The 144,179-nt window shown below is 33.0% G+C and overlaps 7 protein-coding genes and 1 pseudogene across 8 annotated transcripts in view; 5 read left to right on the top strand and 3 right to left on the bottom strand.

The window, feature by feature from the left end:
* The window catches only part of LOC133199038 (uncharacterized), a 23,450-nt gene extending 7,373 nt beyond the window's left edge, over positions 1-16,077 (top strand). Inside the window, exons 2-5 of one of the 2 annotated variants that reach the window (XM_061334924.1) lie at positions 3,606-3,761; positions 7,393-7,531; positions 11,604-11,789; positions 15,851-16,077. In XM_061334924.1, the coding sequence (XP_061190908.1) occupies positions 3,606-3,761; positions 7,393-7,531; positions 11,604-11,789; positions 15,851-15,871 (502 nt within the window). In that variant the 3' untranslated portion in view covers positions 15,872-16,077. Of the gene's footprint in view, positions 1-3,605; positions 3,762-7,392; positions 7,532-11,603; positions 11,790-13,470; positions 14,135-15,850 lie in introns of those variants that run through there. The other variant, XM_061334923.1, reaches the window with a different exon arrangement.
* Positions 16,078-25,978: 9,901 nt separating this feature from the next.
* LOC133198242 (uncharacterized) lies at positions 25,979-29,016 on the top strand. Its single transcript, XM_061334365.1, has 4 exons — positions 25,979-26,063; positions 27,615-27,774; positions 28,503-28,840; positions 28,943-29,016. The coding sequence occupies exons 1-4, from the start codon at positions 26,027-26,029 to the stop codon at positions 29,014-29,016; spliced, it is 609 nt and encodes a 202-aa protein (XP_061190349.1). The 5' UTR covers positions 25,979-26,026.
* Positions 29,017-36,166: 7,150 nt separating this feature from the next.
* Positions 36,167-41,399, bottom strand: LOC133198241 (uncharacterized). The gene is made up of 3 exons (XM_061334364.1): positions 40,604-41,399; positions 40,127-40,243; positions 36,167-36,267 (listed from the first exon to the last, which is right to left on the bottom strand). The coding sequence occupies exons 1-3, from the start codon at positions 41,397-41,399 to the stop codon at positions 36,167-36,169; spliced, it is 1,014 nt and encodes a 337-aa protein (XP_061190348.1).
* An 18,804-nt stretch (positions 41,400-60,203) lies between these two features.
* Positions 60,204-73,321, bottom strand: LOC133198730 (signal recognition particle 19 kDa protein-like). The gene is made up of 5 exons (XM_061334742.1): positions 73,221-73,321; positions 66,359-66,434; positions 66,011-66,082; positions 65,115-65,226; positions 60,204-61,196 (listed from the first exon to the last, which is right to left on the bottom strand). The coding sequence occupies exons 1-5, from the start codon at positions 73,286-73,288 to the stop codon at positions 61,063-61,065; spliced, it is 462 nt and encodes a 153-aa protein (XP_061190726.1). The 5' UTR covers positions 73,289-73,321; the 3' UTR covers positions 60,204-61,062.
* A 248-nt stretch (positions 73,322-73,569) lies between these two features.
* Positions 73,570-92,042, top strand: LOC133198729 (meiosis-specific nuclear structural protein 1-like). The gene is made up of 12 exons (XM_061334741.1): positions 73,570-73,623; positions 83,285-83,448; positions 84,107-84,237; positions 85,052-85,169; positions 86,023-86,193; positions 86,532-86,633; positions 87,026-87,136; positions 87,511-87,639; positions 88,031-88,113; positions 88,866-89,031; positions 89,421-89,539; positions 91,974-92,042. The coding sequence occupies exons 2-12, from the start codon at positions 83,287-83,289 to the stop codon at positions 91,990-91,992; spliced, it is 1,311 nt and encodes a 436-aa protein (XP_061190725.1). The 5' UTR covers positions 73,570-73,623; positions 83,285-83,286; the 3' UTR covers positions 91,993-92,042.
* Positions 92,043-97,777: 5,735 nt separating this feature from the next.
* LOC133198728 (uncharacterized protein PF3D7_1120000-like) lies at positions 97,778-100,185 on the top strand. The gene is made up of 2 exons (XM_061334740.1): positions 97,778-98,300; positions 99,417-100,185. The coding sequence occupies exons 1-2, from the start codon at positions 97,805-97,807 to the stop codon at positions 99,737-99,739; spliced, it is 819 nt and encodes a 272-aa protein (XP_061190724.1). The 5' UTR covers positions 97,778-97,804; the 3' UTR covers positions 99,740-100,185.
* An 18,799-nt stretch (positions 100,186-118,984) lies between these two features.
* On the bottom strand, positions 118,985-123,631 carry LOC133198240 (uncharacterized). Its single transcript, XM_061334363.1, has 9 exons — positions 123,577-123,631; positions 123,180-123,407; positions 122,508-122,810; positions 121,823-122,104; positions 121,652-121,720; positions 121,377-121,442; positions 120,310-120,378; positions 119,950-120,072; positions 118,985-119,251 (listed from the first exon to the last, which is right to left on the bottom strand). Exons 1-9 carry the CDS (start codon positions 123,629-123,631, stop codon positions 119,073-119,075), a joined length of 1,374 nt encoding a protein of 457 aa, XP_061190347.1. The 3' UTR covers positions 118,985-119,072.
* Positions 123,632-136,225: 12,594 nt separating this feature from the next.
* LOC133198239 (uncharacterized) lies at positions 136,226-141,066 on the top strand (annotated as a pseudogene).
* The last annotated feature ends 3,113 nt before the right edge of the window (positions 141,067-144,179 follow it).

Below are 144,179 nucleotides of genomic sequence, written 5' to 3'. Positions count from 1 at the left end.
AAACTTTATTAGTCATGTTGTAGAAATATCCTTAGCTAGATTCAAGTTTGTTCAAATCATGTTACCCGGGGGTAGGGAGGGACGACAATAGGGGATAAAAGTTTTTCATAGGAGATATATAAAATATATATTTAAAAATCTTCTTCTCAAGAACAGAGAAGCTATAATTAGTCATATTAAAAAAGAAGCATCCTCAGGTAGTGTAGATTCAAATTTGTTCAAATCTGATCAGGGTTCAAAATTCACTATATACAACTCGCAAAATGCGAGTTAGAATTCCCAAATTGCAAGTTAAAAATTAGGTAACTCGCAAAAAATTGCAAGTTGATTTTTTGGCATTGAAACTGTAGTGAAATTATACAATATGACAGAACACAATGTTTTTGATTTAAATCAGTAATTTAAATAAAAGTCACACTGTAGTTGTATTTTGTGTATTGTACAGTAGTTACTTTGTCCTTAAGTGACACGTATTTAATTTATGTAAATTTAACTTTATATGAAAATTGCGAGTAGTCTTTTAAATTTGCGAGTTCACTTTCTTGGTACTCGCAATTATTTGCGAGTTGTAATTTTAGGGAGTTTCTAACCCTGAATCTTGACCCCAGGGGGTAGGGCGAGGCTACAACAGCAGATCAAAGTACCAAGGAATGTATAGGGAAAATCTTAAAAAATCTTCTCAAGAATAGCAAAGCCATGATTAGTCATATTCATACAGAGGCATCCTCAGGTAGCGTAGATTCAAATTTGTTCAATCACCCCTGGGGATAGCTCTTACATTCATACTTTTTGATGAATGCTTTTAAACTCAGTACATAAACATATTGGAGGAGTGTTGACAAAATGATATGGTCGAATTAGCATGAAAGCACGTGCATGTACGTGTTCTTGGCTGTGATTGGCTGATACAAAAATCTCCATAACTTCCTTGTTTTTTGATGAAATCCTTTGAAATTCAAAATGTAGGTATATATACTGTATATTATGAGTTGCTAAAAGATGATATATGTGCAAAGTTATTGAAATTGTGCATGCACATGTGCTTTGAAACTCAGTACATAAACATATTGGAGGAGTGTTGACAAAATGGATTGGTTGAATTAGCATGAAAGCATGCGCATACACATGTTCTGGGCTGTGATTGACTGATACAAAAATCTCCGTAACTTTCTTGTTTTTTGACAAAATCCTTTGAAATTCAAAATATAGGTATATATTATAAGTTGCCACAAGATGATATATGTGCAAAGTCATTGAAATCGTGTATGCACGTTTGCTGCTATTTGATTGGCTGAAATTGTAAATGGCTATAACTTTCTAAGCTTTCAATAAAAAAAAAAATGAGATTTAGAAAAAAATATGTATAATGTGTCCCTACAATATGGTAATATCAGAAATGAATGAAAGGACATGCATGCATGTGTGTTGCATTCTGTTGGCAAATGCTTTAATGATTGTAACTCCTTTTCTTTTCAATGAAATACTTTGAAATTTAACACATGGGTATATTTTGTGAGGCACTACAAGAGAATATTTAGAAAACATGTACTTTCATGTGTGCTGAAATCTGATTGGCTGTCGATGTATATGATCATAACTTCCATAGTTTTCAGCAAAACAAGATAAAAGTCTGTGTGTACGTACTAGAAAGTATGTCCCTATATTATGGGATCATCAAAAATGAATATAATGACATGCATGCACATATGTGGTATTCTGATTGGTCAATATTTTGAGTGCTATAACTTTCTTAGTTTTACATGAAGTTCTTCGAAATTTAAAATATGGCTTAATATATTTAATAGATTCTAAAGTATAACATACGTTAAAACTCTGGAAAATACACCCATGTACTTGTGATTGTTTTAGGTAATACTCGTACAACTATATCTGTGTTGTCATCCCAAAAAAAATACTTTGGAAAGTAAAGAGTAGGCCAACAATATGAAAGAATGCGTGTAGCTCGTTGAGAATTGGGCACAGAAAGTGAGAAGGGGAGCCATTTGGGGAACATCTGTAATGGTTCCTGTTACAATTAGTACAAGTTTAGATCAGGTTGTCCCAGCCAGATGATTTAGAAATTGTTATTGTTCTTATTAATATATAAAATTCATGAATTTTGCAAAGATGAAGATCCTGTGAATGTATTTAATTATACCTCTTGATGTGCTGTTTTCTATAATTTGTAAGATTCATTAAATTAGTTTGAATAGGAATCATATAGTATATAGTAATATAATTTATAATTACTGGTCAAAGATTTTACATTAGCCTGATATAATCTTGCTAAATTTTATATATTTACATTTGCAAATGTTTTCTCCTTTATAACACTATATGAGCAATGCGTTTTTAAAACTGTATATAATTATACAGGTTGGTCATTTGACTACAAATTCATTGTTAAGTCATAAACGGTCGACATAATTTCACAGTGACATCATAAGTGGTTGACATGTTCAACTCATTCAATTTATACCATTAAGGTTTGAAAAAGTATATCATTTCATGAGTTTAAAACTATAATACGCAGATATTTGCTGTAAATCAGTCACAAATGTAAATAAAAGTAATAAGGTATCATTTTTAGGTCACCTGAGTCACTCAGGTGATCTATTGCTATCTGTTTTCATCCGTTGTGCGACATGCGTCGTGCGTTGGCATTTGAATGTTTACAGCTTCTTCTCTGAAACCACTGAACTGGTTGGGCTCTACTGATCATATAGAGAAAATGCATTAATTAAAAAAAAATATGTTCCTGGGCACTTAGCATGCAAACCAAGTAGTTGTAATGAGCAAGGGTGTTTTTACCAGATTTGTGAAATAAATGACCTTGGTCAGGGTTGTTGTGTTAGGGCTGGGCTCTATTATTTTTACTCTACTTTGCGAGAAGTTATTCCCCTTTGATTATTCACCTGTGTGATAAGAAATAACTAATTAATGTAAATGATAGGTCATTAGAATAACAAAATTACACAATAATTTTTAATCTATAATAGAAAAAATACTCATTGTTATTATTTGCATTTACAGTCAAGTAAAGTAATCTAATTTTGGAATTGTTTCCTTTGGAAATTTTTTGATTGCCCTTTCTGTTGTTTTTGTAGTTCTGTACGGTTGTTATTTGCATATACAGTCAAGTAAAGTGATCTAATTTTAGAATTGTTGCCCTGGGAAATTTTTTGATTGCCCTGTGTCTGTTGTTTTTAAGCAGCATCTTCCTCTATCAGTTTATTTTGCCTTATCATTTTTAATCATTCTATGGACCCTTTATAGGTTTGTATTATACTCAGGTGACCGTTAAGGCCCTTGGGCTTCTTGTTTGAGTTTTATTGGGATGTAAATATGGGTTGGCACAAGATCAAATCTTCCATAAAACCCTTTATGGGATTTGATCACATGACCAACCCGTATTTACATCCCAATAAAACTCAAAAAATGATCCGTATTTCTTAAATAAAAGATACTTAGACATCCCAGAAGAAATGCAGGGAGGAGAAAACATATCTTTCCTCAATTTCAACCCAAGGAAAAGTCATTGAATCTTGCATTTCATACTGTATTTACTTGTACATGACAATGTAAAATGATTTTATTTTTTATAGGGACCTTTATAGCATTTGGTTTACTGGGATTTCGGAGTATGTTCAGTATTATTCTGACCTAATAAAAGAATTAAATTCTGAAGGAAGAGGTGGAGTGGAAGGCCAATTCAGTCAGCTTCTAACATTCTTCAGCAAGATATTCCTGATGAACCCTACGTGAGTTTATTTTATGCTTGCCCTTCCTCTTTGAACAAGTTTCAGCTTCTTTTCTGGAACTGCTTAACCAATTTCAATAATAAATTTGGAATATAGAATCTATGGCAGAAGGAAATAAAAGTTGTGAGTTTTTGGTCTCTGCCCCCCTCCCCCAACCTCTTCCAGGGACCTGAAGAGTGGGGCTAAAACAATCAAAATTAATGCAATCTTCAAAAATCATCTTTACCCCTGGACATCGATATGTGATATTTACCTCAGTATTTCATATGATTAAAGTGTTTCAATACTCCTTACTCGAAATAATAATTGCACGTGTAATTATTGGAGAGAAGAGTATATGTGCATGTCTCTGATTTTTTTTTTTCTAGTCAATTTTTTTTACTTTGAATAAACACTAATAAAATCGAAAGTACCGAAGTTTTGGACAATTGGTCGATGCTTTATATAGGTTGAATGGCTCATTTTCAGCCCAAATTTTAAAAAAATCCTTAGATAGGGCTGTTCTGAGTGATGATTTTCGTTGACTTTTAACGTTTCCAATACGTATCCGAATCACGCAAAAATATTAAATCATGGTATTTCCCGTGACATGATTATATTGAGATGGTTACATGTATGTTGTATTTGTGACTAACATTTAAATTTGTTTATTATTATTTATTATTGTTTTTCCGACTCGTCTGTATCAAAGTTGTAGTCATAGATAAACTCTATCTTTAAAAATAACCAACAGCAGTACTTTAAAGAAAGAATCCAGACCATCGCCATAATTATTTCCATTGTTAGGTCACCTGAGTCACTCAGGTGACCTCTTGCTATCCGTTTTCGTCCATCTTCGTCCGTTGTGCATCGGTCGTAAACTTTTAAACATTTTCAGCTTCTTCTCTAGAACTGCTGAGCCATTTTCAACCAAATTTGGTATATAGCATCCATGGCTGAAGGGGAACAAAAATTGTGAATTTCATGGTCCCCGCCCCCCTGGGGCCTGAGGGGTGGGGCTAAAACCATCAAAATTAATACAATCTTCAAAAATCTTCTTCTTTACTCTTGGACATCAAGCAGTCAAACTGCTGGCATGATTGTAATAAGCATTGAGCCCTCTACCAAAATTGTGAAATTTGTGGCCCCAGGATGAGGGGTTCTGGTGTTAGGGCAGGGCTCTATTGATCATATACTGAAAATGCATTTATTCTTTGAAAATCTTCTTCTCTCCCCCTGTATATTTAGAAGACAAGTTAAGTGCATGGGTATGATAAGTAAGGGTGCCTCTTTCAAAATTGTGAAATTCACCCTTGGGTCAGGGGTTCTGGTGTTAGGGCGGGGCTCTATTGATCATATAGTGAAAATGCATTATTTCTTTAAAAATCTTCTTCTCTGCTCCTGGGTATTAACAAACTAAGTGCACTGTTATAATGAGCAAGGGAACCTCTTCCAAAATTGTGAATTTCATGACCCTTGGGTCAGGGGTTCTGGTGTTAGGGTGTGGCTCTATTGATCATATAGTGATAATGCATTATTTCTTTTAAAATCTTCTTCTCTGCTCCTGGGTATTAAGCAACAAACTAAGTGCACAGTTATAATGAGCAAGGGTGCCTCTTCCAAAATTATGAATTTCATGACCCCTGGGTCAGGGGTTCTCAGTGATTTTTCTGCATTTTTTAAAAGGGGCCTGGGCCTTTACAATTGGGAAAAATCATCGACATTTGTGTCAAATTGGGAAAAATCAATGAGAAATTAAACCTTAATTGACAGGTAAAGTAAAATATACAAATAAATCACTGTAAAAGTTACATCATTTATTCAATTTATTTGCTACAAAATAACAAATTAGACACAGTTCTAAATTTTAACTTTTTTTTTATCTTTGAAAGGTGTAATTAATTGTGACCAACCTATATTTCCTTTTTGTTTTATTTTGCCACAATGGTAGACATAAGACAAAATCCTTCTAATAATAGCCATTGACGATAGAATAATCTGACATGTTTTATGACAAATCATTTATTTTTCAAACTAATTAATTATTAAAGCTTTCTAATTGCTGCAATTTCTCTGCAATATTAGTTGCATCTGCCAGGTGTGGAAACAGTTTGATTTTCGTAGAATCAGTGATGATTGTTGTAGAAATACTAGTACTTGGATTAACAAATAAAGCTATGTTTCGCCAGTTCACATGCATCTTACACTTTCTTACGATGTATTTACACACAAGTTTGACATGTTACCCATGTGTTTTTCTAGGTCTTGTAAACGCACAAAGTAATCTGCTGTTCCTTAGTATTATTTTAAGAGTCTGAATGACGGACAACAATAGTATTCCATTTTAGATATGTCGTACGTAAAAAATACAATAATACAAAAACAACAGCAGGTTTGTTTTGGGAAAAAAGCAAAAGTGATTGGGAAAAAATCGGTAATTTTTGAGAGGGGAAAGGGCCGATATTCGGACCTAAATTGGGTGTAGAAAAATCACTGGTTCTGGTGTTAAGGTGTGGCTCTAATGATCATATACTGAAAATGAATTATTTCTTTAAAAATAATCTTCTCTGCTCCAGGGTATCAATCAAACAAACTAAGTGCATTGTTATATTGAGCAAGGGTGCCTCTTCCAAAATTGTGAATGTCATGACCCCTGGGTCAGGGGTTCTGGTGTTAGGATGGGGGTCTATTGATCATATTCTTTGTTGCCTCTTTAAATGAAAAGCTTTCAAATAACAAAATTCGAGGACAGTATGCATGTTTTGTTGTATAGTATTCATATCAAATGAGAGAAAGAGTTTGTTTTTCCCCAAACATTTCATGACCGATCACATTTGATAATTCCATCATGAGAGTAAAAAATATTGAACCATGGATCACCATATCTTGAATATGTTAAAGCACATTTATTTTATGAGATATCAGCTGAATATTATTTCTTTTTTAACAAAAATGCTAAAAGAAAATGGTATTTTTGTAATGAAGTATTACAGGGATCAACATTAACGGTTGTCCGATTGCCCGGGACAAGTAAATTCTCAGTTCGGGCAAGTGAAATTGTTGACGTACTTGTCCAATCGGGCAAGTGAATTTTTCTCATACAAATGTACATATTTATTTAGTTTAGATTAATTTATAAATAAAACAATAAATTGAACACTTGATTTCCGCCACGCACCTGACTGACAATGTTTTTGCATTCGGAATTCCTTGGTAGCGTTTCTGGATTATGCCAATCATTTAAAAATCGGGTTCATTATTTTCTTTCGTAGTACGTCTAACAAAGGGATCATACCAAAAATAATTTTTTAAAATATGAATTTTATTAAAAGGAAACGGAGGGTTATTGTTGCATAGCAGTATGTGTTAACAGATTAAATTTACAAGCACAGTGGTATTCATTTTCGTATAAATATAGCATGCATCGACATTTTTTCCAGATTGACAGTATGACAGTAGAGTATTTGGTTACATTTTTCGTATCATAACGTTTACAGTAATTAATAATTTTCTTTTTATGGTCTTTCCTTATTTTGGGCAACTAAGTTTTGCATTCGGACAAGTCAAAGTTTGAGATCACTTGCCCGAAGGGCAAGTGAATGTGAAAGTTAATGTCGATCCCTGAGTAAGTGGGTTAAATCAAATTTTGCAGGAGAGGAGATGCTTCACAAAAAGTGCAAATGACACTTAATGGGATAGAAACAACTAGTGTTCCAGATCTAAGATACAGGATGCAGGGAGATCTATCTGTTGGAAATATAGCATCTCTTGTGACAGTGTCTGTTGGAGAGGTTGGTATGAAAGTTCTAAGTGTTATCTGCTAATGATTAAAATTTTGAATATTGTATACTGTAAACAATTTCATTTGGCTGTGTATTCTGTTTGGTGCCTTTCATGGAAGAACGCTTCTGCTAAATCAAGTTCATTATTAAACATCTTTTATGTATATATCTATATGAAGCACATTCAGAAATGTTCCATTTGTATAAAAATTCTAGTACAATTTCAAGAACTTCCCAAGTCTGTTTTTATGCCCTGAGATAGAAGAGCAGGGGGCGTATTATTTTTGTCCTGTATGGCAATCTGTCATTCTGTATTTCTGCTTTAATCCTAACCTTCCTAAAAAATGTAGAGACTGTATTTGACAGCATTTTAGAAGTATGTCAGAGCATTTAATATTTTTCATTAAATTTTTAACTCACCCATTTTTCTGAAAAAAAAAATTAAAATTTAATGGATTGGGTTCAATATTTTGGAAGCCTAGGATGTTCTAGAAATAGTGTTTGCATTATTTAGAGACTCCATGTGTGGTTAAGTCACGTAAACCTAAGGTTATGGTCACATAATACAAATGGTCAGATTTGAATCATTATTTATCTCATTATTTATCTTGCTTCTGTGGATGGTCTTTGTTGTTGTTCAGTGTATATTGAAATGTTGTACATCAATCCTAACTACTCAGCCATTTCTGTGAATGATCAATAAATATTTATAACATTGGTAGATGGTGACATTTTATTGTACATGACTATTTTATTATAATATATTAAGGGATGGACATTTCACATTAATATTGTTATGTTAAGAAGACAGTAATAAGTAATATTTGTATATGTTCTGTTATATCCCTCTATAAACCTGTATCTAGCAGCTGCAATCCTAACTCCATGAACGCAATATGCACAGGATGTATTATTTTCGAAAATTAAGAAATGCTATACACAATATACATGCTGTTCAGGAATATATATAGGAAACATAGTAAAAAAGAATAAGTTGTAGGTTGTAGAGTGGACCTTTATCTATCTGGATGCCAGATATCTGGACACTTCAGCTTCTGGACGATTTTTCTCGGGAACAGAATTTTTAGATCACCTGAGTCACTCAGGTGACCTATTTCTATCTGTCTGTCATCTGTCCGTTGTAAACTTTTGAACATTTGCAGCTTCTTCTCTGCAACCATTGAGCCATTTTCAAGCAAATTTGGCATATAGCATCTATGGCTTAAGGGAAACAAAATTTTTGAATTTTGTGGTCCCCGCCCCCCTTGGGCCTGAGGGATGGGGCTTAAACCTTCAAAATAAAATGCAATCTTTAAAAATCTTTTTCTTTACTTCTGGACATCAAGCAGTTAAACCGTTGGCATAATTGTAATAAGCATTGAGCCCTCTACCAAAATTTTGAACTTCATGGCCCCTGGGTCAGGGGTTCTGGTGTCTGGGTGGGGTTATATTGATCATATAGTGACAATGCATTATTTCTTTTAAAGTCTTCTTCTCTACTATTGGGTATTAAGCAAACAAACTAAGTGAATTGTTATAATGAGCAAGGTTGCTTCTTTCAAAATTATGAATTTCATGACCCCTGGGTCAGGGGTTCTAGTGTTAGGATGGGGCTATATTGATCATGTAGTTAAAATGCATTATTTCTTTAAAAATCTTCTTCTCTGCTCCTGGGTATTAAACAAACAAACCAAGTGCATTGTTATGATGAGCAGTGATGCCTCTTCCAAAATTGTGAAATATTCATGGCACCTGGGTTAGGAGTTGTGGTGTTAGGGCGGGGCTATATTGATCATATAGTGAAAATTTATTATTTCTTTAGAAATCTACTTGTCTGCTTCTGAGTATTAAGCAAATACACTAGGTGCATTTTAATAATGAGCAAGGGTGCCTTTTTTTCAAAATTGTGAATTTCATGACCCCTGGGTCAGTGGTTATAGTGTTAGGGTTGGGCTACATTGATCATATAGTGAAAATGCATTATTACTTTGAAAATCTTCTTCTCTGCTCATGGGTATTAAGCAAACAAACTTAGTGCAATATTATAATGAGCAAAGGTGCTTCTTTCAAAATTGTGAATTTGGTGACCCCTGGGTCAGGGGTTGTGGTGTTAGGACAGGGTTCTATTTAACCTGTGGAAATGCATTAATTCTTTGAAAATTAATGGTACCCTCTAGGAAGTAAGTAATACCCCTAATGATATTGAGATCTGACAGAGATCAAATTTAGTATTTTACTCTGCCCCTGACTAGTAGATAACTCTTTTTTTTCACTGTCATTATAGACATTTTAAATTTAAAAGTTGATCCTTTTTAATATTGCCACAAGCATTGGGGGTGGGGGGGGGGGTGCTTCTTAAATATTTCTTGTGAAGTCAAAAAACAAATGTATATGTACACAACTGCACATTATGATAAGTGGACCATTTCAGGTATGCATGTACATGTTCATGCATCAGGACCTACTATGAATATGATTGCTGAAATTTGTTTGATAAAAAGGAAGAAAAATGCTACCAATCTTTCACATTATGTATTTAATGTTGTAACTGTCTGAAATCACCTGTATATATGAAACATACACATTTTAAGGTAAGTAGAATGAAAAGAGGGGTCAATGGCCAGCCCTTAAAGGGATCGAAGCAAGATTTGCATCTTTCAGATGGTATATAAAATAAAAGTGAAATTGCAAAATGTATTATACAGTAAAATTTCAGACATTGTATGACTAGTGAAGTACTTTTGTATTGTCTGATATTGAACAAAAAGGTTTAGGTGATTTTCTATTGTTTACCTTATATATTCATGTAAATTATAACATTCAGAGTGAATTTAAACCTCAATAAATCTGTTATAGTATGTTTTAAGGACTAAAGAAAGGAAAGGACTAATCACTGCTTACATATCAGAGATCATTTTAAAAAGTATGCATATTTAAACTGCACCAAGTACATAAAGATATATGTAGAATTATGAGCTGATTTTATATGAAGAAATATGAAATCAGGGATTTTTTTACCCTTTGATTCCAGGGGCCGGGGCCGTCAAGATTGGGAAAATAGCGATATTTGGTTGAAATTGGGAAAAATATCTACATACAAATAAATAGGAAAAAAGAAGCAAAAGTCAAATATTTAATCATTTTTCTTATTTTTTATAGTATGAAGCTGGCTTAACCAGCTTTAGTGATATGAAATAATACTAGCTGCTGTTGAAGTTCAGAAGCTTAAAAATGGCAAAGCCTCAGGGTATGATAACATTGTAAATGAACATATTTATACGTTGTCATCTTTTTTTACCTTTCTGTAAGAAGTTCTTTTAAGATAAAATTTGAGAGTGGGTTTGTTCCAGATGATGGGTTAATCGGTATTGTTTGACCAATTTACAAGAATAAGAGCGATTCAACCCAGCCTGCCTGAAAATTACCGTCCTAGGCAAACTGGAGAGACTGACATGATGCACGATTATTTATTAAATAACGATCTCAACTTTAATTTTTAAACATCGATCCCGCTTTAAAAAAGTATGCATACAAACATCCGTAGTATTCCGAATAACTTCTCAGAACTCCTCGGATGGCTCGTACATCGCACATGGAGAACATAAACGCCTTTTTGTCATTATTTTATTCTAATAATTTACAACTTAATACTTATTTTCGTATTGGGAATTTTTAGGTATAATTTTGGGAAAAACATACACTTTTCAGCATTGGGAATGGGGCCGAATTTCGGCCCCGGAGAGACCCTAAAAAAATCTCTGGAAATTCATGCATTGATGACATGATAATGGTACAGAATTATTATATGAAAGTAGCAAGTAAGTCACCCATGTATTTCATGACCCTATAGTAATTCAAGGTGTCTGAGATGCAAATGTGTTTTCTTCCTTAAACTGTTTTAGCTTTTTAATTCAGTTGAAAGTTGTTATGTGATACTCAGGTGTCCTAAAAGGCCCATGGACCTCTTGTTCTCCCTTTAGTTTTAGTACAGATATGTAGAGCTACTGTGTCATCATAGACTTCTGGTTAATAATCAGACTCATAGAATTTAAATGTAAGCACAGTAAAAATGTAATTTCAGGTGAAGACATGCTTACCTGTTGCATATGGTGAAAAAACTACCACTGATTTCAATATCACAAAATGGAAGTTTAGAAACCAGTCTGTTGAGAGATTGCTAGGACAGCATGGAGGAGAGCTTTTAGTGGAAACAAAGAAGTCTGTTATAGCAGATACAAATTTAGGAATAATTTGTGTTAAGACCATGGTTAGTAATTTTAATTAATTTTATTACTTGTAAGGCTTCGTGTACTTTTCTGGTCAAAGTTTGTTAATTGTTCATCCATCTGTACTGGAGTACTCAGTGGAGTGGGGCCTCAGTAGGAGGTCAAAATTTTTAATGGGAAAATGAAGGGAAAAATATTTAACAGTGGTTCTATGAGAAAAACAGGTAGGGGGTCATACATGAAGTGTAACACACATTGAAATTTTCACAAAAGACTCCCTAAATAAAGTAAATCCTCACAAGGGCATAGTTTTCTTTAAAAAAAATTCACCTTTGTGTCCCATCAGGGGAGTACACCATGATGCATCCATTTCATCGTAATGCTGAGTTGGCATTTTTTGAAATACTGCTATTTTTCATCCACTGTATTTTTGTGTGTAATATAAAAATAAGACAACAGAATTAAAATAATTGGAAATATCTGCTATTTATTTAAGCATTGAATTGTGAATATTGGATGTTCATTGTGTCACAACAAGGACGGCTGTGCTGACAAATTGTATAACATGTGTTAGCACTTTTTGAAAACTTTCTGTGTTATGACACGATGAGTGTTCAAAATTCACAATTCAGTTGTTATATTTACATTTATTGATTTCATGGAAGATTGATAAATATGGCTTCTTTGAATGTATCATGCCTTTTAAAGTCATGATTAGTCAAGGAAATATAAAAGCATCCTCAGTAAGTATAGATTCAATTAGTTTTAATCATATCCCTCTGGGGGGAGTAGGTTTGGACCACTTATATATTTAAACTTTTCAATACCAAAATGATGTCTTCTTTTCTGTAACCAAAGTGCTCAGGTGAGCAATGTGGCCCATGGGCCTCTTGTTTTTTAAAAGATTCGTTCCTTGGTTAATGTAAGCCCTATGCTGAAAGACGTACATGGAGGATGCATCCAGGAACCCATATTTGTTTCGGATGCTGATTTTTACTTACATTTTCTTGGTGATCGAACTGAAAAAAATTTCACTGCAAGTCCATTTCCAAGTAACTAAAAATCCTACTCAGATAAAACTTGCATAAATGTTGCATGTAGGAAAGCATGCTGCCAGAACAATCATTTGATTTTAGACTTTGCCTTACTTAAAGATAACATTCATTGAGGTTAGCTATGTAATCTTTGATTGCCCATGTTTTATTCAGACATGTAGTACCTCTTATTCACCAAGTGCATTAATGCTTCCTCCTCGCGAGGTGTGTTGCATTCAAAAGAATTCTGAATTATTGCATTTGCTTTCCTATGTTAAGTAACCCTTTGAGAACTGCTCAACCAGTAGTCAACCCTAACTACTATTTTGGCATAGTACATCCAAATAATAACACTATTATATAGAATATAACTGATGATTAGGCCTACAAACAACAGTTTATTTTTATGATATTTAAAAAAATGTTTTAAACATTCTGTTACTTGTAAAAAAGAAAAGTTCTGATGTACCAGCTGCACAGTTTTGACATAGTTCTGGCAGTAAGGAGGATAATAGATAAATTACAGTATTTCACTATTGTACTTGTATCTTAAACATAATTATTAACCAGCTCATAAACAGGTGCTTATGATGCCAATGTATGAAACATACTGAATTCAGTCCATGTAAAATATTTTTTCTCATTACTTGTATAAAATGAATACAATACGTTTATTTCAACCTTGCAGATCATTTTCACACATTTGGATTGGGAGAAGGGGCATTTGGTATGCTTGAAATATGGCACAAAGGTGGACGATAAAAGAAGTAACATTCATTACTCAAAGCCTTACAACTTTTTAGTTAGAAAAGAACGAGAAGAAATTTTGGATACAATGTTTAATCTTGGTTTGCTCTGCAGAGTTAGAAGTTTACTCACATATCAGGAATAGCTACATACACATTTTGCCTTTTTGAGTTATCAAAGGGGCAGGGACATAGATTTGAAGCTGATATTTTTCAAAATTTTTGGTATAATATCATAGCTTACCTTTTAGACTGACATTTTATGAAAGAATGTTAAAAAACTTTAATATCTTAGAATTATATAGGAATTTTGAGTGTGTTTGACTGCCAGACATCCTTGCATTTTTTCAAACTAAAATTCAGCCTTAGAATTAAAAAAAAAGTGGAAAATCTGTCATGTGTTAATAAATACTATTAAAACTATAATCAGGAAAGTCAGAATTAAAATGTAAAAAGCAATCCAATACACCAGTGTTGACAGTTCTTGTTCGGTGATATGTGCAGTGTTAGCAAAACCCACACACCAAGTAAAATGTCAACCCGAATTTTAAGATTTTGATGTAAGTTCAAATCATTGAACTGGAATTGTTTCTTGAATAAGAATAGAAACTTAAAATTGTAAACAAAACGACAATACAACTGAACTGTGTTCATTCCCCTTTAAGTCCTTTAATTGTGAATGGATACATTAACATGTTAATGTAAGACATGCTTTTTAGCTCACCTGAGTTTAAAGCTCAAATGAACTTTCCTGATCACATTTTATAGGCCCATTGTCTGTAAAATTTTTACATGTTTGACTTCTTCTCAAGAACCACTATATCAATTTTAACCAAACTTGACACAAAGCATTGTTGGATGAGGGGGATTTCAAATTTGTATAAGTAAAGGGTTACATCCTCTTTCAAAAGGTGATAATTAAGAAATGAGGAAAAAATCATTGACATCTTCTTCTCAAGAACCACTAGTTAGGAAAAAAAATCTTTTCCAGGAGGGTAGGATGGAGTCACACTAGGTGATCAAATTTTTACATATGAATGTATAGGAAAAATCTTTAAAAATTTTTAAGAACAGCAAAGCCGTTATATTGAAACAAAAACAGCAAAGACATAATTATATGGAAGCATCTTCAGTTAGTGTAGTTTTAAGTTTGTTTAAGTCATAACCCTAGGGATATGGTGGGGCCACTGTAGGCAATCAGATTTTTTTTTTACAAAGGAATAAATAGGAAGAAATTTTTAAAATCCTCTTCTCAAGAACAACAAAGATACAATCGCTCACATTTATATGGAAGCATCCTCTGGTAGTTTAGCTTCCAGTTTGTTCAGATCAACACCATTGGGAATAGGCTGACACTACCATAGCGGACCAGAGTTGTATAACTACTATGTAGAAAGATATCTTTCCAAGATTGGTAAGACCACACTAAATCATATTAATAAGCAAAACTTCGAAGTTGTGTGGAATCATTTTTTTTTAAATTGTGAGCCTTTGGGTTAGGGTTGGGCAAAAAAAGAGAAATCCATATTTTACATAATGCATGTGTACAGGAAGAATCTTCTTCAGAACAGCAGGGCCATGTTGATCCTATTGAAGCTTCTAAGTGTTGTGTGGATTCAACTTTGATTAAAACATCGCTTTCTTAGGGCTAGAGTTTGGTCCACAATACGGAGTCAATGTTTACGAAAAAAGGATTTTTTTTTAAAAAGTCTGCTAATGAAGAACAGTGGGACCAAATTGACCCAGGTGGATGTTGTTGCCTATGGACCTCTTGTGATGAGTACTTGCTTAATGCAGTCATATTTTTGCCATGTATATATTTGCTATTTTAAGGATCCTACATAGTATTACGAGGGTTTTTAGAAAAGTTCAAGGACGAATTTTATTTTATTATGCTATTTGCATGAAACCAGTGAAATACACGTGTTTTCCAATAAATATACAAAGATCCGAATGATTTCCGATGATCTGTAAAAAGTATACAACTAATCATTAAGATAAAATATGTTTCACGGAGCATGTCACTATTCTACACATTTTCATTATGTAGACATTTTTGTGAAATTATAACTTGCACTGTTTACTAATTAACATTATAGCACATAAAGGATGTGTTGCTATAATACGCCTTAAATATCATTCTGTGAAATTTTGAAATAAATTGGAGAAGTTATGACTGTTTGATCTCTTAATAATAGATGGCCAATGCATAAAAACAAAGTCAAAAATGGCAACGTCATTGAATGTCTTGGAGGACCGAGGTGTTAAAAAATCATGTGTACAGACAGGAGAATGCCTGATAGAGACTAAAAATGTTTTAAGATGCTGTTGTGGATTACCTAGATGTATCTTGGATCAAAGTGTTCAGATGGTAGCAGCTTTGTAAGGATGGAAGGATTGACATTTTTGATGATCAACTCCTGCAATACCCCGCTTAAATATCATCTGGACATGGCACCTATAGATTTTGCATTGCTTCCATACCTGAACTCTTAACTGCATAGACATTGAGTTTAGGATCTCGCTGATATCTTATACGCCACAAAAGACTTTTTATGCCCCGCCATGAATATGGCCGGGGCATATAGTGTTTGTCATGTCCATCTTCTATCCTTCTGTCCTTCCGTCCTTCCGTCTGTCCTTCCGTCACACTTTGCCTTTAGCTTTGTTCAAAGCTCAGTTTCAAAGAAACTATTCAAGATATTTTTATCAAACTTCATGTGCTGATAGATATTGATGAGGGCTATGCAACTGCATCAACATTTTTTGACCTTGACCTTTCCTTTGACCTTGACCTCACTTTTCTTAAATAAGTGTTTGGCTCAGTTTTTAAAGATACCATTCAAGATAGTGTAATCAAACTTCATATGTTGATACATACTGATGTAAGCTATTCAACTGCATCAACATTTTTTAACCTTGACTTTTCTTTTGACCTTGACCTCACTTTTCTTAACTTAGTGTTTAGCTCAGTTTTAAAGATACCATTCAAGATAGTGTGATCAAACTTCATATGTTGATACATACTGATGTAAGTTATTCAACTGCATCAACATTTTTTGACCTTGACCTCACTTTTCTTAAATTAGTGTTTAGCTCAGTTTTAATGAATCCATTCAAGATATTTTTAACAAACTTCATATGCTGATACATACTGATGAGAGCTATTCAACTCCAATATTTTTTACCTTGACCTTTTCTTTGACCTTGACCTCACTTTTCTAAAATAAGTTTTTAGCTCAGTTTAAAAGATACCATTCAAGATAATGTTATCAAACTTCATATGCTGATACATACTGATGAGAGTTATTCAACTACATCAACATTTTTTGACCTTGACCTTTCCTTTGACATTGACCTCACTTTTCTTAAATTAGTGTCAAACTTTGTATGCTGATACATACTGATGAGAGCTATTCAACTGCATCAATATTTTTTGACTTTGACCTTTCCTTTGTCCTTGACCTCACTTTTCTTCAATTAGTGTTTAGCTCAGTTTTAAAACCATTCATAATATTTTTATCAAATTTCATATGCTTATACTTACTGATGTAACCTTTTCAACTGCATAAACAATTTTTGACCTTGACCTTTCATTTGACCTTGACCTCACTTTTCTTAAATTTGTGTCAAACTTCATGTGCTGATACATACTAATGTAAGCTATTCAACTGCATCAATATTTTTTCGTCTTGACCTTTCCTTTGACCTTGACCTCACTTTTCTCAATTTGTGTTAAAATGTTGCATTACTAATATACCCTCGGTGGGGCATTCATGTCCTATGGACATATTTCTAGTTTAAAGTAAAATTTCCTGCCATAGTAATACAATTTTTAGCTCACCTCAACGAAGTTGGGGGAGCTTATGTCATACCCTGGGCATTGGCACCAGTGTCGGCATCCTCATTGGCATCCCAGGTTAAAGTTTTTGGAGCAGTTTTCTTTCCAAGTATTTCTAAGCCATATATTGATCAGAGTTGCATGGATGATGCATCTAGTATGTTTTCTTGTATCATAAAGGTTTCAGATGGTGCATTTTCATCCAGTATTTTCCTTAAAAAATGACAAGGTTAATGTTTTCGGAGCAGATTATAGATTTTCAAGTAGGTTAAACTTTTTGGAGCAGGTCTCATTCCCAAGTAACATCTAGGGATGCACACTACCAGATTTGCTTTGCAAATTTGGTCTATGTAGGACTTACATGTATAGTTACCATGGTATGAGACCTGCTCCAAAAACTAATATCTGCAAGCCCTATGGTGACTAAATTTTCTTGGATGATGGATCCAGGGATGTTCACTACCAGATTTGCTTCTGATGCTGGATCTGACCTACATCTTCTAGATGAATGACCAAGTTAATGGTTTTAGAGCAGGTTCATTCTAAAGTAGATATAAGCCCTATGATGACCAAAATTGCATGTATGATGCATAAGGGGATGCACACTGTGAGGCTTGCTTCAGATACTGGATTTGACATATTTTCCTGACGAGTGGCTGTGTGAAAGTTTTTGGAGCACGTCCATTCCCAAATCATTCTCAGCCTTCAGTGACGAAACTTGCATGGATAATCAGGGGTTTAAAAATACGGTGGTCCGAGGTCCGGGACCTAAGGTTTATGGGGGTGGACTAGCTGATTGTTACCATTCAATAGTCCGTCGGACTAGCACTTTTGAGTAGAACCGAAAATATTTTAATTGAAAGTATAAAAATAAATAAATAAAAAAAATCTCCAAATCTCGTTTCTTCTTAAGTGGTTCACAAAACGCACTATTTTTAAGTACTAGTCGCATCCCTGTAACGTTTTAATTCATTGCTCCTAAAAATAAAACAAAGTTAAAACGTCTGTTGGATAGCGTAAATTTTACAGCGTAAAAACTCATGTACTTCGGTCTTCGTTTATAAATATGTGTAAAAAGAGTAAAGGTATGCAGCCTCCGAAATGGCGTCTCCTCCACTCGCTTGTTTACATTACTTGTTCTTTTTATCTTGTGTTTTTTATCTGGACTAGTAATTTAATGATACGGAATAGTGAATTTTACAAGCTTAATAGTCCTTGGACCAGTGAATAATGTTTAGGGAAGATTTAAATCCCTGATAATAATCTAGGGATGCACACTACCACACTTGCTTCGGATGCTGGATTTGACCGAGTGGCCATGTTAAAGATTTGAAACAAGTTCATTCCAATTTAATTATAAGCCCTACCTGTACCAAAGTAACTTGCATGGATTATGTATTTAGGGATGCAGACTACTAGACTTGCTTCAGATGCTGCATCTGACTTACATTTTTTTTGATGAGTGACCAGATTAAATTTTTTTTAGCTCACCTGAGCCAAAGGCTCAAGTGAGCTTTTCTGATCAAAATTTGTCCTTTGTCGTTGTCGTTGGCGTCGTTGTAAACTTTTCACAATTTCATCTTCTCCAGAACTACTGGGCCAATTTCAACCAAACTTGCCACAAAGTATCCTTGGGTAAAGGGGATTCAAGTTTGTTCAAATGAAGGGTCACGTCCTCTTTCAAGGGGAGATAATAAGGAATTAGTGAAAAATTAATAGCATCTCTTAAAAATCTTCTTCTCAAGAGCCACAGGGCCAGGAAAGATGAAACTCACGTGGAAGCATCCTCAGGTAGTGTAGATTCAAGTTTGTTCAAATCATGATCCCCGGGGGTAGGGTGGGGCCACAATGGAGGATCAAAGTTTTACATAGAAATATATAGGAAAAATCTTTAAAAATCTTCTTCTCAAGAACAGCAAAGCCATTATGAGTCATATTTATATGGAAGCATCTTCGGGTAGTGTAGATTCAAATTTGTTCAAATCATGACACCTGGGGGTAGGGCGGGGCCAAAATGGAGGATCAAAGTTTTACATAGAAATATATAGGAAAAATCTTTAAAACTCTTCTTCTCAGAAACAGCAAAGCCCTGATTGGTCATATTTATATGGAAGCATCCTCAGGTAGTGTAGATTCAAATTTATTCAAATCTTGACCCCCAGGGTAGGGTGGGGCCACAATGGAGGATCAAAGTTTTACATTGAAATATACAGGAAAAACCTTTAAAAATCTTCTTCTCAAGAACAGCAAAGCCATGATGAGTCATATTTATATGGAAGCATCCTCATGTAGTGTAGATTCTATTTTGATCAAATCATGACCCCCGGGGGAAGGGTGGGGCCACAATGGGGGATCAAAGTCTTAAATAGAAATATATACGAAAATGTCTTCTTCTGAAGAACTGCAAAGCCATGATTAGTCTTTTTGATATGGAAGCATCCTCAGGTAGTGTAGATTCAAATTTGTTAAAATGATGACCCCCGGGGATAGGGACGGGCCACAATGCAGGATCAAAAATTTTACATAAGAACATCTAGGAAAAATATTTCTTCTCAAGAACAGAAAAGCTATATTTAGTCATATTGATATGGAAGCATCCTCAGGTAGTGTAGATTCAAGTTTGTTCAAATGATGACCCCTGGGATAGGGAGGAGCCACAATGGGGGATCAAATTTTGACAAAGGAATATATGGGAAATTTTTTTTTTAAATCTTCTCAAGTACAACAAAGCCATTTGCTATATTGACATGGAAGCATCATCAGGTAGTTAAAAATTTAAGCCCCCCCCCCTCCCCCAGTAATCTTTTCAAAACTGAACTGAATTGTGCTTTTGCCAAGCCAATGAGCTCAGGTGAGCGATGTGGCCCATGGGCCTCTTGTTAAAAGATTCATTCCTTGGACAGGATAAGCCCTATGCTGAAAGACGTGCATGGAGGATGCATCAAGAAATGCACTACAGTGTTTCGGATGTTGATTCTTACATTTTCTGGGTGATAGAACTGATCGAACCTAACTTCAAAAAACTTCAAGTGGTTGCTCCGTGAATCCTATGACGGCAAAGTAAAAATCATTATATTTCAAAATTTTAGTAAATGGATCTGAATTTTTTATTTTTGCATTCTTATCAATGGAAAATGATTTAAATGAACGTAAGCTATTCTTCAGAGTACGCAATAATTTTCCCATAAATTGCAGTGTAGGCGAATTTTTCTAACGACCCTCTAATACTTATAAAATGTGTTAAAAAGATGATAAGATCAAACAACAGGAACTAAATTGGATATATGTCCAATTATTTGTTTTGTTTTGTGTGTGTGTGTGTGTGTTTTATGAGAATTATACTTTGCCAATAACTCTTATGTTGAATTAATTAAGTTATATCTATTTGAGAAAAATATTAACAAGTCTCAGGGAAAAGCTTCTTTTACTTTGATCTAAGAAAAAAAATTTCTTTATTAAACTCTTTGTTTTGAAAATATATTTATAGAAAATATATGTATATTCATAAATATTTTGGATATTTATTAAACAAATTTGTTTAGCACAGGAGAAAATTTCCCAATGTTAATGTATACCAAGTAAATTTTGCTCAATTATTGTAAACCAACTATTATTTGCAACAATTTTTATTCACAATTTTTCAGTTTGAAATCTATCTTTGACGACTATTAATGACCAAGAAAATATTGTATACAATTGCACAATGAAATAAAAAGTTTGTGGCAAGAAATAGTCGCAAGTAAAACAAGGTCATGAAAGTCACTGATGTACGTGAATGAAAGTTGGTTTACAGTATATTTGTTTATGCCATGACATATATTTTGTTTGTAAACCTTAATGAAAATGTATAGCATGGAAAATTTATGTAATCATATGAAAACCTACTTCTCTTGATTGTGTTCAACAATCTCTTTTTTTTTCTTATGTGAGAATTTAAGTGTTTGAAATAAAGAGAATTTGCTGAAAATAAGACGATTTACTGATTATTGATCCTAGGTACATAATATCCTTGTCATTTTTTTAATCACTCAATGAAATCTTGGATGTCGAGTCTCAACTTTGATTTCTTGACAATTTCCGGTGATCCCACCGATATGTTGAGAGACCAAAGTTTACTTGTATATAGGGAAAATGTTTTAAAATCTTCTATTCAAGAACAGCAGGGCCATGATTAGTAATATGAATATGATTAGTGAACAATATTGTGCAAGCATTTCACAGGTAGTGCAGTTTCAAGTTTGTTTAAATCATACGGATGGTAATGTAGGGCCACAATGGTAGATCAATTTGATAAGGATTTTATTAGCCCATCTTCAACAAAGGCTCATAGAGCTAATGTTTTGACCTGGTGTGTGTTAACATTTTGGAATGTGGGCCATATCTCAAGAGCCCCTCAGCCAATTATTATCAAATCTGTCACAGAGTATCCTTGGGCTAAGGGCTTTCATTTATACTAATAATAAGAATGTGACCCTTAAACAAGGGTAGATAAACAGGAAAATATTTTAAAAAGTAGTAGTTGCTAAAAATACTTCTCATGAACTACTGGGCAGATTATCACCAAAGTTACAAAGTTAAAAGGTCACTTTAAATTGATTGACCTAAAATGATACCTTTGAATTTTGCAGCAATTAATTTTGTATTAATTTTGATGCATATTTTGGACACTATGAAACCTAAGATCATCTAAACTTGTCAGTTGATGCATCATGGGGCCGTGGAGTGTGTTGATGAAAAAGGAGGTCACTGTGACCGAAAATCTGAATTTATAGCTATTCATTTTCAATTCATTTTAGCTTGGTATTTCAGATTCTAAGAAGTTAAGAATCATTAGACTCTATCAGTTAATGTGTCTTAGGGACTCAGGGTGTGTCAAATAAAAGGTGGTCAGAGTGACCCACTTTCTGATTTTTACGGCTTATTTTAGAATCTTTAAACCTATATATTTTGAACAGTATGACCTTTGCATCGTCGCAAGCCACGGGTTTTGTGCCCATTCTATTTCCACAAACCCGTGGCTGCCTCCTACCAAATTCTCTCGTTCTCGCGACTGAATCATTGAATATTTATTAAGTGACGCCAGATTTACCTTGACCAATGAAATTACTCTGCATCAATTTCTAGTACGCTTAAATGGCGGCGCCCATAACGAAATCATGTTTGTTATGCGTGGCAGATTTATTGAAAAAAATACGACATATCCTGAAGAACAGAGGTGAGTAACGTATATTCTAAAATACTTACAAGGTTTTCATTAAAATACAGGGTTTCGAATGTAAATGTTGCGTGAGAACGCTGAATAGCGTTACTCGTTAAGAAAGGAAATTCGAACGGAAGTTGATGTACAGTTCGTGGTTATGGTTACATCCAAATACAAGATAGACTGATCATTTTCATTGGTTCTGACTTGAAGCGTCAGATGTTATTCCATTGGTTGAATGTATGTTAGTAATATTCATGAGAACGAGAGAAATTTGTAGGAGACAGCCACGGGTTTGTGGAAATAGAATGGACACAAAACCCGTGCCTTGCGACGATGTGACCTTTGGGGTCTTTAAACCTAACCAATTAATGCATTTTGAGGTGCTGGGACGTGTCCTTGATAAGTAGATCACAGTGATCTACTTTTAAATTTATCATTATTCACAGTCAAATCTTCCTAATTTTAATACTAAAAGGCGTAGGATCATCAAACCTTGTCAGATGATATATCTTACGGCCTTGGGATATATCAACCCCAAAACAGGTCAAAGTGACCTACTTTTAATTTAGCAGCAATACATTTTCAATTGTTTTAGATGCTTATCTTGGACAATGTGAAGCCTAGAGTGATAATTTCTTGTCAGTTGATGCATCTTAAGGTTTGAAAGTTTGTCACTTTAAAAGAATGTCATTGACCTACTTTCTGAAATTTTATGGCTATTCATTTTCAAAACATTTTAGGTAGGTAATTTAGAAACTAAGCATTATAGAATCATCAGACTTTGTCAGTTGATGACTTGGGGTCTCTTTTGGGCCACCAAAAATGTGGGTCACAGTGACTTACTTTTTATACCCCCCCCCCCTGCAAACGAAGTTTAGGGGGCTTTATTGGAATCAGCATTTCCATCTGTCTGTAGACATTATTTTGTCCGGGCATTTTCTTGGAGACTTCTTGGATTTGTATGAAAATTTGTACGCTCTTTATTCACCATATGAAGATGTGCGCCTGGTTTTTTTCATCATGATTGGATAATTTTCCTTCAGTTTACAGGTGTTTTTTTTTTTTTTTTTTTTTTTCATTTTTTGGACTTAGTCATGTCTGGACATTTTCTTGAAGACTACTGCATGGATTTCTTTGAAAATTTGTACACTCTTTATTCACCATGTAAAGAGGTGCACCTGGTATTTTCATCATGATTGGACAATTTTTTTCATCTTACAGGTGTTTTGGTAATTCCTACATATGTAAGAGTTATGCAGAAACTTTATTTAAAAATGTTGCGTCAAAATGGGAATACACATTTTTTCATCATATACAGCTTTATAACAAATAAAAAAAATATGTTTTCAATGACATGAATATGCAATTACATTGTACTACAAAATGCAGAGTTAACAGCATCACACAGCAGATCATATAAATCCATTTGTCCCATGGGAGTAATGATGCAGAGTTTCAAGGCTTCTGCTGGACATGCTTATAACATTTTGATAACAGCTCAGTTACATCTGTCTAGTTAAACATTAATTAATGAGTTAAAGACTGACCAGTCACCAAGGATTCCGCAAAGGGATATGCATCAAAAGTCCTATTTACACGGTCTGACTTGTAAGATGTGACTCGCCACATCTTACAAATCAGACTGTGTAAATAGGAAAATCATGAGCCCAGATATGAAATCAAATGCTCTATTCCGTCTGGCAAGTCAGATGGTTCTAACCAATCATAGACAAGGTCAGAGAGGTTGATCTAAATAAAGCACAATTAACGTGGATTTTCCCCCATACTTTTTCTCCAGATAATTCGATATCAATCTTTTTTAATGCAATTAAAATGTGGGGGAAGTCCTGGGAGGACATTTTCTTTCATGTGCTTTAATTTCAATTCAAAATGGCTTGAAAGAAGAACTTAGATTAACTACTGAACAAACTGAAAGATTAGTAGAATTGTACCAAGAAGTAGATTTATGGAATTTTTCTTCCACTAATTATCACAATAAGGATTATGGGAGGAAAGCTTTGGAAAATATTCTGTCAAAGTTGAAGGAGGATGTGCACCATGTCTTTTCGATGCCCTAACCAAGGACTTGTCCATGTTCTTTTGTTTCTTCTACGATTGTTTAAAAGATAAGCAGCTGCTTTCATTAAAACACATATGGGTAATAAGCTATCATCATCCTCCATTGTTAAATATAAACAAAACTAGAAGCCCAAGGACCTTAACTGTCACTTGAGTATAATACAACACTGTTAAGGATCCATAATTTCACAAATCTGATAAAAAAAAATACCCTTGCTCATTACAACTTTGTTCTCTCTTTGCCTCCTAGATCTCCAGGAGCAGAAGAATTTTCAAAGAATTAATGCATTTTGATTTCAAAGAAATAATGCATTTCCACTATGTAATCAATAGAACCCAACCCCACCACCAGAACCTTTTACCCAGGGGCCATGAATTTCACAAATTTGGAAAAGGTATCCTTGTTCATCATAACTATGCAATTACTTTGTCTTCTAAATACCCAGGGGCAGAGAAAAAAATGATTTAAAGAATTTATGCATTTTCACGATATAATCAATAGAGCCCCCAACTTATTGGCCTGACATCAGAACCCCTGAACCAGGGGCCCTGAATTTCACAATTTTGGAAGAGGCATCCTTGCTCATCATAATCATACACTTAGTTTATTTGCTTAATACTCAGGTACATAGATATTGTCAATCAGAAACTCAAGCATCTTTTTAATGTCAACTTCAGAGTACTTGTGTGTACAATTGGAATGTTTTTTATCAAAATAATTTTTGCAAATGACCAATGAAGAGGTAACTAAATTTACGAGTTCCATTTCTATTGAAAAAGCAGCTGTCAATGATATATAAAAAAGCCTGGACTTTAATTTATCGTGGGGAATGGTTGTGTATAAAGTTGAAATGTCGTAAGTTTTTAAGCTGTTGATTTTGGTAAAATCTTGTGATTTCAAATTTTCCAAAGTTCCTTGGAATTTTTAAGTATCCACATCTGATTTACACCACTTCTCGAATATATTGTTGCACAGAATCCAATATATATATGGTAATTCAAATTCATTTTGGTTGTTTGGAATATTAAAAATATTCAAAACTGGCATATGATTTTGAAGAATTTCTTCCTTAGAAAGGGAACTATGAGTATAAGTTGGATTACCACTTGTAGAATTAAATCCAACGCACGTATGTTAAGGCAGTGTCCAGATCATTTTTCGGCGAATTTGGACTTTTTCGTAAAATAAATCGGAAAAGCCATAGGTAAAACAATAACTATTATTATCCATTGTATACACGTCATTGAGCCTTAGGCTAAAAGAAGCACTCCACTACGACGTCATCACGTGACGTCTATAAATAGAAAAATGCCTTAATTTAACTCCGAATTTACTTTTGAACAACTGGAGAAAATTACAAGGAATGGATATTGGATGTTATTTGGCGAACTGAATCTGGATGTGGAAAAACGTAAGACATTTAAAAAGTATTTGATTGCACATAATGAACGGTTATGATTTATATAAGCATAGTATAAGTAGTGACGTCTATAAATAGAATTATTGCCTTAATGAAAAAATGAAAAGTTCAACACTACCCCGGGGATAATTTCTGTTCGATTGATTGTATGTTATTTAACGTCCCTCTCGAGAATTTTTCACTCATATGGAGACGCCACCATTGCCGGTGGAGAGCTGCAAATTTTGTCCTATACTCGGCACTTACGGCCATTGAGCAGTGAGGGATCTTTTTCGTGCCAGCACCTACTGCGACACGGGACCTCGGTTTATACGGTCTCATCTGAAGGACCGGCCTCCACGTTCCACAGTGGGATTCGAACCCGCGACGTAAGGATCAACTCCTTACTTCGCGACTCTAGAGCAGACGCTCTAACCACTGCGCCACGCGGGCTACAATTTCTGTTCGAAAAAATAATTATGTGCAAATACAAAAATGGGTCACCAATAGTGCTGATAGAATCTTACTTTCCTTTCTCAGAAAAGAATATTCTAAAGTTTATAGTTTGAAACCTTACCAAATTTATACATTTTGTAAAAACGATCGAGGAATTTTTAACCACATGACTCTAGCAGTACTTTTCAAGTACTATAGAATACGAGCTTTCGATACAAACAAAAATTATGTTTCAAAGTATGCAGCGTTATGTAGAACTTTTGCATCTTTGCTGTTATGAACGACATAGGAAAGACTGATCGGGATTTCAAAACACTTTCTGTCTTAATTATAAGAAAAAGTTATAAGAATAAATCAGCGTATATGATTATTAATCTTTATTTCTCATTAATGATACACGATATTTCCGGTATATACTTTTAAACTACTACTATTTCACATACATGTTTACATGAATTCTCCTAAGTTTCATTTTTTCTCGGCAAATATTTGATCAACAGTTATAACGTTATGAGTTCGGTATTTAACCCCTTTGAAGATTACCATTTATACCATCCAAAAATGACAAGATTTAGTTTTTATTATGCTTAATATGTTTCCATTTATTTCCTTGACCTGAAATAAAACTTTTAATATAGATTTTAAGAAATCTTTATCTCTAAAAATCACGTCATACATCTTAATATGACGTCATATTGTATAGGCAAGTTGAATATCTGGGCGAAGCCTTAACAAACCCGTCCCTGGGGATACTAGTATTCCAAGGCGTGAAGCTTTTCATCGAAGTCCGCCGGTGACTGGTACATGACTGTAAAAGGGTTATCATTTTCTATGTTAGGTTTTGCAGAAATACGATATTTGCATTACAACAGCCATGTTAATTCAGTCTTAGTGCATGCATAAACGGTTTTTCCAGGCTCAGTTAGGCTCGACCGAATTCTTACACAATCAGGTTTTCTCTATACGGTATAAAGAGTATGTAGTTTAATTGATAAAAAATATGTTCAAGATATTTCCTCAAATTTGTGTCCTTAAGGAAAAGAAAATTTATCACAGAAAAAGATAAGTAATATCTTAGAATACCTTTGTGTATCTGAATAATTGCAGTGAAAGAACCTGACTGTACCTTCAACAAAACTATATATAGAGCAGGAATACAAGAACGTTGTCCGTCATCTCTTGGGACATTTTTGGCCCCCTATCTGAAAGCTGTCTATGTGCTCATAACAGTCATATTGCTTTTAAATTTGCTGATTGTCATGTACAGGTTTGATTTTCCCTTTTATCTGTTAGTCCGGTAATTTCTTGTTCCCAGCCCTTAGGATAAGCATCTTTCTAAGTCCTTTGGACTACGAAATTAAGCTTTTGCTTGACTAGTGGATACTGTATAAAAGGTCATTTTTGCACTTAAGAACAATTTTTCCCCTTTTAAATTTCCCAACTCACAGTTTTGTTTAAGAAATTAGATCATGTTTTTTGAAGTCGCTCCTTTTAAATTTAGGCCACCTGTGATTAGGGCGAAAAGGGGCGAAAATAAAACGGGGCAAAAATTTCCCTGTATACAGTATTCAACATGCTTTTTCAAAGGATGTAATTCTGCACCATTTCAAACGGAAAATATCTTTGAAATATATGTAGAGCAAACGGGTTCAAATAAAGATCAGTTCTAAGAAGGCCATGGAATTTGAAGACAAAAATATGTAATAGCATCCATGTCTAAACCATTCGTTGGTTCAACTGTTTCAAGTATTTGTCCTGAAAGAATATTACTCATTTTGAAACGTAAGGATTTGATTTAGACTTTCGTCATACATTTATTGGAAATTTGCATTTATTTTTTGGTTCGTCGTCAATGAAGGAAAATATCAGAGGGTTGTTTGATTTGAATCTTTTAATACATGTACATGTATTTTGTAATAGCAAAGTATACAATACTCTAAATAAAATAATCACCCCCCCAAAAAATCAATGAAAACGTTTATTTTTTGTTTACAGTCACACATTTTCTGAGGTACACGATAAATCCAAATTTTATTGGTCACAACTTCAAACCGACTTTTTGGAGGAGATCAGCGTCAAAAGTATTTTCCCTGTACACATGCAGCATCTTGCAATTCCATTCTGTTTCACCCATGCGATTGTGCGGGCAGTGTTGTCAATAGCCCGTTATGGTACCGTAAAATGCTGCAACACTGATGATGATGATGATGCTGATGGTAATGATTATGATGAAGATGATGATGAAGATGTCAAAACTAAGCGTCATCACACACCATATACTCATGATGATGATGATATCAAAAAGTTTAACAAAATACCCATGTTTGTACGAGGTCAGTATTTGTATACTGTTTTGTTCTACTACAGCTTGAATCGGGTGGAATTTTTTTATTCATTTACAAGTTTTACATTTATTTTTTTTCTTTTTTGAACAGTTTTTGTATATGATAGTAACTACGACTTAAAATTCAGAAAAAAACTGGAAAAGTTGAGGGCCAGGCAGCTTTAATCACTAAGGGGTGAGTATTAACATTCCTTGCAATACAAAGAAAATACATTTTATTTTCCATTTAGACTTTGAAATTTTTGTTTTACCTTAACATCATCATTTTTTAGTGAAATGGATATTAAAGAAGAAAATAAAATCACGGTAAGGTCAAACCAACAGGCAGTTTTGAAAAAAAAAAAATCTATATACTATTTAAGCTTTCAGGGCTGGCAAGATAAATATTGCAAAGATTTTTATTCAAGAATCGTTATATGTATGATTGAGGCGCAACCTTAGGACCTTCCTAAATACTAGTTAAGTATGTCTTATGCTGTAATATAAAACAGACTAAGGTGGGTCCTAGCTAATTCTAACTTATGTTTACAAAATAAGATACGAAGCACCTTGTTTTTCATTTTATTTATAAAAACTAAGAAAGGATTTTGTGATATTTTTGAATGAATATTAAAGTCGATGTTATTTAAACAAATATTACACGGTCACAAAGTTGCAAGGGTTTAAAGTAAATGTATGACTTCTCTATCACTCGAGACTGTAGATGAAATTTTTCATTTGTTTTAGATGTGCGCATTTCTTGTGGAAATACTTTAAATTGCTAAAGATATATTTTTGCGGACGATTTGATACTTTGCATTAATTTACCTTGAAGTATTTTGTACATTCACAGGAAATGAGTAGAAAGTTAATAAGGCACCAGAAGAAATTACAAAAGAGTATAAACGAAAATATTCAAAAGGTAATTTCGATTATTTTGAGTTTTGAGTGACTTGTATTTTGGATGATGTTCCATTTCCCTGGGGTATTATATGATCACATAATAAAATTGGCACAAGCATTGCTATGGCTAATGAAAGACCTCAAAAGTAACACCTTTTCTACGAATAGGAAAATTACTGGACTTCCTTGCATATAAATCCTAACTTAAAATCTATTCAAACCTTGAAATAACTCTGTGAAGAGTTTTTTTTTTAATTAGAATCTAAATATGGTTAAATATCAAGGTCACTGTTAGATTAATTTACTCTTGTATTAAACTGTATTTTTCTCTATCGAAATACATTCAAAGTAAGAGTACATTGTATATAGTATTTTAGCTAGAACTGGAAAATACTAAATGAAAACATTGAATCTCGTGTATTGGTATTATTCAACTCTCTCTCTCTCTCTCTCTCTCTCTCTCTCTCTCTCTCTCTCTCTCTGAGAATTCAAACTGAGCAAAAATTCGAATGATTTTTTTTTCAACAGCCCTACAACATATTTATACTTGCCAAACAGGGACAAACTAATTTTGTTTGAAGAGAATGCGTCTGTAAAAATGTAATAATACAATTATAATAATAGTAAAATATATTACATAATAATACAATTCTTTTTTGTTGTTGTTGCAGATACAGATGAAATTAAGACCAGATTGTAAGTTTGAAACAGAATTTTATCTCTAAATATCATACTAACCTTCCTGAATCTATATAGTATTTCAGAGTTAAGAACATAGGTTAAAGTTTTGAGAGTACAAATGATGGTCTCAGAAAATCCTCATAGAAAAACAAACATTTGGCAGAAATTTGAAAATGTACATATCTCTACAAAAAATTGATAAGGACCTTCCTTAATTTGTTTTTCTTTCAGATTTCTCTTAAAAGCAAACTTTTTTTCGATTGAATTACCTAATACGATTGGACTATTTCCTTTATTTCCTAATCTGATTCGATAAAATTTATTTGCATTGATAACAGTGATATTTTGTATAATAATAAATGCAATACCGTGATACAAAATTATGTAAAGTGTGTGTAAATGACATTGATGTAATCTGCTTCGGATTCATTAACAGGATTTACTTTCTTATTTTCTATATACGTAGCTATTCGAAAATCATTATCTGAAGAAAATTGGAGGAATTCGTTTCCTAGACGCTTAAGAGAACCAGGAATTAAAATCAAACGATCTATGTTTTTCGAAGTTGATTCTGATTCTGATGATGAGAACGGTAATTTTGTTTTATTGACAATCTTATTTATAAGCTAAAATTAAAGGGTTTTTCTTTAATCAGGATTTCACGAAATTTGACGCTTTATTTATCACATTTTTTTCAATTGTCAGGGGTGAATTTTTTTTACAATTAACATATAGTTTTTTTTTTAAAAGTAATTGATAATGCGTTAAAACCAAAACAATACAGATAGAATATATTCTTGTCATATTTATCTTTAATCGAACTGTTTGTTCATGAATGAAAATATTGATAACGGTGAATTGAAATCATTTACATTTCAGAGTCGGACACTTAGAAGAAATTCCATATTTTACCTCTGCGAATAACAGAAGAGTGGATTAAGAGAGGAAAACCTTTTTAAAAATCTAAAACATATGCATGAACATGTTATACTTTAAGCATTATAATTTTGGTCACCTCAGTCAAATGAGACTCTCTCCGTTTTCATCCATTCGTAAATTTTTCACATTTTTGGGTTATTCTCAACAATTGCAGAAGTAGCAAAACTGAGTTACGGAAATATGCTGTTACAAACTGTCATGACCTAACAAAGAGAAAGTATAAAAGGAAGACAATGCAAATAAAATTGCGTCATTTCACTCTTTTCTTTGCAAGATGCAAACTTTTTCGAAAGTGATAGAGGAATTTTGATTGAAAAATACATGTACATAAAAATAATGTTAATGAATTATATTGTTATCATTAACCTGGAGTACAATTTGAAAACCTCTAATGTAGATGTCATTATGCATAACAAAATAGATTCAATTCTTTACGCTGTATTTTAAAAGAATTTCCATAATAAGGCTTCTAATAATCATAGTTTTGCTAAGGTTTTCTTTTTAATATAATGTCAATCCAAATTCATCCGTGTCTAGTCAATATAATTCGGCTGCTAATTTTTTATCTAAAAGAAAATAACATTTCTTATAACTCAGAAAATAAAAAAAAGACTTGCCTGGAAACATGTACACTCATATGACTGTTTAGTCCTTTCTGCTTCTTGTTCATTTAAAATGCCATATCTTACTTGAGTGAAAACTATTGGATATATATGGTTTAAAACAATTTTTAGCAAACCGGCACTTACAGCGCTGAGCTGTTCATTGTTTATACACCCACCAGGTGCAGGTCTATACCGGTACATCCCATTATGAGGCTGTGTAAACAATGGGTTTCGCTCCATTAATCACAAATCACCGCTAAACTCGTTGCCTACAACGTTGCAAATTTTTGAATTTTGAATATATATTTTTTTTCTCAAAATTTATTCACATATATTATTGTTATCCGATTGTGAATCCCCATGCTTAACTGTCAGACAACCGTTCCCCGAATATACCTTAACAATTATTGTTTACATAATTATGTAGTTAATGATTAGGCCTAAGAGGAATGCTCCCCCTCCCTTTCAAGGTCTACCTTTGTTTTATCTGTCTGGCATGGCTGTATATTTTCTTTAAAAAATATCGTATTGAATCAGAATTATCTTCTTTAATGTAAGCAAATTTCAACCAAATTTAAATCATAATTAATTCACAGTTAACATTGAAATCTGAGTTTGAAACATGTTTGGATCAATGCCACCTTAACGTTTATATACATATTTCAAAATTGTTTCACAAAATAAAAAAACTGTGATAAGACTTTAATACAAAAAGTTTGAATTCATTTGATTGCTTTATTCTATCCTTATTTTCAATTTACTTATAGCAAATTATCGCAACTGTGAGAATGTCATGCAGACAATTATGAAAAGATTTACAGATTTTTTTTTTTTTTAATTTATTATTTGTCAATTAACTTTTATACCTTAACTTATATAGAACCGTAACAGCACAATCGTAGATATACAAGTCATTTTGCATATTTCATCTGGTGATGGATATTAAACATTAATATTTTAATAGACATAAATGTGGTCTTTAGTTTTGACAATTTTTCAATGAGAGATGAAGGAAACCTTTAAGTGTAAGTCATAGGAAACACCGATTATGTTTCCACATCAAACGAATTTGGCATCGGAACCAAAACTTGGCATGGGTCAATGACATATCAGTTGCAATCTCTATTTTTTTACTAATTGTACATATTTATGATCATTGTTTCATTTATATTTTTTAAATTAAAGAATGCTTTGTGTTACATTTATTTGAGTATATAATTCAATACTTTTGAGGTTTCCACTTTTACATAAAATAAAACTTTTTCTTTGCTGTTAAGCTTGTTATTTTGTTTCTTTACCAGCCTTGATCTTTAAGGGAAACATAGACTTATGACGAAAAAATGGTACAGAAAAAAATATCGTTTGTAAGATTTTTCGGTAGTGTAAAATTTTTTTGATATTCAGTTAAAAAATTTAATTATATAATTATAATTTTTTGTTGTTTTGGTTTTTCTTACATTTAAAAAAAATGATGAAAATATAATGCAATGATTTTCACTTGTGTCAACGTAAAGATTTTAATTTACCACCATCCATACCTTTACTTGACGTCGGGTACATTTAAAGTAATTAAAGATGTTATAAATTTAGTAGATCAGAGCAATCCAAATTAATCTTCTCAGCAAGCTGTCATCCGATACAGAGCCAAAACAGAGAGGATGCCGAAATAAAAATAAACAAAGAGGAAACGCTTATTACGAAGATAGTGAATTCCTATACTCAAAATTAGCTAACAGAGCCTTTTTTGCAAAAAAGTATACTTCAAATAAAAAAATCTAAAATTACCGTTTCCAACAGTTCCCATTTCCACAGCTCCCATTTCTTGAGGTTTGTCAGCAACATTAGCCTCATTTTTAAATTTGTCTCTAAGGAATGCAGAAATTTAGAGTACAGAGTAATAAATTACTTCTTTTCCAAAAAGTACACGAACAAGCATACGAACGAAAAATGAAACACTAAAAATACTATACATAAAATCAAGCATAATTAGCATTAAATATAGAGTTTTCTTGACAATAAAAAAAATACAGAAATGCGTCAAAAAAGTAGGGAACGGTCACTGAATTAATTGACACAATTTTGGACTACAAATGAAATATTCAAAACATGAAATAGTTCAACTACAAGCCATCTATTAATTTCTATTCAAAGACTCTATCGTCGACATCATAAACCCAATTTGCATTGACATTTTTAGTGTATTGTCCTACGCTGTCCTTCTTTTGTGAGATGTACAGTAAAATATGCTTATAGCAAACACGCTTATAACGAATTGACACCTCAAAACTCAAAAAGCTTCAAAAATGATGTTTATTTCCCATTGGGTTAAAATGTATAATTGTGAACTTTAAGGCCATAACAGATTACGCTTATAACGAAGCAAAATCATCCGACCTTAGTACTTCGTTATAAGTGTGTTTTATTGTATTTTTTATTAACTATCTTTTTATCCAATATTTCCACGAGCCAAACACTGATACCGTGATTGATTTCCTTTCCCTTTTACTTGATTAAACTGCATATACATATTTGTAAATACAGTGGACACGCGGTATAACGGTATTCATGTAATAATGATACATGAAATACGGAGATAACGAACAGCATTCAAGCTCAAAGTCCATTTAGACTATACGAATCGGGACCAGACCAAACACGGACCACCAAAAACATCAGAGGTGGGATCAGGTGCCTTCAAATACTAATGATACTTGAAGTCAGGCAGGGCAAAGTAAAATAGTCTTGAAAACCATTGTTTATATTATGTTCGCAAAATTTTAAAACAAAAGCGAATGTTTTATTGATATTTATTTATACGGTGCCAATTCAAAGAAAAAATAAGGACACATGATAATGCAATCCTAGTCAATCTTGCAATAATCAAGAAAATAAATATGTTTATTACATTTTTAACAGTGAAATATTGTTATTTATTTAATGAATAAAAGAAAGTGATATTTTGTCAAAGTGTGAAAGAATATCAAAGTCATATTTTTTCACGGTGTTAAAGAACATCAGAAGTTTGGCAAAACTTTCGATTTTAGTTCACTTCATGAAGAATGTTGCTTAAACTATCCTCCCTGGCCTGTTCTAAGATAGAAAGAGTAGAAAAACCATCCTGACAGATACTAAATCTGCCAAAGTTTCTAGAATCCATGTTACCATTGTTTTTAATCTCATAAAAGCTAAGCTATGACTGACAATCGCTAAAATATGACATCACAGCCTATGACATTGTGTTTCGAAAAGACAGATCAAGGCAAAGGGAAAATTCGAGAAAATATAACGAACAGAAAATTCAATATTTCACAATTAAACATGAAATTTACTTCAATTATGAGACAGGATTTCTCTTTTTATTTTTCACTCGTGCTTCGTTTTTGCGAAAATATTGAAAAAAAAAATAATTGTCAGATCCGTGAAAAAAATCTATATACAACTATAAAGCATTGAATATTCTACATAAACGTGTATACCAGTAAATCATAACTTGCATGGGATAAAGCTCTGTCATTCAATTAACTGAAAAGTGACTGAAAATATACTGAAAGAGCTCTACAATTCAGTGACCTTTCCAGATCTTTTTGTTTCATTTTCAAAACTTGTATTAATGCAAAATTACTACTCAAGTCATTTTCAATGAGATAAGACCAAGATTAATACATATCTGAAAAATAGTCTCTCCTTTCTGTAAATATTTCCTTAAGCAATGTAAAATCGTTACGCCTTTCAATAGAGGCTCATAAACTTGTTGCTTATTAATATCTAGAAAGAATTTTTACCTATATTTGTCGCTTTACTCTATCAACAAATAATCTTAACTATTTTATAAAGAAAGATTTTACAGAAGAATCTCAGTTGCCTGTAGAACTTTGCTATTAATGTGTATCATACATCAAATATGTACAACGTAAAAAAAAATACAATTTAAAATTTACATAATTTCAACAAGATAATATATTCAATATGAAACACTGCTGATCTAATGAATGTAAAATCTACATTTTCTTCGTATTCATCTTTTCGCTTTGAACATAAGGAACAAAAATAAGTATCCATAAAGTATGTAATTTCTAGCAATATAAATAATTGTAATGAATTTGTAATTTTATAAAACATTCATATTTTAGCATGGAAAAACACAATATATAAAATACAATAAGTTTATATTCCTCAATAAAATACATAATTGTTATCATTATTCTTTCCTACAATATAATATTGTCACTGATGCCTTTGTTGAGTCCATAGGTGAATTCCAGATTAGGGTTATAGTAGAACAGAGTATGGGATTGTACCATCCTCATCCCTATTAACAGAGTACATGTATGCCAGTTACTACATACAAGAGTAGAATTTTGCCAGTTACTACATACAATAGAGTACATCAGTGCCACTTAATACAGACATTAAAGTACAGGTGTGCCAGTTACTTCATACATTAAAGTACAGGTGTGCCAGTTACTTCATACATTAAAGTACAGGTGTGCCAGTTACTTCATACATTAAAGTACAGGTGTGCCAGTTACTTCATACATTTAAGTACAGGTGTGCCAGTTACTTCATACATTAAAGTACAGGTGTGCCAGTTACTTCATACATTAAAGTACAGGTGTGCCAGTCACTTCATACATTAAAGTACAGGTGTGCCAGTTAATACAGACATTAAAGTACAGGTGTGCCAGTTACTTCATACATTAAAGTACAGGTGTGCCAGTTACTTCATACATTTAAGTACAGGTGTGCCAGTTACTTCATACATTAAAGTACAGGTGTGCCAGTTACTTCATACATTAAAGTACAGGTGTGCCAGTTACTTCATACATTAAAGTACAGGTGTGCCAGTTAATACAGACATTAAAGTACAGGTGTGCCAGTTACTTCATACATTAAAGTACAGGTGTGCCAGTTACTTCATACATTAAAGTACAGGTGTGCCAGTTACTTCATACATTAAAGTACAGGTGTGCCAGTTACTTCATACATTAAAGTACAGGTGTGCCAGTTAATACAGACATTAAAGTACAGGTGTGCCAGTTACTTCATACATTAAAGTACAGGTGTGCCAGTTACTTCATACATTAAAGTACAGGTGTGCCAGTTACTTCATACATTAAAGTACAGGTGTGCCAGTTACTTCATACATTAAAGTACAGGTGTGCCAGTTAATACAGACATTAAAGTACAGGTGTGCCAGTTACTTCATACATTAAAGTACAGGTGTGCCAGTTACTTCATACATTAAAGTACAGGTGTGCCAGTTACTTCATACATTAAAGTACAGGTGTGCCAGTTACTTCATACATTAAAGTACAGGTGTGCCAGTTAATACAGACATTAAAGTACAGGTGTGCCAGTTACTTCATACATTTAAGTACAGGTGTGCCAGTTAATACAGACATTAAAGTACAGGTGTGCCAGTTAATACAGACATTAAAGTACAGGTGTGCCAGTTACTTCATACATTAAAGTACAGGTGTGCCAGTTAATACAGACATTAAAGTACAGGTGTGCCAGTTACTTCATACATTAAAGTACAGGTGTGCCAGTTAATACAGACATTAAAGTACAGGTGTGCCAGTTAATACAGACATTAAAGTACAGGTGTGCCAGTTACTTCATACATTAAAGTACAGGTGTGCCAGTTACTTCATACATTAAAGTACAGGTGTGCCAGTTACTTCATACATTAAAATACAGGTGTGCCAGTTACTTCATACATTAAAGTACAGGTGTGCCAGTTACTTCATACATTAAAGTACAGGTGTGCCAGTTACTTCATACATTAAAGTACAGGTGTGCCAGTTACTTCATACATTAAAGTACAGGTGTGCCAGTTAATACAGACATTAAAGTACAGGTGTGCCAGTTAATACAGACATTAAAGTACAGGTGTGCCAGTTACTTCATACATTAAAGTACAGGTGTGCCAGTTACTTCATACATTAAAGTACAGGTGTGCCAGTTACTTCATACATTAAAGTACAGGTGTGCCAGTTACTTCATACATTAAAGTACAGGTGTGCCAGTTAATACAGACATTAAAGTACAGGTGTGCCAGTTAATACAGACATTAAAGTACAGGTGTGCCAGTTACTTCATACATTAAAGTACAGGTGTGCCAGTTACTTCATACATTAAAGTACAGGTGTGCCAGTTAATACAGACATTAAAGTACAGGTGTGCCAGTTAATACAGACATTAAAGTACAGGTGTGCCAGTTACTTCATACATTAAAGTACAGGTGTGCCAGTTACTTCATACATTAAAGTACAGGTGTGCCAGTTACTTCATACATTAAAGTACAGGTGTGCCAGTTACTTCATACATTAAAGTACAGGTGTGCCAGTTAATACAGACATTAAAGTACAGGTGTGCCAGTTAATACAGACATTAAAGTACAGGTGTGCCAGTTACTTCATACATTAAAGTACAGGTGTGCCAGTTACTTCATACATTAAAGTACAGGTGTGCCAGTTACTTCATACATTAAAGTACAGGTGTGCCAGTTACTTCATACATTAAAGTACAGGTGTGCCAGTTAATGCATACATTAAAGTACAGGTGTGCCAGTTACTTCATACATTAAAGTACAGGTGTGCCAGTTACTTCATACATTAAAGTACAGGTGTGCCAGTTACTTCATACATTAAAGTACAGGTGTGCCAGTTAATGCATACATTAAAGTACAGGTGTGCCAGTTACTTCATACATTAAAGTACAGGTGTGCCAGTTACTTCATACATTAAAGTACAGGTGTGCCAGTTACTTCATACATTAAAGTACAGGTGTGCCAGTTACTTCATACATTAAAGTACAGGTGTGCCAGTTAATGCATACATTAAAGTACAGGTGTGCCAGTTACTTCATACATTAAAGTACAGGTGTGCCAGTTACTTCATACATTAAAGTACAGGTGTGCCAGTTACTTCATACATTAAAGTACAGGTGTGCCAGTTAATGCATACATTAAAGTACAGGTGTGCCAGTTACTTCATACATTAAAGTACAGGTGTGCCAGTTACTTCATACATTAAAGTACAAGTCTGCCGGTTACTACATCCATTAGAGTAATAGATTCATTAGAGTACAAGTATGCTATAATTAATACATACATTAGAGTGTGCTAGTTGCTACATAATTAGAGTACAAGTGTGCCAGTTACTACATACAATATGACCACTTCTTAGAGTCAACCTATTAACAACATACATTCCTTTGAGATACTATAACTTAACGGTAATTATAGTTTTGTTTTGTAAAGTAAACTAGTTTTTATCTTATTGCACACGTTAATACTTGAAATTCTAACTTTATACATGCACATTGTTTTACGATGGAACTTTGTTTTACAAAGAAATGTTACTATAGAACTTTTTCAGATTTAGAGTTTTAGTATCCATCAAATTTAGAGTCACCGATGGTTCACTTACAATCATTTGTCAATTTAAAAAGTAGATTTTTTTCCTTTCGTATTATATATCTTTTTTAATCATATCTTTAGAAAAATGGTGCAAGTCCACATATTACAGGAAAAGCTTTGCAAAATTGAATTATTCCTGAATGTTTCAGAATAATGGTGTATCTTAATACATGTACGTTCAAGAAAGATTATAATGTAGCCAAACCCTCTGTAAAAAATGAAAATCATGTATGAGTAATATATAAATTATTAAATAATTATTATAATAATTTTGTGCATAATAAGATCATTTTATTTTTAAAGGCAGAGAGAGAAAGTCTTTGCCTGCTGTACTTCGATAATTTCAATTTTTGTGACAAAGAGGTAAACGACAAAATCTATTTAGCCAATAGACCCTGTTAACATCACAAGATCAAAGCTTGGCGATAGAAATTGGAAATTTTGCCTGTGTACAAGTAATTCGATCAAGTCTAGAAATTTTAGGAAAATGTAGCTGATTCACAAAATGGGATTCGTACAGAATTAATTCCTTTGTTCTTTTTAACAGAAAGGATGCAGCTTCTGCATTCAGTCATTTGTCAGAAAACATCATTGTTTTATATTCGATAAATATTTACAACATTATGTCTGTTACACACACAGCAAATATTTTTATTTTCATCAATTTTTAAAAAGATGGGCTTAGGAATGTTTTCAAAAACCTTAATGAGGTCACCAGCACTAGACAATACATGAATATTATTACTTTCCTTGGCAGCAACAAAAACATTACCAACAGAATCTTTATCAAGTTCACATGGCTGTTTCATGCTGAGATGTTCATATTTCCAGGCGATATCTCCCTGCTCTGTTATTGCGGTTACTATATTAAGTACCCAGTTACTGTATACTATAAGTCCATTATTTGTTACAAGAATGCATATATTATTTTTACCTTCAGTTTTAAATTCTTTTATTTTATTCCCAGAGAGATCGGTTTTTAATATTTTCGTCGCACACGCTACATAAAACACCTCATTCCAGATTTTTATTCCATAAACCGATTCATTCATCGGTATTGTTCGCAATCTGTGGAAATCATTTGCAGAAAACACTTCAATCGATTTTGTGCCTTCGCAAGTCACATAAAGTTCGTCTAAATTCTGTGCTACTTCAAACGGCCTATTTAAATCTTCAATCACTTTAGTTTTAGCCCATTTGTTGTCATAAATTAAACAACTACCATCGACCCTGTGGTCAATAATTGCAAAAGTGTCGTTTGCCAGAAAAGATGCAGTAAATATGTTGGCATCTTTTTCTTTAATGCTAAATGCAGGAGCACGAGGCAATGCCAAAGCACTTACACTAAGCAACACCTGATGCTTTGACTCAGAACATTGTATATCTAAAATTGATTTTGCAACTTTAAGATTTTTCAAAATAGAGGCTTTCTTCAAAGATATTTTTATGTGTTTCTTTGTAAAACTAAATTGATTCAGTTGTGAGGCCGTCTCCTTTGCCGTGTAATAATTCATTAGTATTTCATTTTCATTTTCTGTTTCCCTGGCTTTTCCTACATTCTGATAGCAGTAATTCACACAATTCATTCCATCATTTAGTGTTCTAGTACATTGGTCCATTTCTTGTCTTCCTCTCTTTTGGGCAACTGCAAGTTCATCTACATGTTTGTTTTTCAAGTTTTCAATGTGGTCAACAAGTTCCTTAAATTCCTTTTCACTTTCCTTTGTCATTTTATCCACGGAATCTTCTAGCTCTGAAATATTCTTCTCCTGTTCTCGCTTGGCATCTTTCAACTTCTTTTCTATGATTCTAACTTCATTTAATAAAGAATCCAGTTTTCCACTGTCTTTAACTGTTGAAGCAGCTTTCTGAATAGAGTCTATACTTTTGCATTCCCTATGCTTTGCTCCACATGTTCCAGTGCATATGAAACAGCATGGCTGCTCATGGTCATTACAAAATAAACTTATTGCTTTATTGTGCTCAGTACATCTAAAATATTTTCCAAATTCACGCATTTTTGTACATTTTATTTCGTCCATCTTACATACAGTATGGTCTCTAGAAAGTAAATGTTTTTTGTGATATTTCGTGCATACTGAGCATAAATATTCCATGCAAGACAGACAGAATCCAGTTGCCGATTCATTTTCGTTATCTCGTAAACAAGCCGCACAGAGCCGTTCGTCTGGTTTCTCTAAAATGCTTTCTAAAAAATCATTCACAGGAAAATTCCTGGCCCACTCCTCTGGTTTTTCAAACGCGCCATTATTTGGAACATACTCACGGCATAAAGGACAATTAAAGCCCAAACAAGGCTCCGTAGATTTGCAACTGCTCTCTATGTAGGAAGATAAACAATTGTGGCAAAACGAATGCATACACGGCAGAAACCTCGGTGTTTTAAATTTCTCAACACAAATTGAACACAGAGTTTTTCGCCGGAAGGAAGGTCTCAAAAGTACAAAATTCCGTTTTGGACATAATTTTTTAAAGCTATATATGGCGTATCAAAAATACGAGATCGAGTGTAGATAAACATGATATTTGTTATTTACGTTCAAATTTAAATTTTTACCGATTTTGAACTTGAGTAACCCCACATTTCTATATATAGTTAAATTGACTTTAAACTGTGTCTGATATTTTACATGTTTTAATGCGGAGTCGGTAAATAAATCGGTTATTGTTTTAAAGGGGGAGTTTCGATAAGGCCGCTTATCGGCCCACTTATTTTCATAAAAATAAATTTCCTTTTATTTTTTTCAAAATTGGTTAAGAATTCAAGATATATATGCTAATTTTTGTTATTTATATTTCAAGAGTTTATATGAGATGAATTCACGCCGTAGTTGGCACATTCTTAGATGTACCCTCAAATGCTTTAACATTAGGCTAATGGGAAAATATAAGAGGGTGGCATTTATAAATCGATGGTTAGAATATGAAGTGCATGAGGGACAATCACCTAGTTTTCTTCAGTAATTAGATATACTCTGCACACTAATATCTTAAAATATGATGAGTGTCGCGTGTGCACTTCATATCCAAAAATTGAAAATTGTCTAAAATTTGCATATCTAAAATTAGAAGCTCCTGGTCACTTGATCTGACGCCGTGTAAAAATACAAAGCCAAAAGTAGCATATTTTTTTCTAAACCAAAGAGAACTCTCGAAAATATTAACATAAGAAAACATAATCGTATCCTATCGTTATTTCCATACTTATTTCGTCGCCCGCGTATAACTATAACGTCACATATTTAGCTCACCTACACGAAGTTGGGGGAGCTTTTGTAATACCATCGTTATAGGCGTTCCAGGTTATTAAAAGTTTTTTAATCATTTTCTTCATATCATCAGAGTCGCCTGATCTAGTGTGTTTTCTTGTCATCTGTCGGGTTTCAGATGCTGCATTTTCAGTTAAAGAATGTCCAGGTTAATGTTCTTAAAGCAGGTTAATGTTTATGGAGCAGTGCAGCTATAAGCACTTGTTGAGAAGACATGCTTCATGATGCATCATCGGATGCACACTGTCAGACTTGCTTCAGACGCTAGATCTGACTTACATTTTCTAGATGAATGCTCAGGGTATATATTTTGGAGCATGTCTCATTTTCATGTAACTATAATCCCTATCTTGAAGAAATATGCACCGATGATGCTACAGATGCCGGATATTACATTTTCCGAATGACTGACTGAACTAAAGAGAAGTTTGAGGATTAGTCCATTCATTAACGTTCTTTATCAAGGATATGTTTATAGCCATTCCTTTGAATAGAAACTCTCCTCGCTTCAATCTGTTAGAGGAGGTTCACATATAATTCCGTGTGGTCTACATGTACGCATGTGAGTTAAGGCTAGGTGTAGGCGTTTCTATGCAAATGAACTAATAAAAACGCGTAAGAGGTATATTTATTATTTAAAGAATGTTTTGATTTATTTTCTTATGCATACTTATTACCCACGATAAGTTATACCCAGTATACATTATGACGTCATATTATGACGTCACTGATCTTACCTACTGGAGGTATTAAAACACACCAACAAAACAGCTTGGGCGCAAGGGATTACCCTATTTATTTTTACATTAAAATTGTATAATGTTAATAAGAATATTTTATAGATTATTAAAACTGCTGCATAAATCCTAGGCATTTTCTCATTTGATCGGAATTTGAGGAAACTTATACCGGACTGTACATTTTTACCCTGATTCAACTTAAAACTTTACACATAGAAATTATACAACTGAGCTGTTGATATTTGTGCTGCAATACCAGCAAAGGTAGGAATATTTTTCTTCTAAATATACCTTGTTTCAGTTAGATAAAATAGAGCATGCCCTTGCGCCAAAGCATTTTTGTCGATATCCATTATAATCTTGTGTAGTAAAGAACAATATGACGTCACAATATGACGTCATAATGTGAACTGGCTATTTCATGTCGTGGGTACCAAGTATGTATTAGACAATAAATTTTAACTTTCTTTGTACAATAGATATAGTCCTTGGGCATTTTAATTAGTTTATTTGTATAGAAATACCTATACCTAGCCTTAACTCACCTGCGTAGGGAACGTAGATTACCTTTAAGACCGGATGTTGATTTGTACGTTTCTGCAGGATATGATTTAACACATACATTTGGTATTTACAAAGGTATTTTAAATTGCGGCTATGGTCTAACAAATCAAATAGTGACTAGAGTTGGTGAAACAACATAAGCATCAAAAGGAAGTTGGGAAGCGCGAGGAATTACATGTAGGTCCTCGCTTGCCTGAATTGTCTCATTTTTGCTGAAAACATAATGCACCTCTTTATGTGCGTAAATACTTTTAAGTTTAAGAATGAATAGAGGACATGCACTCAATGTATTTTAGTTTTTTATCATTTGGCTATTTATTCACGCATTCTGTAAGCATTAGCAATAATAGTCCACTATCGGCACACCAAGTATAACCTGGTTTCCATTAAAAATTGAAAATGCCCTATTTGAAAAATCATTGAAGCGGGAGAAAATGCAAACTTGATCTATAACTCAAGTTTAGCACATATACCAAAACAAAAATCAGCTCAATATATGCGATTTTTTTTTTAGAAAAAACAAAACAAAACAAAAAACGCCGACCCCCCCCCCCTTTTTTTTTAAATTTGTAATATTCCGTCAAAAATCAATGAAGCAGAATTTCAAACTCGAATTCCAAACTCTGTTTCTCATCAGGATACACTATAAATACCAAAGCCAGCTCAATATCTGCAAGCGTTTAGAGAAAAGTGCGAAAAACCAAGTGGAACAGACTGACAGATAGACAGAGGGACGGACGGACAAACAGGCGGACAGACGATGAGGAAACCTTCACCGGTATGGGACTAATAATTACTGTCTTGATAAAATATTTTGACTGGTAGTAATACGCTTGGTATTATTAAATACAATGTACATTGCAGAATGATTCTTTTAAATATACTTTAAAAATATAAATAGCTGCATTTTTTAATCATACCGAATTCCGAAATATATTAATTTCAAGAATTTTTTTAGAAATTCAATTTAATGATTTTACGGTACATTTTTAATACAATATTTAGCACAATAACTTCAGTTGACAAAAATGTGTTGCAAACAGTGTCAAACACCTGTCAATGACAGTTTAAGATTATCTATCTCTTGTCTATATATCTTTACATTTGCTTTTCTACGTACGGGAAAATGTTATATATTAATTATTAAGACTAAGTATAAACTGTCGATTAATTCATTTTTTGAAAATTCCTGTCTTTATTATTCATATACGTTTTATATGTTACATTCATCCTCTTTGAAAGAAGAGTTACAATTAAAACACGAGAAAAATCTTGCACCTTAAAACGCATTCAAATAAAATAAATATCATTAATTTTCTGTAAAGAAAAATATTGAAATTGGTTATTTGATGCCTTTATTCACATCTGTAATATTTCATTTATGATTTTGACGTTAAATAAACTCCATTACCCCCTTTAAATATGACCCCTCCAAAAATATAGGGAAGAGGGTATACTTAAGTTTTTAATTATCACGTGACCAGAAAATGTGCAGTATAATTTTTTTTTTCATATTTTTAGGAAGATAACACTTTTATCTACAACATATCACAATTTCAATACATTTCTTGAGGGGCCGAAAAACAGCCTTATCGAAACTCCCCCTTTGTAATATCTAAGAAACGAGATTGATTTTTAAGTGTGTAATTTACAGGAAAGTCCTATCTTTTTTATAAAGTAATAAAACAAATAGAAAGTTTTAATTTTAGTTAGTCTGAACTTATCAAAATACGCCATATATGATTTTAAGTTCATCAATTGATGTACCTAGTTCTTCTAAAAGAATTGTTCAATTAAGTACAGTTCTGTGTAAAAATCATGCAAAGGGTGATATATGAGGGTTCTCAGAATTTGATGATTTTCCACACATAGTTTTCCTTTGCCCTATGAACTATGTATGCAAAAGGAAAAATGTTTTGATTCATGGTTACCATGGAAATATGGGTAGAGAAATTTCCCTAGCAACCAGCCAATTTTCAGCTTCGATGGACTAAAAAGTCTCTTATCTTTCAGGCTCAAATTAAATGTAAATACAAAAAGAATTTCTTTTTCATTGCTGTTATTCTCAAGATAATGATCTTAACAGTTTTCACAATCAAAAATATAGAAATAAGATGTAAAGATATATCTGTGATAGATGTGGGAATATATGCATGTTTTTCCTTTTTTGCTGACTCAGCATTTTCCTTGATTTTGGAATTATTCAATGCCTAATTACTCCAGTGATGGACCTCATACAGACATCCTGTGCATATTACCTAAAAGCAGAGGATTTTGTCTTTTAGAATTTGAATTCAGAAGCGTATAATTTTTTAACATTCCTATCCGTTGCCTAGCAACAAAAATGGATGTTTTGATGAATAAAAAGAGAAAAAATGTAAAATGCTAAAGTCATAAATCACATAACTTGTAATCTTTGAATACTGAAAACAAAATTTACAATAAATTGAACTTTTTGAGACCTCTCTGCAAACTATGGAATGTTTTACAATTTGTAATCTCCATGGTAACAGCAATTTCCCCTTAGCAACACATCATAGAATAATAATTTTAACATGTTCACATACCTGTTGTTAAGGATTTTTTCAAAGAATGCTGTAAAATTGTGATTAGGCAAATTTTACAATGCAGTTAGTATCTTATAAAATTCTATTTTTCACTTGATTTTCCCATGGCAACGATTCTGAGCACATAGCAACCAATGTAACCGATGTAGAGTTAAGAGTCATTATATGTAAGAATTTCAATTGTTTTGATACTCAGAATCAAGATTACAGGGCATTTTTATGCAAAATCATTGGTGGTACAAAATATACGTAAATATATACATTTGCAATCAAGATTTTAAAATTTTAACTAAGAATGTTACCATGGTAACGGGTATAAACATTTTAGCTCACCTGAGATGAGGGTTCGAGAAAATTTTTCTGATCGAAATTTAACCGCTGTCTGTCCTCATCGTTGTCGTTGTAAACTTTTCACAATTTCATCGTCTTCTCCAGAACTACTGAACCAATTTCAACCAAACTTGGCACAGAGTATCCTTGGATAAAGGGGATTCAAGTTTGTTCAAATGAAGGGCCATGCTCTCTTCCACGGGGAGATAATTACAAATTAGTTAAAAATTGATGGCATCTTTTAAAAATCTTCTTCTCAAGAACCACTGGGCCAGGAAAGATGAAACTCAGGTGGAATCATCCTCAGGTAGTGTAGATTCAAATTTGTTAAAATCAGTATGGTGGGGCCACAATTGACGATCAAAGTTTTACATTGTACATAGGAATATATAGGAAAATCTTTAAACAACTTCTTCTCAAGAACAACAAAGCCATAATTGGTCATTTTTAAAATCTTCTTAAAAACAACAAAGCCATAATTAGTCATATTTATATGGAAGCATCCTTAGGTGGTGTAGATTCAAGGTTGTTAAAATCATGACCCCCGAAGGTAGGGTGGGGCCACAATGGACGATCAAAGTTTTACACAGAAATATATATAGGAAAAATCTTCTCAAGAACAGCAAAGCAATGTTTGGTTATCAACTGTTAGGAAGTATCCTAAGGTAGTGTAGATTCATATTTGATAAAAATCATGACCCCCTGGTATATATAAATATCCCCTGGGGATATGTAGGGTCATAATTGATGATATGCATAGGAATACATAGGACATTTTTTTTTTAAAAATCAAGAAGAGCAAAGCTATGATTAGTCATATTTATATGGAAGCATCCTCAGATACTGTAGATTCAGATTTTGTTCAAATCATGACCCCCGTGGGTAGGTTGGGACCATAATGAAAGTTCAAACTTGAAGTGAAAAAAGTCAAAGAAATGTGAAAGTATCTTTAGTTAGTGTAGATTCAATTTTGTTCAGATCATAGCCCCCTCCCCTTTCTAGGGGTAGGTTGGGACCACTTATGCGTTAAAGCTTTTCAATACTGAACTGATTTTTGTTTTTTTTTCCTAGCCACAGTGCTCAGGTGAGCAATGTGGCCCATGGGCCTCTTGTTGTTTATATCATTTCAGTTTTTTTTCTCCATTTTCATTCAGAGCTCATTGATCTTTCTAAATGAAAAAAAATATATATACAAGCACGGGTTTTAAAGATTTGAAAAAGAAAATATTAATGCACTTCGTTAATTATTATTTCATGAAAGAAATAAATTCATTTTTTTAAATTAAAGTATTTTATAAAATGAATGTTCTTGGCATAGTAAATTTTCTGTTTTGTGTGTTTGTATGTTGTTTTACGTCCCTCTCGAGAATTTTTCACTCATATGGAGACGCCACCACTTGCCGGTGGAGAGCTGCAATTAAATTTTGTCCTATACTCGGCACTTGCGGCCATTGAGCAGTGAGGGATCTTTTTTGTGCCAGCATCTACTGCGACACGGGACCTTGGTTTATTCGGTTTCATCCGAAAGACCGGTGTCCACGTCCCACAGTGGGATTCGAACCCGCGACGTAAGGATCAACTCCTTACTTCGCGACTCTAGAGCAGACGCTCTAACCACTGCGCCTAAATTTTCTGTACTTTTTTCCTATGCTTGTACCGGAAATTGAATCTGATGCGGGATTTCCGTGGGGGGGAATCCTACTCTAGAGTCATTTTTCCGTGGGGGAAATCCCTACTGTAGAGGCTATTGTCTAGGGGGAAATCCTACTCTTGAGCCAGTTTTCCGGGGAAGGGGGGGGGGTTGTAGAGGGGAAATCCTACTCTACAAGACCGGTAGATAATGAGCTGATTTTTGGTATATCTCTTGATATTGTTGACTTACAAATCAGGTTTCGAGTTTCTTTGGTCCATTTTTGCTCAGCAGAGCAGATGGCTCAAGCATCTTTTTATCGTTCAAATCATAACACTTAGGGGTAATGTGAAGCCACAACAATGATCAAAGTTATACAAAGGAATGCAGAAAAACATGCTTATAGATAAGGAGCTTATATATGAAATGACGCTTACAGCTAAGTGATCTGTGGCTTAAGAAAATATTTTGTACTGTACTTTATCAAATGAGTTGAAATGGTGCATATTCCCGAAGTTCTCCGAGTGAATATACGCAATATAAACGACGTGGATAAAGCAAATACCACGTCACACAATTATAGATGTTTTATTAATCGCTCAATTATAGATATTTTAGTTATCTCATAAGATTTTCTTTTTTCACAAAAAATTAAGATAATCCCTGTAAAATGATGTTAATTGATTTCTATCTAAATCGACGATACGTCAATTGATGATGTCGCACTGTTAACGTTGAAATGCTGTTTTTTGCTTTTTGTAAATCTATGCAAAATATGAAATCTTGGAATGATATTTGATGCATCTTCTAAAACATGTTGAACAATTTGCTGAAGATTCATTTTATACAAACTTTTAATTTTGAAGTTGTACACGTTGTAAAGACCGAGGAATCATTAAATGTAATCCTACTCTGAAATCATTCTGTGTATGGTGACAGTGCTAAGCCAGGTATTTGTAGAATCATGGTAAGTTATATAGTATAATGTAAGAAAGTATCGATGAAAGTGGCTAGACTTTCCTGAATCGTAAAATGAATCATGCAACACCATCTTCACTGATAGGCCTAATGTTTCCTGTGAGAACGTGTTGGTGGTGTGGGGAGTGGGGTTAACATTCATATTTACAGTAGTCAGTTTTAAAAAAATTAAAATTTCGTTGAGGTAAAACGAGAGCTTTCTTGTTTTTAACAAAATGTTTGCTCATTATCATTTATGTTAAAACGCAAGAACTTTAAAAAATAAAAGTTTCAAAAATTTTATGTCTTGAAGCATGGAATTTGGTCAAAACTGGAAGTGCTTTTTATAAAGCATACGCAAGGATAAAACATAACTTTATCTTATGAGAAGTATCCTCCACAAGTATAAGATTAAACGTAATTAGTTTAATCTCACATGTGTGGTGGATACTACATTGTACCTATAAGATGAACTTATAATGTATTAAAATTGGCTATCCCTGGTACTTCGGTATAAGCATGTTTTACTATATATAGAAAAGATTAAAAACAGCAAAGTCATGATTAGTCATTTTAATTCAGAAGCATCCTAAGTGCAAATTTTAAGTTTGTCCAAATCAAATGTCCCCGGGCTTAGGGTAAGGACCACGATAGAAGATCAAATGTATAGGGAAAATCTTGTAAAGCTATAATTAGGTAAATAGATATGGAAGCATCTTTAGTTAGTTAGGCCTTTGTTTTGTCAAAAATTTTGGACCAATTTTTTATTTAAAGTTTTCAATACTGAACTGTGTTCTATTTTTTTTAAGCCCAAGTGCTTAAGTGAGTAGTGTAGCCAATGTGCCTCTTGATACAAAAGTTATAGCCATTAGAATTATTTTCTAATTGTCATAGACAAGGCTATAATTATATTTATGTAGATCATATTAAAATATGCTCAAATGAAAATTTCTAATAATTTACTTTTTTAAATGTTTGGCTGTAGAGCTGATTTTTAGTTTGTCTTATAATATTAATGACTGACAAATCAATTCAAGTTTATTGCTGACTGTCCCACTATATTTATTTGTCTCTTTATATTTCATTTTCTAGTTTCGCATTGATTGAACCATTTCAATAAGTTCACCTATACAGAAGTTTCAATGTAAAAGGTGACGATAACGAACAGCGACCGATCTCATAAAATCTATAAACATTGCAAATATGTAAAGAGGGCATAAAACACGGACCCCTTGAAATTTCAGAGGTTGGACCAGGTGCCTAGGAGGAGTAAGCATCCCCAGTTTACCGGTCACAGTCACCGTGAGCCCTATGTATTTATCAGGATCACGGAATTTTCCGTAGTCAATTCAGTAAAAAAGCAAAGGCCTAACAATTGGTATGAAACAAGTCATCCATATATGACCCAATGATAGATTATATTTGCTAACATGGTCATTATAACGACCATAAAATATCAGTGAGTAGCATGCCTCGCTTTAAAAATTGGTCGTACCCAGAGCAAGCTCTTGAGTACCGAATAAACACCATAAGCAAGTGATATTGGAACTACAAAAACAAGAGGCCCATGGGCCACATTGCTCACCTGAGCACATTGGCTAGACTAAGGCACAAATCAGTTCAGTAATGAACGGGGGGGGGGGGGCTTGAATTTTAAACTACCTGATGATGCTTCCATGTCAATAGAACAAATGAATTTGTTGTACTTGAGAAGATTTTAAAAGAATTTTCCCATTTATTTCTTTGTAAAAATTTGATCCCCCATTGTAGCTCCTCCCTATTTCAGGGGTCATCATTTGAACAAATTTGAATCTACATAACCTGAGGATGCTTCCATATCAATAAGACTAACATAGCTTTTCTGTTCTTGAGAAGAAATTTTTTTTCTATATGTTCTTATGTAAAACTTTCGATCCCCCATTGGGCCCCATCCTACCCCCGGGGGTCATCATTTGAACAAAATTGAATCTACACTATCTGAGGATGCTTCCATATAAATTTGACTCATCATGGCTTTGCTGTTCTTGAGAAGAAGATTTTTCCTTTATATTTCTATGTAAAACTTTGATCCTCCATTGTGGCCCCACCCTACCCCCGGGGGTCATGATTTGAACAAACTTGAATCTACACATCCTGAGGATGCTTCCAAATAAATATGACTCTTCATGGCTTTACTGTTCTTGAAAAGAAGATTTTTAAAGATTTTTCCTTTATATGTTCTATGTAAAACTTTGATCCTCCATTTTGGCCCCACCCTACCCCCGGGGGTCATGATTTGAACAAACTTGAATCTACACATCCTGAGGATGCTTCCATATAAATATGACTCTTCATGGCTTTACTGTTCTTGAAAAAAAGATTTTTAAAGATTTTTCCTATATATTTCTATGTAAAACTTTGATCCTCCATTTTGGCCCCGCCCTACCCCCGGGGGTCATGATTTGAAGAAACTTGAATCTACACTACCTGAGGATGCTTCCATATGAGTTTCATCTTTCCTGGCTCTGTGGTTCTTGAGAAGAAGATTTTTTAAAGATGCTATTCATTTTTCACTAATTCTTAATTATCTCCCCTTGAAAGAGGGCGTGGCCCTTCATTTGAACAAACTTGAATCCCCTTCACCCAAGAATGCTTTGTGGCAAGTTTGGTTGAAATTGGCCCAGTGGTTCTGGAGAAGAAGTCGAAAATGTGAAAAGTTTACAGACAGACGGACAGACGGACTACAGACAAAATGTGATCAGAAAAGCTCACTTGAGCTTTCAGCTCAGATGAGCTAATAAGGAAAGGTGACGAAGTGAGCTTTTCTGATCACCTGTCTTCTGTCTTTCTGTCCGTCTGCCCGTTGTTCATTTCTTATTTTTCAACTTTTTTCTACTAAACCCGTCTGTCAAATTCAACCAAAGTGTCGCAAACTAGTGTATTCTAACAAAACATATATATCTAAGGGAGAGGAAAATGAAATCGAAAATGATTCCCGATCATCACAACTAAGGTTAAAATGTACAATTTTTAAAAGCAACGTCTAGAGGATTGATAGATTTTTCGATGTTGGTCATATTGTACGAATTCAAGACAGGTTTTATGTTTTAAAGTAAAATTTAACGAATCAAATGGTGCATTACAGGCAGAAGTTATATATGCAAAAATATTAGCACCAGTTTCCTTGATAACGTTCTTAGTTTTGGTTTTAAGACTTGATTGCAGAATGTATAACATTTATATATTTTTTCTACCAGCAATCATTTTAATTGTCAATTTAATTGTCAATGTTCCGTAGTCTTGATTCTGTGTAACAAAACTGTTGAAGTGCTTAAGAGTATGACTCTCAAGTCTTCGTAGATTACATTGGTTGTTTTTATAGAATCGTTGCCATGGGTTAATCAAGTTAAAAAAAACTTTAATAAGATGCTAATTGCATTGTAAAATTTGCCTACTCAAAATTTTTCAGCATGCTTTGAAGAATCCTTAATAAAATCTTTCTCCTCAGAAAACTTGCTCTAGAGTAAGATTTCCCTCCGGAAAAATGACTCTAGAGTACGATTTGACCACAGAAATCCCACATCAGATTCAATTTTCTGGTACAAGCATAGCAAAAATGTACGGAAAATTAACTATGCCAAAATGCGAACATTCATTTTATAAAATACTTTAAGGTCAAGATCTAGTAAATGAGTTCAGACTTTCTTCTTGGTGCTAGATTCATTATGATGTCATAATTGATTTAAACTTAATTTTCCCCGTACTTTACGGTTTCAATAGAATTGTGTAGAAAATAAAGCACTTTCGTGGAATTCAATTTGAAGTCATGTCAAATGTAACCCCGATACCCTTATTCCGTTTAATATCATTTTTAAGTAGAGATCAAGAAGATATGAAAAACTGTTTTCTGAGAGACTGTAGGCAATACATTTCCTTTGTCTGAGATGGAAGAAACTCCCATATTTATACCAGACTTTCTTCATTTTTCATTGAAAATGGGCAGTTTTTAATATGTTTTTCCGGTGAGTTTACCCCCAAATTATGTCCGGATACACCGTATTTTACCAAGCTATATTCGTAAAGGATCATTAAAAGAATGTGTATCTCAAATTTGAGAAATCTTTGGGCACCTTTCGTTCACTAGATCTTGACCTTAATTAAACAAAAATGAATTTATTTCATTCATGAAATAGTGATTAAAGAAGTGCATTAATGTTTTTTTTCAAAACATGAAAACCCGTGCTTGTATATTTTTTTTTAAATTTAGAAAGCTATGAAGGAAAATGAAGAAATAAAGCTGAAATGATATAAACAATAATGTTTATACCCGTTACCATGGTAACATTCTTAGTTAAAATTTTAAAATCTTGATTGCAAATGTATATATTTACGTATATTTTGTACCACCAATGATTTTGCATAAAAATGCCCTGTAATCTTGATTCTGAGTATCAAAACAATTGAAATTCTTACATATAATGACTCTTAACTCTACATCGGTTACATTGGTTGCTATGTGCTCAGAATCGTTGCCATGGGAAAATCAAGTGAAAAATAGAATTTTATAAGATACTAACTGCATTGTAAAATTTGCCTAATCACAATTTTACAGCATTCTTTGAAAAAATCCTTAACAACAGGTATGTGAACATGTTAAAATTATTATTCTATGATGTGTTGCTAAGGGGAAATTGCTGTTACCATGGAGATTACAAATTGTAAAACATTCCATAGTTTGCAGAGAGGTCTCAAAAAGTTCAATTTATTGTAAATTTTGTTTTCAGTATTCAAAGATTACAAGTTATGTGATTTATGACTTTAGCATTTTACATTTTTTCTCTTTTTATTCATCAAAACATCCATTTTTGTTGCTAGGCAACGGATAGGAATGTTAAAAAATTATACGCTTCTGAATTCAAATTCTAAAAGACAAAATCCTCTGCTTTTAGGTAATATGCACAGGATGTCTGTATGAGGTCCATCACTGGAGTAATTAGGCATTGAATAATTCCAAAATCAAGGAAAATGCTGAGTCAGCAAAAAAGGAAAAACATGCATATATTCCCACATCTATCACAGATATATCTTTACATCTTATTTCTATATTTTTGATTGTGAAAACTGTTAAGATCATTATCTTGAGAATAACAGCAATGAAAAAGAAATTCTTTTTGTATTTACATTTAATTTGAGCCTGAAAGATAAGAGATTTTTTAGTCCATCGAAGCTGAAAATTGGCTGGTTGCTAGGGAAATTTCTCTACCCATATTTCCATGGTAACCATGAATCAAAACATTTTTCCTTTTGCATACATAGTTCATAGGGCAAAGGAAAACTATGTGTGGAAAATCATCAAATTCTGAGAACCCTCATATATCACCTACATGCCTATTTTGCATGATTTTTACAAAGAACGCTACTTAAAACATGCAACGCTAATTGCTACTTCCTAAATCGGGATTAACAAGTACTGAAGGATGTTTATATGAATGACAGCTAAGGAAGGGTGTAGAAAAAAATATTTAGAATCGCAAACTAAAAGTTAAGTTTCCATAGAGTTAACTATATTTATTTATAGTTGAGTAAGCTGATACGTTTTTATCATTGCAAAGACGAATAGATGAATTCAATAATTAAAAGCATGCATATTCAATAAAAAGATAAAAGTAAAGCAAATATTTATAGACATATAGTAGTGCGAAAGTTATTCATGTATTACGTTAGTGATCCCTTGTTACTAGTATACCATATTATATACATATAAGCTATAAAGAAGAAATTACTACACAATTCTTTTTATCTGTTTAAAATTTAAGTGATCTACGGATCTCATAATGGAAATATGAACCCTACTTCACTTACACACCCGACAAATGTAAAGTGTCCAATCAAATGATTAAACATCTTGAACCTTTTTCCCTGACTTTTTTCTCAGATTTTCTATGTACCTATGTATGTTTTGTATTTTTTTTTTCTTGTATGTTTGTTCACGAAAAAATAAACATTGCCAATAACTTTTTATAAATTTGGATTATAGCTTTTATATTTCATATGTGTCTTTCTTGTGAAAAGTACCAACATATTTGACCTCTCGACCAAATTTTGTTTTACCAAAATTTTGAACGATTGATACTACGATTTTCATATTTCACATGTGTATTCCTTGTGACAAGATCTTTCCTTAGGTACCAACAATTTTGATACTTTGAATTGACCTTTGAGTTTGACCTACTTTTGAAAATCTTTAACCTTGACCATATTAAGTTTTTAACAGGTGGTGCTATGGCTTTTATATTTCACGTGTGTATTCCTTATAATAAGACCTTCCCTTAAGTACCAACAGCTTTTTCCTTGACTTTGGAGTAAGACCTAATCTAAACCCCTTTAACCATGTCCATAACTTTTGAATGGGTGCTTTTGCAGATCATGACCCACGGGCCTAGGGTGGGCAACAGTGGGGATCAAGGCTTAATATACGGCTATATAGGAACAAAGTCTGTACAAAATCTTCTCAAGAACAAAAAACAATGATACCTCATATTGATATGGAAGCATCATCAGGTAGTGTAGAATCAAGTTTGTTCAAATAATGACCCCTGTGGGTAGATTGGGGCAACAATGGGTGACGAAAGTTTAACATAGAGTCTTCTTTTCAAGAACAACAAAGCCATGATTAGTCATATTGAAATGAATCATCCCCAAGCAGCATAGATAATGTTTGTTCAAATCATGACCCCAAAGATAAGGTGGGGCCACAATGGGGGATCAATTTTTTCTATATGAATTTTAGGATAAAAATCTTCTCATGAACAGCAAAGATATGATTAGTTGTATGAATATTTAATCCTCAGATAGTTTATATTGTCTTTAAATCATGACACCTGGGATAGGGTGGTGTAACAACATTCAATCGAAGTCTTACATAGGAATATATAGGTGAAAAAAATCTGCTGATGAAGAACGGCAGGGCCATATTAAGTCAGGTGAGCTTTCTGTTCCGCGGACCTCTTGTTTTAAGATGTGATCTTAAATTTATCATTAGACGGATTTTTTAATCTAGAATTCTCTTCAAAAACACTTATCAAAATTCAAAATCTAAGAATAATATTTCCATGAATTTAGGGTTTAACATAATGTTTTGTTCAAGAAAAGCGCGATAATAAATTTCTTTGCAATTTGTCGTTTGATGCCATAAACATGCTTAATAGGAACTTCGTTGTAACAAAAACTTTGTTTTACTTCCATAAACATCTTTCTTTATGCTTTTCTGTAGCATTTTTCACATAAATTATTTTTATTACACCTTTAAATTATCATCAAGTTAGTAAAATAAAATAATAAAAAATAAAAATTGTAAGTAGCCATCATTTTTTTTAAATATTGCCGATAAAGTTTTAATCATTTCCAGTATATGTTACTTTTATTTACTGCGAAATGTTACACGTGTTGTATTCGATTTGCCGGCAATTCTTAGATGCAGGCAAAAAGTAACCGTGAATTATGTTTGATTTGACGACAATTCTTAAATGCCGGCAAGTCTTAATAGATTCCAGTAATTCTTATTTTAAAGTATTTCAGAAAACTCCTTGTTGTGAATGTTGTCGGATGGCATAACGAGTGTTTTGGTCTGTAGAGACGACTATAAAAGGTTAGGAGGTGCAAGGATAAAATGTACAGGTTGGTTATAGAATATGCCTAGAATTAGGGGATGAAAGGTCGATGAAAGGTCGTTGATTGACAAATGCTAGAAAATGGCGAAATACATCCCCAAAGTACACAGAAAATCGTAAATTGCACTTTATTTACAGTACGGGATCTGAAGCGTTATGGTCAAAGACTAAAATATAAAACCCTAACGATACAGTTCTGCAGCTACTTAAATGGTCATGAAACTACCGGTAATTGGATTGAATTGTAATATATTAAATTTCGTTGATTAAGAATTCGTCAATATGCGGCAACTTTCGAGAGTCAACATCATTCCTCAAATCAAACTCTCCAAAGTCTTCCATCGTATCTAAAAGTTTCCGCGCTCCCTGATTTTTTATTTATATACTTCACACTGAAGTTTTCTGATTGGTGGATCAGTGAAATACAGTTACCATACCTAATTGGGTTGTTCATTCGAGGTAGCGTTTTAAAACACAGACGTCATCTAGCTATTTAGGCGTCTCCTACTGTATCAGAGATACAGGGCGGAGCCCTGTCTGAGCTATCGCTCTCTCCTTAAGTCCCGCCCTATATCTCTGATACAGTGGAAAACTTGTACTCTAAATATGAATAAAGATTATTAGAAATTCTGATGACTTTGGAAGACGGACAAACCCCAAAAACCTTTTTTACTTAATATCTAGAACTTATCAACATACATTTCTTTCCCCTTTTTTACGCGGAGGGGGGAGGGGGGGTGCCAGCCTTTCTTCTTTCAAACTTGCATAGCCTCCACTGAATAAAAGAAAACCGCTATCATATACTGTCTGAAAGTCCATGATTTTCGTATATATCCCATTCAGTAATAACATTCATTTGTTTATAGAGTGAACATACATGTACTAGGTATAACCTTCTGGAATGTTTTAAACTGAGGATATTATTGAAGAGTATACAAATTCCAGAACTTGAGCCTGATCCTTTTGACTTTTTGTCAATAAAATATGTTCAATTAAACAAGAGGCCCAAGGGCCTTAACGGTCACCTGAGTACAATACAACAATTTAGAGGATCCATAGAGTATAAAATAAACTAATAGATGAAGCTTTGTTGCCCCAAAGCAAGAGAAATAGGATGATCAGAATCAACGAAATAATTAGTCTAGTATTCAGTAACAACTCATACATTTAATTCTAATTTATCGCCCATTTAGCACTATCACCATGCAGAGTATTAACAAACAATTAGTTCCTCTGTACTACTTTTAAACCCACATTGTGACCTCTCACATTGGCCTCTCTTGGTCTTTGAAGAACATTTAATAAGTTATTTTTGTCTCATTTTTATTTACAAGTCTACCTGATCATTAAAACAATGAAAGTACTTCTTGTATTATTCAATAAATTTTTTTGCATAATTCTCTTATTCTCTAGTTATATTCTATTAACTTTCAAATACATTATTTACAGTGATTAATTATCAAAAGTAAATGGCAAAGGGGAATAACTTCTCTCAGTTGAATACAAATTAATAGAGCCCTGGCCTGGATCAGAACACTTGAACAAATGGTCCTGATGTGCAAAAATCTGGTAAAAATACCCTTGCTTGTTAAAACTTTAATTCTGTTTGCCTTCGATATGCCAAGGAGCAGAGAAGATTTTTAAAGAAATAATGGATTTCCACTACAGATTCAACACACCCTACCTTAACACTAAAACCCTTGTCCCAGGGTCATGAATTTCATAAATTTGGTAGAGGTACCCTCATCATCATAACTATGCACTTAGTTGAAGATTTTCAAAGAATTAACACATTTTCACTTTATTAATAAACATAGCCCCCCACCCCCACCCCCACCCCTTCCCCGAGAAACACCAAAACCTGAAGACCACAAGTTTTAAAATTTTGTAAGAAGCACAATTGTTCATCATAAATGTGCACTTTATTTATCTGCTCAACACTAAGGAGCTGACAGGATTATTTAACAGAATTGATGCATTTTCACTATATTATCAATGGAGTCCCACCCTTACACCAGAACATCTGACTTAGAGGCCATGATTCCTGAAGAAGCACTCTTGTTCATCATAACTACACACTTAGTATACTCTATCACCAGGAGCAGAAAAGAAAATTTTCAAGAATTAATACTTTTTCACTATATAATCAATAGAGCCTCCCCCCCCCTCCCCCTTCCCCAACCCTTGGGCCATGAATTCACAATTTTGGAAAAAGCATCTTTGTGCACCATTACTATGCATTTAGTTTGTTTAAATAATACCCAGGAGCAGAGAAGAAGATTTTCAAAGTATTACTGCATTTTCAGTATATAATCAATAGAGCCCCGTCCTAACACCTGAACCCCTGACCCAGGGGCCATGAAATTCAAAATTTTGGAAAAGGCATCATTGTTTGTCATAACCATGCACTTAGTTTGATTAAATAATACCCAGGAGAAGAGAAGAAGATTTTCAAAGAAATAATGCACTTTCACCATATAGCCCCAGCCTAGCACCAGAACCCCTGACTCTGGGGCCATGAATTTCACAATTTAGGTAGAGGGCCCAATGCTTATTACAATCATGCCAACAGTTTGACTACTTGATGTCCAGGAGTAAAGAAGATTTTTAAAGATTGCATCAATTTTTGTGGTTTTAGCCCCACTCCTGGGGCCACAGGGGGGCAGGGACCATGAAATTCACAATTTTTGTTCCCCTTCACCCAAAGATGCTATATGCCAAAATTGGTTAAAATTGGTCAAGTGGTTCTAGAGAAGAAGTTGAAAATGTTCAAAAGTTGACGCATGACGGACGATGCACGATGACAGATAAAAACAGATAGCAATAGGTCACCTGAGTGACTCAGGGGACATAAAAATAATTAATTAATCAATCAAAAAATAAAGTCTATGAAAATATGTTTGCTCCATATGGTTCAAAATCATTGTACCTCTTACAAATGTGGGTAACAATAAAGAAATGCACAAATGAATCACTGATTATTGTTCTCAATTTAAAATAAAGTCTATGAAAATATGTTTGCTCCGTATGGTTCAAATCATTGTACCTCTTACAAATGTGGGTAACAATAAAGAAATGCACAAATTAATCACTGATTATTGTTCTCAATTTATTTTTACATGTATTCAAAATAATCTTCTACATAAAATGTAACAATTCATATGTCCTAGTTAAATTTACAAAAATCATCATCATTTAATAGAATTCTTTTCACCTCCTGTAGACAGTTTTCATTTCAAAAAAAAACTGTCATTGTTTAGAAATTTTTGATTCATTAATAGTAATACATGTATCTGTTTCAGTTTAAGGTATGGATTGTTTCAAATAAAAAAGCAATGTATAAACATAACATTTTGAATAGGTTTTATTTCAATCTTATTAAAACCAGATCCTTTGTTCTGGTCAAATGGAACATGAAAAAAAATTCACCAGGGATCCAAAACATCACTTTTGAATTCACCTCAGATTGACCTTCAATCTAACCAATCAGTGCATAGCAATCTGTATACAATGTATCATGTAAAGTTCAAGTTGAAACCATTGAGAAGTCTCTGAAATACAATTTTTCCACACAACTGTGTAGCAGATTTTTGTACATAAATACTCAAATTAAAAAGAGTACAATATGGTAATTATAATGTTATGACAATTCTAACTTTAAGGATGTAAAAACACACAATCTATAATAAATATTATATTGACACAAGAAGTTTTTACAGATGCCATATTAATACAGAATCAGTCTTTATTCTTAACACAAAAATGAAAATTTGAATATTCCAACACATTCAACAGACACAGACCAACTCAGGTTTTCCATCTATACACATACAGTGTACCATATTAATATTTGTCCTCTTCCCTATTCTCTCACACACATTTATTCAGACTCTCCCTGTCTGTATATCCCTGATTACATCCCTTTGCACCATGTCTATTTATATACATCCCTGCTTACTTCCCTTTGCGACCTTTCTTTGTTTTGGTGGTAGTTTGCTGTTGTGCTGGGGCAGGTTGTGATGAGGCAGCTTGGATCCTTGTTTTCAATTTTGGAATTTTCTCACATATAACCTCCATTATCGCTCTTCCTGGAAAAAATAAGGCCAGCTTTTTTAATAAATCAGTGAAAAATCTCAATTATTTTTTTTTTATTACGTAAAACTTCAGCCCTTCTGCAGTTTCTTAGACCACAATATCAACTCAACAAAATCATTTAATTATTGAGAAGTTACTCTACAACTATCGCTCAAAGCAATTTTTAGTTTGTTATTGAGAAGACATTTTAATATCCTTCAGAGTTTGCTGCTATCTTAGCTTTTACAAAGCTCTAAGGGAGAGAACTACCTAAGATTTGTCAATGAAATATGTTCAAAACAAACAGAAACAATGTCCTTGATGAAGTTTCTTATTTAACGTGTATGGAAGTGTATTGTGTTGATCAATGTCATAGCCAGCAGCAAACAGGAATTGACTATGAGATTGATCAACCTAATATAATCCGTAGACAGTCACTAACATAGTTATTCATGATATATTTTTCAAGAGGACCATAGAGAGAACATACAGTACCGACCAGACACAACCTAACAGAAAGCGAACCCAAAGCGCATCCCGGGTTCGCTGCCTGGGTTCGCTTGGGGTTCGCTATAGCGGACCCCGTGCGAACCCGGAGCGCATCCCGAGCGAACCCGCAGCGGACCCAGAGCGAACGCCGAAAGCGAACCCCAAATTCAGTAGCGAACCCAGCAAGCGAACGCGCGTTCGGTGTTGCGTAACTGATCTGTCAATCAGGATTAGCGATAAGACGTGTTAACCAATCAGCGCGTCGACCGATCAGCATGCCAGTTTGTCATTCGATGTAAATAAAACATTCTACAAGCAAAGCGTGTTTATGTACAGTGTGAAATTATTATTAACATGATTAAAAAAATATTTATATTTATAAATTAATATCTAGGTAGCATGTTATATTTACACATTTATTTTCTTTATTTTTTATTTTTAAAATCCATCTATTTATATTGCGTAAATTTATCAGACAGAAAGTTCTTAAATGTATAAAAGAAAATAATGGTTATCACAATTGTTACTAAAAAAGAAAAAAAAAAAGTATTTTGACAAATTATAACATTTCATTATCTCAAGATACTGTACAAGAGTATGTATATGTACGTGTTTTCATTCAATTATTTTATTTTTATAATTCTAATTTACATTTTTGTTTAAATCCAGATCAACATCAAAATTATTAATCTTCTTAATTGAAAAAAAGTAAAAAAAAAAAAATAAATAAATAAATAAATAAATACATAAAAAAAAAAATGAATAAAGAACAGCATAAATGTACATGTACAGTATGTCCAATCGTAAACTGCTATGATATTATTTTGATTTATCTTTTACAAAAAATAATGTAAAGCTTGATTTACCTTGTTTTTATTATTATTATTATTATTATTATTATTATTAACTGAAATAAAAAGAAGAAAAAAAACAACGCGCGATTTACATGTACATTATTGAACGAACTAATTATCGGTAGTAAATAAGCAATATAATAAGTCGTACAGTATTGTATTCTTTTAAATAGCGTAACTTTAAATGATTAAGCGTATAGTTAAGATGTTTAACGAATTTTTTTTCTCTGATGATGGGTCACGTTAACTGCTTATTGTGGTCATGATATTTTTATATCAATACATCAGAAATGTACATTTTTACAAAAAAAATATTAATTCCAAATACTTACATAAATAAATAGTCGACAAATGTACACGACATGATTGTCGGGGTTACTTTTTATCCCTGATACTTATTATTATTTTAATTTCTGCAGATGAATGAATTTAAAAAAAAAATGCTGATTTTTGAATTCATAAATGGAAAGATGAATATAAGTATTCATTCATTATTTAGGCCACTTTTTAAAATTTTTTTACCCCCATACTGCATATTATAAAATCCAATAGAATCAAAACTCACAGTCAACCTATATCATATGATAGAACATGAGTCGGAGAATTACATTAATAATTATTTGTAATCTAAAATACCTATTAAATCTTATTTACATGTAGTTTCAAAAATATTTTTTTTATATAATTTTTTTTCCAGTTTTCCAAAGTCGATTAATTGCAGCAGTAAATATTTTTAATCTAAAATATCTATTAATAAGTTTGTTTTTTTTTTTGTTTTTTTTTTGTTTTTTTTTTAATATCCACTCCTTAATATTTTTAACTATTTTGTGTAAAACGTGATCGTTCGTGTATGTTGTCAACAATAACATTGCAGCCACTGTACATGCACATGTATCGATCGCCACAAAAACAACAATGATCGATTTCACTGCTGTATTTGGAATAAACAAGGGGCGGAGCTTACTGGCGGCAAGATTAAAGCGGGGTCCGCTTCGCGCATGAGTGCGTAAAGCGAACCCTGAAAGCGAACGCCGGGTTCGCTCTAGCGGACCCAGAGCTGACCCCGAGCGAACGCAGAGCGAACCCGAAGCGAACCCAGAGCGTACCCAAAATTTCTGAAAGCGGACCCGTAGCGGACCCCGAGAGAACCCAGAAAGCGAACCCGGGGTGCGCTTTGGGTTCGCTCTGGTGTTAGGTTGTGTCCGGTCGGTACTGTAAACTAAAATATACTTAATTAAATAATAACATCAAAGTAATATTAGGTTGTTAGGTGTCTGCCCTATTGTCAGATATAAATTATCACAGCAGAAGCAGAAATATACCCAGCAGTCATGTAGGTGTCATGTTTAAACCAATGACTGTGCAGCTTTTCATGCTGAGAGGAAATAAGGGTATCTTCATACTGTAGATTCCTACGGGATTAGTTATCGGGTATTTTTGTGAGAAGCACCACTCGCAAAATAAATTTATTTGCTTTTAATTTTTGGTGTTGAAATCCACTTAAAACCTCTTCATCAACAGACCACTCCAGAATTATTGTTTTTGTGATTTGAAGTCAAGAGCTATTTTGCTATACATGTATTAAGTACTCGCGAAAAATAGGAAATCTTCAGTATTTGTTTGACAAACTGTAAAAATTTTTTTCTCTTCATATTACAAGTCTGTCAAGACCATAGACTTTTGAAAAGTGGTGACGTGCATATATTTATGTCACGCGAAACAATCAATCAGTGACATAGACTGTTTGCTGAGGAAAGTTGCATAAATTTCACCAAGTTTAGTTGGTGAAACGATTGTTTCCTACAATTAAAAGGTTCCGCTTACTTCATCTCCTTGTTTGTCAGTAACACCTGACAGTAAAAATGTTTTAATGATTGATATTAGTTTTTTTCTCTCTTCATGCAACTGTGATCATAATGTACAACCCAGAATTTTTACTATATAAGAAAACTTTCTTATTTTTTTTTTTTTTTTTTTGTCCAATTATGTGATCTTAAAATGAAACTTTGCAATTTTCATAATTTTGTCAATATATATATCAAAGACCCTGGACAGTTGTTTAAACAATGTTGATTTATGTACCAGAAGAAGATTTGCTAATTTTGAATGATAAAAAAAATCCAGTGGTTCTAGAGAAGAAAGTGTTTTTGTTTGTTTGTTTAATGTCCCTTTGAAATTTTTTTCACTTATATTGTACATTGAAATACCATCACTTGCAAGGAGAGGACTGCAAATTAAGACCTGTACTAGGCACACACAGCCTTTGAGCAGTGAGGGATCTCAGTTTATACTGTCTCATAGGTGGATTTCAACCTGCGATGTAACTAAGGATCAACTCCTTACTCTGTGACTCAGAGCAAACGCCCTAACCACTGCGCCTCATGGGTGACTATGGCAATTTGACATTATAACAGGTACAACTACACATACACATACATATATATAGTCAGATTCTATATACTTTTCCAAAAAAATAAGATACTTTTACAATTTACCCCTTGGCTCAACCAAACTAAGAATCTCTGTAAGGCAGAATCCTGCCTAAATATTACTGCTCTGTTGGAGATTAAATCGTCATTTTAGTCTTACTTGTTTTGAACTCTGGATTTAGAAATCCACCATTTTCATCTCTGAATTGGATTCTGATACGACCTCGAACTTTTGGGTCTCGGTGATCAAGCTCTCGGGGATATACTTTATTCTGAAAAAATTAAAGATACATGTTCAGTTGAACTTTGTATCTCGAACACCGATATTTCAAATACTATCAATACTTTAAAGTCATTGGGAAGTCCCAACCAATTATTCTTTAAGTATTTTACCCTCGATATCTCGAATCCTTCAATACATGTATCTCAAAGTTTTTCCTCACTCCCATTGAGTTCGAGAAAACAAGATTTGACTGTAGATAAAACAAATTTCTCCTCTATTTCTTATGAAAACTAATTGATTTGACAACTCTAATTATATGCTTTTGATATATCCGATCTACTGTAAATGTGTTAATGCCAAACTTGGCTACCAAGACAACAAAATGGTTTCTGATTTTTTAACACAGTGAAAAGTTAAGTTCTATATAAAGAAACCCTAATTACTATTCCTATACACAATGCAACCTGTTTATCTTGCAAGAGGAGAAGACTGATAGGTTTTAAAAGTTATGCTCTATTACACTTGACGACTTTGAAGTTGATATCAAATTATGTAATATGCTTCTTTGGTCATCCATGATTATACAGCAGACATAATTTGGTATATAAAAAATTTTGTAGAGTCATGCAGGTTGACGAATCTAATCAATTATTCATCATACTTATTTGAAATAAATTTAATTTTTTTGGAAAAGGGGAGGTGGTGATTATGAATTCTGATGTAAATGTTTGTTTTTATTTTTTTTTCCAACCTTCTGATTTCAGTTTTGGAAAAAAAATTCTTCAAAAAACAAGTAATGAGAGACTGGCCTTCTATTAGTAAATATTTCATACCTCAATTCCTATATTGAAGCCTGTTGCTAAAAGTACATCTTTAATTTCATTGTACGTTGGATTGTCAACACACTGAAAAAAAAAATTGACAAATTAAAACATTTAAACAAATATATATTATTACATGCACTCAGAATCACAGTTCACTAGTTTAATTGAATTGTATAATTTATAGAGAAGTGCATATAAATCAATTTGTTGAATAGACTTGTCTGTGTCTTGTCCAATGTTGACTGAATAAACACAAGATAGTCCTTTCTTTCCACAGTCTTTGATTTACTTTTTAAGGGAGAATATAAAGGGGTCATTCAGGGGTTAATCAAGACCCCTGCTTTATTAAATACATACTTTGTCTTTTGGAAGCCTTCTTCCCTCTGTCACTGTTTTTCGGCTGTTTATATAAGCTGGATAGATGCACAGCCATCTGAAAGATATTAGGTAGTATTTAGAATATTATTGATAAATATATTAATTAAAAAGCTTATTTATATAACATCATAAGAAATGATGCAAAATTTTAACTAATCTCTTATAACTCTACCAAAGTTAGAATTGAAATAAGAACCTTTAACATGTTTAATATGGCTAAAATTAAAGAAAATTGTCATGAGTGGTATTCCAGTTTGGTCTGAATATGAAGTTCAACTACTTATCTTTGTTAAAAACAAAATAAATTAACTTGAAGTTGTCCATTCTGAGACTCACGATGTGTTGATGATCTTTTCATTATTACAATACAGTAGTAATGCTGTATAATCTTTTATTAATTTTTATTTGTGTTACGGTGTTGTAATACTTATTTGTCACAACTATAGAAAAATTGCCGCTGAAAGCAGGCCATCTTTAAACAAGAGGCCCATGGGCCACAACGCTCACCTGAATAACTTTGGCCCTGCTGTTCTTCACCAGATGATCTTTTTGTAATACCTATTGTGGCCCCGCCCTACCCACGGAGATCATGATTTTAACGATTTAAAATCTACAGTACCCTAGGATGTTTCCATATAAGTTTCAGCTTTACTGGCCAAGAGGTTCTTGATGAGAAAATTTTTAAAGATTTTTCCTATATATTTCAATGTAAAACTTGGATTCCCTATTGTGGCCCCGCCCTACACCCAGGGGTCAAGATTTGAATTCTTTAGAATTTACGCTGCCCCAGGATGCTTCTACAAAAGTCTTAGCTTTTCTGACCAAGTGGTTCTTGAGAAGAAGATTTTTTTTTCTATATATTTCAATATAAAAATTGGATTTCCTATTGTGGCCCCGCCCTTTCCCCGGGGGTCATGATTTTAACAATTTAAAATCTACACTACCCCAGGATGCTTCAACATAAGTTTCAGCTTTTCTGGCCCAGTGGTTCTTGAGAAGAAGATTTTTAAAGATTTTTTCTACGTATTTCAATGTAAAACTTGGATTCCCTATTGTGGCCCCGCCCTTTCCCCGGGGGTCATGATTTTTACAATTTAGAATTTACACTACCCCAGGATGCTTCCACATAAGTTTCAGTTTGTCTGGCTAAGTGGTTCTTGAGAAGAAGATTTTTAAAGATTTTTTCTACGTATTTCAATGTAAAACTTGGATTCCCTATTGTGGCCCCGCCCTTTCCCAGGGGGTCATGACTTTAACAATTTAGAATCTACACTACCAAAGGATGCTTCAACATAAGTTTCAGCTTTTCTGGCCCAATGGTTCTTGAGAAGAAGATTTTTAAAGATTTTTTTCTATATATTTCAATGTAAAACTTTGATTCCCTATTGTGGCCCCGCCCTTCCCCCGGGGGTCATGATTTTTACAATTTAGAATCTACACTACCCCAGGATGCTTCCACATAAGTTTCAGTTTTTCTGGCCCAGTGGTTCTTGAGAAGAAGATTTTTAAAGATTTTTTTCTATATATTTCAATGTAAAACTTGGATTCCCTATTGTGGCCCCGCCCTTCCCCCGGGGGTCATGATTTTTACAATTTAGAATCTACACTACCCCAGGATGCTTCCACATAAGTTTCAGTTTTTCTGGCCCAGTGGTTCTTGAGAAGAAGATTTTTAAAGATTTTTTTCTATGTATTTCAATGTAAAATTTGGATTCCCTATTGTGGCCCCGCCCTTTCCCCGGGGGTCATGATTTTTACAATTTAGAATCTACACTACCCCAGAATGTTTCCACCTAAGTTTCAGCTTTTCTGGCCCAGTGGTTCTTGAGAAGAAGATTTTTTAATGACCCCACCCTATTTTTGTCTTTTCTTGATTATCTCCCCTTGTAAGGGGGTTTGGCCCTTTATTTTAACAATTTAAACTCCCCTTCACTCAAGGATGCTTTGTACCAAATTTGGTTAAAATTGGCCCAGTGGTTCTTGAGAAGAAGTTGAAAATGTGAAAAGTTTACAGACGGACGGACGGACAGACGGACGGACAGACGACGGACAACGGGTGATCAGAAAAGCTCACTTGAGCCTTCAGCTCAGGTGAGCTAAAAATTGTTTGCTTGCCCTCTCCCTATCGACTGACTAAAAATAGTCCAACTCAAATTTTTTTTAAATCCTCCAGGAAACTATAATTATTTTCTTTTATTCATCCCAGAATCTTCACATCCTGTCAACAACTATTGTAATTACTGTATTTATTAATACCTTCAATTTTAATAGATTTTGAAAATTCAGCATTGATGTTGAAATTTTTTAAGATAAAGTTCCCACCTACCTACAGACCATTTTTTTCTGAGTTGGGAGAGGGCAAACATTAATATTTCAAAGACAGCCTCAGTAACATTTATACAATTTTTTTTAAAAATGATACTTGCTAAAAATTCAAGATATCATTTTCTTTTTTAACAAACAGATCTTTTTTTTAATATTATCAAGGAATATTATGTTACTCTATTTCAGTTGCCATGAACTTCATTATCATAAACAGTGGTATCTTCGACTTGAATACCATGGATATGTTGAAGTCATTTGGAAGTCCATCTATATACTCTCTCTTTTATAATATATTTTACCTCATTATCTCGAATCAAAGTTCGACTATAATTTGTAAACCTTTTTTCCTGGTTATCACAAGAATGTAATTTGGGCAATTGACAGGGAATTGCAGTCTAGATTTGATTTTCAGCAGAAAAAAAGGATAAGGCCAGATTCTATACCTGTGATAATTAGCTCTCATATTCCAACCATTGACAGATTTGACACATAATGTTTTCTATCTTGTTGAAATTTACACATGTTGTCAATCATGCCTTTAGTGCCATAATGTGTCTGCATAAAATATGTATTAAAGGTCATTTAATGGACTGACACTGTCACAACCAGTTACAAGAACAGAATTAATGCATCCAATGCATATATACTATACACACTTGCTCTTTTAAAATGTCAAAACCTTGAAAAAGCACAGTAATGGGACACTATTTTACATCGTTAAAATAATCTGACAGTGAGTAAAAAGTGCATCTTGGGACGGTCCCTCACCACAGTTAGAATACCTCCCATATAGGCCTACTCGCAAGTGAAGCAGAAAAATTTCAGAATCGCTCCGAAAAAACTTTGGAGAAAACAAATGAAGTTACATTGAAAATAACCACAAAATTAATCATAATAACTAGCACAGAAAGCTTTCATGACAACATCTGGGCAAAGAGAAAATCTGAACTATGTACATTGATCCAAATGATTTTTTACACAGTAATTTTTGAACCCACAAAGTCAATTCTTTGTAAATTGCATCTAACCGCAAAAGCACCATTCTCACAGTAACAACAAAACTTCACCAAAAACCAAACTCTCCTTGATTTAAAATTTTTTAAATGGATATTGTGTCGTATAGTAGATTAATCATTCCTTCTTAAAATTTTACACTTTTATAAAAGACTTCCTTATGGAAATGCAACTACATGTGTAACATACACATGACGACACAGTGTTGATCTTCCAATATCTTGTACACTTTGAGGGGGTGCTTGGATCTAGAGTAAAAGCGACTCACTAAATAAAAAAACTGCACTCATCCCAGAAACATTCTAAGCCTTTTTGAGAGTGAGGATACCTTCCAAACAAAATAATCTATACAATGGAAGAATTAAACACATTTTCTCAAGTGAGTTGTTATATGGGTTTTTTTTGCTCCTGACAAATTGATCCAGCATGTTGACATTCTTAACTCTCTAAATTGTTCGAAGTTTATATGTTTGTTTGAAATAAGCTCTCTAGTCAACCCTTGGCAGGTTTAGTTTCCTACATTTCAAATACGCAGACTGCAATCTATTGATAAACTAGCTGGGTCTGTAGGACAGTTTATCTACATATTGACATTAAAAGAATAAATGAAAATCATTGGTATTAGGTAAAAAAAAAAAGAGAGAGAGAGAAGAGAGCTTTGTACCATAAACAGAATTATATTTTAGCTATTTTATTAATATTTATCGATATATTATTATTTTTGCTTCTCTAAGTCTAGAAGATTACCGAAATATGAAAAAATCCCCCAAATAACATTTGTCAAACCTAGCTAGCTGCAGAACTTAATTAGCTCACTGGTCTGAAAATATCAGGCTAATAATGACCAGAGAGCTTCAGTGTCACTCATTGAAAAAAAAATGCATATTTAATGCCCCCAAAAATGAGCTGTTTCTCAATTCATTTCCTTGTACATGTTGTACAGTAAAACTTGTTTAGTACGAACACGGATATAGTGAAGTTTTCTTGGATCCCCAGCTATATAAATTTTATGAATTCCTTATATGGATATAATCAATTAATTTCACAGGTCACTCTGACTTCGTTATAACCGAATTTTACTGTACGAGGGGCATTTCAAAAGTTCTGGCAACTGGTATATAAAATTTTAACTATGTTACGGATTAAAATGACTCTGATACCACTGTAAAGCTTAGGCAAATATGCGTTAGTAGTGGCGTCATTTTACATTCAAATGACGTATAGGTCTGCTAAAATGACGTCATAATTAGGTATACTCTGTATACTGGGCGTAAAAATGACTGATAAGGAGAACAATTTTTTTGTTGAGCAAAGAGCGTATCGCAAAATTCGCTCATTGCTTGGCTTTACGGCAACAGATATAAAAGCTGATTTAGATGTAGTATAGAGAGAGCATGCTGTTTCATATCGAGCAATAGCAAGATGGGTTGTTCAATTTAGAGAGGGTAGAAAATCAATTGAAGATGACCCCCGTTCGGGGCGTCCAGTTTGTGCATATGGTGAAAAAGAAATCGTCACTGTTCAAAATACAATAGCTGATGATGCTAGATATACAGTTGAGGAAATAGCAGACTTAACTAACATTAATTCGTCAGCAGTTTCTTGTATTTTAAAAGAAAACTTAAAGCTTAGGAAAGTCTGTGCTAGATGGGTGCCGCATCTTCTCTCAGAAGAGCAAAAGCGCATACGGGTAGAAATGGCTTCACAGTTACTAACAATTTATGAAGATTGTGACAAAAGGCAAATAAATGAGATTGTAACTGGTGATGAAACATGGATATATTTTTTTGAACCGGAAACTAAGCTCAATAATAAAGTTTGGATCAGTGAAAATGATACAAGGCCTCAAATTGCACGCAGAAACCGGTCTGTCCGGAGAGTACTGTACGCCTTATTTTTTGATTCTAAAGGCCTGTTGCTCAAGTTCCGGTTCTAGAACACAGCAGTGTTACTGGTCAATTTTATGCAAGGAATGTCTTGTCTCAGGTTGTAGAGCACTATAAAATGACCCGACCAACAACCAGTACTAGAGGAATAAAGCTCCTCCATGACAACACACCTGCCCATAGATCAGAGGTATTAACCAAATATTTAAAGGAAAATGGTATTGCCGTTTTACCACATCCACCCTACAGTCCTGACCTAGCTCCATGCGATTTTTGGTTGAATGCCGTCATCAAAGAAGCCCTCCGAGGACGGCGATTTGAAAGTCGTCATGCAGTCGGAAGTGCCGTATTCCAGTGTATGAAGCGTACACCGAAAGAGGACTATAGGGCAGCATTTTCCACGTGGATTTCAAGACTGAAAAAGTGTGTCCAGGTCAACAGAGACTATTTTGAGTGATTGATATAATTTAATTTATGATAATGATGCTCATTAATTTACTGCACACCAGTTGCCAGAACTTTTTAAATGCCCCTCATATAGTTCAAGTGTATTTGCTAACAATGAACATATTCTGTTACTACTTCCACAACAAAACTGTTCTTAGCAAGTAATGTACGAACTGCATTGGATTGAATTGTCTTGCCACCCAAAATGAAAGTTTAAATTTTTTAAATTTTCACTGATCTCCATTTCATGCCCAGGAGGGCTATTAACAATGGTTTTGGGTAATGTTTTGATGTGAAGGTAGTAAAAGAATAAGCTAGGAACACACGGTTAGTAATATATTGAGATGGCTATTTAAACATACAAAGAAATCAATTTAAAAAAAAAAACAGCACACTTTTTGTGCGCAATAATGCACAGTTTTTTTCAGACCAGCGAGCTACAGATCAGTTAGATAGAACGTTCTATCGTTAAAATGATATTGTCCTACGGACCCGGTTTAACGATAGAATTCGTTCCATGTATTGGCAATGTTGCAAAATAAACACAGGCGATAACTCGTACTCTGTGCATTTTCTATGAACAATCCAGAGAGTTCCGAATATCAACATGGCGTTAAATTTAAAGTGAGGAAAAAACGTTGAGAAAATAAGTTGAATTTTTGAATTTATATGGATTTTTTTTTAGGTTAAAAGACATATACCATCTCAAAAAGGTTTGTTATGATTAATTTGGTAGTTATTTTTCAGTGCAACTCATTTTGTATTCTTCAAAATCATTTCGGAGTGGATCCACTCCGATTTGCTACATTGCAAGTATACGGGACGTATTCTAACTGTGGTGATGGCTTGTCCCGGGACACAGTTAGATTATTCTAACTACAGATCAGTAGCTGCTGCATGACAATCAATTTTTTTTTTCCTCCAAAGAGATAAACGTACACAACGTCAGCTAGGTAAGAATGGCTTAATAACAACATAACCAATTTAAAACTCTATGTAGGCATTTAACCTACCAAACATGTTTACATGTGGAAACGTGACAGCTGTTCAGTGTTTTTGCAAAGTTTCCATCTGGTGTACTGAGAGACCGTCACAAAGGATTATCCCTAATCAGACAAGCTTAGCCGTCTGTAAAATGGACAGTGATTTATTTCTGGCGATAATCATACCTTTCTCTGTCTGTGTACTTAAAATCAGGGTTCCAAGGACGAGCTTGTGTAGGTTGCTGCTGTGCCATGTCGTCAGAAAAAATTATCCACTAATGGTATCAATGTCAATTTCTTTCTTAAATTTCTACGTAAATATACATGCTGTTAAGCGCCTACTTGACCATGCTGTGACACTCTCAATACAAAATGTAAATAAAATAAATTAAGATAGAAAAGGAATTTTATTTGAATCATCATTTAGTCAAATAATATTGGTGTCCATCATTTTTAATAGTTTTTCCGTCAGGAATTAGTATGTGGGAAAAATTCTAGATTTTTTACCATCGCAACGAAAAGAGAGTTTACTGTGACGTCACAATCTGCTTGACTGCGGGAAATTTTGTAAACAGAAATCCGATCACAGGTAGGTTTTTAAGGTCTTCCGTTTCCAACGGAAGACCTTCTACTGATTGTACTGATTAAGATTATTCTTTTTTTTTTTTTTCCTAGACGCCAACTTCGAAGCTTCATATCTTCCTCATTTCTGAACAGATTTTGTTCAAATTTTCAGAGCTTTTAGACTTTACAAAACACTCTCAGAATACTGTAATACAATTCGGAAATTACCTTCTGTTCACGAGTTATTCCCCTTTGATTGAAATTTTTATGCCTCTGGTTTCCAGACAAAGGCTCGGAAACTGTAATAATTGGAGCACAATACCATTTGAAATTGAAAAGAAGAAGCATTGAAGTTGTGCACATCGGTTTTTCTTTCTTGATTTTTGCATTAAAAATGGCGCTAGAGAGGGGTCAAAATTTAGAACGCGAAAAAGAGCAAAAATTTTGACATATTTTCCTTTATATCTTTAAAACTAAAAATAATTTGTTAAAACATGTAGAATAAAAGTTGTGCATAATTGCAAGGGCTTTCATATTATACCATTTAAAAGGGGCTGGCCCCTATAATTCGGGATCCTGGGCCCTTAAAAGTTTTTGCTTTATAACTCAAAAACGGTAAATATTTCGATCTGGATCTTGGGAACAAAATTGTTCTTTTACACCTTTTTGATCTAATGAAAATGTTGTTTTGTTCGAGTATACCATGGGTATTGCGTAATACGTATTAGAAAGCAGGCCAGGTAAACAGGTAACGTTTTTCATTCGGCAAGGAAATCAGACCTCTTCATGTGTATAACTTAAACAGACTTGCTATCAATAATATACCCTGCGGTATTTAATGTTAATTTTCTTTTTAATAAGGTTTAAAACGTGGTTTATGGTTCACTATTAAATTATTTATTACAATTTGTCTTTCTTTTCTTCTTTTTCTTCTTAAATTAGATTAATAGTGTTCAAAAGCGGAGAATATTAAATCTATCTTTCTACGTTTATTATTACAACAAACTTTGTAAGTGATTTTAAACTGTATGCATTGAATAATTCACGATCATTAGCTGTATGCATATTACGGTCTCCATGTTCAGCTCGATATTTAGTTATGTAACCCAACGCGCGAATCCCACGCTGTTGATCGAGGTCACCAGTGTACTAGCCACCTGTGGCCATAAACAAAGCTAGTATTTGTGATCGCATATAATGTCAATTTTGTACAAAGAGCTATTAATTAATGGAAAGTTATGTTTTTAATTATATCGAATCAGTAAGATTACTTTACCGATCTTTTATAATCTTAATTCCAAACACTGGTGCATAAAAATCATTTTAAATTTTAATCGCTGTTTTTGTCTGTTCACGCATCAATACATTTAAAAAAGTATTGCTCTATCCCGTGTTGTTGTATTTTAATTCATCTGCAATTGTAATTGAATGGGGGCTTCGGTAAATAATTGTAATTACTACGCATGCTACGCACATATTATTTTTACCATCACTCTTGTGAATGTCCATTTATTATTTATAGAATTAAATAAACATTAACATAAATAAAAATTCCTTCAAATATACAAGTCATGTATTTGTAATATAGCAAACAGTTTCATCCATCTCTGCCGCTTTGTGTCTTAGGTGTTGTAGTCCAGTCCTCGTTTACATACACGTGGCCACAGAGAGCCGCGGGCACCTCGATGTTGAAATACATTGTGTACTCTGATAGTTGCTCTACACAGCACAAACAACTAACGTGTACATGCAGTGTAGTAATTGGCAAAGATTGTTTGAAAAATATAAACTCGCATGTGTTCGCTACGAAGCATTCATTTTAAAATTTTATTTACATGTAGATACCTTATAAGAACAAAATAAAGTAAATATATAACACCTAGAACAATGTTTAAAAATTAAAATACAAATAGCGTGTGCTCGGAAGGGAAGATGGCTTAAAAGGGTGTGTCTGTGAATGCTTAGATCTAGCAACACACTTCGCAAAGTTAAGCATACTTGTGTCCAAATCCTTTAAAAGTGGGGGAAATCCCCAATCCTCGCACCCTTCCTTTTTGAATCTAAAAATATATACCATACTGAGAGTTGTATATAGAGCGGGAATGTTATTTTATTAGTCCTTAAAGGCACAACTTAAGAAATGACTTATAATTTTTTTTAGATAAGATTGTTTCGTGATAAAGCTGTGATAAATCTTAGGAACTTCTAAAGTTATAACTTAGGCATATCTTAAGATAACTTAGGAAACGTTTTTGAAACAGGCATGTCAAGCATTTAGTCAGATCTATTACGACATCCATATTACCATATAAGAGAATGAAATTTTGTTTCGTATATAAAGTGGTTATTACAAATATGCGTGTTACAAAAATGTATGTTGAAATCTTCAAAAGCTATCGAATTATTTACTTCTCGCAACAAATATTGATTTGGTTCTAAAGAAATTGATTTCCGATTCACAATTTATCTGCATGCGACATTTTTTTTAAAATCAGAAATGGTCAAATGAACATGATGAATGAATTAAGCGTAGAAAATTAGGGTGGGACATGCCAGACGTGCGGTAATCATATAAAGCCATAAGAATAATTCTGCAATAGGAAAACTTCAGCTATTATTCTTATTTTGAAATGTTTAACTAGCTTGCGTGAAGAAAGAAATCTTTCATTTTCTGGGTAAACATTTTTTGTCTCTGATTTTCATTCTAGTTGTTTTTTTAGTCATATCGGATCTTTCAAATTATTTCATCTTATCTATGTTGGTCATGTTGGTGATATACTAATTAAATTATTGTGGCCGAAATTACAAGAGATCCATTGCGTGTGAACCAGCGACCTGCGTTCGTAAACTAAACATCTTTTCGTCGTTTAATGTTGAAACATACACTATATTAAATTTTAAAAAAAAGTTAGCAAAATATAAATCAGTCTTTAACTGCATTTAACTGCGTTTCACATATACCCGGGTTTTGTGTTTGTTTACAATTATGTAACCTAATTATGTAGCCGAGGAAGCAGCTATGAGTGCTCATACACAAAACATTGTAGTTCTATATTCATTTTGCTGACACAATGATTTACGGAAAATTATTTTTTAAATCATACCGGGTCATTCAATTAAATTATTTATTCTTATCTTAATTTGATTTAATTTAAATCCAAAACATTCTATTAAGGACGTATAAAGGTCCCCGATTTCATGAATCCTAATCTTTAAACTGCATACATGTACATGTATTTAATAAACGATTTATTTCTCAATTACATGTATGTGTTATTATATGTTTAATTTCGGAGATTCATTGCGTGTAGTTAATTCTGCAGATAATTCTAACTTGACACACAAGGTTTGCACACAAGAATTCAAAAGAGATATATTTTGAAAACAATAAGACGCATTGCTTAACACTTTTACATTATTTTCTTTTTAAAATGGCTATCTTTATGATTACACCAACTCTGAACATGCTATGTGAAAAACTCTGTCGTCTATAGTTTTGTAACTCCAGCATATGACAAGTACATGTGCTTTTATTAAACTCCCAATTTTCCATTAATGCCCACAAAATCTACCTATAGCTTAAGATCGATAATATACCGCCCGACAATCATACAAAAATAAAACAATAGCTGCTGATTTGATTGACAGGCCAGCAATCAGTGCTATACCTGATACTGTAGTCAGAGTTTGCATGCTTAGAAAGCAATTACACGTACCTGATCACGCGTCAAACGCTTTCATGTACCGCTTGAAAAGTCGCTTTGTATACACTCTGGTAAAAACTTATATATTTGTTGGTAATTATATTTCACAAAATAATTGAGAGAAGAGAATTAAATTTTGAGTTCATTATTTTTATTTTCACTGCTGTTTTGTACATTGTACTTGTACGCGATATGTCGCCCAAGATAACTGTACAGCTTTCCGAAGAAAAAAAAAATTGGCGTCTATTCGAGCCCCTTTTCGCCTTCAATGTCCTCTTCAAAACATGCCTGTTTACAGAGAAGAGATCATAATATTCAATAAAATATTTCATTTTATATGTAATTTGATTTGTATGTATAAGTATCTGAAAGGCTATATTGTGCTGAATTTTTTAAAATACATGTTTTATGTAATACATATTTTTTAGCATACGATAAAATATCGGCAAAACTATAAGCTTAATTATTTCTAATGTCCAGAACTGTGTAACCTAAAATCCATGCATTTAAGAAGTATGTTAACTTTTTATAATTTAATTCCACTTGCACGCGCGGTTCAAAAGGAAAAAAAATGTACAAGGAGTACATATACATGGACTTGAATATAACAAATTTATTAGCACACATCTAATGATGAAAATGAACATAATTGATAATACACTTTTACAACTTTATTTCAATGATAAGTTATTCTAAAATTTTACTTCAAATGTCAGAAAGGCCAGCACAGCCAAAATACTCATAATTGTCTCTGTTTTGATTACAATGTCAATCACAATAACTCTTTTCTTTAGATCCCTTTATTTCTTATTTGCACATAGTTACATGAAATCCATGCACGGCGCTACACCTGTCAATCAGAATTGTAAACTCCGGATTCCACGGAAACATTTCCCATGTGGTGTAAAATATTCTTTAGGTCAATTCTAATTTTACGCTTTTATAGATACAGTGTAATATTTCGAAACAACGTTTTAATTAAGGCTGAAGATGCATGCTGTGAATTTATCAAACCTGCAGTCCTAACTGACGATTCGTTCTTACATGTATATTATAATCAATCAGAGAGTCCAGTATTTGTGAAAAATTTTGATTGAGATTTCACTTTCCCTTTAGGATAAAACGATTGATTAAATAGATTATGCATATGAGATGGATACCTGTACTACAATATGTACATATAAATGTATACTTTTCACTTTGTAACAAGAATCTGTTATTGACAATTAAAAGTGAAGAGTTTAGGTAAAAGACTTTGACAAATGACAAGTTATTCCTTCTTAGTCACTATATAGCTTAGAGCTATATGGTCGTGCCCCCCCCTCCCCGCAATTATGGTTTTATTTTTTATTTTTTATTTTTTATTTTTTGCTAAGATATATAAAAAATTGATTGATTGTGCCCCGTCCCAGAAAAAATGAAATTGCTTTCTACAGGCTTAAGTCAGAACATGATTTCATAATGATAGTACCTTTATCAAAATATTTCTACCCCTACGATTCGTAGTCGTGGTTTCGAATACCACCACGTCGCCCGCCTGGCGCAGTGGTTTGAGCGTTTGCTCTAGAGTCGCGGAGTAAGGAGTTAATCTTTACGTCGCGGGTTCGACTCCCTGTGCGGGACATGGAGACCGGTCCTTTGCATGAGACCGTATAAACCGAGATCCCGTGTAGCAGTAGATGCTGGCACGAAAGAGATCCCTCACTGCTCAATGGCCTTGAGTGTCGAGTATAGGTCTGAATTTGCAGCCCTCCACCGGCAAGTGGTGGCGTTTCCATACATGTATATGAGTGAAAAATCTCGACGGGAACGTTAACACACAAACAAACAAACAATTTCACTACAGAACGTGGAGTGTGGTCCTTCGGATGAGGCCGTATAAACCGAGGTCCCGTGTAGCAGTAGGTGCCGACATGAAAAAAATCCCCCACTGCTCAATGGCCTTGAGTGTCGAGTATAGGTCTGAATTTGCAGCCCTCCACTGGCAAATGCTGGCAGCTCAAGGGACGTTAAACAACAAAGAGACAATCAAACAAACATTTTTGTGTCGCCTGCAGAGTAGAGCAGCACTTAGCGATCAATTTACCTGGCGTCTGTCTTGCTGTCCGTCCGTCTGTCACACCTTATATCTCGAGAATTGTAAGAGGTATGGATTTGATAATTTGCACATATAGCTTGACACTATGGCTTTTGTATTTTTCCATGGCTTCCGATCTAGATATCCTTGAACTTGACCTTTGACCTACTTTTCAAAATAACCAATAATGCCGATATACAACTTCATTTTGATATTTATGAAGTAAGTCTATGCCATTTAGAATGTGCACTGTTTGTCATAATACTAGCGTTACAGTCCACTTGACCTTGACCTTTGACCTATTTTGTAAAATATACTGCGGAAGGTTAAATTTAACTTATGTCTTTTGAAATTACAGAGGCAGGGTTTGATAATTAACAGTTATACATGTTTATGAGCTCATGACAATGTATTTTGACACTGTATGAAATAAAGGAAACCACAAAAACTGAAATTTAAGTACTATGAAAATACAACGGGATCGGTATTCCAAAATGGATGGTGTAGACTGACAATTGCTGATATGATAGACTGAAGCCTCTTTCGAAGGATTGTTGAAATCACATACTTAAATAATTTATATATAATTATTTATAATAAAGGAGATGGGTGAACATAGCGTGCAAAAAGCCTATAGCTTCAGATATATAAAAAATCATGTTCAGTTTGTGAATTTAGTATTTAGAGTAAAGTTCTCATTATTGAAATTTATGAAATTACGATAAATAAAACTTTTCTGAGGAAAAATTTCTCGGCAAAATTTATTCTTTTATTAAAAAAATAAATATGTGGTATTCATGGGGTTCGAACCCTGGCAATAAAAATCCTGAGTATTATTTTCTTTCGAGACTAGCACGCTAACCACTAGACTACACAAGTCCTGATGAAGAATGGCATTTAAATCATGTTTGTGATATGACCCTTGACTTAATGGACTTCAAGTATTTCTCGAAAAGATGCGAATGTTATGTCATAAAAGTATATTTTTAAGGTATAGTGGGTCATTGCTCCATATTTTTGGTAACCAAAAAAAATATATTTTTATGCAAACTTTGAGGATTAACTTTCAAAAAGGTGGAGCGAAGACCCACTCATATCGAAAAATAGCATTATAGTATGAGAAAATGACTCTTTTTGCCCGCTTTAGTGTGTGTCTAATATTTCCCAGGCAAATAATTTCAATCTTTTAGGGATTTTTGCAAATTATAGAGATTTTACATAAAGTATATTTTAATGTTAGACGAAATATCAAGGAAAATTTTGATATAATTGAAATTTAATTTTTCATCTTCATGTTTGTCACACTATAGGCTTATCGCTCGTCATATTCACCCATCTCCTTTATTCAAATTTCATTAATATCCATTTTGGCTTTCAGGGGTTAAGGATTTGCATTTCTATTTGATTGTTAGATTCTATCACAGTCTTACTGTCCCTGGATTTTTTTTTTTTTTTGGCATGAACTATATTCAATGCCGTAGCAAATAAATTGCTGATAACTTTTAGACTTAGTTACATCTTTATTGAAGCTAAAACCATGCGTTCCTGGGAACACTCTAGTTCTGTAAGAAATCGGCAAAGATAATTAAGCAGAGATTTTTGATGAATAAAATGGTTTTTTTAACATGTATGGTCTGCGTTATAAAACATGATGTGATAGGGTAACGTAATGCATCTTGTACACGTACTCAAGGACACCGACGTTTTTCAATATCGAAATTGGACATAAAACATATTTACAATAAAATTTGAAGCCAGCGAGTTAAAAGTAATAAATTACAATTATATGGAAACGAAATGAAAAAAAAAAACATGTGTAAACTTGTCAAGTTGGAAACACTCTGAATGGGTATTGTTGGTATCATACAGACTGTGTCATGGCCTTGACTCAAGTTTAAGGTCACTAAGAACAAGATGCTTTTACTGGATGTGTGGTCTGAAAGAACAGATGTTAACTTGTCAAGTCGGTAACACAGATAGGTTTGCGTCAGAGCCAGAGTGTGTCATGGCTTGATGCAAGGTCATCTGGACAAGTTCAAGGTCACGAAAGAGAAAGTGTACATTATTTTATTGTCTTTCTACTGGCGAAGCATTGCAAGTTGATAGTCCCTTAAAAGATTATTAATCATCTTAGAATATGGCATGACCTTGACTCAAGGTCACTGCTCCAACGGAAGACCTATTCGTTGCTCTGCAACGAGCTGGGCTCTAGTTCTTTCTCTAACTGCCTTTTATATAGAAATTTCTAACGGCAATACATGTTTTGGTCTAAGGGAATGACGGTTAAAGAATGTTTAAAATCCAAAAATATTGGGAAAATAAATAAGAGTTTTACATATAAAAAGAAGTAGATGATTATAATAATTGTATCTAATTCTTTTATGGAATTTCGCGGCATACAATCATGATATGTATGCCCCCCCCCCCTTTCCGAAGTTTACGCCTTTGGTTTTTCTTTAAATAACATGACAGACCCGCCCCAGACTTTTTTTTTTTGATAAATCTAAGCTTAATTATATCTACATAAAAGCCAGGCTATTTAGGTTAACGTCCATCTCTCTATCTAAAACATCCGGTACATCTCCAGTACACTTTCAGAAATCTAGGGAATTCAAATTTTTTCATTATCATTTTTTTTTTATCTTCATGCACAAAATCTTACTGTTTTTGCAGAGATTACATGTACTACTCAACTGATAATTTTTAAATCCTCACATTTTATTCAAGGGTATTGCCAAATCTAAATCATTTTCGGGTTTTATAATTACTAGTATCTTCAGATGCATGTAATTATTTACATCCATTGAAAGTGGGCCCTGCCATCAATGGAGCAATTTTACATTTTTTCCCATACTTTCAGCCACTTTATAATTAAAGAAGCTCTACATTGGCGGGTCTAGAAGGGGGGTCGGGGGGTTGGACTCCCCCCCCCCCTTTTATTTTTGCAGAGAGAGGGGGTGACATATTTTCTGAAATAAATATTTTAAGTCTAATACATTTTGAATAAAACAAGTAGTTCAAAATAACTCTACAATGTCGACAATCTTTACCCAGGATTTAATTCTTTTTTTATTAGTTTCTATATAAAATAACGAAAAATATGTCCTTGGACCCCCCCCCCCCAATGGGAACATTGACCCCTTTTATTTAATAGAAAGGAGAGTTATGTATCTGAAAGAAAATTTACAAAGAAGTGTCTACATTAACCCACCCCCTTCCCACAAAAAAAGGTTTGGGCAATTATAAGTTTAATTTCCGAGTCTGACTAATGTGGATCCCCCCTGGAAGAAATTCCTGGATCCGCGCCTGTGAAAGAGAGTATGCACTTGACAGAATTTTTCTCTCCTTTTGTGTGTTTCTGTGGTTTAATTTTGGGTGCGCCTCACTGGAACCACCCTTTTCGAAAATTTTCATCAAATTCTATAAAAATTGTATATATTGAGTTTTAATTATCTTGTTCATTGTCAATATAGGCAATCTAATTAAAATCAGAGGGTATCTGCAATATTTCTTCAGGGAAAAAAATGTTCAAGGACAATGGAGTACTAGGGAATAAAAATCACTGTTGTTTACTTAATTACATTAGAAAAAATACATGGAAATATTTTTTTAATTAATTTATCTTTGACTAGTATAATGTTAAAATACTTTAATTCTACTTCAAATCGTGTCATTTGCCGCAGGTTTTCATTTTACATCAAAGTATCATGCATAAAATTACCATGGAATTAGAACTCTTCAGTGAGCAGTGTTTAGAGCTTCCGTTATATAGATATAAATAAAATGTCTTTCTTTCTTTGATAGAACAGGGATTAACTGTCTCAACCCGTGAAAAAAAATATATACATGTAACCCGCTTAAGCAACAATAAAACAAAGATGGTAATGTTTTCTCTGGTTGTTTAGGTATGTCGTCATCAAGCAGCAGCAGCAGTAGCTCGGGTTCGGACAGCACGGAGGAAGTGGTGGTCCACCGTTATCTAAAACAGGACCTTAAGTCTGGGGTAGCCCAGGGGAGAGCACTCCTCCGCCGTCATGGAGGAATAAAGGCACAACCCTGTCACTACCAGGTCTGTACAATCTAATTTCTGAAACAGCTCATGTTGGAAAAGTTTGAATCAACTGAAGTAGTAGCGAAGGGAATATAGACTGTAACTTTAAAAAGATATGACTTTCTATTAAAAAAAAGGTTTAACCACTGTGCCCACAGTATACATGACTGCATGTACATGTATACTAATTAATTATATGCACATGTATGTATGTATGTAAACCAAACAAAATATTAACCTAAACTATACGTAAGAAATTTAGATAAATGTAAATTAGTCCTCCTCTAGAAGATAACTACATGTATATAACTATTAGATATTAATTATTTTTTTAATTTATAATTATTTATTTATTTTGATTTATTGTTTCAGATTGCTTATCATAATTTTTAAAATATCTAAAAAAAAATTACGTCAGAAGTTTCTTTTTTTATTTTGGTTTGTTTGTATTTTAATAACCCCCCCCCCCCCCAATCAAGTATTCCGCATTTTCAAAAAATGGGGGGGGGGTCATATTTCAGCTATATGACCATGGAAAATACACTATTCCTGAGCCGTTCTTTCTATTTATGTGGGTGTGTGTGGGGGGGGGGGTTAAACAATACTGCTTATCAAAATTATTGTTATGCCAAGTTTCTCGACTTAATTCAAAACGTTTATTGTACCTTGACCTTAGTTGCGGGATTGTCGCCATGCTGTTCTGGACCACAAGGGTCACGGTTACCAGGGTAAACACTGGGAGACCTCTGTCCTTAGTAACAATCTGGAAAAGTCCACCCGCCGACTCACCATCAACGCTGTAAACAGGTAAGGGGGCATAACTCCAAGTGTGCATTAAACAAAGAAAGAAAGATTAAAATATGTTTCCGGGATTATTTGTAAGTCAAATAAAGCAAGATGATGGCGTATGGTATATTATTATCATATATAATCATATATTTCATGAATTAAATAAATAAAATGATCCTGACTTTACAGCGAGAAGTAAACAGGTAAAATGGGGGGGGGGGGGTTAAAAAAGAATGTCACACTCGTCTAAACTGGTCATTTAAAACAATAACCACGTTATTGATTAGTAATTTGAATAATTGTAGAAATCTGAAAATGTAAATAAAATTCATTTATAATAAAACCTTGATATTAACAGTAACTATACATGTATATAATGACTGAAGTTATTTACGAATCGATTTTAAAGTATATTACATAAATTATTATTTAAAATAATATATTGGGTTTAAATGCGTTCAATATGAATATACATTATGACTTTTTTTAATATTACACATGCAAAAGTTTATATCAATTTCCCATGAATTTCATGTGAATTCTTTGCATTAGAAACAGGCGAAAAAACAAGATACAAGAAATTTATGTAAAATCTTCATGGGATTTTGACACAATTTTCATATCAATTTTACATGAAGAGCATATGGTATAAATATCGCGCAAAGAAAAATTCACATGAAAGTTCTATTTAAATTGATTATCATACAAACCATGCAATTTACATGTTATACACATGAAAAAATATTTATATAGTTTTTACATAATTTGTACACAATTTTCAAATAAAAAGAAAAATACATGAATTTCATGTGAGCCACTTTTTCCTGTATAGAGAGATGGATGAAGAGCAGAAAAAACGAGCGTTTTACGAGGCGGAGACGGCTAGACTGGCCAAGGAGATCATCGAACCCCTGCTGGCCGAGTACAACGACACCATCACCATCAGCATGGTGAGACGAATGATACTTTATATATATCCAAACTAAGGAAAATAAAAAAAGAACCCAATTTTATCAAATACAACCTAAAATGGCATTTCTTTCGAAACATGACACACACAGATATTTCTGAAATCAGCACTACTACATTGTACACGTAAAGGAAACCGATATTTGGAGGGGGAAGGGGTACTGACACAGTTCTTAAAACGTAGACGATTCAAGGAAAATAGTTTGTAGAGTGCCAGATTTCTTATTTTTTAAATATAGTTTTTTTCTTTACCATTACAGAATAACATGATTGATATGCATGTACATGTACAACATAAAATCTTTTTTCCCTAAAAAATCAAATGAAAAATAAAATCTTTATGGTGTTTCCACTCAATAATTATGGAGATAAATATCAAAAATATCATCAGACTTCTTAAATTACACAAATGATGTTCCTCTTGAACCCTACGAGAACCCTCCCCCCTACCCACAAAAAAATCTCAAAAATTCACAGTAAAGTGTCATAGCCTTTATACACGTATATAAAGGGATTTTAATTTGAGTGACATAATGGGATTTTATTTAAAAAAAAAAAAAGACTTACTTTGCTAAAGTTTTGACCTCTCGACGTACTGATAGAGTTTATTGTGAACTCCTTGATCATTAACTAGATATTTTCTCTTTATTATTTGTAAATAATAAAAAAAAAAAAAAATAAAATTGAAAGGAGTTCTCATCTTACACGCAGATTTAATTTTAATCATTTTGTGTACATACATGTATTTTAAAAAGAGATGTGATTTTGGACCTCATTGGTATGGTGTTAATATCATCTGCCCTTCAAAAATGCACACATTTATATAATTACCAGAGAGAAATGGCCGCGGATGAGCGCGTCCAGGCTCACCATCAGGAGATGGTTAAAGACACGGTGCAGGGTGAACTCGTCCACAAGGAGAACGCCAAGCGGGTCCAACAAATGTCCGAGGAGGAACGCGAGTACCAGATCAAACTTCTCATGGCCATGAAAGATGACGCTATGGTGAGTTGTTTTTGTACATGTATTTTGATTTCGTATCCTTTTTTTAACTTTAACCTTTACATTAGAAAAGCGACGAATTTAATTTTATTCCAGCAATTAAAAAGTACATTCAAAAGAATATAAACATTTATTAACATTTGGGGAAATACCGAGATCTATTTTATATGTTTTAGTAATAATATGGCATTCTGAAAATGTCATGGGAAAAATCACGACGATATTTCAGTATTTTAGAATTACAGAAAGGTATGTAAGTGCAGAAAAAAATCAAATTAAAAAAACTAAGACTGAAGTGAAATTATCTTATTTTGTTTTCTTGGAATTATTTTGTCGAAAAGAAAACGGCCAGTATCGATTCCTTGGTGGACAAAATGGCTGAAACCAATTACAAACGGTCACTTATCAACACCGATCTTGAGGAGGCCTCAGAGAGGTTACAGGTGATCCATAATTACTTAAAAAGATAATATATATATATATGTATACTTACTCATAACAATTAAAACTTCATGATCGATATACTTTTGATTGAGGTCCCATTTAGTTTAAAATATTGAAGTACTTATGATTTCAGAGAGTGTTAGTTTTTATAAAAGGCCAGTTTTGGGTTATATTTTGGATTTTTCAGTTGTAATACTTTGTGAATTGTCAAGGAAATTTTTTTAAAATAACTCTTGGGACAAAGAACACGGTGGTGGTGGTGGTGGGTCCCGTCCCAAAGCAACTGCAATTTCTTTTCATAATTTAAATGCTACAATAATTCAGCAATATTACGTATTCTGATAAATAAGGTACAAGTGATGATTAACGTACTTTTTTTCTCTGAATGTAGGAGGATGAAAAGGAGACAAATATGGAGTACAATAAGGCAGTAGGGGAGCTCCTGGACCAGTCCCTAGTCACAGTGGTACATGAAAACCACAGGGATATGCTCAGAGAACAGGTAATACATTAGAACTTGTATAATCCAGATACCGTGTATTCCGAAATCTTGAATTACCCATTACTATTAAAACTTTAAGTCCCATCAATAAATTCAATTGATTGAAGTATTGTTTTATTTGGAATGTTGTATATAATCAGGCAAATTTCTATGGAGCCATCAGACAAGTTTTAATTCACATATAAAGGACACCTGATGAATTTTTCATACGCAGATAGATGATTTATATGTAAACTTGACTTCTGACAGCTCCCTATGAATATTTTCGATTTTTTTAGAGGAATCTAAAATTACTCTATTTTGATCTTTTATTTATCTAATATGACATTTATGCCAATAATAAACCCTAGTTCAATGAATTTCTTTGATTACAGGCAGAGCAAGCCAGACAGGAAAAAATAAAAATGCAGAAGAATTTGGAGAATGATAAAACTGCCAAACATATCCAGCACAAGTACTCACGTGCCCTGAAAAAACTTACCGCCATGTATCACGAGCTCGAGGTAAAATCATGTAAACCTTGTTTTCATTGTTTTCATGTCATGTATACATGTGTCTAAGGTTTTATTCTGTAAACGTGAAGATTAACGCATGGAATTAATTCATTGTAAATATTCAAATATTTTGCACGTATTACCCCCTGCCCCTTATTTTGGCATTAATTATATATTTTGCTGGTATATGGAAAATATCCTACATATGCATCCTTCATACACTCAATTGATTCGCGTAAATTTTTTTAGTTTACATTAAGAAGCTAACAGATTTGAAAAATTCTGTGTAATTTTTGTAATTTTGATTGTAGTTCTTTTGACAAAAATAAAAATTAATGATAAAGTCATACAGAGGTAAGGAAAAATGGATATTTTCTTGTTCCTTTTCATGCATGGATAGAGTAAAGACCAAAAAGAAGAGGAGGCACTGAAGCAGTACTTGGAGGATGTAAAATTTTCCGCCCAGGAGGACATAGTCAGAATGTAAGTAACCGGAGGATTATAAGTTCTGCAAATCATTTTGAAAATTAAAATGAATTTCTAGCTGATTTCTATTAAGCGGAGTCCCAGAAAGAGGATTCACAACTGTATATCTATGGAGCGGGGTTACTAGGAATCGAGCAGATGTATTTCTATTAAGCAGGGCTATAAGAAAGTTTTAAAATTAAAAGCTGTATTTCCACTGAGCATAGTTACCAGAGATGTAATCAACAGCTGTTAAGCAGGGTTACTACGAGGTCAACCTACAGTTGTACAGAACAGAGTTACCCGGAAGTGAACCGACAGCTTTATTTCTATTGAGCAGGGTTACGTCAAGTTAATTACTAGCTGTATCTCTATTAATCAGAGCTACTAGAAAATGAACTAGAAGATGGGTTTTTTTTTCATTGAACAAGGTATTAAGGAAGTAAAGTCTAAGCTCCAATGTATTGTTTAACAGAGTTACCAGAAAAGACACTACAAGGTCTATTTTCTGTTGAACAGGACTAACAGGAAATGAACAGTAACTGTTGTATTTATTGAGCGGGGTTACGAGAAGGTAAACTGTGAACTGTTATGGATTACAAAAGCTGGAAATGAATTACTAGCAGTATTTCTACTGAGCAGGGTTATCAGAAACAGAACAGGGTGTTTTTTTAATATGCAGGTTTACCAAGAAGTGAGCTAATACCTGTATTTCTGACTGAGCAGACTTACCAGAAATTGGACTAACCCCTTTTGTTTTAATTGAGTAGGGTTTCCAGGAAGTGGACCAGCAGGATGTATTCTGAAGAGAAATCTAGGCGGATTCACGAGGAAGAGGAGACAATTGATCAGGAGAATCCGGCTAGAAATGCTATGCTGAATCTGATGAACCGAGTACAGAGACAAATGATGCTTCAGAAGTTCAAAGGAAAATGGGTAAACAAGAATTTCATATTTAGACTAGAGGGTGTCCATGCCTATTTGACCATGTATCCTTTTTTTTAATGTGAATTAAAGAAGTTATACCACAAATTATGGCAATAACATATTTTAATCTTCCCTCCCATTTTCCAGCTTGATTCCATTAGATAACAAAATTTTGCTTTTTCACAAAGGCCATTTATTGCGCCACTGTGTAGGAAAACAAAATTGCAATGAAAGATAGAGAATGGCAGTAAAACAATCAATTAGACATTGAACCCGAATTGTATTGTTTAAGAAATTCCAAATATTGATGCATCAAATTTCTCATACACTATCTATAATTCTGAAAGATTCAACATAATGTTCATATCATTCAACATAATATTCATATCGTTCAAAAGATCAACGTCACTAACAAGAAAAAGTCAGAGAGGGTAGAAAAAGAAGAAAATCTATCTGAACACGATCGCAAACTCCGGATGCTTCGAACTAAAAATCGTAAAGAGACTAAAGTCGTGAGGTGAGATATTCTTTTTTTTTTTTTTTTTACATGTAAATGATAATTGACTTAAATATTTTTAGATTATCTCTTTCATCTCCTCATGAGACGTCAGTTAAGCTCAGATTAGCATCGTGGTCACCAACTTCTTTATGTAGTCAGTAATATTTAACTCACCTCAACTAAGTTTTTTTTTTTTTGGGGGGGGGGGGGGGCTTGTGTAATACACTCGGCTTTGGTGTCGGCGTTCCAGGTTAAAAATTTCGGAGCAGATTTCTTTTCAAGTACTTTTTTGCTCCATTTAATCAGAGATGCATGGAGGATTTTTCATTGTACCAGTCGAGTTTTTAGTAGGGATGTCAACGAATAGTCGACTATTCGACCATCAGTCGAATGGACCGACGATCGAATAACGAAACGACATTCGAATAAATAAATTCAATAAAAGAGTGATAAAGAGTTGGAATTCTTATCCTAAAATTGAGAAACCCTCTTCCCTCAGTCACAGTCGATAAGATAATTTTTCCTCATTAAAAACTGCTGACTTAACATGTAGAAAGTACAGTGATTAGAAACGCTTCACTTCCGCGTGAATTATTGTCAATTAATGTGTTGTTTTTATACATGTAATAAAAGTATCTCGCCATACTGCGCTTTCTTTTTTAAACTATTAATTGGACTTGATCTCATACCATGTACCTATTATAACCGTGACATGTTTGGACACTACGATAATTATTATAAAATTAATATTCTTTTACATATTTTAAAGACATTTTGATAATTGGTACAAAAAGTATATTCAAATATTTAACATTATCAAGGGCACCGTATGTGCCCCCATCATTTGAATAAGCTTTAAAAAAATATATCACACAGTCATTTTTTATGCTTCCTAAAAACCGACTTTACAGACCAATTTATGAACATGATTGACGGTGAAATCCTACATTTTGGAGAAATTAGCAGTCTATATTAAGTAAATATAGACACGCTATCCACATTTTAAGTCCATGTGAACATCTGTGTGTAACATTTGAAGTAACTTTTTAATCAATTTAAAAAAGGGGGATTTGGGATTAAATATGTGATGTACCAGTGAAGTTTGAAATAAAATTTTAGTTTCCGAAAAAGTTTCGAATATATTCGACTATCGTTCGAATAATGCAATCGAATATTCGACTAAAGAAAATAAATATTTTGACATCCCTAGTTTTTAGATCTGCAATTTCAGCTAAAAAAAAAAATGAACGGTTTAATGTTTATGGAGAAGGTTAAAGTTCTTGAAGCAGGTTAAAGTTATTGGAGCAGGTCTCACTTCCAAGTAACTATACACCCTATATTGACCAAACTTGCATGGATGATACAGCTAAGGATGTACATTACCAAGCTTTCTTCGGATGCTGGATCTGACCTACATTTTCTAGAATAGTGACCAGGTTAAAGTTTTTGGAGCAGGTCTCCTTTCCAAGTAACTATAAGCCTTATATTGACCACACTTGCATGGATGATACATCTAAGGATGCACACTAGCAGGCTTGCTTCGGATGCTGGATCTGACCTTCCAAATTCATTTTATTCATTTTCCAAATGAGTAACCAAATTAAAGTTTTTGAAGCTAATCTCATTTCAAAGTAACTATACTATAAGCCCTTTATTGACCAAACTCGCATGACTTGACTTGCGTCGGATGCCGGTCCGGATCTGACCTACATTTTCTGGGTGAGTGATGAGGTTAAAGTTATTGGAGCAGATCTCAATTTTAAGTAACTATAAGCCCAATATTGACCAAAGCTGCATAGATAATACACCTACGGATGCACAATATTGGACTTGCTTCGGATGCTGGATCTGATCTACATTTTCCAGATGAGTGACCAGATTAAAGTTTTTGGAGCAGGTCCATTATCAAGAAACTATAAGCCCTATCTGAACCAAACGTGCATGGATGATGCATCACGGAATGAACACTCTCACACTTGCGTCAGATGACTTACATTTTCTGGGTGAGTGACTAGTTTAAAGTCTTGAGGTAAGTTCATTCCCAAATAACTGCAAATCCTATCAGACCAAAATTGCATAAATGTTAATCTAGGGATGTGTACACTAGTAGATAATTGGTTTATTGTGGGACTTTGCCTCATTTAAAGACAACATTCGTTGAGGTGAGCTCTGTAATCACTGATTACTATCTTTTGATAAAAGTGATAAGCGTATACTAATTTTTCACTATGATTGATATACTTGCCTCTTTAAGATTGAGAACATTCAAGGTTTTCTCCGTTTAATCATACCGAAAGAAATATGCTTCCTGAATAGAAAATAAAATGGACTATTATTCAACGGGGGTCATTTTTCTTAACGTATGAAATGCAGATTTTAAGGATATTTTCTCACCTTTTTTTTATCCAAATTCACTGTATGGAGTTAAATCATTCATTGCTTTTTATTTCAGCTGGCAGGATGAATGTTAATAATGCAGCTGTGAATTTAAATGTAGACTGAATAGTTTCTGTGTCAGAAATAAACAAGATTTGCTTATGCCGAGCCTTTCCTTATATATTGGACATGTTTTTTGTATCATGGCGTAAACAGCAGGGTAATATATCCGTAAACAACATTTTACCTGAAACATGACATGGAGCATGTCATAGGCATACCAGCTACGAAATGTCAGCTTAAAATGATTAAAGTGAGCGATGTCTTACAGAAATATGATCAGTTTTGAAAAAAAAGTTTTTGACTCAAAAGAGTATATATTTAACATGACATGTTTGATGAAATATACGACGAAAAGTACTTTTCAAGTTATGATTTTTTATAGACTGATTTCTGGGAAGGTGCGGTCGTGGTGTAATAGGGTTGGTATAACTTCAGAAATATGATTGCAATGTGAAGCTAATCGTTATAAAGACTAAGCGTTGCAACTCAAAGGTCAAAGTTATCGTAACCTATGAGAAGCAAAAAATTCTTTGTATATATTATCTATCTAGTGATGCAGGGGAATGCTGTATTAACTGGACTGTTTTTGCCTAGCCGATGAGTTCCGATCATGTATGCAACAACTGAGATTATGATTTTGAAAACCTTTTTTTTTTCTCTTTTTTTTTTGTTGTTGTTGTTGTTGTAATATTGATATTTTGCGCAACACCTGTCATGAAAAGACCACGATGAAATGCCGAATCTCAAAGGTCAATTCGATTGTTCCATATTCATTGCCGAACACCACGAGCATCAGGCGGGTTAAAAATCATGGTGCAAAACTAAAGATTAACAGCTAGCCAGTTAAATTTTGTGCAGGCTTATTTACATCGAAAATTTGTTGCCTGCGTTAGCAGAAGAAACAATCACATTACTGATGCAAAATATTGATGTGTTTACTTCCTTTAATTTTTTTTTTTTTTTGGGGGGGGGGGGCATGCAACTGTTTATTTCTTTCGATTCCCCATATGGTCATGTCCCTGCGACCTTTTTTTTTTGCGTTTCTATACTACTTGATCAGTCCATTTGTCTTCTAGGAAAGGGGTGATATTATACATTTATTGACTATGTTTGAGGGCAACGTGCGTTCTGTTGGACTTAAAAACCAAACAGTTTGGTTCGAGGGGTGAACAAAAAGCATTTTGTCCGAGAACACAGTCAGTAAATGGTTTGTTATACCGTTTATTTATTAATTACTTTATTTATGTATTTATTTATTTATCTTGCCATACAAGTATTTTGTGCTGATTTCCATAATTTAAATTTCCTCTACCTGCACTGCGGTAAAATTCGGTAAATTCTGTCACTGTCTAACACCAATAAATGCAAATAAGAGTTAGCTGATCCAGCCCACATTGTGACGTAAGCGGTCGAATATTTCATCGACAGGTCCAATATCGCACTCTGCGGTCAAACAAACGACTCTTTTTGACCGTTCAGTAAACCATTGGAAATGTTATATTTTTATTTTAGCATCCGTCCGTCTGTCTGTCCCTCTGTCAGTCTGTCCCACTTGGTTTTCCGCACTTTTTACCGGTGAAACCGGAGGGGACTATAGGTTTCCTCCGAGTCTGTCCGTCCGTCTGTCTGTCTGTTTGTCTGTCCCTCTGTCTGTCTATCAGTCTGCCCCACATGGTTTTCCGCACTTTTTCCCTAAACGCTTGCATATATATAGCTGATTTTTGGTATGTGAGTGTATCTTGATGAGTTACAGACCAAGTTTGCATTTCGTTCCGCTTCGTTGATTTTTTGACGGAATTATGGCCTTTTCAATTTTTAAGGGTTTCCACAATTTTCTTCTAAAAGCTTTCAGATATTGAGCTGATTTTTGGTATGTAACTTTACCTTGATTAGTTACAGATCAAGTTTGCATTTCGTTCATTGATTTGTGACGAAATTATGACATTTTCAATTCTTAACAGGAACTAGATTTACTGATTACACTTGCCGGTAGGGGACTAGTATTGCTAATGCAATACTCTCAGAATGCTTGTTTCTTGTATCTCACACAACAGGAATACAAGTGGAATGTACAGTACCTCCATGTAGATACATGTAGAAGGAAGTTAAATAAATATGATATGATATTGAAGATTTTAATTTCTTTAGTCAGGAAAGCGAAAACCGTTTAATTTTATATTTTATTTAGGGTTGATTGTCTGTGTATATTTTTAAATCCTCGCTCAAATCAATACGCTACTAGCTGCAGAATAGAGATATATTATATACAAGTTAAATTGATAAAAATCATCAAATCGGCCGCTAAAAATATATTAAGGATTTTAAAGTATTTCTACAAGAAAGAGTTCAAAGAAAAAAAATCAAAACAGAAAAAGCATATATGATACATTTTTTATTGCAAACTTTACACTTGCCTTACTTTTCTGTGATTTTTTTTTATACTTTCATTTTCAGTGATCAATTTTTAAATATAAGTCAAAATAAATAAATTCATGGAAATGAAAAAAAAAATTAACTGAGATGAGGAAAAGGAATATATATGTTCATCAAATTATTTGATTAATAAACTAATGCAACAAATATCTACAATTATTAATTATGAATGTCTGAATGATGACAAACAAGCTTTAATTCAGAGAATTTGTGTCCCCCGCTTAGGGAAAAAAGAAGAGCATGCGCAGTTCGGGGGGGGGGGGGGTCGGAACCCCCATCTGGATTTGCAGAATTATTAAATGTTCACATGTATATTGAAGCAAATAAAATATGACAATATGGATATAAAGATTTGATTGCTTATTCTTTGATAATATGTGTATAGAAGATTCTTTTTATATAGAATATTTATCACACTGTAATGATGATTTTATGAGTTTGTACAAGCCAGACGTCATAACTTTGTCATTTCACATGCTCAGCCTGCTGAATACTATCATTTAGTAAATCAAAAATAAAATAAAAATAATTTAAAAAAAGGATGGTCCGGGATTTGAACCCGGCACCTCTCACATGATAAGCGAGAGCCATACCCCTAGACCAGGGAGGCACTTGATTGTGCATCAAATTAAATTCAAACATTAGGTCACATATAATGTTTATATTCACGTTCGATGTCAAAATTTTAAACAACACATGGTGCCTAATTTAACCTTTACTAAACAGTTCTAATAGATGTAATAAGAATATAATGTCCGCCGACAACCTGTATTATACGTTATAACTCTCCACATGCCCCTGTGCTAAAAAAAAAAGAGCGACTTTTAATACAACAAAAAATATTAATTAAAAAAAAACGGGGCGGGACGCTTTGAGAGGGGCGGGAGAGGCCATAGGGGAGTTATGATATAACATTTCATTGCAAAAGCTCAAAAGTTTCTTGGGATATTGTCCGGAAACGAAAGTGTTACATACAGACGGAATGTATGAATTTTCGACCTTGAACTTTGACCTTTTGACCTCAAAATCAAAAGGGGTCTTCCTTAGGCCACAGGGAGTTGCTATGTAAAATTTCATTGCAAAAGCATCGTGCGGGGGACAAAAAGCATCGTGCGGGATTTGAACCCAGCACCTCTCACATCATAAGCGAGAGTCATACCGCTAGACCACGGAGGCACTTGATTGTATAGCAAATTTAATGCAAACATTAGGTCACATATAATGTTTATATTCACGTTCGATGTCAAAATTTTACACAATACATGGTGTCTAATTTAGCCTTTGCTAAACAGTTCTAATAGATGTAATTAGAATATAAAGTCCGCCGACAACCTGTATATATTATACGTAATAACTCTCCACATGCCCCTGTGCTAAAAATAGTGCCAAGCGACTTTTAATACAATAAATTAAAAAAAACGGGGCGGGACACTTTGAGAGGGGCGAGAGAGGCCATACGGAGTTATGGTATAAAATTAATAATAAAAACAAGCTAATTAAGAGAATTTGTGTCCCCCGCTTAGGGAAAAAAGAAGAGCATGCGAGGTTCTGGGGGGTGGGGGCCGGACTTCCCCCTTTCTAGATTTGTAGAATTATTAAATGTATAGGTGTATATTGCAGCATATAAAAATGCCAATATGGATATAAAGATTTGATTGCATATTCTTTTAAATGTGTATAGAAGATTCTTTTTATATAGAATATTTATCACACTGTAATAATGATTTTATGAGTTTGTACACACCAGACGTCATAACTTTTTCATTTCATATGTTGAATACTATCATTTAGTTAATAAAAAAGAAGAAAAATAAAGAAAAAAAGGACCGTCCGCGATTTGAACCCGGGTCTCTCGCTTGCTAAGCCAGCATCATACTCATAGACCACGGAGGCACTTGACTGTACAGCACATTAAATTCAAACATTAGGTCACATATAATGTTTAAAAAATTTTACACAATACATGTTGTCTAATTTAGCCTTTACTAAACAGTTCTAATAGATGTAATTAGAATATACATGTAAAGCCGACAACCTGTATTATACGTAATAACTCTCCACATGCCCCTGTGCTAAAAATAGTGTCAAACGACTTTTAATACAATAATTAAAAAAAAAACGGGGCGGGACACTTTGAGAGGGGCGAGAGAGGCCATACGGAGTTATGGTATAAAATTTCATTGCAAAAGCTCAAAAGCTACTTGAGATATCGCCCGGAAACGAAAGTGTTACACATAGACGGAATTTATAAATTAACGACCTTGAACTTTGATCTCTTGACCTCAAAATCAATAGGGGTCTTCCTTAGAACACAGGGAGTTGTTGTGTAAAACACAGCGCGGAAACGAAAGTGTTAAAACAGATAGAATTTCTGAATTTATTTCCTTGGCCTTTGACATTTTGACCTCAAAATAAATAGGGTTCTTCTTTAGGCTAAAGGGAGTTGCTATGCAAAATTTCATTTCGAAAGCTCAAAGGGTTCTTGAGATATCGCGCGGAAACGAAAGTGTTACAGACAGAAAAACGGACGGAAGGACGGACGGACAGACAGACCCAAATTAATATCCCCCACTTTCAGTGAAAGCGCGGGACAAAAACGGGGCGGGACACTTTGAGAGGGGTGAGAGAGGCCCTAGGGAGTTATGGTATAAAATTTCATTGCAAAAGCTAATAAGCTTCTTGAGATATCGCCTGGAACGAAAGTGTTACACACAGACGGAATGTATAAATTTATGACCTTGAACGTTGATCTATTGACCTCAAAATCAATAGAGGTCTTCTTTAGGCCACAAAAAGTTGTTATGTAAAATTTCATTGCAAAAGCTCAAAGGATTCTCGAGATATGAATTTAAAAAAAATAGAAAATGCAAAATTCTTCTGTCCATCGAAGAATTTCAAATATAAAAAAAAAAATCCCGAGACATCAAATATAGATATGTGAATTAACTTCTTTTCTGAAAAGAAAAAAAAAACAATAAAAAATCAAACTAATTAAACATTCAGAATAAATGGTAATACTCATAAAGGAAAAAAAACTGGAAAACCAATAATTTTCACCCTGTTGCGAGTAACAGCTGTGTTATTGATTTTTAAATCAAGATAAAATTTATTTATAGATTTAAAAACTGTCTCCCATGCCTGGAAAACCTGGAAAACCAATAATTTTCACCTTGTTGCGAGTAACAGCTGTGTAATTGATTTTTAAATCAAGATAAAATTTATTTATAGATTTAAAAACCTGCCTGTGTTTTCGATAACAAAATGACGGAATGTCAGCTCATGTGTTGTGTAGTAACTCTTGTGCTTTGTGGAGCTGTTTTCTGTTATGTATATATAATACATATTGAATTAGAGGAAAGAAGTAAATATTTTCGTGTGGAAATACGTAATATAAGATATGATTTAGAGACAATGAGAAGTAATTTTCATAAGGAAATTCATGATATAAAAAATGAATTAGTGGTTGCAAGGAACGGTTTGCATGAGGAAGTACATGATGTAAAGAATGAATTGGAAGCAACAGGAAACAGTTTTCGTGAAGAAATACGTGATATTACAAATGATTTAGAGGGAACAAAAAACAAAGTTCTTGTGGAAATACGTGAAATAAAGAATGAATTAAAGACAGTAAGTAGTCGTTTTCATGAAGAAATACGTGGTATAAGAAACGATTCAGAAATAACAAGAGGTAATTTCCTTGAAGAAATACATGATATAAAAAATGAATTACGGGAAGTAAAAGATACTTTTCCTGAAGAGATACATGCAATAGAAAATGGATTGGAGGCAACAAGACGAAATTTTCATTCTATTCATGAAACCAGTGCATATTTTGGATCCTTACTCTCGGTTCAGACAACAAAAGGCCTTTTTATTCATGACTTAATGAAACCAGGACTCGATAAAGGTACGATCGATTTTTTAAACGGCACTTTTTATATTTCAATATTCTAAATGGGTATCCTGCTGAAAAGAAAGTATGTCGTGGCTCTACTTGAGTGAGCATTGTATTGAATCCATAAAGAGCTTTGCAGTTTACAGGTGAAAAGCGAAATTTAGAGTAAAATTGCAATTACATAAAATCAACGTGTTAATTATTTGAATATATTATCAATTCTATGCAAGAATATACTTACTCTGGTTCGTATAGAAAAAAAAAACATTATTTAAAATAGTGTAAACAAATATTTCGTTTGAAAGAAATACTGTTCACGACCTGAGGAACTCGTGACGATGAAGATATACTATAAGCTTAGCTGAAATAAAATCCCAAGACAGGTTGTTTTTTTTTTTTTCAATTTTGTATGAATGAAATGAATATTTACTTGAATGTTAAAATAAATAATGTATCCCAATTTGTAAATTTTCTGAGAAATTGACCTGATATTTTCTACCCTTTCATACCTTTTATGATGCGCATAACCTTACGCCTTTGTGCAAAATATCAAGTAAATCATAGATTTAGAAGCAGGTAATTAAGGTTCATATAATTATTAAAAACTTGATGTAAAACGGGAAAAAAATCCCAAAAGCATTTTTTCATGTACAACTTCTTTAGGATTGAATATCAAGGACTACCTTTTCCAGTGTTTTAAAGTTTTCCAACTTACAACATTTGATCTATTTCGACCTTTTTTAAATACAATAATATATTGCTTGCTAAGCGTTTTAAAAGTTTTAAAACCTTTCATATAAAGTGTTTTTCCATAATTAAAAAAAAATCAATGCAGTGTTAAAATTCACTTGACAATGTAATTAACTGATGCTAACTATTTTTCAAATATAATTTTAGCATTCTACATTTGTTTTGTGTGTGATTCCTTGTGACACATTAATGTTCTGCAGAACTACATGTAATAAACTACAAACCATGGGTAACATTTAGCCAACTATTTGACTCAAAAGGTTTTCTTTGTTGCTTATTTTGTCGCATACTAAAAAAAAAATGCTGAAGAAAAGTTATTGAACAAAAGTCACCGCGACACTCGTTTCTACTTATCTTTTTTCCCTTTTGTTTTTTTAGATTCTGTAGAGTTTAATTCATCATCACTGCACAGAACCGTCTACTTGTCAAAGAGTAAGAAAATTCTCAGCAATACCATGTTTCCGTTAGCTGTAGCAGGACCTGGAGAAGAATCCCTACAGCGATATGAGGGAGCCAAAGCTGTCAATAAAGTTACACAGGGGGAAGACTTAAGACTGAAGTTTATCGTGCGTTACGAAATCAAGAAGACATGCAGAGGGTCGGCTTTTATTTTTGACGTAACTTTTTGTGATGACAAATTTGATATGTTTTTTTTACGGAGGTTATTTATCGCATTGTTTGAGTATGTATGCCACATGTGATACAAAATTTGTTAACTTGAAGTTTGAAAATCAACGACTGTTAAAACACACTGATTTGTCTCCCTCTACGGAAGGAACAACATTAACTTTTGGATTCGATGTAGTTGTTAGTGGAGTATACGGTTATATAACCTTTAGAGATCTACTAAGTGAGAGAGAATTGTTCATATTTAATTCTGTAAACTTTTCAGAACAATTGGTTCCGATGTTTGGCGTTTTCAATCCTGAGATTGTTGAATGTATGATCATATTTATCTAGTTTTCAGTTCAAATATTTGGTATTAAGGATGAGCAATGTATGACTGTATAAATATTTACGATTTCTTTTGTTTTCTTATACATGATTATTTTATTAATGCTGTTGACGAAACACTCAATTCATCCGATGTTTGAACAAGGCAATGTTAGTGTAACTTAGATGTAATACTGAAATATAATTCCTTTTATGTTTATTTTATTTCTGGACATAAGGGTTAACTTTTTATTCTTCATTGAGCGATTCACCTTTTCCCCCATTGATAAAAAGGTTTTTCCTTCTTCGTGAAAAAATCGTGGCTATTTTGTTGATAACAGCTATATAATAAGTTAACGTAGTGTTCGAGAAAAGCCATTTAAATTGCGAAATATGGATTTTTCTCTTTTGATTCTACAAAGATTTTTAAAAAAAACAATTAGACAGATGGCTAGACAGATGGACAGACATTTAAGAAATAAACAACAATGTTAAAAAGTTCTCTGGGAAATGAACTTGGTTGGTCATGTGATCAAATCATGTGAAGCCCGAAGGGCTTCTCAGAAGATTTGATCACGTACCAACCAAGTTCATTTCCCAGTGAACTTTTTAACATTGTTGTTAAAAAGTTCTCTGGGAAATGAACTTGGTTGGTCATGTGATCAAATCATGTGAAGCCCGAAGGGCTTCTCAGAAGATTTGATCACGTACCAACCAAGTTCATTTCCCAGTGAACTTTTTAACATTGTTTTTTATTACTTTTATTTACATTTGAGACGAATATTCTGAAAAGAACTGCATTTATTACACGAACGGTCCGCCGTATTGCTATGTTGTGACGCGTAATGACCTAGAAGCTGTTTGGTCTCGAGAGTTCGCCTCGCTCCAACATTTTAATACTTACTTTAGGTGCGTTCAGAGTTCATCAGATTGTAACCAGCGGCATGTTAGGTCACCAACATTTGCCAATGGTTGCAAATAGTAGCAATTGGTTATCACAGTTCACCATCAGTGTACTTTCAATTTTAAATGAGGTCACCAAATCTACCAGCAGTCTAGAGTGTCGGCAAGATTGGTGCATGACGTCACCATACCAATTCAACATGGCGGCTTTGGCAAATTAAGTGAAAAAGTGCACTATTGTACACGTTTTTGTTTTATCATTACCAATATGTATGGAATTTGCATTTATCTGGAATTTTGTCAATCAAAAAAATGTCACATCTTGTGCATATACATGCAATTTCATCTTACATATACAACAATATAAATGGCTCATACCGGTATTATTTCTGTATCCTTGTGACATTTTTTTTTACAAGAACTTCTGAAAATAAGTTTGTGGTATTAATATGATAGACCATTTTTGCAAAATCTTATCACGGCTATGAGAATTATTATTTTGCCCGTTTCTTTGGTTCAATTTTTTACAAATGGCTACTATTTGTAACCAAGTGCTGCCATTTGTTTGAATTAGACAAAAAATCGTTCATAGTTCTACAGGGAAAATTTATTGCAAATGGTATCCCTTGGTGTCCAATGATTACCATAGTTTACTGATGGCAACCAAATGCTACATGTACCAGTGGTCGTTCTCAAATTCACCAATGGTAGAATTCTGAACGCACCTATTGATGTTCAGCAGTCCAGTTCAAGAAATATCTCATCATAATAAAAAAACAATGATCGCTACTGAGAATAACCTTACTAGTATTGTATGAGTTTTTTATATATGAAGTCAAAAGCGGTGGTATCGTCTTCAGTTTACATAGGCCTACCGTCAAAGGAATTTCTGGTTAAAAAGGTAAGCGTGATTTTAGGCTAATTAAAAACATTCTTTACACCGAAGAAAGAACTAATGATCATTTGTTGAACGTAAAAACATATATGTTTCAATAATTTTATCTTTTTCATCGCTTTAACGGCTTAGAATTTCCGAAACCAGTGTCACCGGGACAGAAATATGTAGACAAGATATCATCTCGCTGTGTGATTCGGTCACGCCATGACCTCTGACCCCCTAATAATAATACAGAATTGAACATATTTTCTCTTCAATAGATTCATCTAAGAAAAATATTTGCAAATGTAAATAAATGAATGTGAACAAAGCAATCACATTGGTTTGTTCTGTAAGGTTCTGTTTTTATCATGTATATGATTATCCATTATTAGGAAAGCCTACTAAGATCAATCTATGGGTGAAAAAAAAAATAAAAGGCGTAATAACGCCTTTTCAAAACGCCGCATTAACGCGAAAAAAGGCGTAATATCGCGAAGTGAAAAGGAGTTATAACGCCAATAAAGGCGAAATAACGCAAAAAGGCACTATAACGCCTTTATACTTCGCATGCATTTTAGCGCCATTTGAAAAGGTGTAATACCGCCTTTCAAAAAGGCGTAATAACGCCTTTCCTAAAGCCGATATTACGCCTATCCAAAAAGCGTTATTACACCTTTTCAAAAGGCGTTATTATGACTTTCTAAAAGTCATTATTACGCCTTTCAAAAGGGCGTTTTTACTCCTTTTCAAAGGGCGTTATTCGAAAAATGCGTTATTTACCTTTTGGGCTTTTGAATAGTCCTTAATATGCCTTTTGACAACCTGTGTTTTTGAAAGGGGAGGAGACAGCCTCTTAAAAAATTTACAAGCAAAAAAGAAAAACAAAAACCACAAAAAAAATAAAAAGGTGAATATTGTACTTCGAAGGTGGCTTATAATAATCATCGTATTGACCAAAAAAACGGCAATAATTGTTATATGGTTGAGTGAATAAAATTACACACACTTATTAAGCAATCCATGTCATCTTACTTCTTTACATTTACTGAAGTACTAACCAAACATAATGACAAAAACGGTGTTGAAAACATAACAGATATTATTTTGGAATTTTTAGCCCAGCCATAAAATGGTCGGGGCATAAAGTGTACCCTGTTCCGTCATTCCGTCATCATTGACTTTCCGTTAATTATCTCAGCAACAGCTGCACACATTCAACTCAAATTTGACATATGGATACGTTATAGGAATATCCAGGTCAAGTTTGAATTTGGTCTTGGTCCGATGGTTTTTGAAAGAGCTATCACTCTTGAACTTAAAAAGGAGAAATTTTCAGTTTCTGATCTCTACATTTTGTAGAAATGTATGTATTAGGTTGAAATTGCATATGCAGATATTCTACTAAAAAAATACACGTCAAGTTTGAATTTGGTGTTGGTTCGATGATTTTTGTCAGATTTATCCCTCTTGAACTTAGAAAAAAAATAAGAAATTTTCAGCTTTCGCTCTCTAACTTTTTTAGGGATGTATGTATAAGGCTGAAATTGCATATGCAGGTATTTTACTAAGAATATAGGTCAAGATCGAATTTGGTCATGGTTATTTCTCTTGAACACAGAAAAAATTCAGTTTCCACTCTCTAACTCTGGTAGGGATGGAATAATAGACTGTTTTTGTATAAGGGAAAAACGGTATTCTTTAAAAATTGGGTTAAAAATATAAAACATGTAAAAGATCTCTTTTCAGATGGTGGATTTAAAATCATCGAAAATATAGGAGAAGAAATTCAAAAAAAGTCAAATTTATTGTGTGAATATAAAATTTTCAAGACAATTTTTAAATATATTAGAGAAAAAAGTAAAGATCAACAATATAAATTTATTAACATAAAGAACAAAAGGTATTTTAATTGTCATGGAAAAAAGCAAGAAATGTAAATTTTTCTATGATATCCTTCTAAGTAAAAAGTTATTCCGCCAAAAACATCAGCGAATACTTGGAGAAATGTTCAATGTTAGTCAAAAAATGTGGAAATCTATTTATCAGCAAAAGATTAAACTGGCTATAGATAAAAACATTGCGGAATTCAATTACAAATTATTGCACAATTTACTTTGTTGTAAAAAATATATGGTTAAGTGGAAAAAGGATACCACAGACAAGTGTTCTCTTTGTTCTGTTGTAGAAGACATGCACCATCTTATTTTTGAATGTAGACATGTTAAATATATATGGGATATAGCTTCAACTGTGTTTAAAGTTAACATTCAATGGAAAGACATTGTTATCGGTTTTTATTTTGAACGTAACCAGAAAACATACTTTCTGAACAATTTTATTTCCTTTATTGCATTAAAAATATGTAAATACAAAACGTTTTGTAGAACAGAAAATCTTGACGAAACTGAATATAATGTTGTACATCATATAAAAAATCTACAGTATTTTGGTGTAAGTAATTAAGTTTTGTAATAGTGCTCTAAATGTAGATATTATTGGAAAGTTTATAAAATTACTGTAATTTGTAATACTATATAGATATAAGTTTATAAAACTAAAAAAAAGTCTGTTCATGTAATCCCTATGTATCAAATTAATTCATTTTTATAAGAAAAATTAAATAATTCCCGCTGCTAGACGGTTTCTGTCCCTCTAGTAGTGCTGCTGAAGGGGAACCCAAGGACTGAGTGAATGTATGTGATGTCCCCTTTCGACAGCAATTGGAATGTATTAATATTCATACAATATTAAATAAACTTGTACTTTTCTTTTCTTCTGGTTGTAAAATTAATGTATATGTATGAATGTGTGTGTGTGTGTGTGTGTATACAACTCTATAATTACCATTATTTATTTTTCATCTGCAAGTAATATTATTATCATGTCATCATCCTGCGAGATGATGTAGGACTAATTTATGCTATAATTGTATTTCGATGGAACTTAGTCAGGGCCCCATCCCTGGAAGCTGTCATAAAGATTCGTGTAGGGAATTCAAATGTTATAGTATAGGTCTGGGAAATAAAAAAAAAACAATTGTCAAAAAAAAAAACTTTGGTAGGGATGTATGTATAAGGTTGAAATTGCATGTGCAGGTATTTTATTACAAAATATTTACCTTTGCTAAGTTTTTCTACTAAGCCAACTGTGAAATTGATTTTAATGCCATTTACGTGTATACTCACGCGTAGAAATATGCACGGAGAAACTCGCGCTAAAGTGACGTCACAATGAGCTACAGAGACGTTTACAAAAATTTAACGATATAGGGCAGCGAATAATGCAAACATTCAGTATATTTCTTGTGCTTTTGAACATGTAAAATGTAAATATAAGGAATGTTTTTCAGTTTAGTTTGAATTATTGGTGTGTAAATGACACAGACTTGCACGTAGGCATATTTTTCAAGAAGTGCTCGCTTCATAAAATATGCCTACGTGACAAGTCTGTGTGATTTACACACCAATAACTCACAAAAAACTTAAAATCATTCCTTAAATACAGCGCAGTACAGTTAAGGCTACACATGAAGCTAATACGGTAATGAGGTCATAATGAGGCTTGACTTCATATGACAGTTGCTCCGCCCTGATACATCTATATAAGGAAATGGAGCTCAAAAAAGTCATTTACATGTAATGATGATTGCGAGAATTTGTAAAAGATGTCCGTATTTTCATGTTTAAATAAATAAACATTAGTGATTTTCTTTTATATAAAAACAAAACGTCTTCGAAATAATTTTTCTTATTTGTGTCGTTTGGCTGCATTTGGCTCCAGCCCAGTGCTTACACTCGGTGACACGGAATGTTGTTTACATCTAAAAACGTGACGACAGCAGCTGAGATATGCAGTCACTGTGGATAAATGCAACAAGCAGGCAATCTTTTAAGAGAATAGGGATAAAATAAGAGACCTAAGCCTTGTTTATTTCTTTGTTAAGAGAATGATGACGTTATTTCGGGAAATCGCGGAAAACTGAGACGATCTGCACTACCTTCCTAGGTCTCTTTCTGTTCATTTAAGTGTGTATACATGCGCATAGGTATCAACATGTAGACATACTATTGTTTACATCGATGTAAAATTACCGTGTACATGTACAATAGGATGTATTATTACAGTCCGTCACATACTGTAATGCAGTGCCTTGTGTGTATGCCATGCCCCCCCCCCCCCCTACACGCACTTTATAAAAGGTGCACATTTTTAGCCTAACAATTTAATTTGCACTGAACATACAGAATTAGTGTCATTCAGCTTATTTTTGAAAAAAAAAATATGTATGTGTAACAATAGAAATCTGCAATAATACAACAGTTAATTTAATTCATTAACAATTTAATACTCGTAATAACACTTCATGTAAGTGCGTTATAAGCGGCCTCGGTCAAAGTTCACTCGGACATAGTAATTCGTAAACAAAGTCATTACCAAAAGAAAGTTTACAAAATAATCAAGATTTTTGCGAGAATAGCCAGAGAACATCTTTTAAACCAATTCCAAATTGAAAAATCACGTAAACATTTTAGTTTTCAAGTACAAACCAGCAATCTTTCATTCATAAAAGGTTTTTTCCCCTGCGTTTAAACGCGTGGTCTCGTTAATTTTTGTCGTGTATTGGGATAGTTACTTTTACTTTAACAGTCTAGTACAATCAGTAAGTTTAGCTACGTAAGTTCTAAAAGATACAACAGCTAATTTGTGACCAAACAATTAATTCTTGAATGAAATAAAAACGGCCATCTACCCAGAGAAGTTGTTATATCAAATTTACCCCATCTTACTGCACATAACAGCACAAGGTGGTTACTCAAACAAGGGAAATACACCTTTTGCTTAATAGTGTTCAAACGCAGTCTTTGCTTAAGCTTTTTAAAAAAAATCCATTGTATAACTATTAGTTGTCACATACTGCTGGTTTTTTGTCTACTTTATATAAAATGCAAACTTTTTGAAAACCTGCATTGAAATTGTTAAGTGAATTTAAGCTACTTCAAGTTGCTAAATTTACTGATTGTACTTAACCTGTTTAAGTATAAGAAAAATAAATAAAGTGAAAGGTCTTCAGTCTTCACACACCATAAATTAAAAAAAATATCTATTGCATGTTTTATTTTCAGGATATTAAAATAATTCATGTATCATCAACTGAAGTCGATGTTTCTATTTTGCTTTATTTTTATTCATAAACTCTTCATTTATGTCTGCATGGATTTTCAAGTTTCAGCGTTGAATTTCAAAATCTACATTTAATAATGTTAACTCGATGTTGTGCTTTTAACTTCTGCACAAATAATGCTACCAAGATGACAAAAAGGCACAAGATGACAACGCCTCATCTTACATTCTCATGTCTTAATTAGATTTCTGTGCAGTGTAAAGACGATCCTTAGTATTTCATATCAATAATAACTTTTTCCCTCATCTGTGTGCATAATAAATAATTTATCGACAATCTCATTTCGCAATTCAACGATAAGACCATATAATTTTCTATATATGTATCTATTGTTTAGTTTAATGAGGAAAATAAGATTTTATATACATTTTTCAAAACGTTACCCAAAATTCATTTCTATTTCGTTTTGATACATATAACATTTTTTATAAATGACTCATTTGTTATCGATATATTCAGTGATTTCTTGATAGTAAAAACTTAATAAAGGGGAGTAATCAAATATTGAATCCGCCTTTTGATTGGTTATTTTGGATCTTGAATCTCAAAACTCAAATTTCGAATCTCGTTTTTCGAAACTTGAATCTCGAATGAGCCTTCTGGGTTTTCGTACAGATTTGTGTACAGTACAGTATGCATCTTTTGATGGTGTAGTTGATATGATTGTCAATTTGGGAAGGGGGGCCTGATAGGTAAGATGGATATTAAAAGTGCTTTTCGTTTAGTTCCTATCAATCCAGGGGATTTTGACTTGTTAGGTTTCTCTGTAGATGGATTGTTTTACATAGATAAATGCCTTCCTATGGGTTGTTCCATTAGTTGCAAAATTTGGGAAACATTTGCAACTTTTCTACACTGGCTTACTCAGTTCAAGTCTGGGCTGAATACAATAGATCATTATTTAGATGACTTCCTTTTTGCAGGTAGGTCTGGAAGTGAAGAATGTGAAATTCTAATGTCTACTTTTAGTAACTTAGCTGGGGAGTTAGGAGTACCACTAGCTCACGAGAAAACTTCAGGTCCAACGACTAAGTTAATATTTCTAGGTTTTGAAATAAATACACTGGAGATGTAGATCCCAGAAGCAAAGTTAGATATTCTGAAGAGTCTGATTGAATTTTTTTAGATAGGGAAATGGTTACACTGCAAGAAATGCAGTCACTGGTTGGAATGCTCATTTTTTTCTCAAAGGCAATCAGATCTAGTAGAGCTTTTATTCGAAGAATGTATGATGTATTTAGTGGAGTTTGCAAGCCACATCATCATATAAGATTATCAGTTGGAATTAAGAGTGACCTAAAAGTGTGGCTGGTGTTCTTGAATCATTTCAATGGGGTAGCATATTTTCCTGATAATGTATGGGAATATTCTAGCATTTTACAGTTATTTACAGATAGTGCAGGCTCGGGTCATTTAGGTTGTGGGGGTTACTTTAGTGGAAGCTGTTTTTTTCTACAATGGCCAAAACACTGAAACAACCAAGACATTTTGAGAGACATGACCTTTCTTGAGCTCATACCTGTAGTTTTAGCAATAGAGATATGGGGAGTTAGGTTGCTACATAAAAAAGTTCAGTTTCATGTTGATAACCTTTCACTAGTTAGTGTCATCAATATCCAATCTTCCAAATCCAAAAGAGTTATGGAATTGGTAAGACATTTGGTTCTTAGACTCATTATCAACAATGTTATATTTAGGGAAAAACACATTGGAAGCTTGGATAACAAAAGTGCAGATTTTATTTATCGCAAACAATGGTACCACATCAAGACATTGGCACCAGAGGCAAATACCAGACCAGACCTTCTTCCAGTAGAATTAGTCAACATGATTTACAAATTCAAATGAATAAATTGCAAGATGCTTCAATCTCTTACAACACTAAGACAGCATACGAAACAGGACAAAATCCATTTTATAATTTCTGGAAAGAATTTGGGTCCGAAATTTCATGGCCACCACCTCTTAGGATATGGATCTAGATAGTAAAGCTGTTTCTCAAGAAATATAAACATGAGTTCGAGGAGTAACTTAAAGCTGACGATGATTATTACAAGGATGAGACAGATGAAGAATGGGATGATAAACCTGAAGACTCAGTATGATGATGAGAATCTTAATTTTTTTTTCATCAGATGAACTTTGTAATGGGAATGAATATCAACTAGACATATTTTGTACATGGTCATTTTCCTTTCGATAATGATGCAGAATATCTAAGAACTGTATAGAAAAAAATATACTTGTGACTTATCTATTTTATTTATCTATAATAAAGCTGTTACTGTGTCATTGGAGTCTCTAGTTATCTATGATGTGTTTATAATTTGTCAGACATCGAATTATCTATTATGGTATGAATTAACAATGAGACAATTTGAGCATTCTTTAATTTCTAAGCAATTTTTCCTTTCATAAATCCAGAAGTTCTCGATTCCGTAACTCTCGAGTTTCCGAGAAAACGGTTTCCCGGGATTCTAGTTCCGTTATCCTAGGTTCCCGGTAATACAAAGTCACCGGCGAAGAAGATCGTCGCGCCGCGGGTCCACCCCGGACAAATTATATTTGCAGAGCATATCACTTCATCAAATGGCTATCGTTTACAAATGTACAAAGGTCTTTTTTTATTGGCAATATCAATTCGATATTTTATGCGATACCCTGCAGAACCGATTTTGATTATGGACTTAATGGTCCCAGGGCTGAATTCTACTCATCAACACATTCAATTTGATAGGTAGCGATAGCCTTATGACAACTTTATTTTTTTTTTCACTCAATGACCCCGGACCACCCCCAGGCTGAACTCTACTCGTCGAAACCTTCAATTTGATAGGTCACACGATAGCCTTTGGACATTTTTATTTTGCACTCTACGACCCAGGAAAACACCTGGGCTGAACTTTACTCGTCGAGAGACCTTCAGTTTGATAGGTCACACAATAGCCTTAGGACAACTTTTTTTATTTTGCACCTTATGACCCCGGATCACCCCCGGCCTGAACTCTACTCGATAAGACCTTCAATTTGATAGGTCACATTATAGCATTAGGACAACTTTTTTTTAACTTTGCACCTAATGACCCCGGATCACCCCCGGGCTGAACTCTACTCGTCGAGACCTTCAATTTGATAGGTCACATGATAACCTTAGGACAAATTTTTTATTGCACTCAGTGACCTCGGATCATTCCCACGTACCCCAGATGCCAATTCCCTTCTTCGTGTTTACTCAGCGTTTCATCGATAACGTCCTTTGAATGTCCAACTTTGAATACTCAGTTCATTTGTGTAAAAGGAGATTACTGAAGGTGAAGGTTATTGCTAATACAGAGGGATACATGAGCTCTGTACTTAACTAATCGATGTAAGTACCTACGAGTGAAAAAGAAAAAAAAGTATTGCTTTTCCTAGTTTGATTCTCAAATGACGATAAGTTCACACTATCCATGATAAGTCATGGAAAAATCTCCCCAGAAAAAAAACCACGTGTCCTCTCCAGGTCACGAAGAGGTCATCTATGACCTTGCTCCATTGTTTTCACCCCCTCGCTTTACAATAGAAGGAGATTATCCGGATAATCCCCCATTGTCCTACTATTGTTTATTTCAATATTCAAGGGCATACCCTAGTAATAATTGAAAAAGAAAAGTAATAAATTGTTTCTACATAACTTATAGTTTATAAAAAGTGCTTCTGCTTTAAATAGAATTTGCATTTTGTTAGTTTAAACTAATTATTGTGTGACCTTTACCTAGTATTTTTATGTATTTATGAAGTTATGTTTTCTATTTCAGGAAATCTCTATTTCAAGTTCTATTTAGTGTTCCCTTTCGAAAATGTGATTTAATGAAGCACCTCGGCGTGAAACATGCAATCTCCGTACACAGAAACATTGTAGAATAAATTCAATAAATTCTTTCGATAGTTTTTAAATAATGGCACTAAACAAAGGTTTCAGATTTGTATTAATAGCCTACCTAAGATTTGTAAAATAAATTCTATTTAATAATAAAATGCATTTTTCCCTTTAAAAAATTACTACTTGATCCACCTCTCACTGCACATAAAATGCGTCAAACTTTACCATGATGACGTCATGTCGACAAGTGCATTGCGATCATTCGTACTGTGTGGGATTTAACTAGCGACAAAACTGAATGCAGTGGTTAGTGTTGATGCTGATTATTATTCTTTTATTTTAAAATAGCTAATTATTTCATTTTCTGCTAATATCAGGAATTGTTATTTTTGTATGATTTCACAGAAAACCGTATAAATTAGGCCCCACCCCTTTATCTAGCCTTAACAATGCTACGTACTATTCGTTATTATGCACGTAGTTTATTTTTTCATAATACTTAGGAGCAGAGAAGAAAATATTCAAAGATATAATGCATTTTCACTATATATCACACAGAGCCTCATCCTTGCACCAAAACCTATGATCCAAGTGGCACTCTTTCGTAGCATAAACATTCAATCATTTATGCCTAGAAGCAAAGAAAACATATTTAAAGAATACAAGCATGTTAACCATCTGATCTGTGGACTCCTGCCCTAACACCAGATCTCTTGATCCAAAGGCCATGAAATTCACAATTTGGCAGAGGACCCTTACTGGTAATACCCATGTTCTTGGTTTGTTTGCTTAAGGGGATGAAGGACACATGGTCACATGACTCTGTTTAACTACGTCATAGTCTCCGTTTATATAAGTGCAAAACGTGTCAAGCATCAGTTCTTGTATAATTTTTTGACAATTTTTTTCTTTAATTACCATCTAATATTTAAAAAAAATGAAAAGTTTAACATTCTTGCAAACATTAACAAATTATGAAAAAGATTGATCCACTCCTCTGTTTCCCTAAACTGCGTGTCCAATTCGTCGGTGACGTCATACACGATCTGTTAGTACAGCAAGATCATACTCGGTGAATACAGGGGCGGTATTATTATGTAAAAACAGGTCATAATCAGTATATGATGAAATATTTTGAGAAACAAAAAATTATTTTTGCATGGCTGACGACGGAAATCTTATGTAGGTATATCTTATTTCGCTTATTTAGCTTACGTGAGACGTCATAGATGTTTTTTCCCGTACTCGGGAAATGTAAACATGACAAGTTTTTGTCCTGCTTATGTTGTCTTTAACGATGTCCTGTGCAATATTGAGGTCAGCTTCACCATTCGAAATTTTTACAGTTAATCAATAATTAGAAGGACTTGCATTTCAACGTAAATTTAAAAATATTGAATGATAGAATTTTTTGCAAATTACGTTTTTTTTTTTTTTTTTGTTGTTTAAGTTGTCTTAAAAAGTTCGTAATTTTCCCTATCCAGATGCAGTGTGATAGAAGAAACTTGCTTTTTCGAATTTTAAACCCTATTCAAACTCTAAAATATTTTAAAACATACATGTTCACTAGCATATTTTTTATATATGCTTTAAAAATCCCATTATGGACAGAGTAAAGAGCCTGGAAACGTGGAGAATTAAAACTCCACTTTGATACTGTAGGGCATAGTATTTGTCAATCAATATCTCTAAAATAAGGTAAGAAACCTAATGATATAACTGCTTTAAGATATGTGGGACATACTTAATTAGAAATATACAAAATATAAAAAAAAAATTGAATGACAAGTATTTTTTCAGCTAAAGGTCCTTCTTCCCCTTAATACTAAGGATAAGAGAAGATGTTATTCAAAGAAATAATTTATTTAACTAAATAATCAACAGAAACCTGTACTAACATGAGAAACCCTGACCAAGGGGTCATCAAATTCATAATTTTGAAAGAGGTACACTTGCTCATTATAACTCTGCTCTAATTAATGCATTTTACTAAATAATCATTAAAGCCCCACCTAAACACCAGAATCCTGAACAAGGGGCCATGAAATTAACAATTTTGGAAGAGACATCCTTGCTCACCATAACTATGAAATTGCTTTGTTTTCGTAATATCTAGGAGCAGAGTTAATGCTTTTCAAAGAAATATGCATTTTCACTATATAATCAATAACCCCCCTTCCTCCAAAACCCCTGACACTTGGGTCATAAATTTCACTATTTTGGAGGAGACATCTTTTTTCATCATAAATATGCATCAAACACTTCGTGAACCCTATGTATTAATCATGTAGACGAAGCATTCTGTGGTCAAATACTATTGTGGTTGAATATTAAGTTTAAATTATAAAAGTGAAGTTACTTTCTTTATTATGAATAAAAGAATTTACCATTTAAACAAGACGACAAAGCAATAGATTCCATGCATCTTTAAGTTATATCAGGGCAGTATTATCCAAGTTCATTTTAAGGTGCCCTTAAGTAAATATAACATGCACGAAAATAAATTGTGATTGCCAAATCAATGAGGCCTCCAGGTAGAGAGATTGAATTCAATACAGCTGCCACAAATAATATTTTTCTCTATTCACTGCAGCTGATAGCATCGAAAACATTTGTCCAAGCCACGTTTTGGTAACATTTGTTGGTAGTCCTAAACTTTGGTAATAAAAATGCTTTTCTATATATATTGTTTTGTACGTATCTGTATAATTTATGGAACCTACTAAAACACGTTTCAAGCATATCCATATGTTAAGAAAATCAGTTGTAAAAAAATAACTTTTTTCTTAGAATATTTTATGCATTAAGGTATTTTATAATTTTGAACGACTTAAATAAATGTAAGGAATAGAATGTTTGAGAAATCTTTACAAAAGTTTTTTTGAATTATTGTCTTCTTCCATGCGGAAAATACCGTTCGTGATAACACTGGAAAAACCAGCATCGCTCTACCCGTATTTTGTTCGGTGAAAAATGACTCATACATTATTTAACAATTTATTACCTGGCTGCACGAGGTATATGAAGATTAATTCCAAACTTTAAAGGCCCTTTTAGTTTTCATCTCTCACAATTAAGGATTTTTAGATAATGAATTCATGTTTAGAATATGTACAATGCAGTATTCGTCAAATATGTGTATCTGCATTGTACCTATGTACTGACATTTCATCATACACTGAAGTTTTCGAAGCCTCACAGATTTCACAGTTTCACAGATTATGCGGCATCTATGCGAAAGAAACATATTTAAGATGATAATTTTTCTTCTTATGGGCTTGCTGCTTAAATATAAACAGATAAATGTTTCATATCTACTGATGTACGCCGTATATTATTTTTATTAATTTTTTTTATTCAGATGAAATAACCATTAAAACCTGATGCACAACTTTGCTAAAAAGATATTAAATCCCACATTCTACAAGTTAATGTAACCATTAATCATTAAATCTTGATGCATAGCTTTGCAAAAAAGGTATAAAATCCCAAATTCCACAAGTTAATGTAACCAAGGTCGTGTATACTGTTAAGAAAGGTACCTCTGACCTCTTTGATTGAAGTTTGATGAAGATTCCTCTTATAATTTCACTAGAAAAATGTATATATACCCCACCGTTCCTCTCAGGTTTATATATATCAAACATTTTGTTTTTTTTTTTTTTTAAACTATTAGATAAAAGTAAATCCACTTAAGATGATGATTCTAAGAATCTCTTTAAGGATTTCAGAGAGTTAATTAATGCTGTTTCACGCTTAATACAGATTAATAAAGATTTACTATTGAAGATATGCATTGTGTAAATATAAAATATAGAGAGAATTGTTATGTCCTAATACAAGTAATAGCATGTATAAAAGATATTCAAAATGTTGTTGGATGTGGAATATATTTCCCGAATGTGGCAGGGCTTTTTTCGTATATTTTCATTATAACGAAACTTATAATCTACAAAACAGAAAAAGGATATATTTTCCACTTTTATTTTTACTTGTGCTTCATAGTGAAAGACGGAGCGTATTTTGAAAAAAAAAAATGTCTGAAGAAAGTTGGTGCGAGATCGGTTCCTCCTAGAACGTGACGTAACATACCTAAGTTGACGTTACGTCGAAGTTTCCCCGGGATATTGCAACTGTCCATGTTATGAAAGATTGTGTGACCTTAATGGTGATTGGAACCAGCTGAAAATTTCCAGTATTGTTGTATTATGGCTCTAATTTATAAATATGTGTATTGTCTGCTTTAATTACATCATGATAAAATTTCAGAAAGAAATTATACAAACTTCGCAGCTCTGTTAAGGCTGCATAAAGGGGGCGGGGCCTAATTTATACGGGAAATGTCTACTGTGACATCACACAAATATAGCAATTCCTCACAACAACAGAAAATGAAATAATTTGCGGTTTTAAGCTGCATAAGAGTGATAAACTACATCAAAACTTACCACTGCATTCATTTGTGTCGCTATTTAAATCCCACACAGCAAGATATGAACAAGTCACTGATCGCAATGCACTTGTCGACATGACGTCATCATGGTAAAATTTGACGCATTTTATGTGCAGTGAGAGGCGGATCAAGTAATTTAACCACAGTGGAAAACGCATTTTATTATTAAACAGAATATTATTTGCAAATCTTAGGTAGACCATTAATACAAATCTGAAACCTTTGTTTAGTGCCATTATTTAAAAACTAGAGAGAAAATGTATTGAATTAATTCTACCGTGTTTTTGTGTACAGGGTGTGCATGTTTCACGCCGAGGTGCCTCGTTAAATCGCCTTTTCGCAAGGGCATACACTTAATAGATCTTGACCATTTTTTAAATATGCATAACGGAAACATTCCTTAACTTGAAAAGTGCTGCTGCTTTCCTGAAATCGGGAGCATTACTAAATAAATAAATAAAATACATGGTAAAGGTCACACATATTTCGACTAGAGCCAAATAACTTGAAATTTAAACTAATAAAATGCGAATTCTATTTAAAGTAGCAGCACTTTTCATAAACTACAAGTTATATAGATACAATTTATTACTGAAATTTTTAATTCTAACTAGGGTATGCCCTTGCGATATTGAAATTTGTTGATGACCTACATACAGTACACATTGAATGCATTTATCACGTGACTGTCAAATAACGTGACCAAACCAAATTCTGTACAGAGCGGGGTATACTATGTTATTTCAATTAATATTAAAGTCATGTGATAATATACTAGCTTTACAAAAATAAATTCAGTTTAAAAAGGTATGTATTTATGCACGTTTATATTCCTTTGATTTCTTCGTTGTACGCCTTAACAGTCCTGCGTTTTGGATCAACCCTCGTATTAGCTGATTTAAAGAAAATCTCTTAGAATGTATTGATAAGTTTTATACAGATATTCAAACGTACCAGTTGAACTTAATCCTCATAACACGCAGAGCTTAATGCATTAAGATTTCTTAACTTAACTAGATTTTGCCGAAGTTGAACATATTAAGACAAACATCATTGCATAAGGATTTCTCATGGACTAGTTTGACTGTTAGCCTTTTACCACAGTTTTCCAGAGGGAAATATCTTTTGATAGACTATTAGACTATTTAGAAAATATTCTTACAAAAAATAGTTCTGCTATAATTCTTGTAAAAGTATAAGAAGAAATTAAGTTTGACAGAAATGGTCTGATTTACAGGTTTCAATTCACACGAACTATTAAAAAAAACTTAGCTGTGTGTATACATATACTAATACTGCAAATAAATACATAACTACACATTTAATTTAAAATGATGATGAAATTAATTCGATTTTTTCCTTTTCTGTTTCTTAATCAAACCTCTATATGAGAAAATGTATCTTGGCCGTGGTCAGACAGTGTACTGCACTGAACCACTTATACCGCTGTAATTAGAACCATTACCGTAACAAAAACAAATTATGTTCAAACGTTATATGTGGGCAAAAACTTACGACCTTTCAGCCTAAGAATTAGAATGGACACTATCAATGAAAATAAAATAAAACTTGACAAACCATGAGCTATCATCATCTCAGTGTTCAAGTCGAAGGTGTTTTTATTCATTTTTAGAAAAATTTTTAGTGGCCATGATTTTTATATTTTCTGATAAATTGCATCAGGAATGAATAAAAGTGACTAGCTTATTTTGAATGCTCAAGGTAGTTTTAAGGAAGCCCTATGTTGAGAACAGAACAATTTTTTATTTTATGATTGCCATAAGAAACTCAGACAGTCGCAGTAAAAATACCTGACGACCGCCAAAATAGAGGTTTTTACCAGAAAGCATTCAATGAAAGCCGCCACAGAAAAAACGTCAAAATTTAAAAAAAATATATATAAATTTTGATAAAAAAGGAGTTTGCAGATTTTTTAAATCTGTTTGTCATACAGCTTTAGGAACGTCTTTGGAATCAAAAGCACTTAGCTATTTTAGAATTTGTGCACGATAAAATTTATAAAGCTTCCTTTAAAATGTTATTACAATTATTTCATACATGTATATATTACGTTAATTAAAACGCAACAACATTAGCGTAAATTAAAAATTTTAATGTGAATATCAATAAATATATAAAAATTATGAAATTAGTACAAAGAAAAAAGAGATCGAAAAAAACAATTTAAATCAATGTCGTATTCAGTGCAAGAAATGTTGTTCGTGTCTACTCATTGGAAAACCAAAATCGTTCTACTTTCATTTCTTTTTCGCAGAAAAAGAATTGCATAATTTTTAGATGAGAAAAAAAGTATGTCAAGGTTTATATTCAATGTTTTAAAAGTTATTGTTTATGGAACTGTCAAAACACGTATTTGTGTCACGTTTTCAGTTTTTAAAAATCCTACATAGTGATATTTATACCAGAAAATGTTCAACAAAGCTACTATCTTTACTTCTAAACAAAATATAATCTGCTGTGAAGGAGAAAGTTCATACGAACTGTTATACAACTTATTCAAAGTGGTGTAAATGAAATGTGGATTCTTAAAACCCCGAGGAACTTTAAGAAAATTTAAAATTAAAAATAAAATATTTTAACATCTACATTTTCAAAACAAACGAATTTTTACCTCTTCATTTACAAAATAACTTTGTAAAAATCCTTCTGATTCTACACACGAGTACTCTGAAGTTAATGTTAAAAAAATGCTGTAGTTCCTTATTAATATTTTTGTAGTCTTCCGTTGGAATTCGTTTTGCACTAACTGTGCTCCTTTGATAGCTTGTTTTTAGATTCTTATAAGGCAGAGTTCATACAAGAAATTCTAAATGAGACTATTTCCGTTGCCTTTAATTCAACATTTAGATATATTGAAATTGTTCTATTAATTACGTGTAACAATGGTAATTTTACTCATAGTTGATCGATATATCGCGGTAAACTCGATTTAAAAGGCACTACACTATGAGCTACATATGTTTCACATTTGGATGTTTTACGAATTATAGATATCAATGGCCAACTAACAAATAAATTGTATGGCAAACGAGATGACTTCATCTTTTCTTTCGTCAATGTCCTTATTCATGTAGTAATATATCAATAATACTTGCGTTTATGCCTCTTAACTGATATGATATGCATATACAATCAATTTTTAAATTGATTCAAATTACAGACATATAAGTTGATGCTACAGGGCTTTTAACAATCCAGTATTTATATGGTCGATATTTTGACCTTGTTAGCTAATAAATGTACAACCTATCGTTGAATAGTATTCTGATTGACGTGTTCTATACCAATTGTTAGGTCATTGTTTTATACTAATTATGATTACGGATTACTCCATTCATTCCATGCTTACTCCTCCTAAATGATCCCAACTCTGGTGTTTTCAGAGGTCCACGTTTTTCCCCGCTTTTAACAGTTCGTGTTCTCTGTTGGCTTTATAAGACTGATCATTCTTCATTATTAACCTTGTACAATATCTATGCATTCGGTATTGTGTTATACTTGTGTGCTTGATTTTCTTCATAAAAAGAAGTTTTATGTAACATGCTTTTACAATTCACCTATTTGTATGTAACAAAAAAACGTCATGAACGAAAACAAATATTGAAATCTAAAAAAAAAAAATTGCTCCTTAACTTATACAAATTATATTCTCTTTCAGCTACACTGATGAATGTGTTCAATCGCAGTCACTCTTTATCCAGGAAGATCAATGTTGGTGAATAATGTTTCTTGAAGCATATTGCTCAACATTGCAAATAGAATTTTTTAACACCGGTGAATGCATCAATAAATTGCTTGTCCTAAAATTCTATGTAACCATATTCGTCGGTGTTATTTAAAACGGTAACATCATTTATCTCGTGGTATTGATCCGCTCTATTTTTGTTATATATAACTGGCAAGGTGTCATAGTCTACTATTGGTGTGAGATACTGGGACCCCAATGATTGGCCGTGAAAGCTCTTCTTACAAATTTTACCTGAAAAATAGAATATATTTATACACTAGAGTTTCTATGTAAGTGTTCATCGAAGATTTCCAGTCATGTATTACAGATCAGTTTTTATAAAGTGATTGCCCTATATGTATCTTAAGAAACTGAAAAAAGTTAATTTATATGGTCATCCATAAATAGCTCAACCAACTACTTATGTATAATATACTGTTTTAGATATAACTTTAAATATGAAAATCAATCCAAAAGGAATTGTAATGACAAAGTTATGGCCGCAAACACATCGTTGTTGATGTTTTTAAAGTTAAGTCTTATACAGATATATACACGTTTTTTAAGTGTCTCCCTTTCCAAATTCTTGTCTTTTTTTATCTCGAAAAGTAGAAAACATATGTATGATCATGCATCTGAATGTTTTCCAAAAATAGCACATCAGTAGAATTTAAGTGAATCAGAAATGGAGAGAAGAGTCGGACTTCCAATTAATATATTAATCAGATTACAAAAGTATGAAACACTGTAAGGACATGTATCTGAACGTTTCAAAACATTAAATTGACAACAATCAGAATTTTAACGTGCGATCCGAGCTACTTCATCACAAATGATAAATCTGTAGTGATCAAAAGGTACTATAGGCGTTAAATCATCAAACTTTAAAATAAGCTATTGACAACAAGAAAGGTGAGACATGTTTCACTAAGCAATCACGTAAAACATACTTCCTTTCAACTTGGGGACGACAATCCACAATATCAATATGATAATGATGCTGCATAACGGTAACGCTATCATCATCTCGGTGTTTATTTTATCACGGGAATCAAAACAGAGGTGTTTTTCATCTAAAGTACAGAGAAATGAAGCATTACAAGTGAAATTTTGTAAAGATTATTTAATTTCGAAATTTTGAATTAAGGTATTCTAAATCTTTAACAAAAAATATTACAGAACAGATGAAAAAATTAACAAATCAATTATTTTTATTTCAATGTGCTTTGCTTGTTTAATCTTCAATGCTCCTCTGCAGAAACTGTTATTTCCGTATGAATGTATTATATAATCCGACGACTAATTCTTACCAGAAAACGTTTCTGTTGTTGTCAATACTACAGTTGTTGGTTCCCTCGTCTTTGGAAGATTTTCCTTTCCTTGAAATAAGTTCAGAAAGTATAAATTACCGTATGAATTTATATTGGACCAAAAAAGTTAGGGAACATAGAAAATGTATTTGTTATTTACATTCTTGTTAAGTATTAAGTATTTTATTCAAAGATTTAAAAATAATTTGAAGCAAATTTTACGGTGATAAGCAAATATCCGCTTCCATAGAGACTGATGATGCTCTGTGAATCATGGAGTGTCTCTGCAACGTAATTTTGTGTTTTATCAGCTTCCATCATCTTTAATACCCTGAGATTTCATTCCAGTTCATATGCTGCCTCAGTTTGTTTCAGCATGAATCCTTTTCCCCCAAAAGGAAATTATTTATGTCACTACAAGCAACAGAATTGGGATATCTTGCCTTCTTTAGTACCAGTCAATTTGCTAACACTATTCTTTTTGAAAGCAACCCAACGCAAGACTACACGAGCATGTGTTAATCGAGACTAAATCTAGGTGAATGGCACATTTATTTAGCTACTGTAGCTTTGTCGTAACATATACCAGTTGAAAAAGATGTTGTAGTAAAACTACTATCCCTAACTTTTTTGTGCTCTACGTATGAACAATTTCTTAACCGATGTAAGCTATTGACAAACATGTTGATGAAGCAAGGATATCAACAGTCACATTTGGAGCCTTCATTTAGCAATGTTTATGGTCGATACAATGACCTTGTCAGCAAATACAGCCCATCATTAAGTCAAATGCTGATTGACCTTTTTCATACTAATTGTATGGCCATTATTTATGCACTGAATTGTCTACCGATGTTTCCGTTTTCCCGATCAAGACAAGGAGCACAGGACATGTGTGATTGGTCGGCAGCGGATGCTCACTCCTCCATGGCACCTGATCCCACCTCTGATGTTTTTGGAGGTCCGTGTTTACTCTGCTACCGATTTGTATTGTTTAAATGGACTTCGAGCTTGAATATTCGTTATCTCCATATTTCTATACAATAATCCATCGACTATTGCCTTACCAGAAAACTTTTTTGTCGTCAATATTGCAGTTGCTGATCCTGTCGTCTTTGGAAGTTTTTCATTTCCTTAAAATAAGTTAAAAAATATAATTTACTGTATGGATGCATTATGAAATAAATAATCGACTATCGCCTTACCTAAAAATGTCTCTGTTGTCAATGTTGCAGTTGTAGATTCTGTCGTCTTCGGAAGTTTTTCATTTCCTTAAAATAAATTCAAAAAATATGTTAGCACATGAATATAGTATTAAATAATCCAACGAATGTTGCCTTACCAAAAAACGTTTTTGTTGTTGTCAATATTGCAGTTCTAGGTTCCGTCGCCATTTGAACTTTTTCATTTCCTGTAAATAAGATCAGAAAATATATTTTTTTTGATCAGAAAAAAGTGTTTCAGAAATTAAACCTTTTTGGTTAGCATTTAGGAAAGATGCCAATGATCTTACCAACTACCTCAAAGGAAAATGTCTCGCTTATTTCAGAAGATTCTATCTCTGTGGACTGACAGGTAAATGGCACATTCCGATGGATGTTCGTGACTTTAAATGTATAGACATTTCCTATGAATTCACTGATTTCTGTGTTATTCGCGAACCATCTGTATCTCATTGGTGGAAATTGTTTGTAATAAAATGGTGTTGACGTAGATTTACTCGAACAGGTTAGGTTTGTGAAAACTCCCATTTTCACCTTTCTTTGGCCAAAAATGGTAGGTTTTGTTGGCTTGCCTGCGATAAATTCCAAAAATCAATTCAGCCTATTGTAATCTGGTATAATTATGCTATTCTTAACAATATCACGATTATATAATTTTTACACTTGTAGTATTATTAACATTTAACGGAGACTGTGATGCATTACTTGAACTATAAAACATGCTTTTGAGGATCTTTTGCGGCTTTATACTTTAATATCTGATATCTGATTTGTTTCATATCCATATAAAACCAATAAACATGTAATATAATTGAACTTTAATGAGATTTAACGTCCCTTTAACCACGAAATCTTTATAATGGTTCATTATAAGCATGTTTTGTCTTTTATAGATAAAGGATTGAAATTTGTTTGCAGATTTAAAAAATAAATCAAGTGAATAGAATTTAAGAAGAGATGTCTAGAAGTACATACCATAAACCAGTAAAAATGCACCAGAATCTATGAAATCCGAAAGATGTATACGGTCATAATAAAACCCAGCATCATAGAGTGTTAAGTTGAAAATTGTAAAATTAACAAACACAGAATTCACTGGATTGGACAAGTATTTGTACTTATATTGATTCATGTAATAAACATTTGGGTCACTGATCCGAAATATAAGTTCGGTGCTCAAATATTTATGAAAAATGGAGAGGTGTCCACTTTCTGGAAAGTACGGCATTTTCCAGGAAACAGATTTGTCTTTATTGGTTGTTGTGGAGAATACATAGACTGAAAAAATGACGGTTATTGTTATTAATTTAGATCAGTATGAAAGATCATATGTATAAACAGGCAATCATAAATATATATTTATTTCACTGATAATAACTTTGCTTTAAAAAAATAAATAAAAAAATGACGGAGGATGTTTATGTAAACTTATATAATTAATCAGTTGAAACTGACAGTATTACATATTTATTTAATTTCACTTGAAATTGACTTTAACAATGTGAAATTCCATTATGCTACAGGTATGTATATCTCCAATTCCGAATAGACCTTAAACCAAAATTTGCATAGCTGAAATTGCAGCCAGAAACCATATAAGAATAAGGAATCCTTTTATTCTAATTTATATATACAAAATAATGATACCTTTGAAGGTTCTGTTGTAGAATTTGAATACCCCGTTATTGTCTTCTCTAATGCTGATTGAAACGGAAGAAAAATTAAGTAAATCATGGACGACGAATATTTTACTGTTAACAACTCTTTTGCTAGCTTCTCCGTCACGGGTAATTATGACGTCATAGGAGTGGTTGGAAGTTGATGTATGTGTCCAATCAAAAATCAGGTTTCCATTTTCAAACTCTATTTGGATTGCTGAAGATAATTTGAAATGAAGATGCTCACCTTTTAATGTTGCTAGGTAAACAGTTTCCGACCACAATTTAAAGAATGTTACAATTGTCGTCTTAATTAAACAGTATTAATCCCAGAATTTCATAGATTGAAACTGTTTTCTAAATATCTAAGTAAAATATTCTCCTACCTGAGACAACGTTAAGGACTACTAAGAAGGTAGAAATAGTACTTCGTTCAAACATGTTTTCCGATAGAAAGACTACAGACAAAAAACCACTCTTATAGGCTGAAACATATTTGTATTAATATATTTCCTAGCATATCAAATGACACCACAAAACATATATTTAATATTTTTGGTTGGCTTTCTGATCAAGTTATACCACTTATAATTTTCACCTTTATCGGGTATATTAATGAATATGTGCTCAAATATTTCCCAAAATGTACTTGAAATAACTGTTGTCCCCCAAAACGTATATGTTATACAAATGGTCTTAGACACATCAATAAAATCGGTCAGTTGGCGATGAAATGAGCTGAACTATCTTAGGTAGAACCCGGCAAGTCAGTTTACCCAACAGATGGTAATAAAAAACACTTGCAGTCAAAATTCAAGCAGTGATCACCTTGTAGTTTCAGCCTCATTTAAATTTTTTGTAATAATATAATAAAACGGTTGAAATAAAGTTATGACATGAGTAAGTAATATTCTGTTTACCCCTCATATACTTTATCTGATCGCTAAGATCCAGAATTTTGTAACTTTTGTAACTTAAGGGTGTACGCTCCTAAGCAGTTGGATTCCAAAGGACAGTAATGATAATGATATAGTAGAAATATACCTCATGAAAATTGAAATTACAAAACTTTCATGAGTGTACATTTTTCATTGATAATGTTTTGCAATATTTCCCCGTTCACTTGATGGGTTAGTTAAGGTTATACAGTGATAAATCAAATTTTTATGTTTACTTGAAAGATTTGTAATGTATACCCATTAAACAAAAATTATCAATATTTTGTCGCCTATAAAATTATGTTTTCCAGTTTGGCAATCATTTTATATGCCTATTCTAAGAAAATAAAAAAAAATAAATTATACATGTTTACTGCCATAGGAATATGCTTCAGTAAAGCCTTTCATTAAATGAGAGTAGAATGCTTTTTTTAGTTCCGAATTTTGTTGCTTGATATTAAAGATGTCTTTTGCAATATACATGAAAAAGGGCAATTTTGCTTTTATTCAAGGTTTTACAACATCTCCAGAAAAACCAAACAATTTTCAAAAGATCAATGTTACAAACATTTGATGACGTGTCGTTTAAGTCATGTTGAAATATAATGGTACAGAAATGAAGCGCTTTGACTGCTTTTACACATTTAAGGTCAAGATCTAGTAAATGACTTTAGACTAACTTTTTGGTGCTAGATCCATTATGACGTCATAATCATTTTCAACTTTCTTTTTCTCGTACTTTACGGCTCCAATAAAATTATGTAGAAAATAAAGTATTTTCATGGAATCCAATTTGAAATCACGTGAAAAGTAATCCCGATACTTATATCTAATTTAATATTATTTTTAAAAAGAGGCCAAGAACATACAAATTACCGTTTTCTGAGAGACGGTAGGCAATCTGGATACATTTCATTTCTCTGATTTGGAAAAAACTCCAGTATTCATGACAGGTTTTCTTTATTTTTCATTGAAAATGACAGTTTAAAATATGATTTTTCGTCTTATTTACTCACAAGTTATGCCCCGAAACAACTTCTTTAACCAAGCTAAAATTATAAAGCATCATTAAAGAAATTTATTTCTCAAATTTGAGAAATCTGTAGGCACCTTTCATTTATTAGATCTTGACCTTAAAAATTCATCCTAAACAGAGATTTTTTTTTTTACAAAAAATAAATAGTCTATAACTTACTTACATTTCAGGGAGACAAAATTATGTATTTTGTTCAAAATACCCCTGCTCAGAGCGTTTTAAAACAAATTTAATACACATTCTTTTAAAATGGGAGTATGAGTTATATAAGCAAGCGCTCCATAGATCCCATTTTAACCTAGTTTCGGTTTGTTATATAGAATTTCTGGGTATATTGAATTTCAAGACACATTGCAAAAATCAGTGAGGTATTGAACGAATTTTTTTATGAAATTTAATAATCTATGTGATACCTTGCATATAGAATTCATGTTACTGTATGGTGTTATATAGAAGCAAAAGTTAAAGAGTATATAAAATCTCTAGACTTGATTTATATATAATACATTTACTGTAACTGTTTCTTATTTTATTTTATTTTATTTTTTGGTTTCTTTGGGGGGTGGGGGTGGGGGTTTATTCAAAGTATTACTCATCATAGATGTTTGTAATGTGGTAGAGAGGTTACAGAGAATGATCTTTCTTTATTTAAAGTAATGTTACTCCCGATGTTCATTTTCGATATTTTTTTCTTCAAACAAAATAGTATTTATTACGTAGTGCTTTCCTACCTTGTTTTTAATATCATGACACGACAAAAGAAGCAAAAAGTGTTTTTTTATTCCTTTGTGATGTATTTTATTATGACGGATTTTTTTTCTATACAATATATCCGATATATTAATGGAAATGTCGTCCGGATAATAATTATGACCTCTCACATGCTATTTACCTTTCGAAAAGAAAGACATTCTACACTATTGAACATACTTAAGGAAACATTGTCTAATTTGATGAGTATATCAGGTCATTAACAACAGTTATCATATAACATATTCCACAGGTTGTGTAAATCAAATGTGAATTCCATAAAAGTACTTCAAAAAATTCTCATAACTTTTCAAAAGTTAATACCAGTAACATCAAAACATACTGCTTTTCAGGAGAAGACGGACTTAAACTTCCCATTATTTGTGAGGATTCTCCGTTTTATTTGGAGCCGGAGGAGTGTTCTATTACGTTATGTTTCATTGTTTTAAAATGAAAATAAACTTTTGCCACCATTATATTTTTATCATTGAAAAAATGGCAGTGTTAGACTAGTGAGTAAAAAATGTAAATACTTGAATGGAATCTTCTAAATTTTATGTAGCATATTTGTTTTCTGGGAAGAGATTTATCCTCAAGTTTTTAAATAAACCACAGATAGCATGTAGACAAAATGTACAATGTGGTGTCTTGTTATCTTTGTACTTCTTCATGGAAACTGACATTCAGATCTCTTCTTTCCAAAAAAAAAAAAACTTAACACCAAGTGTAATTATTAATTTTATGCAACCGTAATCCAAGACTAGGGGGCATATATATTTTGCTCTGACCGTCCGTCCGTCAGTCTGTCTGTCTATTGGTCAGTTTATCTGTTTGTCTGTAAGTCCGTAAAAAAACTTTAATCTTGCCTTAACTTTTGATTGGTTTGAGGTATTGCTTTTATTTCTTTCAGGTGTATTCCGTGTGAAAAGACATTTCCTGGGGTATAAATATGTTTGATATTTTGACCTTGATCTTGGAGTTTGACCCACTTAAAAAAAATAATCTTGGACATATCTATTGAACGGTTAAATCAGGTAATTGTATGCTCCAAATGTTCATTTCTTTTGACAAGAACTTCTCTCGTGTACCAACAATATTGACCCTTTGACCTTGACCTTATGAGTTTGACCTACTTTTGAAACAAAAACTTTAACCTTGCCTGTAATTTCTGAATTGTTAAGTGCTACGTAGGTGAAGTAAGGCTAGATATAGGCATTTTTATGCAAATAAACTAATTAAAATGCCTAAGGACTATATCTATTGCAAAGAGAAATTTAAAACTTATTGTCTTATATATACTTGGTATCCAAGACATGAGAAAGCCAGTACACATTATGACGTCATTGTTCTTTACTACACAAGATTATAATGGACATCAACAAAAAGGCTTTGGCGCAAGGGCATGCTCTATTTTATTTAACTGAAACAAGGTATATTTAAAAGCAAAATATTTATAAGATTGCTCGTATTGCTGCAAAAATATCAACAGGCCAGTTGTATAATTTCTATTTGTAAAGTTTTAAGTTGAATCAGGGTAAAAATATACAGTCCGGATTAAGTTTCCTCAAATTCTGATCAAATGAGAAAATGCCTAGAATTTGTGCAGCAGTTTTATTAATATATAGAATATTCTTCTTAGCATTATACAATTTTTATGTCAAACCAAATAGGGTAATCCCTTGCTCCGAAGCTGTTTAATTGATGTGCTTTATTACCTCTAGTAGGTAAGAACAATGACGTTATAATATGACGTCATAATATGTACTGGCTATAACATATCGTGAGTACTTAGTATGCATAAGAAAATAAATCAAAACTTTCTCTGAATAATAAATATTCCTTTAATGTGATTTTATTAGCTTATTGGCATAGAAAAGTTTATACCTGGCCTTAACTCACATGCGTAGGGCTGTAATACTGTAAATGTATTATACTTTGCGCATACTAGTTTCCAATTTATTACAACACATATTATGTACAGCTTTAACTGGGTACATTTGGTAAGGAAAATTGATAAAACATTATTGGTTCAGCAAATAGTTCAACCACAAAACCCCTCAAAACACCATCCTTTACAAGTTTTCTCTCTTAATATATAACATTATCTAAAAAAAAAAATGAATAGAATCCCATGATAAATTTAAAATTGTCTCTTTTATCAGAAAGGTTTTATCTGACTGATTGGTGTTCGTCGTCAATTTGAGGCCTGGTCTCTCAATTTTGAATGTCCATCTGTTGTAAGTAAATATAGGATCTCCCTTGATTTGTAGTTGGATATGATTTTTATCCAACGAGTTGTGTGTTTTTTTATAAAAACACACAAGGAGTTTGATAAAAGTCATATCCAACTACATATCATGGGAGATTCTTTTTATCCTATGTTTATTACTTCACAACCAAGGTTTTACACTGTTTTATACAGGACTCCACTTTATTTTACTTTATCACTCTAATGCAAAAACCATTGTGACGTTACAACTGCACTTACCTGTGGAATATGAAAAAATTATCCAAAGATTCATATCCACGGGATAAAGGGGAAACATGGGATAAAAATAAATAATAAAAGTATTAGATAATTTTTAAGAAAAATAAAAGGGTATGTTTTATTAAAAAAAATAAAAGATTTAAATAATGAAAAAAAAAAAGAATCAAATAATAGAGGTGTTAAGCAGATGACCGTGTACGTCTACGTGTACGTGTAGCTTGGGAAATCCCCTAATTTACTGAGATTCAAGTCATCAGTTTCGCATAGAGCGTAATTCTACAAGTTGTGCACAACGTGTAGATTCATATGTACACTTAGGAAAGAACGTGTAGCTAATTCCCTTGTCTTCGGAATTGTTGGAGAATATACCCCGATAGTCTCGAGATTTTGTTGGCAAATAAAAACCTCGCCCTCCGGGCTCGGTTTTTATTTGTCAACAAAATCTCTCGACTATCGGGGTATATTCTTCAACAATTTCGAAGACAAGGGAATTATTTCTCTTCTGCTACGTCGAATTTTTACACTCCTATATAGAGAAACGGAGAAGTAGATGTCGACGTCATATAAGTGCCTTATTACGTCATAAGTGAATGCTACTTCTCGTTTATTTGCACTTCACGCATTGGAAAAAGTACGAGGTAATCCGAATCCAAAGTAAACTTTTTTCCCACTGATTTGCGTCACAATCAAAAGAGGCCTCAGTTCTTTTCCTATTAAGAGCAGTCAAAATAAGAGGAAACCGATTTAAAATTATTGATAATTTGTTGATGACGTTTGTGATTTATTGAAGAATAATGGCCGCGGCATCTCTTTGATCTTTGCAATAACCGTAGTAGAATCAGCAGTATTGTTATCAAATGTGATTATAAAACCTTTATAAATAATTGATAACATAAATGAATGCAAGATGTTATTTACACCTCTTCATGTGGTTAAATTGAGTTTTGTCGCATGATAAATTTTTAATGACGTCACAATGAAACTTCCCATATGGTGCATCACAAATGTGAAGTCATGCCTGCCTTAACGTAGCGGAGTAATTCAAATTACATAATTGACAATATATATTAAGAAAACCTTAATAGTAGTTCTAGGCATGGTGTTATGGGCACTAACATGATTTACCGGTATCATATCAACAAAAGAGATTATGGGAGGCAGAATAATATTACTTAAAATACCGTAAAATATTCTTGAGGGGTATTATCCACTTTTAATGTCGCCTTCTGAAGAAATCGGGAGCAGAGGAAACACGGAACTCAAAAAAAAACCATCAGGGGCGGGATCAGGTGCCATGATGGAGTGAGCATCTCCTGCCAACCGGTCACATGCAACCGCCTGTGCTTTATGTCATGATCGGGAAAAAAATCCGTCGACAATTTAGTATGTAAATAATGTTCTAACAATTAGTATGAAAAACGTTAGTCGGCATTTGACTTAATGATAGGTTGTATTTGCTGACAAGGTCAATGTATCGATCATAAAACTTGCGAAATGATGAATTCAAACGAGACTGTAAATACCCTTGTTTCATCAACTTGTTTGTCAATGGCTTACCTCGTTTTAGAAACTGTTCGTACGTAGATCATGCTCTTGCGTATTGAATCAACTGAGAGATACGATTGAGAGACGATTGAAAAGTTAACCTCATCACATTTTTTTTATCATAAAGTTTTGTTGTTATGTTACCATTAACGTCTTTTTTAGTAAAATATCCAAATATGAAACAGATGTGTCAGAATCTGTGGGATCTTTGATTTCAAACTCACTGGGATATATCGAGTCGCCATATGAATGGAAGTAACTATCGTTAATTGATAATACACTATATCTAAACGTCGACTTAAATGCCACAGCAAGTGTTTTCCTCTTCTCATGTAGAAGTTTTGGAAAAAAAATCTGCTTCATATACAAATATAGGTCTGCTAATTACAAGGCGCCATTGCTACCAATGGGAATTCCGAAAGATAGTTGGAAGACCTGATCTCCAAAAACTTCATAGATATTGTCAATCAGAAACCCAAGCATCTTGTCAATGTCAACTTCAGAGTACTTGTGAGTACAATCGGAATGTTTTTTAAGAAAATAATTTTGCAAATGATCAATGAAAAGGTAAGTAAATTTACGAGTTCCATTTTGATTGAAAAAGCAGCTGTCAATTATTTCAAAAAGCCTAGACCATAATTTATCCTGGGGAATGGTTGTATAAAGTGTTGAAAAGTCGTGAGTTTTGATGTTATTGATTTTGATAAAATTTTGTGACTTCAATTTTTCTAAAAGTTCTTAAGCTTTTAAGGAATCCACATCTGATATACACCACTTCTTGAATATAGTTTTGTACAATACTCCTGAACTTTCTCCTTCACTGCTGTGAATATTTTAGTGAGGAGTAAAGAAAGAGGCTTGGTAGAACAGTTAATGGAACCGGCTATGTATCTTTGTTTGTAAGGATTTTTATGGAGTTTTGGAATCCAGTATCCAGGGGTCCTTGTTTATGCCCTCTTCAAAGATTTGTGTTGCTTAAAGATTTTTAGATCAATCACTGTTCGTTATCTTTTCATATATGTTACTTTTCATTATTAAAAATATTTTAATGCTGATATTGTTTTCAGCTGATATTTAGAACTACATAAATGAGAAATAAATCTAGCCCGTGTGTTGATATAACATTTCTTTTAATGTTTTAATTTAATTCTATGTCCTTTATAAAATAAATGCTAGTAGATAATTTATATACCTTTAATATTGCACAAGCGAAATGCACATTCCAACAATACAGAGACTATTAAATGCGAGGTGAACATTGGCTTATTTTTTTGTGATATAAAATACTGTTTACGCTGGCATTTGGTAATTTAAAAAAATGCTCCTAATGAATCGTAATAAAATCATTATTATTGATTTACACGCTGGCACGGAAGATGTAAGTATCCTGCAAATCGGTTTCCATAACACACGTAACTACATTCATTTTTAAAGTTATACTTACAAGTTCCTTCAATCAAAAAAGTGAATGAAATTGGGCAGGAGACATAGCCTATTTTAGCCTTTTTCACTCCAGCACCTGAATGTTGTTATAATTATCAAAATATCATAATCTTGCCGAGTTTATTCCTTTGCAAAACTGAATTTGTTTCGAAGTTTCTGCATATTTTTTTTCATAGCAACTAAGTCTGTGTAAAATGTAAGCTACTGACAAATGGTATGCTAACAATTTTTTAAATATCTATGTGAAATGTATGCTAAACTTTTTTGCAAAGGGAAAGAAGTTTTTAGGAAATCAGTTTTTAATAAATTGATCAAAATCTGGGCTCTATAATTTCTACTTATTAGAAAATTGTTGTTCTTTTACCTGCTACATGGATATAATCCACCACTCCCACACTGAGCTTGTTTTATTTTTTTCCGACAAGTTAGAATAAGAAAGATATTTATAAAATGGTTAGCATACCACTTGCCAGTAGCTTACATTTCACACAGATATTTATACAATGATTAACATACCATTTGCCAGTAGCTTACCGCTTGATAGTGTCTAAATTTGAAGCCCTTCACCGGTTTATGGTGACGTCTCTATATGAGTTAAAAATTCTCGATGTGGACGTTAAACAAGATACAACCAATCCACAAATCTTGCCTGTTTGCAAACTGGCTATTTTTATTCCCATTTGCATCAACAATCTTGTAATTATTAAAATATTACACTGTCAATTACTTTCATCAATTGCTTCATTATTTTAATTTTTTATAGGATTGCTTCTTTATTTCTAAACTTATTTTAAAGGTACTTTCCACAGAAATTAAAGAAAAAAAAACAGAAAAAAATATTGAAAAGACAAATTGTATGCATAAGAATAGTGTTTACATTCAAAATGAAAGACAAAAATGAATAATATAAATTAGCAAACTCACGGGGAAAAAATTAAAAAAAAATTAAATCTTGAGAAAATATACAATAGTAGTTATGTTAAATTATTAATATAAAAAAAAGGATAGGTAAATGCTGATGACTTTTTTTTACCTACTTAAAGTGCAATGATAAAAAAGGGTTTTTTTTGGTTTGTTTTGCATTTTTTTCTTGTCATATTCTAGTTTTGCCAGATATTCCCTCGAGATAAAGGAAACTGTAGACAGCAGAAAGAAGGAAATAATTGAGTAGATAAACCGAAGTTTGGTCATATTTTTTTTTATGTACATCTCTTTTTCCTTCCAGAAAGAATTTTCAAAATTGTCTTTAAGCTTCCAGGTATAAATATTAGAACTGTAATCGATTACTGAAATGTTATTGGCTAGCTGTTATGTATTCATAACATTTCTTTTATGAATTTATCGCTTTTCTTTGATTGCTCTGAATAATTTTTTTTCCTGCATAATTTTCAAACGTAATGCAAGTACGCAAGGAAACACTTGCTGGTTTGATAACCCTTTTCTATATTTCCAGTTTAAAAACCAAGGCATATGTCTTGAAGAACAATTATTTTGAATTCTTGAGCTTGCCTTTTTTTTTTTTTTTTTTTTTTTTTTTTTTTTCTTTGTTTTTTTTTTTCTGAATTATTATCAGGCCTCTTAATCTTAATGCAATAACAACGAATTCAGGTAATCCAAAATACCGGATTTAACATTCCCATCATTTAATACTGTATGCAGATTTATATACGCCCTCCCACTCTTTCTTACAATTTTTCCCCGTTTCAGTTTCGTCTAGGCACAGTTGTGTTAATTTGGCTCATTACACCACGTTTTGATGACTTACAACACAGAACAATACTCCATTGTTTTTGTTCATTTTCATTTGGGGAAAAAATTTACAGGTTGTTTCTATTAATGATCATAATTCTTAAATAAAAACTCTTTAAAAAGACAATACATGCGATCAAATAAACACTAAAAACAAAGTATTGGCTAAATCATGAAAGAAGGTGAATTGTTTTTTTTTATTGATTATAAACTTGAAGTAAAACAATTAACCAAGATAAGTAAACTAATTTTCAAAATAGCCAAAAATACCATTGATATCAAAAAAATCCTTTGGATATTTAAAAATTATATAATAAGTGGTGCTTTAATGAAATATGAAATGAATTAGGGGGGATACAATTTATTTTGAATTTACCCCGTTTTAAATACGCCCTTTGGAGACAAGAAGTGAAAAAAAAATTATTCTTCAGTCCATTATTGTCTTTAGCCAAAATAAAACGTGGTCACAATAATTTGATTTGTTTTCTTATCAAGGTTCCACTCACTTTCACAATTTTTCCTTCTTTTTATCTCTGAATGTCATTGTTAGACATGTCACAGCGACAGAGCTTAAATGAGAAGAACTGTAAGTATTAAGGTTCACTGAACGTCTGATAAAAGAGAGATAACTCGTCTTTTTATCTCTGAATGCCATTGTTAGACATTTCTCAACAACATAACTTAAATACTCTAGAATTTTCATTTTCAGTGGAAATTATACAGCGTTGTTAAAACACCTGCCTGTATCTAAATTCCTTAGCCCATATTGAAAATTAAAAATACTGATCGGAGCTTGTTTTTTTTTTTAAAGAACATGGCACGGTTTAAGTATATTTAGCCCTGACCTGTATTTTTCTAAAATACGAAAGTGATGTAAGAAATTAAACCTCATACTTTCTGAAAATGCATTAAAACAAACAAAGAAATCGTTTTTCTTATATGACCTCCTAAATACTAATTGTTACGTTATGAACTTGTGCATTTTTCCCGCAATTTCTTAAAAAGTTGCAGAAGACATCAATTTTCAGTGGTATTTTCTCTCAGAAAATATAGAGCACATGCATCGCCCACACAAATTTTGAGAAAGTTGAGTTTTTTAAATGATTTTACACAACATATCCAAAAATTGATGTTGGCTAGAACTATTATTTTCTTAAGGAAAATAACTCAAGAAATAAAACATTTTGAAGCTTTCAGTTATAATGACGTTTGTAATTTTAAGCTTAAAAGGTTGTTTAGGTGTTTAGCAGGCAAATTTCCGCGTAAATAAAAGTTTTATCGTATTGTTTTTCAATGATAGTTGTGTTAATAAGATTGTTTATCGCTGATAATTGTTGTTTCAAATTGAAGCACACAGGTATAATCTTAAAACATCCTTTTACATCAATCAGCAGTGGTCTTCGATATGCTTGTAAGGGGAAAAACTATAATATCCTTCCAACTTTGTAAATAGGTAGATTCTGAAAATTAAACACAGGGCAATGGTTTGATTGCAAAATAAATATTCAAAACATTTCAGCTTTTTTTAAATTAATAACTATAATCAATATCCCCCAAAACGATTAATAAAATCATTCCGTACAGTGTAGCTTTAGTCCGGCGTAAAGATACGCTCCTTAAGGAGGTTCGATCCTGAGCTTTTGAGCAGAGTTTGGTCTGAACCTTTATTTCGAAAATTCTGCATCATTTTTAAGTTCTAACATTAAATCTGGATTCTACAATGCAAATTAAACTATATTCAAAGAAAAAACCGCGATTAAATGCCATTCAAATAGGATTAAGTCAGGGACTATATTTTGTGGCGGAAGGTTTTCTTTAGAAGAAAATGATCAATTTTTTCCTTTTGAAATATATACAGTACTGTTAAGTTTAGATTCCTATTTTTCCATGCTGGTTGCAAACAGAGCTGTTTTTTGCTGTGAAGTGTTTTATTCTGGTTCTGAAATATCTATCAAATTATTTCTTTTGAATTCTTTCATTATTTTGTGACAAATATAGTAAATATATTCTGAAAGTCCAGGAAAAAATTGAGCCAATTTTAACATAAAATTAACACATTTTTAGTAATATCTAAAAATTTACACCATAGACCCCCACTTTTGTTTTTCTTTTCTTAATATATAAGATAACTTATATCAATCTGCTTAAATTCAGCAAAAGTTTAAGACTTTAAAATAATTTTCTTCCTTGTTAAATTTTTAATGCCAGAAAAATCACATTTTGTGAGTTCAGAAAGGTCAAATAATTGATTATGCGAAGCAATTTGAAACTTTTACTTAGTCACAATTTTAATGAGTCTTTTTTTTAAATAGACTAATAGTTTATTTTGCCCATGATTCATTTGGATAAAAACATTGGGGGGGGGGGGGGACGCCGAAGATGTGATTTTTGATTAAGACACAAATTTCAGTGCAAAAAGGTCATATTTAATGTACTGTAGCGCCAAAACAAGAACATTGACCCCCATTTTTTGTTTTGATTTTTAATTAAGCTATGTGTGTAGAAACTAAAAATATGCTTGACAAAAAAAGTTTAAGACTCTAAATATCAGGATCCAACCTCGTTAATGAAACGTAAATCGCGCTATTCTAGAAGTAAAGCCAGTGTAACGTTACGACCTCTTATGAAACAGGCCCTGGAATTTTATATCTGATTTTTGGGATATTAATTGTAGTCTTTATTTTGTATCAAATCTGACCCACGTCCCAATAATTTGTTTAATAAAAAATAATAAATAAATTGATAAATAAATGATAAATAAAACCCTGATTTGCCTATAGAACTTAATTTGATTATAGCTACACTAAGTCTGCACACAAAGTCTGAGAACTAAGTCTGAAATCTACACTAGATTTCAGTCAAGATAAGTCCTATACACCCTTTATAAATTGAATTATTTAGCGTATATACTAGTACACCAGTTAAAGAAAAGACAAGAATAGAATTTAACCCCCCCCCCCCCAAGGTATGACACATTATCATTATGTTTACAGAAAAATAGCTTTGTTTAATAGATCTACTTACACAGAATGTTGTTGAAATTATCTAACTGTATATTAATTGTTCAAATATTCATTTACTTTATAGAAATACACAATGCATTTATTTCAACGTAATGTCAAGAGGCCTTCTGATTGTAGCTGTACCTCTTTTGAGTTGGATTGTTACAGGTAAAAGACATAAAAGATCCGAATTATTAAATTTAAAAGAAAGGAAACTTTGCATTACTTTACGTTCTCTTTTAATCTTGTTGTCTATCAAGATTTTGACATTTTCAGGTACTTTCTTTGTCTTTTTCTGAAGCAAATATGAAGCATGTGCATATATACGGATTTTCCCTGCCGGAAAAAAGAAAAATATTCAGTTGTTGTACATGCATCTCTAGAGTGCATCTCTAGAGTATTAAACAGTAATGTTATCGTTGATATTGCAGCATATTTTCAGAGGCAATTTTTTTTAAATAATATGTTCTACTGTTGCGAAATGAAGTACATGAAAAGATTATAAAGTTTGAAAGCATAAAATTGTAAGGATGGAAACACCTAAATGATCAATGTATAAAGCTGTTAGAATATATGGATACGCATATATATTTATATCATTTCACAGTTTTGATCACCATTAATTCTGAGTCTTTGATATGTCCCCCTGGATTTTCCGGTTCAGAGGTTTTGAGATGCTCCCCGGGCTTCGTCAATGTGAGTGGTTGGAGCTTCTCTTTCCACAAGGAACCGATGTCCATGTTAAATTCCAGTGATATCTGTCATCAGCAGGGAGCTCACATGGTCGTACTAGACTCGGAAGAGAAAGAAAAAGTACTCACAAAAATATTGAAAGTAAGTAAATGAGTGGATGTTAGTTTTAAAAAAAAATAGGCAAAATAGAATTTATTTTTGATTTAAACATTTCTGACTGCCTGTGTCAAAGAATCCTATCCATATTTTTTTTAATTTGGTTTCAAAATTGAACAAAATAAATGAAGAAATGCTCGTTATACAATAAACAAAATTAATTTCAAAAACTATTTGGCATAAACTAGAGACTATTTCAAGCTACACCCTATAAAGCTTGAATTCTAATGTATGTACCCCCTTCCCTTTAAAAAAAAAAAAAAAAAAAAAAAAAAAAAAAAAAAAAAAAAAACCTTCGTTTTTATTTCTGTTTATTTATTTATTTATTTATTTTGAACCTATATATGGTATTTATTTATATTGCTTATTACAAAGAAGATAAGATGCAGGAAATTAAGGTAGATCTAAGGTTACAATAAACATTGTGTACATGTACGAATCTTTACAGATTTTAATGATCTAGATGTTGATTATTCGTAAATTAAAGATCAAATATCGATATCGTACTTTAAACATACTCTAAACCACAAGTGAAAATACTAGAATATTTTATCTAAAATTGAAACAAATATTACAAAAAAAAACAAACAAACTATACCCACTAACAAATGGGTCAGGGGCAAATTCCTTAAATTTCGTGAAAATATATAACCTACTTATAGGCAAGTATATACGGTAAATAGAATGACAAAATTTTCATTTCAGAGATGAACTTTTTCAACATATATCAAGAAAGAAATGTAAGTTGAAGGAGAGAGAGAGAGAGAGATTAATACTTATTTTTGAATTATTGTGATATCAAAATTGATTTGTTTCCATTAGTTCCTCGCAAAATGCTTTTATTTGAAATATACCTTCTAACAGATATAACGTACATCATTCCATTTCGTTAACAGGAGCTTTTTAAGATTGCCCAGAGGAATGGGATATTGAGGCTGAAAAGAAGAACTGTAAGTATTAAGGTTCACTGACCGCCTGAAAAGAGGGAGAACTCTTACTGGAATAAATTACTATTGTGTCTGTAGAAAAAAAGCAAGTAAAACGGCCATTTCTGTCAGTTTCTGCACATTTTAATCATAGATAAGATTTTTATTAGGAAAATAATTTTGAAAAAAAAGCAAAGAAGAGTCAATAGAGGGAAAGTGATACGTCAGATTTAAAGCTTATCTCAAATAGTGTTGTATGGTTACTGATTATTACGTTTCACAAGTACATTACCAGCTTTACTTGAATGTTTTACTGACTACTGACGCTTGACTGTAAGAGTCAACTAACAACTTGTTGTATGACAAAAGAGGTGATCTTAGCTCTTACAACGTCATATTTCCTTATTTATCGAGTATTATCTGCTATCATCATATTTTCTAAATACATTTCGAATGAAAATATTATGCTTTGCATACCTAGGACAGTCTTAGTGCAATTTTGTTTTTCTTTGCAGTTTGTGCAGATTACACTAAACACGTTGTAAAAAGTTCTAAATATAGACACATTCCTAATGCAAAGGTATGTATTTAAACAATAAAATGCTTTCTTTGGTTGTTAGTACGGGAATTAATGTTGCAGCTGTTGCAGAGAAAATGCATAACAAGCGTAAGCGTAATTTTTTTCTGCAATAGCTGCAACGTTAATTCCCCTACTAACAAACAAAAAAGACATTTTATTGTTTATATTTATAGTTGTACAAATAATCATTTAAAGTAGAATTAAATAGATGGAATTGTGTATTATTGGTATGTACGCCATTGTATGTTTCATTGATGGAACAGTCACTACTCAAGAAATCTGTAGAGGTGATATGCTTAGCGGTGTTTACCGTCTGATAAACGGCAATGGTTTTCTCAAGAAATAAAGGAGATAATATTCAGTGGATGTAAATACAGCAAAATGAGCTCGAATACTAGTCGTTATCTCCATATATTTAATCATAAAATTATTTAATTATCTGTCCTTGACCTATGTTTCGTGTCCTTGACATTATCTTGTACATGTAAGATTCCTCTAGGTTCCCTTCCACATCAGCGAGCTAACCTTACCACACCACCTGGATTCTCCATAAAACTTTCGTCACTTCCGGGGGCGGGAATGGGCGTATGGGCAGAGACCTTCGTACCGAAGTTCACGATCCTCGGGGTTTATGAAGGACTTATTCACACTGTAGACCGGAAAGATGACTTTTACTCATGGCAGGTAAAATTATCTGAAGAATCATCCAAAATCAAGTACAATATCTCATCCACATACATATTCCCGATATTCAATGTTTGAAAAAGAATGTTTTAAAGGAGAACATCTAAAAGTTTGACATCAAAAAAGCTGTTAAAATTACTACAACAGAAGAAAAATTTAATCTATAATCAATCATTTGTATCGAAGATTCTAATGTTTTGATCCATATGATGATTTGTTAAAGGAAAGTCAGTACAATATATGAATGTTGAACTTATGTTAAAAGTATCAGTTAAAAAAAGAAATTAATTTTTGAGAATTCATCAGGACATGACCTATAGTTAGCGTCCATGATAAATATGCAGGCGTGAAGCGTTGTAGTTCATGAACCTCATGAATTCTCAAAAATTAAATTCATTTCTTATGTTTACATTATTTTCTAATGACTTACCACATATTTTTGTCATTCAACGATCATTTCTGGAAAAAAAAAATGCCCTGTATTCTTTTTATTTCAATTACTTCGCAATGGAAATATTCTAACTCATCCCAAGGTAGTTCATGAGAATAGGAACTTTTCCTAATTTGCAAAGTATCTTAAGGAAAAATATTTGGAAATGACAATAATTTAGATGTTAATATTCTGAAAGTTTAAATAGTGTTAAATTCAATCGCATCTTCTCGACCCTTTCCAGCAAGCTAGGAAAGACACCTTAAATGTTCATGTATTTCATCACCGTATATAAATATTTTATACACAATGGAGTCCCTTCTGATTTAAGATTCTTTTAAAGGTAGATAAACAGGGGACCGATGTTACTTATAACATAGATGCAGAAGACCCATCCTGTAGTAACTGGTTACGATTTGTGAACTCTCCCACCAAATATCAGCAAGAAAATGTCATCCCTATAACGTGCGAGGGCATCATCTTCTATATGACGTCACGTGACGTAGAACCGGGTGAAGAGCTTCTGGTCTGGTATGGGGACGGATATGGGAGGTTTTTAGGGGTAAACCGTATACATCCGGGTATTTATTCAATCTATCACTTCACATACCTTCATTTCTCTAATTTGCAACTTGGTAGAAGTAAGAACTGCTTTTTAACTATATTAATGTATAAACTCCTTATATTTTTTTTTCTTTTTTCCCCCTTATTTTTGCATTCCACAAATTTAAATTTCAGAACTTTTAGTTTACTAGCTTCATTGAAATCTTGAAACAAAGATTATTGCAGTGTATGAAATTTGTAATTTTTTCAATTGTTTTCCATTTAAAAGACCTTGGTTATGGTTTCAAACACCATCCAACGATACTTATTTTCCTTTGTTCTTCAAATTGAATTTCAGTTATGCCTAGACTGGCTTATGCTTACATGTATCAGAAAATTGTACTTTTTTTTACCTAGGTCGCAAATGGGATACTTTCCCTTTGAACATCTGTTGGTTTTCGATACATACGTTCAATTTTATCGATTTATAAGATTTTAAAGGGTATGGGTGTAGAACAACAAACAAATTATATAAATGGAGTTTAGAACGTTTATATGTTATGACAGATATCGGTATTTCAATAATGATATTATTTTCTTTCCTTTTTCTGCAGAAGTTGATCTGAATGGGTCTTTTGCATTCCGTGCCAATGTTTTGACATTTGACAATGAAAGACTAATTTTTGATAATTGGACACCTGTGAAGTATCAGAACTGGAATCCAAACGACGAGGGTGAGAGGGCAGTTGATCCTATCTTTGGCCTCCTTTTGACTTATCATAACGACGGTAGGTGGCGCTTGGTTACTGAAAGGTATTACGCGTACTATACAGGAGAAGACGGACTAAAACTTCCCTTTATTTGTGAGGATTCTCCGTTTTATTTGGAGCCGGAAGAATGTTCTATTACGTAATGTTTCATTGTTTTAAAATGAAAATAAACTTTTGCCACCATTATATTTTTATCATTGAAAAAAATGCAGTGTTAGACTAGTGAGTAAAAAATGTTAATAATTGAATGGAATCTTCTAAATTTTATGTAGTACATTTGTCTTCTCGGGAGAGATTTATCCTCAAGTTTTTAAATAAACTTCGGATAGCATGTAGACAGAATGCATATTGTGGCGTCTCGTTATCTTCGCACTTCTTCAGGGAAACTTACATTCAGATCTCTTCTTTCCATACGTAGAAAAAAATACCTAACACCAAGTGTTATTATAAAGTTTTATGCACCCGTAATCGAAGATTCGGGGCCATATATATTTTGCTCTGACCGTCCGTCTGTTTTTTCTGTCTGTCTGTCAGTTTATCTGTTTGTCTGTTAGTCCGTAAAATAAAAACTTTAACCTTACCCATAATTTTTGATTGGTAAAAGAATGGATTTCAATTCTTTCAGGTGTATTCCGAAAAGACCTTTCCTAGGGTGTAAATATTTTTGACCTTTTGAACTTGATCTTGGAGTTTGACACACTTTTAAAAGAAAATTACAAAATTTTAACCTTGGTCATATCTATTGAACGGTTAAATCAGGTACATGTAATTGCATGCTCCACTTGTTCATTTCTTTTGACAAGACCTCCTCTTAGGTACCAACAATATTGACCATTGACCTTGACCTTAAGAGTTTGACCTACATTTGAACAACTTTAACATTGGCCGTGATTTCTGAATGGTTAGTGCTAGGGCTTTAATATTCACTGCTTTATTTCTTGTGGCAAGAGCTTTTCTTGAATACCCTAGACTTTGACTTACTTTAAAATCTTCTATCATAACTTTTTAATGGCTGATTCTTAACCTTTCATATTTCACCTGTGTATTTCTTCTGAAATTCAATTGTGTACTATTAGCTTGGACCTTTGGCCTTGACAAGTTTTCACTTACTTTTGAAAATCTTTAATTTCGGCCATAATTATTGAACTGTTGGTGCTTTTATAGCTTTTAGTTTTCAAAGGTGAACTCATTGTGAACTCATTGTGACAAGACCATTTCTTTGAGTACTAACAATGATGATCTCTTGACCTTGACCTCAGAGTTTGACTTGCAAATGACAACCTTCGCTATAAGCCGCCATACGAGGGCATCATTGTTTTCCCGAAACATCTTGTTGTTTTAACATCAGCTCCTAAAAACTTTTTTTTCTTTACTGGACGACAAGTACCAAACGGCAGTTTATAAAATTTTTGGAAATATGTATCATAGTCCATACACCGCATAATAGAGAATGAATTGTCTTAACACACACTTAAGCATTGAATCATATTTTAAAGATGTTGTCCCATAATATTAGCGGTGTGTGCAAACAAATTGAGAAACGCGCGCTAGCGCGTTATGAAAATTTGTTTGCACACACCGTTGCAGATTCGAGACTACATCTTTCAAAAAATAATGATTTGATGCTTATATATACTTTTTTTTAACTCTCTGCTTCGCTTCTTTTTTAAAAATATTTGTATTATTCCTCGGGTAAATTACAATTAATGGAAGTAAACGTGAATTTTAATTTTCGCTTATGACATTGCACTTGTACTTCGTTGAACTTTTCTGACAACAAAAAAAAATGCATACTATAACCTTTTTCGCCCCCGTCTTTGTTACAGTGTTTTGAATGCGTAGCTATCAACATATGTTATAAGCAAAATACTTGTGAAATGTAAATATATCTATCTGTGTTCCAACTCGAACAAAAATTACAATTTCAATATGTCTTCGATGACGGATCTTGTACATTCAAGAGCGGTAACTCTAATTTTTATTCTTTTGAAATAAAGTATATTAAGTTCAGTACCAACCAGACCCAACCTGACACAAAGCAGTCCCAGAGCAGTCCCGGGGACTGCTTTCTGGGACTGCTCTGGGACTGCTAAAACAGTCCCAGAGCAGTCCCACAGCGGTCCCAGAGCAGTCCTACAGCGGTCCCAGAGCACTCCCAGCAGTCCCAGCGGTCCCAGAAAGCAGTCCCAGCAGTCCCAGTGGGCGGGGTTAATTAATTTAATGGGCGGAGCTTACTCAGAAATGAGATTACCAATAAACAATGTAATTATAAAAGGCAGTTGACATTGATGATCCATTTCTTTCTGAGCAGTATCAATTCTCATGCGACAATCATTTTTTAACTGTTAAGAAAATCACACTACGCGTATAGAAACAAATAATAAATATTGAACAAAGAAGACGTTCACACCTATAAATAACATGAATATTTAAACACAGTTTTGTGGTATATTAATTTTTCACCAAAATAAATCGATTTCTAAATTACTGTGATTGATATTGGTTTCCACATTTATTTGTTTTTTTATTTTCTTTTATAGATAATTAAGCTTGAGTTATTTATTTTCTATCAAAACTAGCTTTAAATAGGCCTTATAATTATAGAGCAAGGCCGATTTCCATACTATACTCTGAATGCAGTTTTCTTAAGTACTGGAGCTTTTGAAAAATTCTTTGTGTATTATATTTCAGTCATGATTATTTTCACTGACTTGCTAATTTAATTATCGTTAAATTGTCTATGAAACAAAAAACAGTAATACTTTTATTATATAAACGTTTGAGTGTACATCTGTAAATCACGCGAATGGAACCCTCAGATTATGTTCAAAATTAATTAATCCCGAAATAAATTTATACACATTTATTGAAACGAAGATTTTTTGCAGTACATAGATTGAAATTAGTGTCATTGTTGACCAGCATGTTCAGTGATGTGTAACACTGATACCCAAATAACTTGCATTGACTTTCTGCTAATCATGCCCGAAGGCGATTGAAACTTCAGGTGTTGACACCATTTTATACATTTGTATTGCTTTTTATTAATCGGCCAGGAAAACACAAACAAAACAAATAAGAAATAAGCCACAATTCCCAAAATTTTAAAATGTTTATAAATTTACTCTTTTAATTACTTGTTTATAAATCAAAAACAAATTCATAAATAAATCCCCCAATAATTGTTCACAAATATAATTTTTTTAAATGACTGAAGAATGGTAGAATACTTTTATTTCATGGTCATTTAATAAAT

The sequence above is a fragment of the Saccostrea echinata genome, unplaced genomic scaffold (assembly GCF_033153115.1).
Source record: "Saccostrea echinata isolate AGI-Se365-2 ecotype Australia unplaced genomic scaffold, CSIRO_AGI_Sech_v1 ptg000033l, whole genome shotgun sequence".
NCBI lineage: Eukaryota > Metazoa > Mollusca > Bivalvia > Ostreida > Ostreidae > Saccostrea > Saccostrea echinata.
This window is presented reverse-complemented; position numbering and strand designations above follow the sequence as displayed.

Excerpts from the sequence above, each read along its gene's own strand:
- LOC133198242 (XM_061334365.1), top strand. The coding sequence starts at position 26,027 with ATGTTATTTGGCGAACTGAATCTGGATGTGGAAAAAC. Across the intron at positions 27,775-28,502 it reads TTGCTGATTGTCATGTACAG|TCACACATTTTCTGAGGTAC; the intron begins GTTTGATTTTCC and ends TTTTGTTTACAG. Across the intron at positions 28,841-28,942 it reads AATACCCATGTTTGTACGAG|TTTTTGTATATGATAGTAAC; the intron begins GTCAGTATTTGT and ends TTTTTTGAACAG.
- LOC133198241 (XM_061334364.1), bottom strand. The coding sequence starts at position 41,399 with ATGCGTGAATTTGGAAAATATTTTAGATGTACTGAGCACAATAAAGCA. Across the intron at positions 40,244-40,603 it reads TATTGACCACAGGGTCGATG|TAACCGCAATAACAGAGCAG; the intron begins GTAGTTGTTTAA and ends TACTTAATATAG. Across the intron at positions 36,268-40,126 it reads TTTTGTTGCTGCCAAGGAAA|GGATGAGGATGGTACAATCC; the intron begins GTAATAATATTC and ends CTCTGTTAATAG.
- LOC133198730 (XM_061334742.1), bottom strand. The coding sequence starts at position 73,288 with ATGGCACAGCAGCAACCTACACAAGCTCGTCCTTGGAACCCTGATTTT. Across the intron at positions 66,435-73,220 it reads AAGTACACAGACAGAGAAAG|ATGGCTGTGCATCTATCCAG; the intron begins GTATGATTATCG and ends AATATCTTTCAG. Across the intron at positions 66,083-66,358 it reads GAAGGCTTCCAAAAGACAAA|TGTGTTGACAATCCAACGTA; the intron begins GTATGTATTTAA and ends TTTTTTTTTCAG.
- LOC133198729 (XM_061334741.1), top strand. The coding sequence starts at position 83,287 with ATGTCGTCATCAAGCAGCAGCAGCAGTAGCTCGGGTTCGGACAGCACG. Across the intron at positions 84,238-85,051 it reads ACCATCAACGCTGTAAACAG|AGAGATGGATGAAGAGCAGA; the intron begins GTAAGGGGGCAT and ends TTTCCTGTATAG. Across the intron at positions 86,194-86,531 it reads CCATGAAAGATGACGCTATG|AAAACGGCCAGTATCGATTC; the intron begins GTGAGTTGTTTT and ends TTTGTCGAAAAG.
- LOC133198728 (XM_061334740.1), top strand. The coding sequence starts at position 97,805 with ATGAGAAGTAATTTTCATAAGGAAATTCATGATATAAAAAATGAATTA. Across the intron at positions 98,301-99,416 it reads GAAACCAGGACTCGATAAAG|ATTCTGTAGAGTTTAATTCA; the intron begins GTACGATCGATT and ends TTGTTTTTTTAG.
- LOC133198240 (XM_061334363.1), bottom strand. The coding sequence starts at position 123,631 with ATGTTTGAACGAAGTACTATTTCTACCTTCTTAGTAGTCCTTAACGTT. Across the intron at positions 120,073-120,309 it reads AACAACAGAAACGTTTTCTG|ATGAAAAACACCTCTGTTTT; the intron begins GTAAGAATTAGT and ends TCTGTACTTTAG. Across the intron at positions 119,252-119,949 it reads CGTCCCCAAGTTGAAAGGAA|GTAAAATTTGTAAGAAGAGC; the intron begins GTATGTTTTACG and ends TCTATTTTTCAG.